A 130,024-nucleotide genomic window follows, 5' to 3' on the forward strand; every position below is an offset into this window, starting at 1 on the left:
CGCACGGTTTCTTTTTTTTTTTTTCCCTACTGCTAACTGTGTCCTGTAGCTCTTTCTCCTTTGCTGTATTTATAGACACGAGCTGAAATCCCTTTGAGCCTTTGTTTGGCTAGACTGATCCCACCACCTGTTCTCATCTCTCTTACAGGACAGCTTCTCCAGTTCCCCAATTATCCTAGCCATTTTCTGTCCCTCTTCCAATTGAAAACAATTTTTCCTGGCTGTCAGTTACTGGAATTATACACACTCTTCCAGGTGCTGTTTCACTTGGGCCTGCACCTGGGAATAGTGTTTGGAGCTACCCCTTGCCTTACATCCAGGCATTGCAAATCCCCTCTTCATGGCTAACTTGTGGTAGTTATATGTCACTCTCAAAACAACCTACAGAAAAGTCCTCTCTATTTGGGCTGTGAGGCTGCTCTGCCTTAATCATTACTTCCATAGACCTGATGGACTTCTGAGGAAAACATATGAGTGGTGGTGTGGAAGTCTGGAATACTCAGAGCTTCTGCTCTGTTCTGCAAGGGTTGTAACTGTGTTGTCCTAGCATGTGGGCAAGGGAGAGGCTTTAGCCATACCTTCCTGCTTCCCTCTGCCTGGAGCTTCCCAGGATATCCATTCTCCCACCATACCATGCAGGGGCTGTCCTGGACCAGCTCTCTGGCTCTCCCAGACTCAGCCTCCAGAAATGGATGTGGCTTCACCTGGCAGGAGCCTCCAGGGCCACCTGCCCTGTTTGGTGGGAAGGAAGCACATCTGCAGGGCAGTCAGACCAGCGCCTCTGCCCTCAGCTAAATACCAGCAAAGTGGGTCACTATCCAGAACATCAACAGGGGACTCAGCAGGAGGCAGGAAACTTCCAGAAGATGTGGAAACAAAATTTCTTGGACTTTCATGAGCTCCTTTTCTTTCTATATACTTGGATACTTCCCTAGGTGATGAGGCACGAATTAAAGGGCCACATACTGGAATTACAGGTAGCAGTCAGGCTCTGATATTTCTGGTGCTTGGTAGGTCAGCTCTTTTATGGAATCACAGAATGATTAAGGTTGGAAAAGGCCTCTAAGATCATTGAGTCTAGCCCTTAACCCAGCACTCCCAGGTCCACCTCTAAACCATGTCTCTAAGCACCATATCTACACATTTTTTGAACACTTCCAGGGATGGTGACTCTGCCACTTCCCTAGGCAGCCTATTCCAATGCTTGACCACCCTTTTGGTGAAGAAAGTTTTCTTTCCTCCCCTGGTGCAACTCGAGGTCATTTCTTCTTGTTCTATCACTTGCTACCTGGGAGAAGACACCAACCCCACCTGGCTACAACCTCCTGTTAGCCAGTTGTAAAGAGCAATACGGTCTCCACTCAGCCTCCTTGTCTCCAGGCTAAACAACCCCAGCTGGCTCAGCCGTTCCTAAGAGGACTTTTGCTCCAGACTTTTCACCAGCTGTGTTGTCCTTCCTTGGACATGCTCCAGCATGTCAATATCCTTCTTGTAGTGAAGGGCAGAGGATTCGAGGTGCCAAGTTGTTCCATTTTACACAGCATGGATGACAGATTTTGGTGTGTTTGTTTCTCTGATTGAGAGAAAATGGATGGCCACCCACTGCCAGAGCCTTACAAGTCCAAATGAGGAGCATACCTGCATCCTGGGGCTCCTGTGTCCAAATCTGATGGGGGTATAGCACTGGCTGTGCATTGCTAAGGCACAGGACTGACCCTTCGTGAGCAAGTGTGCTCCAGGAGCTTCAGTATCCACACGTGGTCACCATCTCCATTACTTTACAATACATCAGAGCAGGGCTCCTACATGAGAGGGCTGATGGCCACTTCACAGCCTCCACAGTCAGGAGCTCTGGCCAAATTTTCTTAAGGACTCTGCCCATCAGCCTCCCCTTCTGCAAAAGAGTAACTCTTACCAACCTGAAAGATGAATTCTACCTTCCCTTTTCCTTTTTTCTAGGCTTTTTTCTTCTTCCACATTCTTCTCTTCTCTCATCTGTCACTTTTCAGCATTCATTTTCTTTTCTATCTTCTTTTTCTATATAATTTTTCACCTCCCATACAGATAGTTTCCTCACTTCTCACTCTCCCTTTTTCCTTAAAAGTATGATTTCAGTTTCTAAAAACATTTTCTTGTGTTCCATTAAATCCTCTCCATTGTGCTTTTCCTGCTTTCCCTCCCTATCTTTTATTTTCCCTTGCTTATCCGCTTTTGCCGTTTGATTAAACATCCGGGATGTTTCTCATCCTTCACAAAGTTTCTGGAGACAAGGTCTGGGGCCATAGGTCTACTCCTGACTGTTGTCTGCATTCCAGTATTGCTTCCATCCTCAGAAGATCCCAAGCCCCAGCTTCCATTTGGTCATCGAAAACTGACCATAGGTTGATTTTTATGCTATGGGAGCCTATCCAATTATAAAGGCAGCTAAAGACTAATTGTACGTACCATATTTCCTGTGACACTGGGTCTAGAAATACTCATGAGTTGTTGTGATCCTGAGGCAAGAAAAAAAATGTTGGAATGTGTTTCAGTTAGTTATATATTGCTTTTGTTATGTTTTAGTCAATAAATACAAATGCAAAAAGGTATTTTCACCATTTTCTTGCTATGACAGTTACATTCCTGACAACTCATTAAAGGATCCCCTCTCCCTTATGCTTCATTTCCCTCCAGCAATTTGTTCCTATTTCTGGGGAAATCTGTCTAATTAATATTTCTAAGAGCGAGCTTACCTGTGTTTTTTTCAGTACCACTGTTTTTTGCAGTGTTGAGTAACTTTAAGTAATTACTTTCATTGATGTGGTATTATGTAAAAGAAATACTAATTCTGTTGTTTATAGTTGCAATGAGCAAACTAATTAATACTTAGTAGTGCTTCTGAATGTATCTCTTCTCTCACCTTTCAACACTTTGGCCACTACTCAGTTTTCTTCATGTTATCACTACCTTCACACTAGCTGAAGCACCCAGAACCATAACTAATCTGACCAGGGAGATGTCTAGTGCTACATGAGGAAGGGCTATTCATGCCATTGCCTGTGATGTGATACCTCCAGCCATGCATCTCCAAATGATGTTGGCTCTGCTTCCACTGTATCATATTGACAGTTCACACCCTGCTTGTTGTTCAACTGATACCATAGGAAAGCCTTTTTCCACCTGAATGGCAGACTGCTTTTCAAGTTTCTCTGTCTGACTGGATATCTCAGCTGAGGTTAGTTCTGCCTAAATACAGCACTTGGACTGAATGGATCTCCATTGAATAATTCTTCTGCAACCATAAAATATCGGCATTAATATTTAACCCATAAGTCAACACGAACCACGTATCTATTCATCTCCCGCTTCTTCTCTTAGACCAAGGTTTAGGACCCCTAATGCAACACCGATGACCTGACACAGCCCATATCTTAGTTTTAGTTGTACATAGCCTTGTGAATCATTTTTTCCCATGTCAGTATGGAATTGCACTAATATATGGGCTCAGGTACTATACTCCACACAGGCACAGGTGCAGCGGAGAAGGATCTCAGGTTCTTTCCCAGGAGGCTTCCTGAATGCTTATGAACGTGATACAAATGTCTGGTGGGTTTTAACTCACAGAAATAAAGGACTATGTGTCTGCTTGAAAGCTTCAAACCACATTTATTGTAAATTCATGGAAAAACCAGAAGAAACCACAGGCTGTTAAACTATTACATCTCAGTGTGAAGAACTTGCCAAGTGATGTGCAATCAGATATTGACAAGAATATCTAAATAAGAAGCAATTTCTCAATAGAAATCTCATTAAATAAAAAAGAAAATTATTTCCATATTTACAGATTACAAGGTAAACGGATCCTTAAAGCATTATTTTGTATTTAGCGGTTTTATTTCTTTGAAATAAAAGGGAAATGGCTTGAATCTAAGAGTGTACTTTGGAAGCAGCTTGCTAGACAGTCTATGTTACCGCCAATGAAAGGACAAGAAGCCTCCCCTCAGTCACTGCAGGGTTCTACTTCTTCTGTCATCCAGTCTTTCACCGAAGGGCTTCTGGTACCTCCACCTATGAAACAGCGATGGGAAGGGTGTTCACTACATTTGTTGTACAGTCTGGATAGCAACATTCCTACCAGACATACACTCCCAAGATCCGTGTGCTATCCACCCTCTCCCATAACAAGACAGAACCTGGGAAAGTGCCCCACTTTCACAGTTGGAGAGAAATCAGTGTGCTGAGAAAAGCCTGATCAGGGGAAAGCCTCCTCTCAAGTGCTTTATTATGCTCACATTTCTAAGAATTTTCATTTATTAAATATATGTACTAAAATTACCTGAGCTTGTGCTATTTTTGGGCCACAATCAGTTACTGAACAAGGATCTCTCACTTACCCGCCTTAATTGCTTTATGCTGCTTGCCCGAATTGCTTCCATAAGGTTGTCATGGAGAGACCTTTGTGGGGTGGATGGACGGGTGGAGGGTCGTGAACCTTCCTCTGATTTTCTGTCTGAGATGGATTTTAGAGAATCTTTAATTTCTTTCAATATGTTGTTCTCATGTTTTCTACTTTTTTTGCCTTTTTTCTTTTTCTGTCCATTATGTAAGTCTTTTTTTGCGCTTTCTTGCTGTTTGATGACTTCAGCTATATTCCTGGTTGGTGCCTTCTTCTCTGGAATAACTGGGGGAGGAGGAGGTGGGGGTGGGGGTGGTGGGGGAGGGGGAGGTGCAGGAGCTGGAGCTGGAGGCTGACTTTTCACTGGAGGTGCTTTCTTAGGGAGCTTTGGAGAAGACCATGGTGAGCTCTTAGGTGACACATAAGGTGAGGATCGAGGTGTTCCCTTCTGCAAGACTTTGGTCTTTGGATTGATGGCTCCATCACAACCTGACTCTTGTTGCCTCTGCTCCTGCATACGCTTTTGCCTTTGTTTATCCATATTTCTTGTCAGGATACTTGTCATGCTCATTCTTGGGCCAGCAAGGTCAAAGTGGTACCCCAGCTTGACCAGAGTGGTGTTCTCTTTCAACAGTTTAACTATGTCCATTTCCACCTGGCTGCCCATGATGTGCCTTTGATTGTGGAACCGCAGTTCTGTTAGAACTTTGTTACTCTGCAAAGCTCTCATGATGGCCAGCACGCCTTTGCCTGTGATAAAATTTGACTCGATATTCAAACTAGTTATATGCTGATTTACCTTTAACATACCAGCAATAGCTATTGCCACATTGTCATCAGCATGGGTGTTAGCCAAGCTGAATGACTTAACCACTGTGTTGTCCCTCAGGGCTTGAGAAAATTGTATAAGCATCTGTGAAGTGATGTTTTCAATGTTGTTCAGATTGACCTCTGTGGTGTCAGGGTCATTGCTCCTAACTTTTTCCAAAGCATCCTCAATAACTGTTGGATTTCCACAAGGGTGAATGGCACTGCTTTTTAAGCTCTGGCTATCGTCTTTTCCATCATGGCCATTGAGTAAGTTTTCATTGTCTTTTGCGCCATTACACTTTTTGCGTCTGATGTGGTCAGAACTCCTGCCATTTTCAGGTCTTTCACCACCTGCAGCATTTTGCTCTTGCTCATTCTCATCATCACTCTCATCTTCATCTTCCTTCTCATCATCTTCTTCTTCATCATCCTCTTCAGTATATGCTTCCTCAGACACTTCACTATTGCTTTCTGTGAAACATTCTTCTTGCAGCTCTTCTGAATTGTCTTCTTCTTGCTCAGAATCCTGAACAGGAATGTAGGTATGAGTCTTAAACATGATTGAAATAACATAGCTACTGCCTTTTAGCATAATAACAATTATATTGAGACTATATGTTGATATTGAAACCTAAAAATAAATCCCCAGAAACGGATACAGTTAGGAGAACAGAAAATGCTGCAGCGCCTAAGACCTTTTTAATGTTACTTCTTTCATATTCTTTAGAAAATGTTCAGCATAAATTGCAACCATTTAACCAATGGCAGTAATTTCTACCAAGAGAAAACTTGATACAAGATATTACAACATGGACATACTTCACATTTTCTGTGTTGGCATGTCTGCAAGGAGATATAATTTGTACCCTTGCCAGCAGAAACACAAGACAACAATTTCAGAATGGATATGAGTAACAAGCTTCTTCATTTCATGAGGATTAGACATCTCTGTCAATGCTCAGGCTCCCTTGCATCTGTTAGTACATCTAAAAAAGTTAAAGATTGCCATGATTTAATATATAAATAGTGCCTGCATGTGTAATCATCTATACCAGCATGCAAAACAATTCAGAATTACAGGAGTCATGTCAAAAAGACTCTGGATGCACTGCATGGACTGTACATACTTAGAAACTATTTGTGAATAAAGGATTCAGATGCATTTCCACAGAAAATAGGGAATGCAAGGTAACATGTCAAGAAGCCCCAAATTTCTTCATGTTTGCCAAGAGCTAAGTCTGTGCTCACCAACAGCTGTTGCAGGCCAGCTGCCATACTGTGAATCATTATAATTCATTGTCTACAGAGTAAATGGATTTTTTTCTGAAATGTAAAGTTATTTTAGTGTGTTTGGTGGGTACCAGGAAGGCAGATTTGGAACCATGTCTTAAAGCTCTGCCTGGTGCCCTTAGCAGTTATGGTGGCAAAAGAGAATTCTCTGCACAGGAACGGGGAAAAGTCTTTGCTCCAGGAAAGCCTCGCTCTCCACCTGGAAGACTCGAGTAGTGCAGCAGGGATCTACGGGCCATGACTGATCTATGTGCTGTAGACTGATCTGTGTACCACCCACCTTTTGCCCCAAAAGATCTCCCATGTCATATTTTGTCTACTGGACAAGCCATAGCTTATGCCTTTTTATTTACCGTTGTAAATGTTTATAAAATTTTGGATGAAATATAATTGTTCGGTATGCATTACGTCAGCAATGTTCGTGGGGTTTAACGGGGTTTTTAATGTTTGTAAAATACTAGAGGGTATTTTCCAAAGTAAATGTACTCTGCAGAGAAACACCAATTCGGTTTCTGAAAAACATAAGTGTTACTAACAGGACAGCCTATTTTTAGACAACCTGTGTCGTTTTAGGTTTGCTTAATTATCTAGCTCTGAAAATACAGGGAAAGGTTAAAATAACAGTAGTGACAGATTGCATTGTACTGTTTCACAATCTTAAGCAGAATTCTGTGTTGGGACACATGTAAAACAGATGTTAATTGCAATGTTCGTAGAACTGTGACTCGTAATGAAACAGGACATTGAGTTGTTCCCACCTGATGTTCCTGAGCTGAGCATTCAGCACCTGGGGGGCTTGCAGGGTCCCATCACATTGACCTGCACATTGAGGTCTTCAGGATCCAGCCCCATTACTTCTCCTGTGGAGAAGGGGCCTCCTTTTCCAGGAAGGCCCCTATGCAGAGAGACTGAGACATACTGTGCTACCTATAGGTTTATTATTGGGACTAAGATTTATATCTGTAGCTTCTATATATGTGTAGAGTTTTAAAACCTGAAAACACCAGGTATCCAGGAATCTATCTTCATGGCTTTGCTTTTCTCTCTCTCGGAATATATACTACAGCCTTCGACACAGCTGCAGATGAGCAGAAGGTGGTGCCTCTAAATGCACTGTTAATATGTTTGATGTCAGTAGACTAATAAAAAAAATACTTGGGTTTGATTTTTTGGGCTTTTTTTGACTGGCATTTCTGGGGCCAAAGGGAGAGTTTAGTTTCCTGTCACACACATTGTCTGGTGTCACAGCAATCTGCACAATAATTTTAAAATCGAATACTCTTTGCAGATCCACAGAGATGTACTCTGTTACTATGGCAGCATTGCAGTACAGGACTGCTGCAGGCAGCCTGTGGGACTTCACCTTATATTGTAGTAGTAATGCGATGAAAATTTTGGGCTAAGATAGTCAATGCAGAGGTAAATATCTCTGGAGGACAAGTTATTCCCCCTAAAAGGCTATCTGCAGCTTGTTTGCCTTCTGGAGCAGCTGATCTCTCACCACTAACTATAGAAGGAGCACAAATAACCATCTTAGATAAAGGTGTCTAACTTCCAGGCAGTTGAAAGCAAGAAGAAAATTGTTTTCAAGGAGCTTTCTTACTGCCTTCAGTGAAGAGAACCTTTGTGCCCTCTATTTTAGCATGTCAACATTTTCTTATTTAAGGGTGCATTTAGGAAGTTTCTTCTTAGATCAAAAAGTATAGACGTGCTTGCCAGCACTTCAAGGTTTAGCCATAACCCATCGTTAATGCTGTATAAATATGGGGGAGGGGGGAAAGAAAGATCCTGCCGTTATATAAGACACAGAACTAGACCTGTTCAGAAGGTTTTTTGGAAGTGCCCAGGTTTCGAGTTCCAGGCTTAGCTGGAAATAAACATTAATCTTGCCATTGCCTCCCTAGGACTTGACAAACAGGGAGTGAAGTCAACGACTGCAAGCTGACACTAATGGTCTGATGACAGCTACTGGTCTGTGCGCTTGCCTGCAAAGACATTATACCACCATTCACAAGCAGGAGAAAACATATGTAAAAACGTCCTGGATATTGCAGGGTATTTTAATGCACCTGACATTTCTCTAGAAGGATATTTTAGCTAATGTATGGACTGCAATTATTTCCTTGCAAATGAACCAAACTCCTGAATAGGGCTGTTAGAGGTTCTGAGTCCGCTTTTGCTGACTTTGCCTTTGTTGCATTATTTTCTATTTAAACATAAGAAAACATGTCCCTATAAACAGAGTCAGAGCTTGGTATGAAGCAGCATTTAAAAATTCCCATGTCCCCACACAGAGCCATTGTGAAAACAGAAGTTGCTTTTTGACTGAGCTCAGTCTCACAAATACTTTTAGCAAGGACCCGGTGGTGCCAACATGGACATTAGCTGAGACAGAGTGCTTGTTGCTTGCCAAGACTGAGCCCTTCACTCCTGACCAGCTGTAACGTTCCTTTCTAGTTCAGGGACCGGGTTTTATCATTAACTTTTTTATTTTGGGGAATGAGTTGCCTAACAAACACTATTGGCAGTTTTTTTGGGAATACAGTTAAATGGTTCAGCTGTTCAGGCCACTTTTTAAATAATATAACCCTCTGACAACAGTTGCTAGAAGACACCCAAGCTGTGCCAAGGCTCCTCAGCAGGGACAAAGCAACACAAGCTCCTGACTGCAACGCAGCTTCCTTCCAGTGAGCACAAAGTCTGGTGTCCGCTTACTAAACTTCTGACATAACGTATTCAAAATTATCTTCCTGATGTGCTTCTGTGCAGCCAGTACTGATTGTTTTTTAAGAAAAGGAAAAGGTACTTTCTGTAGTTTTTTTAAAAAATCAAATGCTATCCAAAGCCCATATTGCTACCTATTGATAATTTTTAACATGCCCTTTAATTTTTTTCCTATTTTTATCACTAATGATAGTTTTTATGGCACTTTCTTCTGTTCTGAACAGAGCATTTAAGGTACCTCCAGAAAGAGCAAAAACTGTCTAAGCTACTACACAGAGCTTTAGCAGGCACAGAAGTATGGCTAACAGTGTTCTTAAAAATGCTACAAGAGACAAAGGAAATTAAATCAGTCAGCAAGATCATGCCAATGAAGAATAACCCCAAATATTTATAGGATACAGCAAATGCCTTGGCATCTTACCTTGTCGCATGCACCCAACCTCTCTTTTTCTAAGAGTTTCTTGGTCTCCCTCTCCCAATAGGCCATCAGTGCTTCCCTGCTGAAAGTCCCTGTCGGTGTTTTCTCCGTCAGGCTTTTCTGTCGTTGCCCCACTGGAAGGTTACAGTCGGGCTCTATGTCCTCTAGCTCCCGCTCCAGCTCCTTCAGCTCCTCTTCAGTGAGAGAAGCAAGGAGCTCATCTTCATCAATGTCTTCATATTTACTGAGCTCTCTTCTGTAGCCAAAGGTAGACATGGTCCTGCTTGGTCAGGCTGGTACAAAGTTGAAGTGACCAGGCATTCAAGAAGGCTGAAGCAAGTGAGCAAGCTGTGTCTCGTGTGGTCAGCAACTGTTTCCCTGCATAGCAGAGGCACCCTTTTAAGAGTAATCATCAGGGGCTTACGACAATGCACGAAGGGATGAAAGCATGCTCTGTTTTAAGCATCAGACGTCAGCTAGACATCTGAACAGCAAGAATGTCCCAACACTAGTGTTTGCAGGTCCCTTAAAGAGGGGGATTATTGACACACTGGCCATGGCCATATTTAGAGCAGGCAGCTAGTGGGAGAATACCAACCTCGCAGACGGGGGGGCAGCAGCAAATAAAACCCCGGCTGCACTCACACCAATGTTGTGTCCAAATTGCAGGAGGGAAAGAACAATGAAAATCCGTTTAATCCTGAGCTGTCCCAGGGGCTGGAAGTAAAACACCCTTGCCATTGTTCAGCAGACTTCCTCTTGCTTTCACGGTTTTCTAGTGGAACCATGCTGTTATCCCGCCAAGGTGTTTGCAGGCGGTTGGGATCGTTGGAGAGGCAGCCGAGGGGAGGAGGTCGGCCTGTCAGCACCTGGGGGGAGCACTGTTCCCATAATGTCACATTGTGCCTGAAACAAATCACTGGATTATTTATTAATTCCCTTATTTTTTCTAGGATGATCAGAGGGCGAATCAGCTTGGCTTGCCCATTTGGAGCTCCTGTGAAATTTTTTTTCATGAAGAGAATTGCACTCTGCTGGGAGGAGTGAGCAGAGTCCCCAGAACTTTAGGGGGAACAAGCCCTGGGTGGGCAGCAGGGCTCTGCCTTCATCATTTCTGACAGCCCAAGCAACTGAAGGCCTCTAGTGGTTATTCTATTAATGGCTATTGCCTGCTGTCACTGACTGGTGTCCAGCTGGAGTGTGCCCTTCATTTCTTTATTCTACATGTCTATCACATTATCATTTCTGTTAACACATGATATATTATGATTATATTAGTTTTATAGACAGGTATGTTCCTGTGTAAGAAACTACAGAAAAAAAGGTTAAACTTTGCACTGTTTCTGTTTTTTCTCTATTATCAGTGAATGATGGTGAACTAGAAAAGTTTTCTGGAATATGAAGGCCAGCAATATCTGCAAACCCATGTTGAGAGAAAGAGAGAAGGGAGAAGGACAGAGAGAAAGTTGGTTTTGGTACAGAGAAGTAGGAACGCATTTATAACAACATATATCAACCTTCTTAAATGATTACACACAGTGCATTCTAGACAGTCAAACCAATATTTAATGAAAATGTAAGTGAAAATAATTTAAGTACTGCTCTTGTCTGTCATCTTTTTTGATTAATATGGATTGGACACATGAACTGATGTATGATGTTTAGCCAAACTGCTTACTTAGCTTTATTATTGTGCATACTGCTTTACTGACAATGGCAAAAGGAGATTAAGCTTGGTTTTCACATAGATTTGAGAAAGAAATTATATTTTTCCTTTGATTATCTGTCTGTATGAATATCATGCAGTTATCTTGCTCAAGAATTGGGATGAAAGCTCATAAGCTTAGTCTTCTCTAACACATAAAATACATTAATTAAGCAGATTGAGGAATATTGTACATCTTAAAACAAATAAATATTTGCAGGTCATTTATATTGGCCAAATCTTTGGATTAAATAAAAAGGAGGAAGATGCTTGGCTTACTGAGCTAAGAGAATTACCTTGACAGTATAAGATACAATGACGCACCAACTGTGTATAGATAAGTCAGTGGGTCAGTAGAAGTTCTGCTTGCTCTTTCAGCTGCACCTGCAGAATGAAGCCTGGGCCAAATTCTGTAAAGCATGAAAGAGCAGAAAAAAATAAGTACCTTTTTAATTTTAGCGTTGCATCACCAATGCTTTTAGATAGAGCTGATATTGTATATAACAGCACTCCAAGCATTTTTATTTCTTCATTATGTCTAGGACAAAGGTTCACATCGTTATCATTGGAGTTAGCCAGAGAAGCAGCACAACAAAATTATCTTTCTGGGGTGTGTTTTTGCAGACAACATTTTGTTGTACACATTTTTTGATGGAGGTGGTTAGGAAATTTGCACTTGGCAGGTTTTATGTAGGAAAATCCTGATTGAAACCAAAATGCTTTTAGAAATACACTATATTTTATTAGTTCAATGTTGATATGTACAACACTGACATGTACAATATTAAAAGCAAAAAGATTATGTTAAAAATGAAATTTATTGAAATATACTGTTTCACAAAAAATTCTGAGCTTTCTGCTTTTTCTGTTTTCTCAGATACAACAAAATCTGTAAGTCTCCGAATTTTCCTGGGCTAAGAGTCTGTAATACAAAGTACAAATGTACTGATATCTGAATTATCTATGTGAAATTTTCTATGTATAAATCAAATTTTCCAAACTCAAAGGAACTTGAAGAAGCAACATGCATTGCTCACTTCTAAAATAATATTCCAAAGGAAGATTTAACAGCATGAATATTACTTTCAATGCTAGTCCTTGCTGAGGCAAGGATACAACACTGGGCTGGTGGTGCTGTTTTTCTACACATAAAATGTCAGTGATGTCCATTTTAGCCATGACATAATTTAAAGATGTTACTAAACATGGATTAGGTATTTTCTTGTACATGTGTCCCCTGAAGTAGGGGGGAAACTGGCACAATTAGGTGAGGTTATGAGTGGTTGATGTCCTCTCTTGATCTTATACGCCACTCATGGTAATTTAGTACTCATTCTTTACAAGGGAATGGCCAAGGGTGAAGACCCATAATCCCTCTCTAGGACAATTTTAATAAAAGCAATAAGGCTGTAGCACATGGCCAATTACACACACAAAGAAGATGCTAAGACTAAGCTAAGTACTCACAGATCAGAAAATGTGGGAATAGTATTTGTTCTTTCCTGCTGATGAGCGCTGAAACACAGTCCTTAATTCCATGGTTCTGTAATCATGATCCTAGACCCATAAGCACCCAGAACCTTTACTCTTTCAGTGCATGGGAGACATCATACACATTTAACAGCCTTTCAGCATTTTGTTTTGCCCCTGTTCTTCAGCATAATAAGACTATCAATGTCTTTAATTATCCAGTGGCCATTTCAGGGGACATGAAGTTCTGACTACCTTTGTGAGGAAAAAGAACAGAGGTACAGACACCTTAAGGCTGAAAGTATTCACTAATTTGGAGTTTCGGATTCCCTTTCTGGCAGTATTTTGCATTATGTAAGCACTTCAACTGGTCAGGGCTCTGTTCCTGTGGTCCATTAGCCACAGCTGAAGCTTCCCACCACAGCAATTTTTCAGATCACAGGTTTCAACTGCCAAAAGGAACTGTTGCAGCAAAGACAGGAGTGATTGTGTTTTCCTGTTATAGGCATTCTTGCCTGAAACATTTTGTTCCCATTCCACAGTCCCCTTTCTCAGGCACTTTACATGTTCAGATTTCTGTAACGTTCTCTTTAAAAAACAAAAATGAAAAAAAAAAAGGAGTCTGAGTATCCTGTTATATGTCCCAGGCTATGTTCTCAAGAACACCATTATAAACAGCTTAGGAAGAGCCCTTGTGCTAGCAAGGTGGCACAGTGGACTTCCTTCCATCACAGAAGGCAGGAGAGTAGAGCGTGAACCATATGTAGTGCAGGAGGGCAGGTTTACACTGACTTCGTTGCCCGCTGCTTAGGATGAATCTTCCAATTGGATATTAGGAAATCTTTCTTCATGGAAGGGGTTGTCAAATATTGAAACAGGCAGCCCAGGGAAGTGGTAGAGTCACCATCCCTGGAGGTATTTAAGAGATAGGTAGATATGGCACTTAGGGACATGATTTAGTTGTGGTCTTGGCAGTGTTAGGTTAACATTTGGACTTGATGATCTAAGAGGTCTTTTCCAACCTAAATTATTCTATGATCCCATGACTTGACATGCTCTGCCACCTTCTAACAGAAGACCCAGACTCTCTTCCCTAAAGCCCTGCTGAAATCCTGTATGCAGGAAATAAACTATTTCACCAATAGGCCATCACTCAATCAGGATCTGAGTTAATGAGAGAAAATGAGAACTGGAAGTGCCCATTTTATAGGAGTAGGATTCACTCTGTCATTGTATATCTTGGCACCCAGGTTCCTGGCTTTGAGAGGGATAGAGCCTACTCAGCAGCAGCTAGATTGCAGACAAGACTTTCAATCTTCCCTAACTTGGGAGGCCTATTTTCTTGGTTTGAAAAGAGGAAACTCTTCTAAGCGTCCTTTTTGCCTTTCCAAGCAATTAACTATTTCAAGTAGCAGCCTAGAGGACTTTGTTCTGCTTCTCACATTTCCACACTTGGGGCACACTGTCACAATTGCTGAAAGGACATGAGCAAACCGTGGCAGGTGGTGCTTGCTCCCCTGCAGGACAAAGCTCATAGTTTAACGTTTATTTACACTTGGATGAGTTGCAGGCAAAACTACAGACAAGCAAAAAGAGGGCTGCACAACCTTGTCCTCAGGCATGGGACAGTGGCTATTTCAGTCATGGCTCCTGAGAACAGCTTGTCAGACAGATGCATTGGCTCATACTGAGCTCAGTCCCATGCTGCAGGAACAGGTCCAATTGCCATAGAGCACATTAAAAACAATGCACCAGAGCACGGCTGGGCTTTCCCCATCTCTCCTGATGTCCTTCTCCAGTGCTGCTTGCTCCCACCTCCCCCTGCAGCTTTTGCATCCCTCATTGCACCGAACAGCTCCTTCACTCCTGCTGTCCACTCATGCAGACGCTGAGGCACCAGCCCTCAAGCTCTCCCACCTCCCCCTCTTGTGCCTTGCGCTGCTACACTGCCTTCTCTGTACCTGGCTCTGCAGGCCATCCCTGTCTGCCCTCCATGAATAGCCCCTTGCTGTTCTCACCCGCTTCCACAGCCTGTTTGCTGACCTGTCCTTCCTTCCCCTTCTTGCGCGTCCCCTCTGTCCTGGCCCTGTGTTTCTCACTCCCTGCCCTCTCCCTCCCGTTGATAGCAATTTATATCTATGTATCTATCTATGCATCTATGTATCTGTGTATCTATGTATCTGTGTATCTATGTATCTGTGTATCTATGTATCTATGTATCTATCTATCTATGTATCTATCTATCTATCTATCTATCTATCTATCTATCTATCTATCTATCTATCTATCTATCCCCGTGTCTCAATTTCTGTATGCTGCTTGTATAGGCCCAGGTTGAATGCATCATTCAAACCATCCTGGAGAGACACAGGGTCAGGCAGCCTGGCAAGTACACAGGACCGCAAGGCAGACTGATGGGACAAGCTGCTTCTCTTTCCCCTGGGAGACTCACATAACTTGTCAAAATTGTGCACACAGTACTGTGCCTGAAAAGGATGTGTCATCACCTCCATTTAACAGTGGTATCAGCAGAGCAAATGGGATGAAGCATGCACTGAAGGCATTTGAAGGAACAATTTTTCAGCTGCTTTTCTCTATGCCAGATGATTCCGTTGTCCAGTGATTCCTGGTGATGCTGTAAACATGGAGTCACACAGAAGAAAAAGATCTTTCTTTTCATCCCTGTTGGAGAAATAAAAAGTGGGGTAAGTGTAAAGATGACCCTGAATCAAAACCAGTCCTTGATTGGAAATCAGACTCAGCATGCTAGTTCAAATATGGATTTTTCCCACAGATCCCCTACAATACACCCCAGGCTACCAGGAGGAAAGATTCCAGGTCTAGATTGCAGTTTAACCACTCAGACCATCACAAACAGTGATCAGTTTTCACTCAAAAACATGTGCATGTGGGCTGCCCTATTGCTCAGATTAGTTTTGAAAACAGCTTTCTCAACAGTTGCTGGGGGCATAAATATACACTATATACCAACAAACCATGGGGCAACCACTAATCTGATGTATTTCGCTGACGGGTGTATTTGGGTTGCCTTACTTAGCAACATAGAAAAGTCATGGCAAGTGAAGAAGTGAATGGGCTCTTTTAGTGCTGTTGATGAGAAGAGAATAAGGATGTATCTTGGAAGGGGAATCGAGAGGTCGACCTGCCTGCAGGGAAGCACTGGAGGGAAAAATTACTCTAGGTGAAACTAAGAACATTTCTGGACTAAAAAATTCCTCAGCCTTTAATTAAAAGAAGGAAAACTCACTGCTCACATTGCAAAGGCACCTAGTGTCCTTTGTGCATGGATCCTGAAGGTTTATTTTATTATACAAAGAGTCATGCAGCTGGGTGCCAAAGGTGCAGCAGAGTTGGGATTTATTGCTCCTTTTGTGTACCTGAAGCACACTAAAATTGGGAAGGCAAGGGGGACAAATAAATCTTATTGAATAGATGTCCTTTCCATTCCCAGTTTTCTTTCCTTCCTACAGAGCCAATACTTTTTAATCATCTTGTGTCAGTACAATGTCAAGTTCTGTAATAACAGCGTGAGATGAACCTGCTTATCTTTGACAGCACAAAGTATTCCTGCCAGGGTTTTGCCCAAAGCAAGTGCTTCTCCACATCTCTGCAGACTGGCCATTTCCTCATTTCTGCCACACCAGAAAGATAAACTGCTTTGTACGCAATAATGGTCTTAATGCTCTTGCTTTCATATAGCTGCTCTTATTCCTCAGGAAGAATCTCAGTGTGCTTTACAAATGTTGCCAACAGATTTACAAACTATATATAGAAATCATTTCACTCGCTACTGATGTACAGACATAGGGTGACCACAGCAGCTGTTTGGAATTACATCGTGATATTGCTCAACAGGTTCAGACAGGAAGTAGAAGCCGCTGTATTGCAAAGAAAGTAGTAGAGGAACTGCTCTGTGCACAAAAAACGTGAGTTTTGGAAGTGCAATTGCAATGGGATTCTCTTTTGGCATCTGCAGTTAGCCTATTCTTTCAAAAAAAAAGCATATGCCAATGTAACCACTATATTATTTGCAGTGGTATTTGCAAACACACTGTAATTTGCATGTGCAGGTCAGGCAATTATTAAACTATAAGTGATTATAAAAAGCACATGGATTTCATCCTTTGTTAATGTCTTAGTCCCAGACAGTTCTGCCATGTAGCTTAGCCAAACCCATGGTTTGTCACTCAGATTAAAAAATCACTCTGTTCGTTTATACACAGAGAGCAAGACAGTTACTTACTTCCATATTTAACATTTCCTTGTGTATGTGTTTATGAAGATTTTCTTTTAAAAGGAGATGCCAGTAATAGAAACAAGTGATGTACTTCATAGGGAATTAAATACAAGCAGCAGTACTAACCAGGTAAATTCTCTACTTTACTGTCTTTCACTATGTCTTTTTTTTTTTTATTAGTCCATATTAATGACAGTGGGAGTTCTGGGCACTATATCTACCATATACAGAATATGTGGGCAAAAGGCAATGGGTTTGCCCAGTCAAATGTAAAGATTTCTACAAAAAATTTTAATTTTTAAAATTAAATGTAAACACATTGTACATGTCACCAGAGCTACACTGTTATAGCAGTCCTATGATTACTAAACATTCACTAATATATTTTTATAGCTTTTCAGAACCACAAAACACGAGTTCCTTGAGGAATATTTCTCCTGATCCAAGTACCTCTTTTGCTGGTGTGAGTGACACTTAAGGGACAGAAAATTATTCCCATTGCAATATATATCTTTAAATATTTATACAGCAATTTTGTGCATTTTCCCATGCACTTCTTTCAGATGCAGCTTTTGTCCTGGTAATGAGTAGGGTTGGATTTCTTTGAAGTTGCTCCATGCATTTGGAAACAGATGGTGTATTTTTGAGTTAAGATCTTTATCCGTAGGGCACAGAAGTGGACGCTGAAGGACAGACATCTTGAGTGGCAAGGTGCCATTTTTAATTACTGCAGCCTAAACAAACAACTTCCAGTAGAAAGGACAGGGGGGAAAAAAGCATAATAGGACCATTAAGGCTTAAAATCTGAATCTTTGTCTGAAATTAATTTTCTTGATACAATTTTCCTGAGCAGAGGTCCTAAGGCTCATATGAAATAAAAAGTAGGGGGAAGGCTTTACAAGGACTGATTTAGCAGGAGATGATAGCAGTGGAAGAGTACACCAGACAGGCAAAGCTGGTTCCACAGAAGACACGGGTGAGGGTAAGAAGCTGTTGATTAGATGCATATTAAATTACAGAACCATAGACTTGTTAAGGTTGGAAAAGACCTTTAAGATCATCAAGTCCAACCATCAGCCCAGCACCACTATCATGTTCACCATTAAACCATGTCCTCATGTGCCATATCTACATGTTTTTTGAACACTTCCAGGGATGGTAACTCCACCACTTCCCTGGGCAGCCTGTTCCAAAGCTTTACAATGCCTTCTATGAAAAATTTTTTCATCATACCCAATCTAAACCTCCTCCAGCACAACTTGAGGCCATTTCCTCTTGTCCTGTCACTTGTTACCTGCGAGAAGAGGCCAACCCCCACTTTGCTACAACCTCCTTCTAGACAGCTGTAGAGAGCATTAAGGCCTCCCTTGAGCCTCCTTTTGTCCAGGCTAAACAACCCCAGCTCCCTCAGCTGCTCCTCATAAGACTTGTGCTCTAGCCCCTGGGAGTGAAAGGAAAGTAAGAGATAAGACTTATTCTACAAGAGATAAATGATCATGAATTTATGTCACTTTTCTCCTTGCAAATCATAGTAAAACAGCTGGATATTTTAGAAGGCTTTTTTTCTGTCCCAAGTAAGGGTCAGAAAAAATCCCTTTGCTCTACCTCACAGCAGACACAAAAGAGCTTGTGACTTTGTGACTGTTCTTTCATGTGTGACTCTTGTACTAATGGCAATAGTCTGAGAAAGTGCAGCTCAGGCACTAAGAGCCTGTGCCAGAACACAGACTGCTGCAGCTAAACAGTAAAATTGCTGCCCACCCCTTCACCATACTCCCACCACCTTGATACCCAGAACAGGCTCTGCCATGCCAGCTGCCAAAATTTGATGGTTAGCCACTGCATGGAGTTTTATGGATAACCTGCAAGACATTATGGCCCCTACAGTGAACAGCTGGTCATATACAGGACTCATGGCTATGGTTTGGTTCTTCCTTCACTGAGCTATGAAAACACTGACAGCTACAAAGTCCATCCCATGGGTGCTGCAAAGGCTGATGTAACCACTGTTGAATGTCTGGCTTCTTGGAGAGCTCATCTGTCTCCTGCAGCTGCTTGTGTCAGATTTTATGAGAAACAGAGACCAAATGATACCTCTGATTTCAAACATTGTCCTCAAATCCATAGGAGTCCCTACCCCTGAGCACGCCTGAATTGGTGCCAGAGCATTTAATTACTTCTAGACAACATCACCGGGGGGGGGGGGGGGGGGGGGGGAGAGGGGGGGGGGGGGGGAGGGATGCCATGGAATTGGGTTGCTGTGGAACACCCTGTGAGACACACCCAAATAGCAGAGAAAATTAAATTCCAGTGTTGCAAGGGTTCAATCACAGTCTAAGCAGGGTAAATAAAAAGTAATTTTTTCCTACCAATTTAATCTTCCAGCTGGGGCTGATGCCTTTACCTCTTTTTGCACAATCACCAGTTCTGGTCCAGTTACATTTCTTGCTCCTACCACCACATACTCAAGTACATAAAAGTATTATTCAGTGGTCTGGCTGCAAAATACGGGAGTCAAAAGACCCGTGTTCCATTCCTAGCTGTACCATAAACACGACCTGGGGAAAACAGCTCCCTTTCCATGACTTTCTCACCTCATATGCCACATAAAATAAAGTCTTGCTACTCCTACCTCCATTCACAGATGCCTTGATAACATGTGAGTTCACAGATGCCTCGAAAACACGAAAGACACTTTCTCATAATGCTGTAATTCCTTTAGCATCTGGGGTGAGGGGAGGGAGGGCTGGGGGAAGTTTTCAATAAATTAAGCTTCAACTTAACTTCAGTATCTGTGTCGTCTGAAAATATGTAAACTCATGGGGTTAAAGAGACTCCAGAAACTGTCATCCATGAAGAAATTTCCACTTCCACCAGTTCTCAAGAACCTAATCCTATATAAAAAATATGATCTGTATGGAGAAGGGATGTATTTAGAATAGTTTTCAACTTTGAATGACAGAGCTTCAACTGTGAATGACAGAGAAGCTCTAAACCAGGATTAGGCCACCTTCTATATCAGGCTACTAAACAACAAAAAGGGCCCAGATGTATTGATAAAAAGATACACACAACAATACCACGTCTTTTTACCTTACCTAATGATATTCAAAAGACTAGTTCATGGTATTTTAAACACTTAGGGTAATGTTCAGTCCTAGATCTGAATGCTTTGATGCTGCAGGCAATGTAACTAGGGCCTGAGGTGTGTATAAAGTCCTAAATATAAACCTTTGCCTGTGGACTAAAATTACTAGTGGAATTTGGCTCTAGTCACAGAAAGGGTTTAAAATCTCCTGTCTAAAGCCTTATTTGATCATGTTTCCTTTGCTGGTTGCAGTACACTATATCAAATAGGCAATTACCCAGACTCTTGCATTGTGGTCACTGTATTCATTAAAATTACCACAATTGTCATTAAGCCCATATTTCTGTTTAGAAATTCCCACACAGAAATATCAGTTTATAGGTTATGAAGCACACACACATTTAGCCTGGTATGTCCAGGATGTATTGGTCAGCGGATCCTTGACTTGGAGCCAGCCGTGTTGGGTCCACTGGGCTCTCTATGCTCAGGCTATGCCTGCAGTCACCAGTCACCCGGGGCATCCTCCTGTCAGAGGCTGGGCCCACACGCCAGATACCTAGAAGTTTTTCACAAATGACCAAGTTATTCTTTTTCATCCTGGTCAAAATTTCTGGCAAAAAACCAGAGGATATGACTTCGAAAGCCAGCTGAATAGTAGCCCTTCTGAGAGCACAAGGAGAAATTAAGATTTCTGTTCAAACTCCTACATGTCCTAGACCAGTAATTTTCACTCCTTCCATCTGGTCCAGTAAATCTGTTGTGAGGAGGGACAGACACACAAAGGACTGATATAGCTGCCTTTGGAAATGGAATTTACATCTCTGACTCAGAAGTTAATAAGTTTTATATGACAATGGCATCCAGCAAATAGGGAGAAGTTCTGAAGAACAGGGAGAGCCAGTGTAGGGAGCAGGGCAGAAGCATACTGAAGCTGACCTTTGGGTTGTGCCAATGTATGTATGTGTGTGATAACCAGCATATCTCTTAAGCAACAGGTTGCCCAGAGAAATTATGGCTGCCCCGTCCCTGGAACTGTTCAAGGCCAGGTTAGACAGGGCTTTGAGAAAGCTGGTCTAGTGAAAGGTGTCTCTGGCCATGGTAGGGTGGTTGGAACTAGATAATCCTTAAGGTCCCTTCCAACCAGAACACTTGATGCTGCGTTTAGCTAAACTGACTATGCTCTATGTAATCTTAACATCTGCCAACTGTAATATTTTCTTAGTTTAGAGGGTTTGGATTCTTTTTTCTTTCCTCAAGATGAAAGGGGTGGTAGAACAAAGGGAGTAACTGCAATCAATTTTTAATTAAATATTCTTTAAATTTATTCTATTAGATTTTTTTCTAATGTGCAGAAGAATACTTTGAAGTGTACCACAGCATCACTGAGAGTGTTGTTTAGTGTGGTCAATAAAGAAGTGATCTGCCAAAACTCTGAAGGAACCACTATTAAAGTTACAGTATTTCTCAACCAAGGGGATATGCTACTTGATTTCCTGGTTCGATTGCCCATCAAAATCTACTCTTTCTTTAAAAGAGCCTACTTAAAGTTCTTCAAATTTTGCCAAGCCTTGAATCATGCACACACAGCAGTTGTAGCCAGGAGTTAACACTTGGCAAAAAGACCTTTTAAGTGTTTAATGAATTTTTTACAGGACTATGATGTTCAAAGTACAAAATGTGCTATATTTCAGGCCAATTACATGACAGAAATGTGCATGTAGTGATTTTTTTTTTTGCCAAGCTAAATTAGACATTTATTTTCTGTTACAGATAAATGAATGCCACTAATGGAGAGTAGCAACCATATTTCTCATCTTTATTTGGAAGTCCATCATGAAAATTCTTCTTTTATCATTTATTCATCTGAATTCCCATTTAGAATATACTGTTATACATAATTACTACAATACCCATATTCTGATTTAGCCTATATTTGGATAGAACAATATTGTGTTAAAACATGAGTTTTAACATTTTAATTTTGAAATGAAATTTGTTCCCATAAAAGAACAACTAACAAAAAAATCAGAACGTTGGGAAGGTATATGAAACATCAAACAGTTCTTCAGTTCATAAAAAAATGAAGAAATTAGTCAAATTACACACTGTATACAGTTATTTTTAAAAACTATTCTAAATACATCCCTTCTCCATACAGATCATATTTTTTTATATAGAATTAAGTTCTTGAGAACTGGTGGAAGTGGAAATTTCTTCATGGATGACAGTTTCTGGAGTCTCTTTAACCCCATGAGTTTACATATTTTCAGGCGACACAGATGTTTCAAAAAGAAAGGATTATCTAAAGAAGTCAGAGAAAAATGGTGGAAAAATCAATGCCATTGACAATGATTATAAGCTAGCTCACAATCTCAAAATATGCTCTAATAAAATTAACATAAAAATCTATTACCTTGAGGCATTATTATTTTGTTACTTCCTAATAAAATACCACTCAACTTCAGAATTGTGGTGACACACAATGCCCATATTAATCAAACATCTTCTGTCAGATATCTGCTCAACATTATTGTCTCCCTTTTGGATATATGCACACTGATGAACAATCTCTCCTTTCCCTAGGTGCACCTTTTAAAAGTTGCATGTTGAGGACAGCCACAGCATTTTCTACTTCTGCTGTATCAATAAGGCAGCAGGACCAGACCTTACCATCCTTGGGCCTGCTGAGTATGCTAAACAAATACTTCTGCTACTGATATCAGTCAAAGATTTCATTTAACTTAGCCTTCCTGAACGTCAAAAAAACTTGCACCATACTTGAAATATCAGCAGTGAAGAGTACCAAATTCTTTGGATGCTCCTGTGACACTGACAAAAAACAGTTCCTCGGCATGCCAATAAAAAATACTGAAGCAAAAACTAAATACAGAGTACCAGTTTTGAACCTAAATATGTTTTTTAACAGCTGATGTTAAATCAAGTTCTATTTAAAATTATTTTAAAAGTCAAATAAAATCGATGTGTGCAAGGAGAATATTTAGTACATTCCCCAACTTATTTTTTTAAGTTAAGTTTGGTGAAATCTATCTCTGGTGCAACCAATGGTAGACAATTCAAAATTAAAGCACCCAGTAGAAATAGTCAATTATAGTATTAATAATGGCAACTCTAGATTGTCTACTGTGTAAATCAAAGTAAGGAAATTATGCTACACATGGTGATTGCACACCATGTACCACCTTGAACATAAGGGATCTAAAACATGCCTTATGATAATCCTTGAACAATTAACAGACTTGAGAGATCAAAAGAGCAAAAAGAAGGATGGAAGTGGGAGCAATATTCCTCAATAAAAAAACTTTGTGCCCTATAGCTGTGCAATGAGTAGTGTTATGTCAGTTAATAAGGAGTTTGATAAGTACCTCAGTGGCCCTGCTTAACTAAAAAGGCTTCCCATACAACAGTGACATTCATAGACTCATAGAATCATTTAGGTTGGAAAAGACCTTTAAGACCAAGTCCCACCATTAACATAACACTGACAAGTCCACCACTAAATCATGGCCCTAAATTCCTTATGAGATTAATATGCACCAGGTGCACATTTGCCATATTGCAGTCCAATTAACTAATTTATGACCAGTGGTAATAGGCAAAGATCATCTCAATCTAAGGACTGGATGACAGGCACAACCTGGTTCTTAGCTACTACATATTTGGACTGCTAAAACACTTTGGATGAATGTGAGCTGACATAAGCAATTTAAGTTTCCTATAATTAATCATAACATTATTAACAGGAAGTTAGACATTTACCCAATCTGATGTATCTCTGTCCCTTCTTCCTGTGTTTCTAGAAAAAACTTCATTCTTATGCATGAAGGAACAAAATCCATGTAATCTATAAAAACACAAACCACTTTTTCTGCTAAATGTTTCAATCAAGGAACAACAATAGACTAACAGACCTGAAAGAGACAATATATCAAGTCGTAATTTCAAAATCTGTGCAGAAAAATGCCAAAATAATACATTTTAAAGCAATTAGACAAGATAATTTAAACAAAGTTTTAGCAGTGACCTTCAACAGTCATAAAATGATGCCTAGGAATGTTACTTTAAAAGCCATTTTCTTTGACTTGTAATCTTTGTGAACACTTAATTTATGCAAACAGGCCTGAACGAAAAAAAAATAAATAAAATATTGCTGTAATTTTTGTCACTGTTTTGTTCAATAGAGATATTTCTCTGGAAACATATCTACTCCATTAGTTAGGAAAGAAAGAGAAATTCCAGAATCCTGCCTCATGATTTCTTAAAACTTCCTTGCTAAATCTCTAATAAGCCACTTTGTGTATGGGAAGCAGTCTGGCCTCATTATGCACATTACCCCTTCCTCCATATTCCAAAAGAAGGGCTATGCAGTCTGGATTACCTCCTCCAGCTACTTTAAACAGTACTGATGCATGATCATCTGCTAAGGCCTGGACATCTCCACACTGAAGGAGGATACAGAACCTATATCCAAAGTGATTTGTAGATCATCATAAAAGCAAACCCAGAGTACTTTCCTCTTCATTTGGAGATGTATTTAAGTTAAAACTTTACTAAAACAAGAAATATTTCTTGTGGCAAATTTAAAATTCAAAGGCAAAACAAGAGGTGTACAGATACAAGCTCAAGTGCTCACCTGACTGTGGTCTGCTTTGACTCTAAATGTTATAACTGAGGACTTTCAAACTGGCATATTTCAAAAATAATTCATTTCATTAATTAATACCAATATAATTCTATTCGTGGAAGGAAAGATAGAAGGCAGGGAGAGACAGAAGGAGGGAAGAAGGAAGGGAAGGAGGGGAGGGAAGGGAGTAAAGAGAAATACAGAAGGGCAAAAAGGGCATATATAGCAGTAAGTCTCTCCTTGACTGAGCCACTCTTTTCACATGCACTATGGAAACTTGTAAGCATCACCCCAGTCTAGCAGGAATGCTCATCTATGCTTCCTTTCCTTCTAAGAAACCAAATCTTCTCATTTATCACTCCTCTTTCTTCCTTTTTCCATGATCACCCTGAAACACTTGAGCAGCCAGGCAGAGGTGTATTTCTCTTTTCCTGACTACATACCTTTACGATTAAGATGCTCCAGCACATCACATTGACCATATTCATCAGCAACATCTAATGGTGTTACTCAATATTCACCCTTAATGTTCACATTTCCACCATTCTTCAGAAGATCAACAATGTCTTTGCATCTCTGTTTGGCATCTTCATGCATTGCTGACCAACATTTCATGCACAGCTGGTAGATAGTATAGTTGTATTTAATCAGAGTGGATACCATTTCAAAAGAGCCCCTTCTTGTAGCTAAAAATATAATTACATTTTCAAGTATTGTCTTGAAAGTTAAAGACATCTAATAAGTTTAGAAAAGCTTTCCTCTGTGTTCCAACATAAAGAATTTAAAAATATTTCCAGTCCTAGAAATCTGGGAATCCAATATTTGGTAAATAAATAAATATTTCGGCTGCTTCGGAAATCAAGGTACATGAATGCAAGTTCAAAACTGTCAGTTTGGGGCATGGAAGGCAAAAGCAGCAATACTTTGATTCTGAGAAAACAGAAGCAAGTGTATCACAAGGAAAACAACAATTAAAATAACACAATATTAAAATTGTGTCTAAAGTTGTTGCAAACATTACAGTGTCCCTGGAAAATTCCACCTCTGACTTTCTTTTCCACCTGGTAGCTCTAATCCTAGTGTCTACATAGTGGTGGTTGTCAACCAAAGTACAGTTGACATCTGTCATACTTAAAGGCCATGTTCCATAGTTTTGAGGTGCCATGGCTTTAATGGATAACTATACCTTCATATTATTTACATGTAAAAGACTGATACTAAGTAAGAATCTAATTTTACTTTTAAACTACCCTCTGAAATAGAAGATACCTCCACGGACTGGGGGGGCAGTTGAGGGAGATAAGCATCATAGAGTTAGCAAATTTAACTTTTGTGAATGTCCCATTACACAAGAAGGTTTTTAAGAGTCAACAGTCTTCATAATTATCCACAATTGCTTTGAAGTACAGTATTACCAAATGTACCTGAAAGCCCAGATCATCCCACTAGATAAATATGTCTTCAGCATTTACCTTTCTACTACAGAGTCCTCCAATCAGTTTTAAAATTAAAAGGAGAAAATAAATCATAAGAATCATCTATTAAGTGGTGTTAAGCACCCGATCCTCTATTTCACTGAAACTAAGATTGAAATGTATGATGCACAACAATGTCTACATCCAACTGTCAGTGCTAAGTGACAGAAAAACATAAAAAATAAAAAGCATCACAGAAACAATACGTAGCTGACAGACCTCACTTTCAGGAGTTTGTATACAGAAATATTTAGGAAATTAAATTGTCATTATAATGGGAAAGACCTTTCTCGTCAGCACTAGTTAACTCTTCACAGGATTCATTAAAAGCAATGGCTGAAAAATAGCTGAAGTTTCACAGACCTACAATCGTCGAAAAGAACTGAAGTAACAAAAAGCAGGGTATTGCAGAAGAACCCCTTACAAATGTCTCAGCACCTCAGAATGGTAATATGGTAATAGCATCTGATGAGAGTTAATAAAAATTCAGATAACTGAATATATTAATACTGATAATTGTATTGTATATTGTATTTTCTCATATTAATTTCACAGATTGATTCTCTTTAGAAGCATGAAGATGCTTTGACATTTAACAGAAACTGGAAGTTAGTATAGCTAAATTATTCATGAATAGTAAAGCTCATTTAAGTCTACCAATAGCATAATATCTTCCAAAGGAATCATCTTTCTTTAGATTGTGGTATTACTTAGAAATGCAGTTGAAGCTTGTTTTCAGCACAAGAGGGGAGGGAAATGAGATGAGACGTTTTTAAAACTATCTGCCTACTCCTGAACAAATCATCTGATAAAACTAAAGATCTCCACTGACCATGAGATCTGCAAAAAAAGTATACTCCAGTTAAAACAATGGCTTATTCTTGTACTGTTCTTGTACCTTAAGATGGTTAAATAGGACCACGTTGGTAAAGGTCTTATAGCATCTGAAGATACAGAGAAAGCACCTTAAACAAAAAATAGGTCCCATTTTCTCAGCAGTTCAGCAATCATCTAAAACAGAAGAAGCATGTTTAAGATCAGCCTGGTGATCACCTAAAGTATGATGAGTGCTGAACTGAACACTGGGTACATTTCACCAGGTGCTGGGCATTTAGTTTCATCTAAAAAGATGACCAGCATCTAAACCATGCAAGCCAAGGGGAGTACTGGGATGAGTACGTAACAGAGAGGAAGTGCTGCCATTCACGTTGCTTAAACCCAGAGAGAGGAGGCAATTACCAATAAGAAGTGGAGTTTCTCCTTTGTAATTTGAGGTATTGGGATAAACACTGTTTTCCAGTAACATTCATACATTTTCCACAAAGCCAGCTTTTGCTGTCAAGTTTAATGCTGTTTCTCCATTGCATGTTTTGTATTCCAACATTGTTTCATAAGAGGTAATAAAGGGAAAAAAAATAAGACAAAATTAAAGCACAAGGCTGTTAACACAGATAAATCAGAAATCCTTAAACACTAAGTCTATGAAAAGCACCTGTAATTATGTTAACCTAGCAAGTATTGCCAAACACACTGAATATTACATAGTAATTTTTGTGTTGTCTGAACAAAACGTTAAAAATGGTCCAAGTTATTTGCTGGTGTAAATTGATGCAACTTTTCCAAAACCAGAAAATTTGCCTGAACATTTACACAACATAAGCAAGATGCTCCTTGGAGGACTTGATCATACTTTTTTTAGTAAACAGTTCTAGCCTCTTGTTGTGTTTATTGCTCTATGTTTCTTTGCTACTCTCCTTACCTTGTGGGATATTTTTACCTTACTTGCCATCTAAAATGACTGCAAGTATCTGTGGAATTGGCCAAGCTGCAGCCTTGTGCAGTGGAAACCACCCTCTATGATCAGTTTCCTCCAAAGCACATGTCAGGTTCACAGGTTCTTGAAGCTCAAACACTTGACCTTAAAAATTCCAACAGATAAACAAAACGTAGTAGAAAAAATAATATACTGAAAGCTCATATTTGCTAAAGGACTATTTTATTTCAGGGATTTTACCTTGCTTCATGAACGTTACAATTTTCCTGTTTTCCTCATGAGGTGGTACACTAAAATGGTCTCATCCTGTGTCATTAATTATCACTTTTAATGATCCTTAATATGTAAAAAAATACCCCTGAACAAACCACAAACACTCAAAAATATAGCTTTATCTTTATACTTCCAAGGCATGGCCTATCAAAAAACATGAAGAACTTTGCAGTCTCTGCACTGCTTCTGCAGTCATGCAGTTCAATGGACATTCACAGGTACTGGGTACACAAGCTCAGGCGATGGTCAAGCCATGCCAGCTATTATTTTCAAGGCGTGAGAGTCATTGAAACACTCAGTGGATTAGTAACAGAGTACAACAAACCTTTTAACTATAGTCATCAACTTAAATTCAGTCTGCTCATATCACCAACTTTATGGCTTATGTTCACTATGCTTTTTACTAGTGATATCACATCAACTGACCATCTTGCTAGCAAATTCTGACTCTAACTGGAAAGTCAGGAATGCTGCTCTCTACAAAACCTTCTAGGTTTTTGAAGTGCAAAATGTAAAAGACACTTAAGGAAAAAACCCTTAAGTTAATATATGCCTAGCTGTACCTATCTAGGTTTTTCCAAGTGAGTTTTGGGTTTTGACAGTTTCTCTGTTTGATTCAATCTTAGTGGCTTAACACATTTGTCCTTTAATCAGACTGAGGACACCAGATGTTGAATATTTTTTTATTTTTTAATTTTAAACTACTACTCCCACAGTTTGTGCAGTCACGTGCTGTATCTACCACACTGAACAATTCTCATTAGAGTGTTGCACAAATATTGAACAATTATACTAAGCAGCTGTTGCATGTTTTTCACAGAACAATCATCATAGTGCATTCTAGTCATTCTGCAAAGAGAGAAGGAACATTGGAAAAGTTATTTGGAGGACATTTTCTGAAAATTATTCTCAAGGGAAAGTACTAATCAGCTTTCTTTTTAGATTAATTTCTACATTGCTCTCGTAAGCAGTAAGTCAATCAAAGTACCACAGCCGGTATTTTAATCCCATTCACAAATACTTTATTACTTAGTATATTATAATAAAGCTTGCAAACCAAAATTAAATTAGTAAGGGTTTACAGTCAGATTGACTCAGAAACTCTTGGATTCCGATTCCCACATAATACGGTTTCCCACCTCTTTCAATATGTACTGGAACCATGGTCTGATTTTTAACTGCAAGGAAGGAAATCTGAAGGAAAGTAGAAAAAAAGTGCACTTCAATCCCATTTTCTCTGAAGGAAAAAATATACAACTTTGGTCTTAAGTGTCATCTCTGAACACAAAAAAAGAGTCCATGAACAAAGGGATGTTCACAGAAACATTTTCAATTGGGACTTAGAAGAACAGAGATTTATATTATTCAGAAGAGACAATGCTTTTCTGAAAGGTTCTCTTTTCCTTCCTATTGTGTCTCTAATCAAGGCTGCAGCATAACAGTCCAAAAGATTTAACATGTAAGTTAGACTGACAAACTGGCCATCACAATGTGGACAGACATATCGCTCTCCCTCATCTCTCGTGGGCTATGTGCTCTACTGACAGGCAGGAGAATTCTGAGTCAAGGTTTTTTTATGTATTTATCCTCTCATTTTCATAAGCACTTTTCTAATTGTGATGATACTTGAAAGCTTCCATCATTTAATCCACAAATACACACTGTTCTGAAGACTCACAAACCCTTTAGACAGCAAAGATAAAATCTCTCTTGGACTAGCAGTTTTAGAAGTATATCTCAATAAACATACCTACAACCTCAGCCTCCCATCAACTAAAAGGAAAGTACATTTTAGAATTCATTAACATTTCATTGGCAGCTAAGAGGTGCTCATAATGAAAACGAACAGTTAATTTATTAAAAAGATAATGGTTATTATTACTAGGATAATTTATTAAGGAAAAAATTGTAACATTATATTTACCCTAGAGCCTGAAGCAAAAAGGCTCCTGAAGACTTATACAGGCCTTAGATCAGAGCCTCACATTGCAAACTCTCTGAAAATAAGTCTGTTTTAGTATATTACAGTATCCCTATAACACTGTTCACATATGGTTTAGTCCTGTGAGATGATCAATACCCTCCAACATCTATGATTTCAAGAACAGTTAAGAGCACTGAGCATTATATTTGTCTAGTGATAAAATCCATTTATTTTCAGAAAAAATGTATTGCCTTTCTATCACCCCTTTCTCTCCAAAAGATAAGAGGAATAAATTAGTTTAGAGGCCATCACAGAAACTTTTCTCTGGTCATATAATTTCTATACCCATGTGGCAGCTATCTCCTGCTTTGCTATACCTCCCTGACTGATTATGTCACAGGCAACACAAAGATCTTCTTGAACACAGATTTAACCAGTAAGGTCTCAGACGAGCAGTGTTTCAGAATAGTTGTGTGTACTGTTTTCAAATTATCTTATCCCACAAACATATTATAAAATGAGAAAGTCAGTAAGGCAGCAAGTGACTGCCACAGGGTAGAGTGAAAGTCAACCAGCGCAGCACAGCACAAGTGCTGGACACATTGTCAGGGGTCTATACGCGCTTCGAGAGCCTGATTTGCTATATCACTGCTGATAATACACTGTGCTGAGGTGACACGGTCTGACTGAAGTGTGGATGTTCTACATGGATCACAGGGGAACATAACAGCATGGCTGGTACACTGAGCAGCAGCAGAGACATCCCTGCTACGCTACATGGCAATGAAAAGGCTAAGTAGCAGCAAAATTTTCTTCCATTGTCTGTTTATCAATTGCTAGACCCATACACTAGATCACTGGAAACAACTGCAAATGCTTACTCTAAAGGAGTTTTACTTTTTGTATTACCAAGAATATTTTCCTTAAACAACATTTTGAGTAGCCTGATATTTTTCTCTTTTTTTTTTACATTCATGACTGAAAAACTAGATATTACTTCTTGATGTTGCTCTCTAAATTACTGTTTTTTCATTGGAAAAAATATTAACTACTTGCTAATCATGGAAGTTGCATCCTTCCTTGGAAAGAAGTGTATCAAGTGTTCATTGCTTTTAAACACGTGAAGTTTTGTGAGAGTTAATGTTATTCTAATTTCTTATCCTTAAAATAAACTAGATAACCTTAGCTTCACTCTATAAATAGAAGGCCTTTAGGCATGCAAAGAGGTTATTCATAGCAATAAAATAATTAATAGCAATCTAAATTTGGACTCAGTGAATTAAATATTACAGTTATAAACTATGTCTCTGTTAGTCTAATTGACGAGCATACCATATTCTCACCTTTTCAAACCATTATCTTCCCACTGTTACTCTGGGGTTTGCATTTTGAACAGCCAGGAATGGTGCCCTGCAAGCTGAGGTGTCCTGTGATACTTCTAAAATTAAATACACAGTTGCTAGATAAATTAAGGTCTGACCTTGTACAACTGTAACATAAGCTGACTCGACCCACAGGAAAGTATTACACATGACTTCTCTAAAATCTCATCAAATGTAACACGAGGTCTGGGGGGTATAAGAAGATTATCTGTGTTCCCATTGGTTAAACAACTCCCATTAAGAAAATAAATTATTTGCCAATTATTCTCAAGGGCTACGTCAACGAAATCTGGCAGCATATTTACATAAATCACAACAAATCTGAGACAGTTTAGCCTTTAACTAGTTGCAGATTCCACCATAACACATCACCAAACTTTTGTCCAGATACCAAATCATTTGGTAATTTGTAAGGCTTCACTGCGAGATAAACTCATTGGTAAGACAAACAAGGGAGAAGGAGTCATAGCAATAGCAAGGCCTTCTTAGAGTGCCTACGTACTGTATATTAACACACTCTGTTAATACTCTGAACAGAGTCCCCAGTCTTAAACAGATAACAAATAAACCGTGAAATGCCATGTGGGTGGTTTAGGGGGTTTTTTGGTTTGTTTTCAAAACCATGTACTTATTGAATGTACACTGATAATACTTCTTAGTTCTTGGCTTCGTTATATTTTAAAATAAATTATGTATTGAAACAGGGTTTGACAATTCCAGGAACTTCCTACAGTATCACTTCAGGACTGATTTCATGAACATTTTCATCAACAATGCCTACTCTTTTATACTCTTTATAACATAAAGTTAGGATGTGGCAAGGATACCCAATGCATGGTCTGTTTAAACAGACAATCAGAACTATTGTTTGAACTATAGTAACTGAGTTAAATATTGCCTGACACAGAACAATTTGTGCTGTGGTTGACTAGTGTAATCAGAAGAGAGACCATCTGGTTGGACCATCAGAGAAAGGGGGAAAATGCAGGAATTATCTAATAAAAAAAATGCAGAAACTTTCAAAGACCATCATTTTGATAATAGAATCTCTGTGCCTTGGAAAGAAACCCCAGGTCTTTCTGATGTAATTCCAAAGAACACACAGAAGTGGGGAAGCAAAAACCCTGAATTTTGATATAAACTGTATCAATCACTTTGCTTTAGTTACAGATTGGAGGTAGTGCATGTTTTATTAAAGGACAGGGTTTCAGGGAGAAGTCAATGGTATTCTGAAACTCAGTGTGAGCAGTTTGCTTACCAGTTACGGAAAAGAGGAGCTCAACAGCAGGACAAAGGAATTATAAAGAAAAATTTGTCCAGAATATGACAGAACGACAGCATCACAGACTGTGCTGAATTGGAAGGGACTCACAAGGATCATCGAGTCCAACTCCAGGTCCTGCACGGGACCATCCCCAAGAGTCACACCAGGTGCCTGAGAGTATTGTCCAAACACTTCTTGAACTCTGTCATGGTTGGTGCTGTGACCACTTCCCTGGGGAGCCTGTTCCAGTGCCCAGAACCTTCCAGTGTTCCAGAACCTCTTTCTAATATCCAACCTAAACCTCCCCGACACAACTTCAAGCCATTGCTTTGGGTCCTGTCACTGGTCACCACAGAGAAGAGAGCAGTGTCTGCCCCTCCTTCCCTCACAACGAAGTTGTAACTGCAATGAAGTCTCCCCTCAGTCTCCTCTTCTCCAGACTGAACAGACCAAGTGACCTTAGCTGCTCCTCATATGGCTTCCCCTCAAGGCCTTTCCTTCACCATCTTTGTTACCCTCCTTTGGACACTCTCTAATACCTTAATATCTTTCTTACATTGCCATGCCCAAAACTGCACACAATACTCAAGACAAGGCCTCACCAGTGCAGAGCAGAGCAGAACAATCCCCTCCCTTGACCAGCTGGTGATGCTTTGCCTGATGCCCCCCAGGACACAGCTGGCCCTCCTGGCTGCCAGGGCACTGCTGACTCATATTCAACTTGCCATTTACCAGGATCCCTGGGTCCCTTTCCCGGCACTGCTTTCCAGCATCTCATTCCCCAGTCTGTATGTACATCCAAGGTTGCCCCATCCCCGGTGCAGAATCCAGCACTTTCCCTTGTTGAATTTCATACGGTTGGTGGTTGCCCAGTCCTCTAATTTGTCGAGGTCTCTCTGCAGGGCCTCCCTGCCTTCAAGGGAGTCAACAGATCCTTCCAATTTAGCATCATCAGCAAACTTACTTAGTATCCCTTCAAATCCTCTATCCAAGTCATTCGTGAAGATGTTGAAGAGCACAGGGCCTAAGATGGAGCCCTGCAGAACCCCACTAGTGACACGTCGCCAGCCTGATGTTTCCCCATTTACTCTAACACTTAACACTCAAGATCTGAATCAATAAAATACAAATATACATGTCTGCACAAAGCCTTTGTAAGATTCCAATCCTAAAGCTTATGCCACAGGTGTTATGCCAAGTACGGTAACCTACCTGCTAGCCAAGAAACCTGTTGCTGCGCGGAGTCATCTTCTTTCTCCCCCTCACCTCTCCAATCTTGGTTCTTTCCAGCACTTCCCAGAAGTCAGAAATAGTGTTTAGCTATGTAGGCAGCAAAATCAGCCAGTTCAGGACAGGAATTATAAAAATAACTCAAGAGCGAGGCAGAAATACTCTGTTAATATAAACTAAAAAAAGTAAATAAACCAAAGGTTGCAGAACTGCCAAAAGAATTTTCTTAAAACTGTATTTGCAAGAAATTGGAAGCAGTGTTTAGACTGCTAAATAAAAGTGGACTTTAGGACAAAACATATTTTAATGAAGTGATTATCTTTAATTTAAAGACAACTGTCAGTAACAATAGATTAGTAATTAAGCTTTGTTTTTACAGAGGTTACACCATTTTGAAAATTATATTGGCCATCTCCACTGGTCAGAAGGAGGTTCTTCAACTAGAGGTTCCCACGGTTTCCACTGCATCATTTTTCTTGCCAGGGAAAGCTCATTTTCAGCCTGTTAATAAACATCATAAACAAATTCTTAAATTCTATACAATTGACAAAGTATTAAATTAGCTCCATTTCAGTTCATTGTCTCAGTGATGTCACTATCTATCATGATCATAGACTACCACAAATTTCACCTATAAATATCAAAAGAAACTGTATGTTTTGGGGGTTTGTTTTTAAAAAAAAATTGAATCCCCCCCAATACCCAAACAGACAGTCTGTTCACCTAGACATTCCCAATGACAACTTCATATTTTCCAGTCTATTTAAATTATGCCCCAATATTATTCAATCCTCTTCTGCCCTTCCCACTGATTTAGACTCTGTAAGAAGCAATGTAGGTATACATGTATATCTGTAAGCATAATACAAGAAACAACTGTTAACTGTGTTAGGCTTTAGCACAGTCATCCCAATCACCACGTGACAATTTGTTTTCAATTTTTTTTTCTGTTTGATTGTTTTGCAGCAAAGGAAGATACGCAAAACTGCCAATTTCCTGAACAGAAGTTCAGCCAAAGGAACACTGAAAACCACTTCTCCCTTTGTACTTCATCTTAAGATTCCCTGTTTTACCTGTACAATGACTTCTTCTATGCAACCACTATTCAGTTTGTCCTGTAGTTTCTGCACATCACTCTCCTGTGTATTCAAATATATATAAACATACATATAAACAAATGTTTTACTCAGAAGCAGAAAGCCTATATGAAGCATGAAAACAGTAGTATAACCAGTCTTCTAGTCTTCCAATCCTCCTCAGAGCTACCATCAAATTAGCTGGCTTCTATCATTTTACATTATCAAAGAAATCTCACACCCATTTGTTATTGAAAAACATCAAACTCTAGATGGTAAATACAAAGAATCAATACTATTTAGTGACACCCAAAGTAGTATTAGCAGGTAAGGGCTTTAGTATACACCTTGAAAAAAAGTCTTGTTCTTAGAGTTTTATAGAATTTTAGAAAGTTTTATGCAAACTTTCAACTACCACCTTAAATACACCAGTATTGCATAGTTTAATGTATCAAAAATGTTTTAAAATATTGAAGGCAAGGATTGTACTAAGATACTACACTGGTAAGAGCACATGAATTTTTCAGTGCAAGTGTGTAAAAATTACCACTTTTCTACAAATCTTTAAAAACCCTACATTTTCTTCTAATTTTCACAGAACACTAGTAGAAAATTAACAATTGCTTTTAATATGTCATAAAAATATCACAAAAATAAACCTTGATACTTCAGTTATTTCTGAACTAATACCTGAAAGTTACGTGTGCTTCTGAAAAGCAGCCAGGCCTTTTGACAATCATTCTTCTCATCCTACAAATTTTTTCATGTGCAACATTAATGAAACAGCACTGTACTTACCTTTTTCACCAAATCAAATCGCTCATTTATAATCTGCTCAGTATATTTCCTATATGCTGCATCTTTGGGAATGTTTTGCAGGACACCAAGTATTTTTGAGTACAGAATTCGCAGGCGCTGAAATGATCACAAAACATGGTTAAAATACACAACTACAATTATTTAACTTCTTGTCTTACTTAACCTATTAATATCTATACACAAAATACAGAAGATTATGGTATTCAATCCAGAAGTGTAGGATTAACTAATAACTAAGTCTGAGCCACTGAACTCTGTCTTGGGTAAAACTGGGATTTATCAGGACTGAAAAGTTACCACGGTCACATTCCTCAAAGAAAAAAAAGGAAAAAAAGGAAAAAACAAAGGAAGTTGCAATCTGAAGTACATTTGGTGCAAAATGGAAACAATAAAAGCTGTGTTTCTAATACTAAATACTCTGAAAGTTCTGAGTTACAAATAGATTTAAATTAAACCAGAAACTTTTATTGCTGGATTTAAATGCAGGGATAAAGGACACACTGGGGTGAAGAAACTGCAGCTTTTGGACTGGATAACTATATCTAATTGATGAGGAATGGGTTTCCTACAGAACAGTAAGAAATAGAAGCAGAATACAAAAAAAATACAAAGAAAAAAAACAGGAAACAAAAAGGAGACTGGCAACAAATCTATACTTCAACTAAAGCATTGTCCAGTTCTTTACTCTTGGCTTTCAAGTCGCTGAAAACACTAAAATGTAGTAAGTTCACCCAAAAGGTGTCTGACAAGGCTGTAGACTAAAGTAGAATCATTTCTGTAGAACAGAAGTGATTTTTTCAATGGTTCTTTTTAACAGTATTCTTACGTATTGGTGCCAAAAGCATTTCTGAAATAAAATTTTTGTATAATAAGAAATTTCAAAGTGGAGAACTGAAAGAATTACTGAAGTTCTTTCAAAGCTCATGCCTCCTGAATAAGCATGATGTGGCAAACATATTTCCATCATTGAGCCTGAGAAAATAAAAAGCAAGCATCAAATTGCTACAAAAACCACCTAATGCAGTTCCCAAGAACCACTGAAGTATTCCAGTCTCAACAGCGCTTGTCATCACAGGGCCTTGATGTGGCTTTGCACCCTCTATCATGTAAGACTTATGAAGAACTGAATTTAAAGAGCTGTTCTGGCATTGCAGGTGAAAGATATCAAATACTGATTGATAAAAGTAGTTACATAAAGGAGGTTTCTGAAATCAGCACATGCTACTAAAAGCAGATGTGTAAAATAACTTATAATAATATGCATTAAATTTTTAAGAATTAATTTTCTTCCTTTATCGCTGTGGAAAATTTTTACTGTTTCATTAAGTTGGCGCCAGCTTAAGGTACAAAGCCTACCTACAAAATACATTACAAAAACCTTAGATCTCGCTGACAGCTTCCATTAGCGACAGAACAAGACGCGTGACATACCTCATGAGGGTTTTCAACTACAGCCAATCCTACAAGTCCAGTGGTCTGCACAGAGAGCACAAACATACTTAGCATACCTAAGCATCCATTTCCACGCTGATCATTTTGTTTTGACTGCACATACACCTGACTGGGGCCATTCCGAGGCACCAGCCGGGCGTCCCGCGACCCCAGGGTCGGGGAGGGCGAGTGCCGAGCGGGACTAGCTCGCCTCACCAAGCGGCTGCCGGGGCAGCGCCGGCGCCCCCGCCGCCCCACACCGCGGGCCCGCCGGCATCCGGGCCTGCGCTGCTCTCGGCCCTTCCCTCGCGGGGTGCCCCCCTCGCTCTCACCCCGCCGCTCGGGCACCCCCTGCCCTCCCGCCAGAAAGGAAGACCCCGCGCTGGAGCCGGGGCAGGACGCGGCCGAGGCCCCCGTACCGCCTCACCTTCCGCAGCGCCCCCGCCATGGCCCTCAGAGGACGCGGCGGAGGGCGCGGGGCTGCGCACGCGCAAGAGCGGCCCCGGTGGGCGGGGCCGGAACAGCGCGCGTGCGCGGGTGTGCTCGCTGGAGGGAGCCCGTCCCTGGAGTGGCGTCTGCAAAGGCGGATTCGTTACCCAGTGTTTCTCAGCTGGTGTGATCACTTAATAAAGCAAAAAAACATTTATAGAAAATAGAGAACTTATTTTAAGGGGCTTGATATAGAGACAGTGGGAGAAAAAGAGCAGTGAAAAGACAGGTTAAATAATTGGTAGAGATGAACATGATGTTCATTTGAAGATCCAGTTGTCCTATTAAGTCTTATTCTTATGCCTAGTTGCTAATTTAAAGGGTGAGTTTTGCATAGGGAGTAATTCTTTATAATAACTGTGTTGTAACTTTCTAAAAAAGCTATTAAGCTGTTAGTGTCCAAAGGAAGGCATTGAAGATGATGAAGGGCCTTGAGGGGAAGCCTTGTGAGGAGCGGCTGAGGGCACTTGGTCTGTTCAGTCTGGAGAAGAGGAGACTGAGGGGAGACCTCATTGCAGTTACAACTTCGTTGTGAGGGAAGGAGGGGCAGACACTGCTCTCTTCTCTGTGGTGACCAGTGACAGGACCCGAAGCAATGGCTTGAAGTTGTGTCGGGGAGGTTTAGGTTGGATATTAGAAAGAGGTTCTGGAACACTGGAAGGTTCTGGGCACTGGAACAGGCTCCCCAGGGAAGTGGTCACAGCACCAACCATGACAGAGTTCAAGAAGTGTTTGGACAATACTCTCAGGCACCTGGTGTGACTCTTGGGGATGGTCCCGTGCAGGACCTGGAGTTGGACTCGATGATCCTTGTGAGTCCCTTCCAATTCAGCACAGTCTGTGATGCTGTCGTTCTGTCATATTCTGGACAAATTTTTCTTTATAATTCCTTTGTCCTGCTGTTGAGCTCCTCTTTTCCATAACTGGTAAGCAAACTGCTCACACTGAGTTTCAGAATACCATTGAGTTCTCCCTGAAACCTTTAATAAAACATGCACTACCTCCAATCTGTAACTAAAGCAAAGTGATTGATACAGTTTATATCAAAATTCAGGGTTTTTGCTTCCCCACTTCTGTGTGTTCTTTGGGATTGCCTGGAGTTGGACTTCAGTGATCCTTGTGGGTCCCTTTCAACACAGGATATTTTATGATTCTTTGGAAAGCTTTTGTTTAGAGATTTAAGCTTATAAGCTCCAATTGAAATATGCAAACTAGAGCTAAGGGTACTGTGCAGGTTTGCCTTTAGCCATGTTTTTTTTAAGGACCATTAGTAAAGTTCCTGCAAGTTTAAAAATAAGAATATAGCGATATGATAAAAATCTGCAGTTTATTAAATATATATGCAATACTTACACAATGCATTTAATCATAGCAGTTTTATCGTAGTCATTAGGCCTATAATTTTACCTGACATCATTATTATAAATGGTTAATTACATGTTTATATAGGATTTTATGCAATTGGTATTGGGGAAGTAGGTCAGTAGAAGAGAAAAACAGTGTTCCTAGGGTATTGACTGCAGCAACTTTTTCACCGCATTCTTTATTATTGTGGGTTTTTTTCCCCCAACTATTATTACTATAATTACAGAAATTTTTAGATTTATAAAATTGAAAAAGTGGAAAATACTTTTTTCCTTCATTGATTTTGAAGGCTTTTTCAGTCTTTGCAGAGGTAGAAGCTGGTCTCTTCCAGATAAAACCACTAGATGGCATTCCAGAAGAGGACTTTGCTAAGGTTAACAAACGCAATTTTCACATGAGAAATATTAAAAGATTACAGACTTGAATGAGGGCGAACGGTGTCACATGAGTAATGAAAATTAAATGGGTTTAGGTAATAAGTATTGAGCTGACCTGAGAGGAATCAAAATAAAAAACCCCCCGAAGCCTAGTATGAATGATATTGTCATGAAATGATGGAGGTGGGGAGGAAGGAAAGTTGCCCAAATATGGTGACAACTACTGGAATTTTGTTTACTCTTTCATAACTCAGACATTCGCTGAAGTTTTTTCTTGCTCAGTTATTTTCTCTACTTCTAAAGACATATTTGTCATGTGACTTAAAACAGCTCTCGTGTAAGCTCATGAATTCTGCTTCAGGAAGTTTTTTTCATGGCCCACTGCTGCTGAAATTTGATATCTGGTCTTTTAAAACAGTTTTACTGCTAAAGGTCCTCTCTCATCTTCTCCTTTTCACAAATGCACGTATACGTCCTCAATACAGACCCTGATTTATTCCAAGATGAATATGCTAGCAAGGCCTAATTTGAAGACTGACTAATGATTTTGCTTGATTTTTCTCCTTTAACTGTTGGAAATACACGATGATGCAAAAGATTTTTATCTGTTGTAATGTGGTAAGGTGAAACACTGCAAGCTCTAGAGTTAACAAACTTTAGATCTTTAAAACACTTTGAGATCATCTAATTGAAGTCATCATGTGAGTGAAAAATCACCTTATATGCAAGGATCGGACCTTATAGAGACAGAGCCTGTTAAACCAGAAAAACAACTTTCCCATTGCCAGGTAGCAGCAGTACTGATGTTTCTGTCATTCCTAACCTGCCATCTGTGCTGCTTAACCTATCCTGAGTGGCTGTGTTCTGAAGGTGACACCATGTTAATCTTTGGCATAATTTCTGACAATGTTCAAAGGAAGATGAGTGAAAGCTGCTTTTTAAAAAGTTTATTTTATTATTTACAGCTTATTTTATTATTTACAGCTTACATGATACTTCATTAGAAAAAATGAAAAATCATTGCAGCTTGAAAATGAGGTTGAATGTTTAACACAGTCGACTATTTAATAGGGAAAAAGTGACAGAAATGACAGTATCTTTCTATAGGATTAATGCTAATCCTATTCTAGCCTGAGTTCAAGTTTTAGAAAAAAGACAATTAGGCAGTAGTAATGAGATCTCAGTAGTCCTTTTGATGGGAAGCAGGCCCATGTTCAGGTGCCTAACAATGTGACACAAGGTAACAGTGATCATGGTATTGAGTATGGATATAACATCAATGCCTGCTGAAATACCTTTTTTCAGGATTCTCCCAGAATTGCAACACAGAACTGTATATTTCACCTCTGAAACAGTTGTGTGAAGTGACTGTGTCCCCTCAGTTTTCCTGTAGCATGCTGAAACATTTGCAAGAGTTGTGTCAGAAATGGCACCTCAAACACTAGGAAATTCAGTTTCATATTGTTTTGATTCTGGTTTAAGTGTCTTTAATTTCCAGTTAAGAGACTTAGTCCTCACACCACAGACCTTCCAGGGTAGAACACCACTCTTAGGCTGAACCCATCTCACAGGTAGGTGCTGCCACATGCTGCTGGGAAGTGATGGTGTAGTGGAAGGGCTGGGAATATTCAAATACAACCTTTCATGATATCCAGGAAACAGTTCTGGGGGTCAGTACAACTTCTGCTACTCTCTACAGTATAAGCTGCAAGGAAAAAGCGTGTTTTCAAACATTAATGCTGCTATAGGCTGGTAAGAGCTCATCACCACCCTGCCCTCCCTCGGTCACAGCGCAGCCACGGCCCCTGTGTGGGTGTGTCGGCACTGGAGCCGCTCCCAGCCACCAGCGCGGGCTGCCGCAGGTGCTGCGGGGCCGCCGGGCACCGCTTCCCTTTCCCTCTCTTTCCGGCACCCTCTTCCCCGGGCCGTGTGCGATCGGCACGGGCCGGGCCCGCCCCGCTGTGCGCAGGCTCCTGTGCGCGGGTTGCTGTGGATACCGCGCCGCCGCCGCGGGAGCCGCGCCCGCCCGGGGCGCCGCCGGGGCTGGAGGTGCTGCGGGGCCGCGGGATGTCCTGCGAGGCCGGGGGGCAGTGGCGGGAGCGGGGTCGGGAGGGTTTGTGGGAGTACCCGTGCGCCGAGCGGCGGCCGCAGCGCCCCGGGCCAAGGGCCGCCCGGGCGGTTGGTTGGGCATCACCCGACAGCTCCTGCCGGGAGCTGCGTCCCCGTTGGTGCCGGGGTTTTTTTGGTTGGTTTTTTTGTTTTTTGTTTTTGTTTTTGTTTTCCAAGAATATGGGTTTAGGATTCTTCCGGCCTGTGTCATTTCAGTGGCAGCTCGGAAAACCTTAGAGGTGTGCTGTCTCTGGGTAATGCCCCCCTGGACAGTCCTGTTATATAGGTAGAGAGCGAGAGATAAACACAACGAACTGTGCTGACTACCTGCCGCGGAGTATTACGTTTGATAAACACCTGCCAGAAGCGCTTTTTGTTTGGTGGAAGCAAACCTAATGCTGTTCTCAATAGGCTCTTTGGGAACACATACAGTAAAAGTTTTTCAGGATATTAAGTTACCCGTAAACCTGGTAATAGAAATGGGCTAGTATCTAATTTTTAATAGATCCTGTGATTATTCTTGCAGAAAGGTTAAACTGTGCAACCAATTCTTTAGGAAATGGAAGATGCGAGTGATAGTTGCTTTGAAGTTCCACCAGAAGGCTCAGGTGCAGAGCAACCACCTGCATCCTCACAGGGAAATGCAGTCGGAGAGGCCGAGAATGGGGATGCAGCAGAGAAGCCTCTGCTTCCAGAATCTTCAGGCCCTGTACAGTCAGAGGAGGGCTGCGATCAGATGCCTCCTCAGGAGCAGTCAATTTTGGAGGAACAGGAGCAGTCAAGTTTAGCACAGTGGGAGCAACCTGAAGAAGTGCGGAGGGAAGAACAAACTTCTCAAAACTCAGCACTACCAGAGAATACAGCAAGTGGGACAGTAACAGGTAAAGAAGTTATTAAAATGTTGGGCATTAGGCCTTTAAAGAGATATTTTTTCTTCAATTTGATTATGGCTTCTTGCACCCCCCTACCCTCATTCTGTTCATATTTGCTGGGTTTTGGCCCTGAAGTGACTTTTTAAATTCTCATATAAAACATACTCCAAAGGTAAGGAGAGTATTCTTTATATCAAGCTACAGTAGCAATTTATTTATAGATGGCATTTTATAGAATGATCCTTATTTCCAGAAACGTGTACGTGTTTACACGTTTTGTACATGCATTTAAACAGTTTAAACTAGATCATAGCAATCACTTACTATTTTACCTCTCAGATTCCTCTATAACTTACCTGCCACTCTTCTGTTATCCATGCCTTTCTTCTGCAGTCCCCTAAATGCTCTGTCATTTCCTGCACCTGTTCCTCTGTGTTCTGGATGTCTTTTGTCACTTCCTCTTCCCAATTCAGCACCCCATTTTCTTAGTTCTTCAGAGCAGAAGGCAGCACATTCTGTTCAGCAGGTGAGCACAGTGAATAATCTTGCTTAGTATGGGCCTGTTGACTGTCTTCTTCTTGTCTGGGCTACATTCAGATGCTGTCGTTCTGAATAGTTGGCTTGGAATGACTTTATGTGGTGATAGCATTACATTATTTATCTCTTTTAAAATTGTATGATAATACTGCTTCAGCTTTCAAGTAGACTGTCTTTCCAGCTCAAAAAACTATGATTATTCTGTGTTGTGGTGTTTCAATAAAATCATCCTGGGGTAAACTAGGAGTGATTTTACGTGTTTGTTTTGAGAAGCTGATCAGGAATTAATTTTGGTTTTATTTTTAGAAAGCATGACTGAGGATAATGAAACAATTAGAAGGACTGGGCCTAACTTTGAGAAAACTATGCAGTCTGAGAATCAGGAACATTTTACTGGGAAAGTCGTTCAACAGGATTACCACATGCCTGATGTCATAACTGTCAGAGTACAAACAGGTAAATGCTGGTTTTGCACATGTATCGATGTATAAATTCTGCTCTAATCTCAATGTGTTACTAAAAGAAACAGTATTTCTATTTTGGAACTTCCGTTTTAACAGATTCTGATTCATTCCAAGAAGTAGTTGTAAAAATTGAAAGACCTACCTATAATAAACCTTTTCTGGGTGGATTTAGGAACATGAGAACAGGAGTGGAATTTCATAACGCAGGATCACAAACAAGATGCAAAAAACGACCTAACAAAGGAACTCAGTCATTTTGTAGGGAAACACAGGTAATGGTTTTGTATTTTCTTTTTAGAATGTTGGTTTTGACACTATTTCTGATAGGAAAGAGGAAGCAGATCAGAAATAAGCATGCAAATGGAAGTATTTAGTGGATAAATATTAGTGTTGTGATTCCTATTAAAAAAGCTAATTTTACCACTTTTTGTAATGAGGCAAAAAATGTCTGTGTATTTTCTTATAATCTGACATGCATTTTTTCCCCAGACGGTTTGGGAAAAAAATAAGCCACAACAAACAAGAAATACAACATCAACACAGATGACTAAAATTGGCCTTTATGTGTCAAACATGACTGACAAACTAATAAGTCCTGGAAAGTATTTTACAGCGGAAGAATATCATAAACGTAGACTTGAAGCAGTAAGTCCTTATCTGTTTGAAACTATCTGTAAAGCAATGTATTACAAAGGTTATCTGAATATTTAAAGAGTATTTAGAGTGTTCAAAGATTGTGAAGTCAACTGTAAAATGTCTCATCTTCATGTTTTGAAATATTTTAGATATGGGGAAAGCCTGTGTTTGCTCAGTGGTTTTAGTGACATTTGACACCTTGTGACTTCTTAAATATTAAGAATTCTGAATTTATTGTTTTCTGTATTACACTGACAGTTAAGTTTCCATGTAGAATATTAGGGATTAAACAGGCATATCCCTACAATATTCTCATGATCTCTTTGGAAGAACCTAAGGTACTTGTTAATGTATGGCCTGAAATGAATGGAGTATTGGGTTAGGATTTAGGAGATCTGCATCTAGCTTTTGGGTTTGGTGTTCTCTGTTTGTTTGTTTGTTTAACAGTCTTGGTAGGTTACCTTGGACAAACTGATCCATTTTGGATTCTGTTCAAGGTCCCTTCTTTGACATTAAGGTAGAACTGGGCTGTTCAAATACATGCAGTGGGTCTATGGGGTTTTCTAGTGCGCTGAGGTGCCTCGTGCAGGTGATTCTGATTACAGATTCTGTATATTCATTGTGCAGAGGATGCCATTTAGGCATTCTGAATTGCTTTTTGGAAACCATGTGTTCAGTGACTGCACATGTAACTCAGGTACACTCTAAATTGTGCTAGGTGTGACACTGCTTTGTAAATGCTCTAGTTATTTATTTGATTGCTTAAAATAGGCAGTCTGAATCTAACTGAATGGACTAACAGTTGATTCCCCAAGTGTCTAAGTAGGATAGTTGTATTGATAATTGTATTGAACAAGATCTTTGAAATATTCTGGGTAGAAGTTTTCTGTAAGAACTTCTTGAATCAGTCAGCATCAGCTGATGGCAAATAAGCATCTTGTAGAACTCAAATAGGTAACCATTTCCTCAGGACTGCCAATATGTCTTACTGTGATCTTAAGTGAGACTTACTGAAATCTGGAATGTATCTCTCAAGTAATTTATAATGCACAGTAGAGAGACATCAACTTGGTGTTGGTTCAAGTTGATGGATTTGCACAGTGCAATGTAGGTCCATATTGAAATCTGAAGACATATTCAAGAGAAGTGTTAGGTTAAGATATCACTAGAGACAGTGTAACTGCATTAGTATAATTTTGTGCCTGTTAGCTTTCATGCTATGCTCATGGTATTGATCTGACTAAACTGACTGTAGTGCAAGTGCTAACTCAGCTGGCAGAGGGTGAGGCTTGTGCATTATCCTCCCTTGACATAGTGTAGACATTTCCCTAGTCTTCAATACCCACAGCTTGGGAAGGTAGATGATTCAATTTTCTTTCTTAAGTTTTGTCATAACAGCATTAGTAATTTCACTTTCATTATTTGTTTACAAATAAAATGCAGTTGATTTTATTTGTGTGTGTGTTGATTTTTTGTATCTAGGAATCTAAAAGAAACTTTGCAAATATGTGTCTACATTCCCACTGTGTAAATTGATAGTAAGATGAGGAAGAGAAAAAAATAAAAGCAATACATGACAAAAAAACATTTTTTAAGGGGAGATTTGAAAAAGAAAAATGGATATTTAAATGTAGTTTATATTTTGACTTGATTTTATGAACCTAGTTTATCCACTGTATTCACTGGTTAGACTCTGGCAGGTACCTAAATGAATAAGCATGCTGGTGCTTAAACTAGTAGTACATGACTGATTTAGTAACATTTATATTAGTTTCAGTACAAGACAAATCTTAGAAAATATAGTTAGGCATCTACAAAAAAAAGAACAGTTAAGAACAAAATACTATGCTGCTTTGTTTTAAATTCACGATTCTTTGGTATTGTATCACATATAGGTAATAGTATTACAGAAATATTTCCGTCGTTGGCATGCTATAAATGTAGTACAAAATCTGAGGGAACAGAAGAGGTTAAGGCTGCTGTGGGAGGCACAGGAAGAATTACGGAAAAAAAATGAGAAAGAAGAAAAATTGAGAAGGGAGTACGAGCGAAAACTGAACCCTAAAACAAGGGAAGACTTTGAGCTACTGTACCATGACTTGGAATGTAAGTTGTCTTAAAGAGATACCATTAAATCAGCAAAATAGTACAGTTTGTTTACAGCAAACTTATGTTTTTACATGTTCTATAGATATTTCCTTGATGTTTTTTCTACTTACAGTGAAATTTCTTTAATTTTAAAATAATTATTTTATTTTCATATTTTACTAGAAACATAAAAAAGGCCTTGATGCTGTGTAAGTACTGTTCAGCAATAATTAAACATCCTTGTGTTATTAACAACCAGAGCATAGCACCTTACAAGCTACTATGAAGAAAATTAACTCTATTCCAGCCAAAACCAGTACAACTTTTTAGGAAATAATCAGCTTGTAGAATAGTGCTATTTGGCAGTTTTATTAATTTTTTTTAATTTATGTCTAATGCTAAGGTCAGCTGGAGGAAAAAAAGTTGTTTTTTTAGATCAGACTTCATTGGTTTTTTACTCTACGTTTAAGATGCTAAAAACAATTCCATGAAGAAATTAGTATTAAGGTCCATAATTCATCATTTGATATAGACAGTTTTTATAATGGATTAAATTTTTGCACAGAATTTTACAATACATGTCAGAAGTTATTCCTTTTGTCCTAGTCATCTTCTACTGATGCTTTTTCTCCTCTCTAATTCATTCCACATTTCACAAAACTGTGTTGTCAAAATTTTAAAGATCTCTTAGGAGTCCTACAGGACATCCTAAAAGTCATATTTTTTCCTGTTCCTGTAGTAGATGTCTAATACAGGCAAGTACCTCTAAACTTTTCCAGAGAAAAATAATGTGAATGCTGCAGATAATTGATATAAAGCCTTACAGGAAACTAGTGTTGCAAATGGAACAAAAAATTGAGAGTATCTCCTTTTGGAAAAATAAAAACAATCTAAAGCAGTAGACTTGTACCTATAATGAAATGGCAAAATTTTTGGTTTTTACATTGTCTCTTATAAAGCAAGAGTCTTGCACTGTGACTTGTAACAACTCATATTATCTAGGCTACAGTGCTTGCTTATGGTCTAGCTCTTTGACAGTTTGGTTACTGTTGTCCCTGTAGCAGAATTGATTACCTACTTCATTGCAAAGCCACCTACCCTACCTTAAACCATCTCAGCTATTTCTTCAGTGTTACACTGAGCATAAATTTGATAGCATGTGTTATTCATAGAGCTTAAGATCACGATCCAAAAATTCCCAAGTTATACACTAATCTTTTAATGCTGTCATACTTTGTGTGGCATTGAACAAATTGCTTTGTCTGAATGAATAAATGACTTATAAATATCACTGTTTGTGACAAATGTAAAAGTTACTGCTTGTCTTGAACTTTAGAATTGTAGGAATGAGATTTGTGTCTTGTTTGGGGTTGTTCCCCCCCCTCCTTTTTCTTTGTAGATAGTTAGCTTTTCACTTCACAAGAATCATGCCCTTTTAAAGGTGTGACTGACTAGATAGTCAAAAGACAAGTTACTCAAATAATAGTCTTTTTCGTACCACTTATACCAAGACTTAATATTTGGCATCTAATTTCCTGTAATATTTTCTTTGAAAAGCTGCTTTGTAGCTAATGTGCTATCAGATGTATGATCCACTTTTTTTTTTTTTTAAGTGTGAAGTGTTTTATTTGTAATAAAAAGAGCAAAGCTGATTTAAAGTTATGGAAGAGTGCTAATACTCACAAAATTTTTAGATTTGAAACTTACGGTTATATAAGTGTCTCTTGCTTAATGTAGTGCCTTTGGATTCTCAAATAATAAAACTTTCACCAATGCATACTCAGGAATTTCATATCTAGGCAACCTGAAAAAAACATGTCCCACTTCAAAACAGAACAGAGCAAACTCCAGTATTTGAAATGTCTTTTTAACATTTTGTTAAAAGTAATGGTCTGGTATCAATCTTATTGTTTTGTTTTTGTTTACTGGCGTTGACTAGTTGCTTCTCTACATGGAGATTTGCAGTCATGCTCTTCATTTTAATAGAGCTTAATGGTTCTAGGAGGTTGGGATTTTTTTCCTACCTGCATTTGAAACTGCTTTTATGTTCTTATAGTGCCAACGGTCTACACAAGCTAGATCATTGTGACGGTAATAGAATGAGACTGTTGTCCTCCAGGGATCTGTGAAGGTTGTTGCCGCTGATCACAGCAGGTGTACTGTTACAGGGTCAGCCAGTACAAGCAATTCCTGGTGGTACAAAAACTTGCCTGATGACTGTATGGTGCAAATGAGATGTATCTATATATTCAGTTTGTCTGCATATGGGCATTCATTATTTTAAAAGTATGAACTACTTTGTTTTATAAAAACTGGAATAATAAGTAAAATGTAATGAGTAAAATCTCTACCTGTAGAACACGTAATCTAAGAGGAATATTTTAACTTGGTTGCATGTATGTGTGGAATCACGAGCTGAGTATCGATGATAACTGAGAGCCTTCATTTCTGAAAGTATAAAATTGCTTACTGTATTATTACCTCTACCTTAGAGGTTTCTACCCCCTTCAGGCATAAAAAGCTTCATGTAAATTAATTCTATATAATACTTTTGCTTGCTCAAATGGCTTTATTTAAAAATATATTCTTGCATTCTCAGAACTTGTCAGACAGCTGTCATATTAATACCACAACTTGGAGAGCCTAAAGGAAATGATTTGAAATATTTAAAATTGGAAAATGTAAGGTATTGTAGACAAGAAAGGCACAGGCAGAAAATAAGCCTTCCTCCTTTCCCTCATCCTGCCTCTAATCTTACCCGATCCAGGATGTTGTAGGCTTCTTCAGTGCACCACATGTTGGTTTGTTTCATTTTATGCCACATTTTGCTTTTGCATAACTGTTCTGGGATGATAGCGACCCTTTGAGATATTATTCAGAAATGTTGATGTTTTAGATTTTAGAAAATTCCTCACAAAACTCCAGAGATATTTGAACAGGATCAGGCTCTTCAGAGAAGCCAAGAATTGTTACAACATAAGCAAAGGTAGACTCTATTCAGTAAACCCGGTTTGGTTTTACTAACAGATTTCTCTAAGGCTGTGTTGTCTGTGTATCAGCAGCATAAGTGTCAGAAGGCCAGATTCCTCTACAGCATGTACTGATCTGTGTGCTGCTGTCATGACCATCCTGTGGCTCCCATGCCACTTCTCGCCACACTTGAAGGGTTATGTTGTAGAAGAGGAAAGGGAGAGTAAAGCCATGACTGTCTAATAGTTATTGCGCATCCATTGGATGGCAAAAGGTGATACCACTGCAATATTCGGTGTAAGACCTGGAGTGCTAAATGTGACTGTCAGTCAAGTTTTATCTCAGTTTTGAAGGACTTTAAGCTTCTTTAGATTTTACTCATTTATGCAGGGAGAAGCAGGAATATTCTCAGCACTGAGTACTACTGGTGCCATAGTAGGATACAGTCTTTAATTTGTTGAGATCTCCATAGTACCTTTACTTGTGATTTTGATGAGAAATTGTTTAAAAAGTTCATATTGCTCATACCTTTTGGAGCTGTTTGAGTCTTAAACAGTTATTTTTAGATGCAAAATCTGAAGCAATCATTACATCACAGATTTCCACAGGAGCTAAATTCCTTTTTTCACATAGAGCTTCTTTTTCTCCTACCCGTCCTTGAGTTTGGAATTGGCAGTCTGGAATTGATGTACACATACATACTCTCACAGAACATCTGTATAATTTACAATCATTTCTGGGCCATTTTTACATGTATTGAAAATATGCATAAGAATCAATTACCTAGCATAGAAACTGGCTTTTAGTGAATATTAAAAAAAAATCAGTTATTTCTTAAATGTGAAAACCGAAGTTTCACTGGAAAGTATCTTGTAACAAATACCTAGAATATTTGTGTCTGCAGTATGGATGCAGGAGGAGACTGAGCGGATTAACAGAACTCTTACTGGAGCTGAAAGAAAGGCAGCACTTTGTGCACTTCTGGAACAAGAGGCACAGCTCATTGCTTGCTTTGGGAGACACAAACTAAATGCCAATGAGGAGAATCAACACAAAGCAATACTGCACCTTCTGGATAAGGTCTGTCATTAGGCTGATAATTTTAGGCTGAACATAAAGAATACCAAAGTACAAGAACAGAAAATACACCTGCAAAGCACCAAAAGTTTTGATGCTTTTTGTACGTTTTGATGGTTAATCATGTGAATGCTAATGTTACAAATATCCAAATTATTCATGTCAGTACAATTCAGTAAATTTCTTTTTCCAAGCTGAGAATTTTGTAGCTCTCTGACTGATTGAGGGATTAACAGTGCATCATTAAAACTGTTACCCATAAAAGATGTAAATAATAAATATAAAACTATAGCCTTGAATGGATGTATTTTATATTATGTAACTATTCTGCATAAAGAACATGATTCTGATGGTACTGCTAATAGCATTAAAGGCTCAAAGCCTAACAATTCAGTATGGTTAATTTGAAGTTAAAAACCATCAGGATCTTACATACCATTCAATATTCTGTACTGTGTGCATTATAGTGCAGAAGGAAACCTATTAGTTTCTCTTTCAAAAATATTCAGTTTCACTAATCAAAAGTAATGACCAAGTATTTTTCTCACTGATATGTTCTGTTCATTGCTCTCTATAATGAAAAGTTTTCTATTTCATTTAAAATTAAATGCAAATGTTTTAGTAAGTACTTGTAAAATTAAATTTTAACCCTGCAAAATGGATTAATATATTTTTTTTCTTCTTTCCTTGGAAATTTTATCCCTCGGGAAGTAAATTTCCCATTAATTTCCCAATTGAACACAGGCCTCTGGTCATGATGTCTGCCTTTAAAGAAAACATTTATTCTGTTTTCATGTACAAAGAAGAACTTTGACTAATTCTTATATTGAATTCAGTTATTAATTCACTAGTTTCTGTTCCATTAGAACTTGAGATTTTGTTCTTATCTTATCTTGGGTATGATATGTGAGGCAAGTGTTCTTCAGGCTTTACTCTATAAAACAAATATAGGAATTCCTTTAGTCACAAAGTGGTTTAGTATGGCATTAGATTCAATGGCACCTTAATGTAAAATACAAAAACCCCAGTCCTTTTAAGGTAGATGTTCAGCAATCCATTTCCTCAGAAAACAATAGTTTATTTTCTATCTGTTTCCATAGTATTGTGACGTGATTATGAAAATAAATACTGCAACTGAAATGGGTTTTATCTGATTTTTTTTTTTAAATTTTGACTATTTAGTGACCAAAAGTGAAAGTAATAATTTTATCCAAAAGAAACTTTTTTCATTCTTTTCATTACTGATGCCAGGGAATCATACTGTAAAAAGTGATGTGATAAAATCTGTTACATTTTTAATTATGAACAAATTGCTTATCTGAAAAGTTGATGGGATGTTACCAAGTTTATTGCTGTGGTGTGATTGTATTCTGTATTACTGCTTTCAAGAATGAAAAAAAGCCCAGAAAAGTAAATAGTTAGGAATGATATCAAAGCCTTGTTTCTACTACTTACAATATATTCTGTTTTCTTCAAAGAAAAAGAAGCCTGAAACAGTCAAAGCAAATACGTTTCTCTCTTAACTGACTCTCTGTCATTATTTTTCCCTTAAGGACTGCTTTCCAATGTCCTACCATATACAGTTTACTTCTAGTATATATTCTGACAAGTTGTACAGTTTTCTCACATGTAGAATCAGAATCAAAATGTTTTTCAGTACCAGAATCCTTAGTGACAGTTGATGTTTGGAGGTTCAGGAGACACATCAGAGACAAGAGATGCTCCCTCTTTCCATACAATGGACGTATTTCTGAAGCACTACTAATTTATTTATTCATATTTAAAATTTAAAAATTATGTTTTTCATTAAAGAGACTGTATTTTTTTTTATTTTGAAAATCTAATGAGCTTCTGAACTACTACAACTTTTCATGTTTTTTTATCATGTCGGCTATAGGATGACAGTGTTGTTCTAAACTGCTAGATAGCAGCCTAACTCAGAAGTAGAAAAAATAATTTCTGCTTTGAAAAAAAAATACAATTTTGGAAATCTCAAAATTAAATGGCTCATTTGCTATGTCTATGAAAGTACAATTGAAGCACTTTAAATTGCAGTATGAAGTTTATTGTTGGAGTGCTAGATTGTGGACTATTCAGTTATTTCTTTGATTTTTTTGCTGATAATGTTAATCTGGACACTTGCCAGTTTAAAACTGAAATAACACCTTTCACATCTGAAGACTGCAAGCTGCAATAGCCAAGGTGATATGAAACTTGCTTCTCCATGGAAACCTTTGTTCCCTTCTTTGCTCCTTTAAGCATGTATCTCTGCAGGCGTGTGTGCTTTTACAAAGGTTGCTACTGGTTGTGTGTGCACTACATTCTAGGGGCTTCGCTTTTATGCTGAGCTCATTCTGCTTCAGGATTTGTACTTTGAAGAGAAAGTATTTGATTAAGCTTTTGTACAGCAATCATATTTCCTTAAAGGGATTTGTGTAATTATTAACTATCGCTCAGTTCATACCCTTCATGCCTTGTGCTGTTTCTACACACATTCTGTGGATTCTTTTTATTTTACTTACCTTTTTCTCTCTGTGTCTCTGGTGGTGCGTTTCTCTCCTCAGGCACTTTTTCTGCTTTCATGCATTGGCAGCAGAGTACAGTTATAATAGCCTTGCTTTCTAAAGTAATACGGATAACAGAATTATTGCAAATTTCACAGCACTGCCAGCAGACTAAGACAAGAAAAAGCTGGCAGATCTCAAAGTTTTAGTTTTTCTTGCGTCACTCTTAGTACAGAAAAATAGTCCTGAAATCAGAGACCTTGTGATTCCTTCTGAAACATAGGAAATCTTCATATTAATGAGACCTCTGGGGTTTTTTTCAGTAAAAACCTGCATATTTTTTTATAGATTTTATTTTATATAATACCCAGCTATAATGAGATAGTAAGAAAAATTACAGAAGTTACAGATATATCTTCGAAGAATTAATTATCATAATATAATTGGTCTGTGTTAAAGATCATTTGCAGAGTGGGAGACCAAGACTGCTTACATATATTTGGGCTTGCAAATTTATCAGAAGAATCTAGTCCTAGGAACTATTTTCTAGGGTAAACTCTACCCTAGATTGTCCCTAACATAAGGAAATGACCTTTTTCTCTTACTATAAGTGATTTCATTGAAGAGGTTTAAATGTAGATACTGAATTAACTGCTATGTGGAAAGCAGTGGTTTTTTCCCAGTCCAGCATACAAAGGAGTGACAGCATGATAGAGCTAAGTTGGTTGGAGTTTTCTTGTTTGCTTGGCTATGTGTGGGATGGGTTTTTTCTTTTAAAGAATTTCTAGCACTGCACAAAGACAGTGAAACAAAGTAATAAAGTTACAGTAGAATGCTCCCTACTTATGACAGAGAGAAAATCGCATCTCTCTAGTTTTGCAGAAATTCAAAGATTTCATTAAGGAATTAAGAGTTGCTTTGTTTTTTCTTTTTAATGTCTGGTTTTGCTATTGCATTTCTTAGTCAGTTTTGGCTCTAAACTGTGACCTCTGATTAGCAATACCCCCTTTAACTAGAGTTCTACCCCCACTGATAAAATAATTATTTGTCAGTTATTCAGTGTTAAATCCTTTTTTCAATTATTTTGTCTTTCATTTGCTTGCCTAACTTTATAATTTATTAATTTCAAAATGAGGAAAAGTCTATTTTGATTGTGGTGATGACTAATCATATCTGTTCTAACTATCTAATATTTATGGTGTTTTTATGATTTAGCACCATAGCAAACCTATGTGATCAAACTAATGATTACATCAATGCTGGGGTCATATCCAGAAAACTACTAGTCATGTGAACGCTTCATGAAGTGTTGCTGTTGTTAACTCACACTGAGACTGCAAGGTGAAGTTCATGAGTGTTTGTGAACATTCAAGTTCCAAATATAGTGAAAGAGAATAATTAATACACAGAATGAGGTTTCAAATACCTGTCCCAATTAAGGAAAAGAAATGGAATTAGGTAACGATGGGGCGAGGGTTTTGAGAACTCTTTTTCTGTTGGAATTGGATACCTGTCTCCATACAGTATGGATACAGTGTGATTTGCAACCAAACCCAGTCTTCTGGAAAGAGGAGAATGGTTGGACTTTTCAAACAAATTGGGGCAGCTGACATCATGTAACTTCTCACTGTCTCTAAAAGTTAAAGATGTGCGAAGAGGTAATTGAAGCATAAGGTAAATGGCATGTGGTTACATTCAGAAACAAGAATCTAGGTGAAGTGTCTGATAAGCTGTAAACTCATACCTTGTCTTAGCTTTAACAAAGTCTATGTCTTCTATCTGTCTCTGCAACTAGCATAAATAGAACAGTTCCCTGGAGATATTTTGTACTGCGGTAGACTCTAAGGTCTTAAATTTGCAATCTTTACACAGTCAACCGACCCATTGATTTTTACTGATAGTTTGGAGGGATTCATAACTGCCAGGGGAAGTATAAGAGCAAACATATTCTAACACTACTGTCAGTAAATTCATTTTAAAGAGGTAGAGCATATCCCTGTAGAAGAATATTATTTACTTCTAATATACTGTAAGTCGAAATTTTCATGGCCTGCAGCTTCAAATAAAGTGTGCAATTGAATGCTTGCTCTGGTGGCAGAGGTACTGTATCAATTAGCCTTTTGCACTAATCAAGCATTAAGGTTAAGTCCTATTTGCTCTGATGAAACTTGATGTAACATAATGCACTTGTTCACCTGGTGGTCAGATTGTAATAGCTCAGTATTCTACTAATTGTTTCTGAAGTGTGCACAACCTAAGAGATGGAAAGCATATGATGGAAAAATCACTGAAATGGATACACAGGACATGCTCCGTGCCAGAGAACTACTTGAAATCTACCGCAGCATTAGCACGAAGGACATCCCAAAAGATGAGAGAACAGATGTGCTGTTAACACTCAGATGTACAGTGAAGGTATGTTTTATTTTTTTGTTTATGTTTAGCTTGAAGCTGTGCTTCCCAAGGATACTGTCACTTAATTATGTTGCTGCACAAGGGTGCCATGATGATTAGCTGGCAGCAAGAGACCCTAGTGTACTGTCTGGCATGAGAGCATAATTTACATTCCAGATATACTCAGAATTTATATTTCACTTTGCTATGTGCACATTTTTCTTCAAGTCTGTTAGAATTTTAACCCTGTGGTTTTAGACTTTTTGGTATATTAATACATAATACAATTTTAGTACAAAGTTTAGTTTAATTGTTTATAGCAACCTTATGAGAATCGTGGCAGAAATGTATGTGGCTATTGCCATTTATTTTTTCTAAGTTTTTTGAAATGTCTGTTTAGAACTTTATCTCTGTTGGTTTGGATTATCAGTTTTAGGGGTGGCAAATACTGATTTTTGTCTTTTTTCTTTGCCCCTCGTCCCCCACCCTCACTGGTGCTGCCAGTGTTCCAAATGAATTAGAAGTTGATTGCATTTCTTGTAATCTTTCATATTTGTTTTATTCATTTATTCACATGCAAAGAGAATGAGTTTTAAGGTCCTTTTAGGATGATGCCATTGACAGCAGACTAGAATAGAATGCTGCTTCCTGGTATTATTAAAACAAGCAAACATCTTGCTGTTTGCTTTAGTAGTGCCAGTATTTAATCTAAAGTCAATATGGCATTGGGAGCACTGCTGTTTTATGAACCCTTGCCCGCCTTAATACAAGTCAATATTGCTGTAGTGAACAAGTGAATTTCTGTAAATTAGCACTTTCTTCTACCTGAGAAAAACTGAACTCATTTACCTCTTATCTCTCTCTGAAGAATCTCCTGACAAGCATTTGAAATATTAAAATAAGTAATTTCCAGGCATCCTCTCAAAGTCCCCCATGCCTTTCGTGTGGTGGATTTTTTTTTTCCTGTGGCTTTTTTTTTTTTTTTTAAACCATCTTCGTTACACCTCCAAGCACATAAAAAAAAGCTTCTTAGGGAGATACTTCTTTGGGCTTTTGGAGACTAAAAATTTTGCATGTATTGTATATCTCTGCTAAGCATTTTTTAGTGCCTCCATGCTTACAGTTCCTTACAGCTTTGGTATATATATACAGGCCTCTTAAAACAGCATCTGTAAGCATTCTTGCTTTTGTAGTTCTTCATATTAGTTTGATTGGAGATTGTTTCCCTGAGACATGAATGGGTTCTTCTGTGAACATGTTCTTGCATTAACATACAGAGGTATGAATAGTAATGGGCATAGAATCCACAGTTTGCTTTCATATATGCATTGAATTATTTTGTTTGTTTGCTTGCTTCTTTATTATTGTGAAATTTGTTTTCCTTTTTGTGTTTTTTTTTCAGGAACATGAATGTAAATTAACACAGGAAATAGTGGAACTAATTGACAGGGAAATTGATCTTATATCAAGAGAGGTGAAAGAATGCAACTTAGAAGGACTGAGGAAAAGAATTTGTACATTATTTCTTCAGTATATTAAAATTCCAAAGGTTAACCCTAAAGTTGCTGGGTTACTTAAGGTATTATCCCTATTTTGCAGTCTGACATAGTGGCCATTAAAATAAGGAGAAGGGGAATGGAAAACATCAAAAGCTTTTTTATTTCACATTTTGCTGTGGAATTGGTGGAGGAATTCCTCAAGAACTAAAATATAGCAAGTACATAGGCTTCACACAAATAAGCTTAGTCATACCGGAAGCATGGGGCATGGACACGGTTATAAGAACCTGACAAGTGGCTGCTACTACTGGGAAGGCTCAGGAACTCTTGTGTCTGAAATAACAAACCTGAAAGTTATGAATGGTAGATGTTATGGGATGGTATGGGTAAAATGTAATATCAAAGGGGTACCAATAGATAGAGCAATTCATGTTTCTTCTGCTGGTCAAGGGGCATCAGCCCATGCTTCCAGGAGGGAGGAACATAGCCATCATCAAAGTGACATCTAATGACTTGCACCTAAGCAAGAACTCCTAAGGGCTTCTGTAGTACAATCAGTTGCTACTGTGTGAGAAGATGTAACTAGATTTGTGTGATTGTTTTTCTTTTATGACTGCAGATTACAATGAAAAATATGATTCACTATCATATGTTGCTGCTTTATGTAGCAACACCTGTTCTGCACCTCTCAGAAGAGGATTCTTTGTGCAGAGGTTGATGGTATCATAGATACCATGATAGGAGCATAGAATCTGTCAGTAAACGTTAGTCAGAATTTAGAACCAACTAACAGTTATTTTTAGGCTAGGTTTATTAGCAGGGCTATCTACGTGTGTTATAGCAGAGACTGAAGATTATCAGACTACTTAGGCTGTCCATTTACAGGCTTGGTCCCTCTTCACAGACTACATTATATTCTTTCCAGAACCCATGAGGAATATGACAATGAGGAGATCACTAACAAGTTTAGTTTATTATCTTCCCCTATGTTGTTTTAGGACATGTGGCTCTGATGATTTTGTATTCTTATGCCAAAATATTAATATGCCCATAATCTCAGGGTTTTATCTTTGACATAAAAGGCAGATTGTACATGAAAAATTAAATGCAGAAAATGTAGTTTCTGTTTTTCTGTGTTGTCATCTTTCCAGAATGGCTGGCAATCTGCATACATAAAAGCACCAGCAAGAACACTGGAGCGTGATGTTTAGGATCTTCATATAGCTTAAAAACGAATTGACTGATTTATATAACCGATTTTAACATGTACAATAAGAAAACACAGTGGCTTTTGGTATCCTATCTAAGGAAAAATCACAACACCTTGTTGGGTATTTTCAAAACTAAATATGACTAGCTGCTACATATTAGAATACTTGCATGAAGATATGCAAAATGTATTCTGACAGACTGTGACACACAAGTAATACAAAGATACTTTGTGGTAAATTAACTTTTTTTTTTTTTTTTTAATTTTTAGGTTCCGCAAGATCCTTTAAAGCTTTATAAAAATGTGTACTTCTGTCATAGCTGTGAAAATTACTTACCATCTACTGAGTTTCTGATTCCTGCTAATTCCCACACCATTGGCAGATGTCGCTTGTGTTACAATCTTGATAATGAGGCTCGGCGAAGAGAATCATATTTGAAGTACAGACTTATTCTAGAAAATCTCAGGAAGTCTGAAGCTGGTTATCAGGATGATAGTCAAATTGTTTTCTTAGTTCAGGTACTGTTGGAAAGAGCATTGCTAATAATGGAAAACAGTGGCTTTGACTATTTGTCCTTTATTTGGTGTATGTTGTTGACAGTTTGAGAAATAGGCTAAAAGCTACAACTTCTTCCTGTGGTATGGGATGTTCCATACCATAAAGAAGCAGCCCTTAAGCTCTTGAAGCATAGTTGAAAGCTGAATTGCACTTCCTGAGCCCAATAATTTGGATTGTTTTAGTAACACAACTGAATTGTTGGAAAAAAAAGTAAAGGAACTTAGGTTTTGACATTCCTGTTCTTTGTCAGTAGAATATCTGTGTAGTTGGAAGTTTTGCTGTGTGCTTTCATTAGGGGATGGCTTCAGTAAATATTTTAATTTTCTGCATTTTTTACCATCTTCTGTAATATCTTTCAATATGTAGTAATCATTACTGGAACAGGTCCATTTAAAAAAAAATTCTTGCATCTATCTTCAGCAAAATCTCTATTTTAGTTGTTATTAGGTCAGCAAATGAATTTGACATCCAATATGCACTGAGAAAGTTTTGAATATTAGATATTTGCAAAGTATTAAAAATATGGAACAGCCAAGATTTATTTGAACTTTCTGAGATTTAGCAATAAAAATCTCTACAGTATCAACATCCATAGAATAATCTTTGAACTATATTTTCAGTATGTTCAAAAGAACAACCAAGCAATCAAAAGCCAGTCATCAATATCCCACTGCTACCAAAAAAAACCATGCTGTGGTTTAGCACTTTGCCAATGTGCTGCCAAAAGGAAGCTTGGAATTTCTTAATTATCATGCCTGAGTTAAGAAATAGTCTCAAAAAAACCTGGATTTCGTAGATGTTGTTCGTCCATACTGGTTTTCACCAAAGCTGAAGAGTTTTTTGTCTCTGTCTAATTTAGTTCATCTTAATATGTAAACATCCTTCAAGATCTCTCACGTCACTTGTGATGGCTGGTGGGTATTGATGCACTGAAACATGACTGCTTCTTAACTGCTGAGACCATAAGCCCTCACTTGCAGTTCCATTTGTGACTGTACCATTGCAACATCTCTAGATACTGTGTAATTTTCTTCCAAATTAACTTATTTTCTCTAGAATTGTAAGTATCTAAACAACAGAGGTTTGTAACTGAAATCACTGATTTCCTAGGTTTTTTCCTAACATTTTCTTAAATTATTAGATTTTCTTCTGAGCTACTTGCCTTTTTTCCCCTTCCCCTCCCAACAACCCCATCCCCTTCTGCACTTATATCCAGAACAGCTCTGGGGCACCTAGAAATGAATTGGGCACAGCTAAAACTCTTTTGCAGCAGCTGAGACTGCTTCATTCATTTTGCAGTGCAGCATGATTTAGAGATGATACGAGAAAAATGCAGTTGTTAGTTGCTACACCATTCTAAAAGTAGATGTGTATATCTAGATGAAACATGCTTCTTCCTTCTTAACCCTCTTTTTCCTTTCAGCTTACAGATCTGCAGTACATGATTGAGAATATATGGAACTGTCAGTCAGCTCTCAGTGCCTGGGGTGAACTGTATGATTTGGTTATGGTCAGATGGGATAAGCAGCATGAGTGGTCTCCATGGAACACTATTCTCCTCACTAAAGAAGAGGCAGATGCACATCTTAAGCTGTGTAATCTTCAGGAGGTAAAACTTGATGGGCTTGATTTTTTATGTTATTTATGTTATGTTTTAATAGAATCTTGTGACTAATTAGTTGGACCAAATTTAGTAATTACAGTTGCCCATGTTTAGATTGGCTCATTGTGACTATTTAAGTGATTACATCTGTACTATTAAACAAAATGGACATCAATCCAGAAGGCATCTGGCAGGCACCACTCACTCCATGCACATGAACTCTGTCTTGCCCTGATTCTCCCTCCTGTAATGCAAGAAGTGGTTTCATCCATGCTGCCTACTGAGGACAGTGCCGTACATATGCTCTTTCCTCAGATGAGATCAGACAACAGCTGGCCTGGATGAAAAGCATAAAGACTAACCATAAATACTATGACAGTTGTGTGCCTGAGCTCTTGCACATGCTCTGGCCTCTTTAGTTTCTGGCCTTATAAGTTTCTCATCAAATAGCAGAATGGCTCTTTTTCTAGAACTTAACCATTTGTTGTCATAAAATTGATCTCAGTTTACTTTCTTACATAGATGTCACTTCAGTACCCCTGACAATGCAATCTTACAGTTTGCAATTAGGCAATAAAAGCATAGTTTCTCTTTTGAGTTAAAAAAACTCAATGTGTTAGAATGTGTTAGTCATCATCAAAACTGTATTTTTACAGCAAATTCCATGTCTAAACATGGTAGTCCCTTAAGTATCTCACTCCATTGAAAATATATGTTAAGAGTATTTAGTTTTATAAGGCATGGGAGAATCCTGTGAGCTGTGTTTGTCCTGCAGTTAGCAATGGATTATTAAGGCTTTCACCTCTAGGTTATTGATTTATGTATATAGAGATCTGTGGTCATTGTTGCCTAGTGTCCTTTTGTTCAGGGTGTTCTTCAATTTCTAACGCAATATGTGTGCATCAGAAACGCAGCTTCAGCTGTTATGCATTGCCCTTCTTTTTGGAAGTCTTAAGAGGATGTGATAACTAAACTGACAGAGCAAGTTAATTGCTCTCTTAATGAGTTGCTTTATGGATGAAATATATCAGTTAGGGAATTCTAAAGGTAAAGGGAATTCTGCCATCCATGGTATTTTGAGTGTGTGTGTGCCCAACTTGTGTCTTCAAGCAGACACGTTTATGTGAGCTTTAGCTTTAGAAGGTAAAACCAATTTGAAGCTGAAAATTCCTTTATTGCCTCCTCTGTCTCACTTTGAGACAATAAGGCTGTTCAGACAGTTTGAATCTATCAATGTTCCTCAGCATCCATAAATTTCTGTTACTGGCATTATGGCAGGCAGAGATGCTGATTAAGCACTTAGCTAGTTTAATGCCACAAGTCTGGATATCATAATCAAAGAGATGCCATTAACTTGATTAGGTCCAGAGCTTCAGTGGAGGTGGGAGTTAGGTCAGAACAGCAGCAGGTAAGGTACACAGCCTTACCTAAAAATCGTAAGGTATTTTCTTTAGCTCTTGTTACAAAAACAGAAGTGTGCCAGCTATAGTGAGGAGTCAGCTTTCTTCACTGGTAATGACCAAATCTTTGTTTCAAATAAAACCCAAAACAACAGAGTGTGAAATAAGGAAATTGAAGCAAACTTAGAGTGCTGTAAGTCAAACCATTGTTTCTCATTCACTGAAACAAAAATTTAGGCCTCTCAAGCACTTTCATTAATAGCAGTTATTGATCATGATGACTTTTACAATAGCAAAGAGTTTTTTCAACTAAATATTCTGGATTTATTACATCATCCAAACTACTGCTAATCACTAGAAATTTGGGAAAATGTCACCACTGCATGCAAACGCTGACTGAAATGCCGCAAAATGCTTGCTGCCATGATTATTTGTGGATAATGACTTTGATTCTTATCAGAGAGTTTCCCTATACTCATCACCTTGCAAATGTTGATATTTAAGCATTGCCTTATTTAATTTTCAAATGTAAGTACAAATGTTCTTACCTGAAAAAGAGAAATAAATAAATTTTATCTTGAACTGATAAAAAAAGTTGTTCTGGTTTTAAAAGGTGATTAATATTTCACAAGGAGTGGTTAGTAATTGTCACTATTGGGCCATAAGATAGCAGTATAGAACTACAAAATAATTCATTATTTATCATATACAAATAAATTATCGGGTTTAGTTTATTAAAGGGTCACTATTTATACTGTCTAAAATGTGAAGCAACATACAGATTTCTAGATATTTTAATTGTATTTGATGAGATTTGAATTTATTTTTCCTTTCAGGCTTATGAAGCTGCATTTATTTTCAGAATAAAACAGAAGCATATCCGGGCAAAAAACTACTTTGCTCAGATTCCAGCGATGTCATCATTTTTGCATAGGAGTGACAATCAGGCTAATGCAAGTTCCTACAAAACCCATAATTCTTCGATGAAGTCTACTGAAGTTAAAGAAGTTCACTAAATTAATACCATTTCTTAGGTTTTAAAGAAATACACATTTTCATCAATACTTTAAATATATTACAATGATCAAAATAAACTTTTGAGGATAAAATAATTTGATCTAGATCAGTTAATATAACTGCATTTCAAGTTTTGTAACCTCATTATTTAAGAAATGAAATGTTTATAATGAACTTTGTAAATTCTAAATTTTTAGAGCAATGATTCTTTTTCTGTAAGTGCCTGCGTTGCTTGGAACATTCTGTCTATAGTGTAATATACCTGTTGGGTGAATTCTGTTAGTTCTTTGTCACCCTTTAATTAGAAAAATAATACTGTAGCACTGTATTAAATTTATTTTTCTCGTCTTAAGTATGTAAGGCAGAATATCTTTAAATATCTTCAGGGATTGTGACTCCACCACTTCCCTGGGCAACCTGTTCCAATGCTTGACAATTCTTTTGGTGAAGAAATTTTTCTTATTACCCGACCTATCCTCTGGTGCAACTTGAGGCCATTTCCTTTTGTCCCCCCAGACCTTTCACTAGCTTTGTTGTCCTTCTCTGGACAAGCTCCATCACCTCAATCCCTTTCTTGCAGTGAGGGGCTGTAGTGGGTTGACCGAGGCCAGATGCCAGGTACCCACTAAAGCCGCTCTCTCACTCTCCCTCTGCAACTGGACAGAGGAGAGAAAAAAAAGCCAGCTAAGAATTCATGAGTAGAGATAAGAGCTGGGAGAGGTCAGTGACTGATTACCTTCAGGGGCAAAACAGATTCAAAGTATAGTACTTATATTTATTACTAACAGGATAAGAGCCAAAGAGTGAGAAATGAAACAGTCTTAAAAACACCTTCCCCCCACCCCTCCTTCCTTCCATGTTCTCCCTCCTCCCCTCCAGCGGTACAGGGGGATGGGGAATGGGGGTTACGGTCAGTTGTTGTTTCTGCTGCTGCTCAGGGAGAGGAGTCCTTCCCCTGCCCCTGTGGGGTCCCTCCCATGGGAGACAGTCCTTGATGGACCCCTCTGGCGTGAGTCCATCTCTCGGGCCGCAGCTCTTCCCAAACTGCTGTCCCGTGGGTCATTCCTCCATGGGGTGCAGTCCTTCATGAATGAGCTGTACCGACATGGGTCCGCCACAGGGGCCAGAGGTCCTACCTGGGAAAAACCTGCTCCAGCATGGCCTTCCCTCTCCATGGGCTGCAAGTCTCCAGCAGGACCCTGCTCCATCCTGGGCTTCTCACAGGGTCACACCCTCCTTCATGCATCCACCTGCTCCAACATGGGCTCCTCCATGGGCTGCAGGTGGGTCTCTGCACCCCGATGGTCCCCCATGGGCTGCAGGGGCACAGCTGCTCCACCATGGTCTGCACCACGGGCTGCAGGGGCCTCAGCTCTGGCACCTGGAGCATCTCCTGCCCCTCCTTCTGCACTGACCTTGGTGTCTACATTGTTATTCCCATGTTCTCACTCTGCTCTTCCCTGGCTGGAATTTCTTCTGTGCAACAACCTTCTGTTCTTAAATATGTTATCACAGAGGTGTTACTGTCACTCCTAATTGGCTCAGCCTTGGCCAGCAGCAGGAAGTCTGTCTTGGAGCTGGCTGGCATTGGCTCCATGGAACAGGGGAAGCTTCTAGCAGCTTTTGACAGAAGCCACCCCTGTAGCACCACCACCCCCCACCAAAGCCCAGCCACAGAAACCCACTACAGAGGCCCAGAACTGTATTCGAGGTGCAGTTTAATACTGAGAAACATTCATCAGTACCAAGTACAGGTGAACGATCACAGCCCTAGTCCTGCTGGCCGCACTGTTTCTGATACAAGCCAGGATGGCTTTGGCCTTGGCCACCTGGGCACACTGCTGGCTCATGTTTAGTCCACTGTCAACCAGCACACTCAGGTCTTTTTCCACTGGGCTTCTTTCCAGCCACTCTTCCCCAAGCCTGTAGCTTTGCATGGGGGTTGTTGTGACCCAAGTGCAGGACCTGGCACTACGTCTTGTTAATTCTCCTGCAGTTGGCCTTGGCCCATTGATCCAGTCTGTCCAAATCTGTCTTCAGAGCCCTCCTACCCTCCAGCAGATCAACACTCCCATCCAACTTGGTGTTGTCTGCAAACTGACTGAGGGTGCCCTCAGTTCCTCGTCCAGATCATCAATAAAGACATTAAACAGAACTGGCCACAGTGCTGAGGCTTGGGAAGCACCACTTGTGACTGTCCAGCGAGTGGATGTAACTCCATTCATCACCAGCATTGGGTAGTTCCTAACAATGGCAGTTAATCACACTGTAAAAGCTCTTGTGTAAATTGTTAAAATTTGTTTGTAATTATGTGAATTGGATACTTGACTAATATTTGGGACATGGCTGTCCGCAAAATAAGTGTCTGCCTGTATAAAGTGAATACTAACGTCCTACAAATCAGTTTCGAAAAATGCCTTTTGAAAGCATAGAAATTGAAAGTTATGGAGGATACAATGTATAGAAAGAGAACTGTTGCAAAATGGAAAAGTATTTTCAATACTTCGGATATCTGAGTTCTCTTGCTAGGGCAAAGCCAAGTAAAACCAACATAATTACAACAGTATATATAATGGCCAGTCTTCGTGAGCGAAGATTTGGGAAAGGTCATTAACCCTTCCAGCCTGCGCAGTGGATTTTTAGGTGAGACACAGCGTGCGCTGAACTGAGCCCACCCTTTAGTCCTGAGGTTCATCTGCCGGGGCCGAGCAAAGCTCGGACAGTGGCAGTGAGGTCCCCAGGATGTAGGTTTGTTTAGAGTGACCTTCTCTTAGGTGGATTGCCTTCCACGGCTGACGAGCTCCACCTGCCCAGGGGGCCGGGAATCGAACCTGGGTCGCAGCGGTGAGAGTCAGACACTCTAACCACTAGACCACCAGAGGCCCCTACAACAGTATAGCTTTTTAAAAAATGTATAATACTTGAAATCACTATAAAATCTTTCATCTTAGTTGTCTTTAATTTTTAATTTGGATCATTATAAATGCTTTATTGATATTGTTACTGTATTTAAAACCAATGATTTTTTTACCACTTTTTGTCCATAGCATTTATAATTGTATTGCATTTGAAAAGGAATTAATTTTTTTTTCTCCCATAGTTACTGAATTGCTTCCCCCGTTTATGTAGCTTATATATGATATTAAAATGGTACTGGAGAAGTATGAAGAATTAGTGTTCTCTGTATCAGACAATGGAGAATACTGGGAAAACTGACTGAAAAGATCAGAGGAAGAGTAAAGATACTAGAGTTTTAGGAGTAGTCATTGCATTTTATCAGGAAAACAAAACTATTCAGATAAAAGGTCAGACCTGACAATTTCTAATAGAACTGATTAAATTCTTTACAAGCAAACTGATCATCTTTGCTTGATTTTCAGGGATTTACTCACAAGATGGTTTTAGGATGTGCTGGTAATAAGGCCTCTGCTTTGGAGCATAGATACTTCCAGGATAATGAGAACAAATGACTGTAAAGTGTCAGTGCCTCTTCAAAGGAGAATAGACTGTGAGGTGAAATTCTAACCTTCTCCATTCACTTCTGATAAGTGGCTGAAGTGATAAGCTTATTAAGTCTCTTAAATCACAGCTCAGAGGTTAAGCTCAGGAGGAATTCACACTCCTGAAACTCTCCTGAAAGGCTGGTGAGAGATGCTGTGTTTGATTCAGTTCTTTCCCGGATAAAGACTCTCACTCCCAGGTAAAGGGGATTGGTCCATAAGGGCTGTATTGCTCCTTCTGCACTAGCAGAGACATGAGGCCCATCAACACCTACTGCTTTCCTCACAGGACTCTTGCGAGCAAGAGTTTTGGAACATGGAGCAAAATTTGCCTTCAACCCACCTCCAACACCACTGGCAATTCATTTTCAGAGGGAAAAATTCTAGCTGTCTTCCCACATGCACAAGTGAGTAATATGGTAATTTACAAGGAAACACATGCATTTTGCCTTCCCACTCCAAGAGGAAAATCCATGCTTTTTCCAGGATGTAAATCTCCCTATTTATGTCTCAAAGGAAGAAGAACTCAGAGTAATTGTTTCCCCTAGCTCCTTGCCCTAAAAAGATGTCCTAATGAACAAAATATTAGTTGCCTTCTTAGATAATAAAATTATTGTAAACAGTGATAAAACAGGATTATAAATTAAATATGTCAGGGTAACACAAAGTTACCGACTTCTATTTGGCATATAGAAAATACTTTTTCAATAGGAAATTATACTAATAGTAACTGAGATTAAAAACAAAAAATCATCCAAATCTTGAATTCTTTTAAATATTATTTATTTTTTAAAGAGCCTAAATTTGAATATGTGTATTATCTGAGCTGAGAGAAGAATCATAGAATCATAGAATCAACTGGGTTGGAAGGGACCTCTGAGATCATCAAGTCCAACCTTTGATCCATTACCACCATGGTTACTCGACCATGGTACTAAGTGCCATATCAGTCTCATCTTAAAAACCTCTAGGGATGGAGAATCCACCACTTCCCTGGGCAGCCCATTCCAATGCCTGATTACTCTCTCTGTAAAGAATTTCTTACTAATATCTGACCTAAACCTCCCCTGGCAGAGCTTAAGACCATGCCCTCTTGTCTTACTGATGGTTGTCTGGGAGAAGAGACCAACCCCCACCTGGCTACAACCTCCTTTCAGGTAGTTGTAGAGAGCGATGAGGTCTCCACTGAGCCTCCCGTTCTCCAGGCTGAACAGTCCCAGGACTTGTGCTCCAGTCCCTTCACCAGCCTCGTTGCTCTTCTCTGGACCTGCTCCAGGACCTCAATATCCTTCCTGAACTGAGGGGCCCAGAACTGGACACAGTACTCCAGATGTGGTCTCACCAGAAGTTCTTTAATATACTACTGCAGTATCACGTTAGCTCCCAAATCTATTGCTTAAGGATCAAATTTGCATGCAAAATGGATGGGATTTACTTTTGTCACCTGTGTATGCACAGTTCTCCTGGCTTATCTTGTACTGTCAATTGTCCTTGTTACAACAGTCACCCCTTATAGTCTGGCTTAGAGGATTTACCTTCATCATTCACGCTTCTTTTTGAACCCAGATTTTTTACAGTAGTCAAAAGTGGGTTTAGTTTCCCGCTCACAGATAAAAGAACCACTGTGATCTCATCTAATTACAATTAAATGAATGAAAGTAATATTTTTTAAAATATCCTTGCAATAGGTATATTTTTTCTTATTGTTTAGCCAAAAAAACCCTTTAGGAGTGAAAAAAAAAGGAGAAAATATAAGCAGATACAATTCGTGAGCTAAATTTACCAAGGGAGGCAAATTAAAATCCCACTCAATAGGTTCTCTTCATTGTTTTTTTTCAAAGCTTTATTCACTTCAGTTGTTCCTCAACTGTGGTTTGTGGAGAAATACTAAAAAGGAAGTCAGTTTGGTTTTGGTTAAAAGTTTGTTCGTAAGTAATGTGGTAATCTGAGAGTAAACAATCAAGTTTTGTTTCAACAAGTTTTAAGACTGTTTTTATAAGGTAGAATATGGAAAGTATACCCACCAACTGTGCATGTTGGAAGAATAAAACAGTGAAGAAAATCCAAAGTTCAGTGTGTGATGATGAGGCACACAATGATTAGAGCATATACAGAAATTGGATGGAGGTCCTGTGGTTTGTGTTGCCATGGTATTGGGGAGGAACAGGAAGCAGGGTAGAAACCACATGGTCTTGTTCTTCTACTTGTTGTCCAGAAATGTTTTGTACAAACCCAGTTCACAGTTTTGGTCTCTGCAGTATAAGAAAGATATTAAGCTATTAGAGAGTGTCCAAAGGAGGGCAACGAAGATGGTGAAGGGCCTTGAGGGGAAGCTGTATGAGGAGTGGGTGAGGTCACTTGGTCTGTTCAGCCTGGAGGAGATCAAGGGGGGACCTCATTGCAGTCACAACTTCCTTGTGAGGGGAAGAGGAGGGGCAGGCACTGCTCTCTTCTCTGTGGTCACCAGTGACAGGACCTGAGGGAATGGCCTGAAGTTGTGTCAGGGGAGGTTTAGGTTGGATATTAGAAAGAGGTCCTTCCCCCAGAGGGTGGTTGGGTACTGGAACAGGCTCTCAGTGGAAGGAAGTAGTCATAGTACCAAGCCTGACAGAGTTCAAGAATTGTTTAGATGATTCAGTCACATGGTGTGACTCTTGGGAAAAAACACTAGCTTGTTAAAGGGAAGAGGTAGGATTTCTAATGTATCTCGGAGGAGGAAAAAGAGGGAAAAGTGCAGTTAAAGAGCTAAAATTTGTGTTATCAATATGGAAAAGAAAAGGAACATGTAGAAGTTTGGTTTATTGCTTCCCTCAAAATTTTTGTTTTTGTCCCAGAAATTTGATTTCAGATTGAATTGATGAACAAATTGCTTTATATTAAACAACCTTACTATAACAGTATGCTTTGGGCTAAGGTAAGTGGATTTAAGTGATCCAGTTATGTGTGCTCAGATCCAGACGTGCATATCTTCTGATACCTGTTTGTGAGTTCTTGTACAATTTTCATTGTGGTTCCTTATTTTTCCCTTATCACAACTTGTTTTAACAAACCTCAGAATTTCTTTTGCGTATGGTCTCTAACATCCTGTTCTGATGGTGAAGTGCCCAAGTGCCTAACATGTGTCAAGACTGCTGCTGCCTAATCTAGTCACGGGGTGTAGAAACAGCTCAGTGTTTGGCAGGCACAAAAATGTGTGCCAGAGGAATTTGCTTCCTGACATGAAGGAATTCTCCGTGACTATTTTGATCATGCATGAGACTTGTGAAATACTGAAGTCATGTCAGCTTCTGAAGTGATTATAATTTGCCCCTGACTTAGGTATTTTTGATTTCTGGGATAGCATCCTCCATGCAAAAGATAGCTTAACAATTCCATATTTAAGTGGATACACTCTGAACATTTTCTCTCTCTCCTGCTTCTTGCTGGAATCTGCAATGGGTAGATTTGTTGCAGATTTCAAACCTGTCAACACCCAAACGTGTGACACCAGCTCTCAATACATGTGAAAGAACTAAGCTGAGAGACATGATAATATGTAACAGGGGAAGAAGATAGAAGTTCTGCAGGATACATTCTGTGCAGTGGAGAAAACTTTCTATAAACTCCATTTTGAAGTTGCACAACTCTCTTATCAGCCTGTGTAGGACAGGAGTTTGGACTTCATGACTCTCCCTTGCACTAGAGGAAACAGTCTATGCTTTTACTGCAGAGAATTTTATGAGCTGCTTAAATCCCAAACCCAAGAGTATTAAAAATATGTGTAACTCCCAAGTTCAAGTGAAGGAAGTTCATGTTTTGAAAATTCCCCCTGCTGTTAGAGAGCTGCGTCACCCAGCAGCCCGGCTGAATCTGGATAACAGCAACCCAACCGGGAAGTGCAGCTGTGCACACGCTCGGACTTTTCTTTTGTGGCTGGCCAGTTCCGTGTGCACTCGCCTGGAGCCATGGCACAGCTCTACTCTACTGCTCCAGCCCCGCTGCTGTGCACCCTTGCTATGCTGTTCAAAATGTCTCTGTCAGTGGACCATGTGCCGATGCTGCTTTGGTCAACTCAGAGGTAAGAAATCTAATAGAATGTATTCCTGCTTATGCTATTATTGCTCTGTGTGTGCGCGCGCAGAATTATATATTGTGTAGCATCGATTCTGGTAAATCAGCTCATGGCAATAAAATTTTCCAATAAATAAATCTGCCTCTTGGCCATCAAACAACCCAATAGATCATTTTACCCATTTTTTTTAATAATTTTAGTGTTCTAAACCAGGCAGAAAGAAGTAAATAAAATCCATAGTCTAAAAATCTGAAGTAGATGTGCTTTATTCACCCTAAGGCATCCTTGAGATGTCTGTCTCATGACTGTTGGAGACATCGTGACTCAAAGTCACGCCATAAGGCAGTGTCACAAAAAGGAGCTGACCAAAAACCGTGTAGGCAACCTTAGTCCTTGCATTTCCTAACTCCTGAACCCTGACTTTTCACTTCAATGTTCTTTTTAATGAAGGTTTTTAAATACACTGCTGAACGTATATGTACCAGTTGTTAGAAACAACTGCAGAGTCTTGACAGATCCAAAGAGACACATGAAATTAAGGGGGTTGCGTATAATTTATGAAATAAGACTGAACCTGTCTTAAAAGAACCAGATATAGAACCCTCTCTTTCCAACCAGGAATTTTATTCATGCAGACTTTAAGGATTTTGTGTGATTTCTAGGGATTTCCAGAAATATGGCAACTTGGGCAAGTTCAGGTCGATACTGGGTATGTAAAGTTGTCAGAAGACTATGGGCCACTTATTTACTGCCTTTGACATATGTCTACTCATCTATTCTGCATTTCCAAAACCTGAAACTCTGTTCTCTACGGGGACCACTGCATATAGAAATCTAAAAATTTTGAAAAAGTTTGATTTGGTAGCTTTGACTTTTTTTTTCCTGAAGAAAATAAATGGATATCTCAACATCAAGGGGTTTTTTGATATTCAAAATACTTAGTGATTCACCCCTATATAAGATGGGCATATGTACGGGTAATAAACCTTTGTATTTAAAAACCAAGTAAGTATTGGAAAGAGCTGTTCTTAGCATAAAAGTGATCCTAAGCATTTAAGAAAAGATCAGTGCTTCCTTTGTCCTACTTCCTAGTTTATATAAGCAACACACCTATTGTCAATATAAACAAAAAGTCTTATCAGTTAATCCCTCATGGTCATAAAAGCAAACTTTCCATCAAGATGCAATTATGGGCTTGTTCTACTGCAGATTGTTCTGGTTTATACAAATCTAGAGTAAGAAAATCAGGATAGTGGACTGGTTAAGCCAGTTTCATGTTTTCAGAAATAGAAAATTTTCTGGAAGAAATCTTCCTCCTGACACGACATTTGCATTTTGAAAGGAGAAGTTCTTGTGGAGCTGAAATTAGTTCTAGTGAAGGTCAATGAAGCAAATGAAAAGAAGGTTTATATATTTATTTATTTCTAAAATAAATTAACTCTAACAGCAACTTTTGGTTGCTAACCCTTGACTCTGTGCTTTACATCTTGGTACTTTGCAGTGATGCAAGGTTTGCAGTGCGTGATCTACAGGCCCACGAAATCTGGAAACCACTATTAAGAATTTTAGGAAAGTTAACTACAGAAGTGCAGCAATTATCAATGGATTTCTATTTACTTTGTAGGAACATGTCCCACCGGTTTAAAAGCTTAGTGCTTCATTGATCAATAGAAGTTGAGATTCACTGATCTATTCCATCACCCTTTGCCATGTTATTTGTTAGGATTTGATATTGAATAGTTGAAGAATACTACATTTTGTTCTTATTTAGAAATAGTCAGAGTTTTTAAAGCCATATCCCAGCTGTATTATGAAATGTAACACTTCAAAGTCTGTCTTATGCATTATTATTGTACTATAATCATGTTATTAAAGATAATGCTAGAGATGAAACCTGCAGCTGACAAACACATGTAGTGCACAAAGCATAAGGGAAGTGTGATATCAGTCCTTACAGAGACATTAGTAAATCAAATACCTCTTTCCTCTATAAAGAAAAATGCAGATCTCTACTTTGAGAAAAGTGATTTTTAAAAAACAACAATCTTTCTCCATTCAACTTGGGAATAACTCAGTAGGTCACAATGTTGTACTTTTCACAAAGAAATACTAATATATCACTGGATATTCTCCGAATAACTTTGGCATGAAAAATTTTCCTTTATCTAACATTGGCCTTTAAACTAATATTCCCTGGTTGCTTTTCAAAGCAGGAGAGGTTGAGAAATTCTTATTGCATATGATAGACAGAAGAAATTTGATTTAGCCATTTTGAACCAATATTCAAAAGAATTTCTCTCCCTCCATAGATAAGAGAGGGAGTTTGAGGAAATAAATTCATTAAAATTAGGTCTTGCAATTGCGCCCTCATGTGTTTGTTTTGGGAATGATTTTTGCCTATAGTAATTGAAAATATATTACTGCCTTCATTTATGCTATGCTTATATAGAAAAATTAATGCTTTGTTTTAAGTTTCCTTAAACTTATGTGCAGGAAAGCACATACATTAGCAAAGATGCTTGTCATGGTGAGCCTCCACGGCTGAGGACCCCTGGATGGTTCTGTGGTGGTGAGTCTGATGCACCTGCCATGTGGGTGACTGCACAAGGCTGTTGCATATTGGGACATAAAATTTTGTGTGAGCAATCAATAATAGCAGTCAATATGTGTGTTGGCCAACTGCCCGTTTCACCCCATGTCGTTGCTTACTGATCTCTTGCTGATCACTTGAGGTGAAGAGTTCAAAGAGATGGACTGGTTGATTGCATTCAGTAAGGCACACCATCAGTGTATCCACAATCTGTGGCAGTCACATATCTCCGTTTCACCCTGCAATTCACAGTAAATCAGCCAGGAAAACATACTGACTGGGCAACAAAAACGGTGAAGAGGCTGGAGCACAAGTCTTATGAGGACTGGCTGACGGAGCTGGGGTTGTTTATCCTGGAGAAAAGGGGGCTGATGAGAGACCTTATCGCTCTCTACAACTACCTGATAGGAGGTTGTAGGCAGGTGGAGGTTGGTCTCTTTTCCCAACTAGCAAAGTGGCAAAAGAATTGTGAGCTTTTCTTGGTGTCTTGAACCATTCCGTTCAGAAGAGCTTCTGCTGCTGGAAAGGTGGCTTTTCTGAGCAGCTTCTGCAGAATGGTTCCTTCATCATGAGAACCTTAGGAGAGAACATGTTTACAATAACACTGAAGAGACATTTCTACATAACAAAAGCTTTTATTAAAAAGTACTAGTTTATGACAACTTACAGTCTAGTCTGAGTTCTACTCCTCTTGACCAGCAACATACCTGCTGGCAAGTGTTTTGGGAGTTCAGATTGCCTCTGAGAATTCTCTCTGAAGGTTTTCAACATGTTCTTCTTCATTCCACTTAGTAACTAACTTTTTTTGGAAAGATGCAACTGTGCTGTTGCACACAAACAAGAAAATAGAGAAAGATATTACCCTGTTGGATGAAATTCATTCATGCTTTAACAAAATCAGTTAGATACAGGAATAAATGGGCAAGTTATTTTTCAGTTGAGTAGAATGAAAGTAAACTGAACTGTAAACTTAATCTAAAAATGAGGATATCGTTATCTGCTGCTGCATATTTAAAGAAAGAAGAGGTATCATCATTGGTAGGAAATTTTACAGAAAAAAAATTATTCTTTTGCAGATCACAGTGGAATCCAGACACTGCTATGCATGAAGGGCACGTTGTCTCAGCACAGGAGCTGACAGTACTCTTGCAATCTCTTTTTACCCAGAACTCCAGAAACCTTGTCTTGTTTCTGCAAGATAGGGTATGTGACATCAATTCCTTTCTCTCACCAATGCTGAGTACAAGTCTACCTAAATGAAATGCCATGGCTCCTTCTCACCAACCTACTCTCTTTGTTTTTCAGCTTAGTGTAGATGATTTCACATACCTCAGTGAATCCTATGGCAACAAGAATCCGTTTCAAAATGTTCAGGCAAGCATTTATCTCTTTTATTTCTTTATATGCAGTATTTAAAATTAAAAGAAAAAAAAACAAGTAAGAAAGATGCAAACAGACAATAATTGGGAAAATGGAACTGAATTGCAGAAGTTTTTCTATTTAAATTATTTATTGAGATTTTTGCAGTTTAAGCAGATATATTATAGGAAATCAACCGAATTTAAAGATGTGTGCTTTGTAGCTCTTTTATTTGTAAAGTTTTCAGAATTCATCATAACTGACAAAATTGTTCTTAAACATGCTGCAATTTTCTATTGAAAAAAACAATATAAACTTCAAGACTGAGACCCCAGAATTCTATTTTGAAGCCGCAGGAAGAAAAGAAGTTATAGGAATCAATCGTTTATTCCTTTCAGAATTTAATACCTATTTTATTTTCATAGCAATTGAAGCTCATGCAGGGAGTTAACTGTTTCATATTTGAATTAAGATATCAATAAATACTATAATAAATACAATGCTACTTGATTAATTTGAAATAAACTCCAGGCACAGAATTTAAAATGGAGTGCTCCTGAGTCAGTCAGCAACTTCAACTACTGTCCTCACTGAGAAGGTTTACAGATTTTGGGCACAGCATCTATGATTGTACTTATATGACAGTTTATCAAAGTGCAATTAGACAAAATGTTCACACATGGAAGTGATAAAGATATTCCTGGAGGCAGTGCAGGATGAACAGAGCTAATGTAAATGATATCAGAGCACACAAAGAAGGCTAAATTCCCAAGCATTACACAGCAAGCACTATGTGTAATTAAATACATAAATAGTCACACATTACCTATCTCTACATCTATATTAAGAATCTCACATCTTCCTTGCATGGCTGAAACTGGAGATCTTTATCTCTTTGCCACATAACAGCATTTTAGCACTGATGCTGGAACAAAAAACAACTATTCAGAGTACATACATGGGTTTTCTGAGGAATGAATGGGAGTCATAATCGGTTGCAATGTAAGGATCAGTGGTTGTGTCTGCAGGCAGATGCACTGGTACTTCTCTGGTATGCCTTATTTTCTCTGGGTTTAACATCTCTGCAAGGCTGTGCCTGGAGCAAATTTTTGTTGCTGTCTGACTGCAAAACTGGTTTAATTTCAGCAGCTGTGTGAAATGCATTGCAATGCATGGCATTGCAAATTCCTAATGATGTGGTGGTCTTATTTAAGTAGGCCTTGGATGTTTAAGAGAAGGGGTATCAAAGTATATAAAACTTCCTTCTTTTGCCTCGTAATCAGGACTCCATCAGTACTGTAGAGATTAGAGGTGAGTCCAGAGACTAACGGGTTTAGAAATCAGGCAGTATGCTGGGTGGATTGGAGACTTACTGAGGGCTGGTGAGGAGGTCCCCAGATAAACAAAAGGTCATGTTGAAGTAAATCTTTGGTCTGTCTCTGGCAGAGCAAAGATTTAAACTCAAGTTTTCAACAGTCTGAATAAATGTCAGCCAATGTTTGCTTTCTAACCTTGCCTCTGTCCCCTCTCTGTCTTGGAGCTAAGAAATTTTTTCTCATTCTTTAAAACGGGAAAGTTTTTTTTCAACAAATTACTCACCTTAACTCCAACACTTCCTAGATTTGTTCTGTTGGACTTTACAATCTTGATGCTTTTCTAGCATAGTCTGGGGGAGGGGAGGTGCTGTAACATGAGTGAAAGAAAATGAGATGTATAAATTGCGTATTTCTTTTTCACCTAGGTGCTCATACAGAGAGTTTTGTCAGTATCTATTGCATAGAGTTTAGTTTTTATTGCATAGGGTTTAGTTTTTAGGTCCAGAAAAGGATCTTTATAATCATCCAGTTCCATATTGGATGTAACAGAATTTACAAAAATTTGCTCAGTTGCTATTATATTACTTGGACTTCATTTGAGATACTTTGGCTAAGAAATCCATTCTTAATCTTGCTATGAAAAATTGTTATAATATTCACACAGGACAGGACAAAGTGAAGGTTGAGTTTGAATTTTCTCATTGGGGAAATTAGAATCTTTGATGCTGCATAATCACAATTTTTTTTTACCTTCACAGTCTATATTATACAAGTTATCTGTTAAGCTACAACAAAAGTTCCATGTCTCTCAAGTATTCTCCTTTCAAACTACAGAAATGCAAATTTATTCATAAACCTAAACTGGAGATTTCGCTTAGAATGTATATGTGTATGTAGCAACATGTGTACTACAATAAGAAAGTGTTATTTGTAAAAGAGATATAAGCCTGTAAACCTCAGCGATTTTTCAGATATTAGATTTGTTCAGCTACATTAGCAGCTGTTTTGAGCTTTTGGTATCAGTGGGTTTGTATGCTATAAGAGAATTCTATTTCCAGTTAATACAAAAGGAATCTTATAGGTAGATCATTTCTCTTGAACTCCCAAACAACTTTTAAATTAAATAATAAAATACAAAGATTAGCATTTGGGGAACTTCTTTGTCAAGCAGTCACCTACCCTACAAACTGTTTTTCTTTAATATTAGCTTTGGTTTTCCCTAGACAATGCTCAGCTCCTTAGAACTGCAATGTATGGTAACAAACTCCAATTAGTGGCCAGCTGTGCAACAGCATAATTATGATTGTAAGTCATTGCCATTCGTGGGCCTGTAACTCCATCGTATCCTCACTCAGTGGTCATAGACTGAGGAGTACTATTTAGTCACGTGTGATACAGAGGTCCTAGTATAGTTTTGATTTTCTTTATTTCATTTCTTTTAGTTTTATTACATTATTTTTTGACAGGGAAACACGCAGAACTGCATAATAATCAACATAAAATTCATCATAGATTTATTCAGTGACATGATGTTTGGTTCTCTAGCCTGTTCTAAAACACTACTAATATTTTATTTTTCCAATTCTGATCACTATCAGCCTCTGAATTTCCATTTTCAAAGGGCTGTTGCAACTCTCAAGGTTTCATTATTGAAGGGTAACACTCAGTTCTGTTACCTACTATTGTGTAGATAAAATTAGGTTTGTTTTCTTCTCGCTCTGTGCTCTGCTAAAATCAATTTACGTTGAATCTTATCAATCATTCTGTTGCCCAAGAGGTTGTACCATAAGTTGCTTCTGTAATTTATCAGTCAGCCCTTGCCTTGAATAATTCAGCATAATGAGTAGATTTCATTAGCTCAATATCTATATCATTTTACCAGATAGTTTATGAACGTATGGAACAGAACAAACTCGAATGCAGTAACATATATTTTTTCTACCCCTTGCTTGCTGTATCTTTACTTATCCTTTACCTACCTTCCTGTGAAGACTGCCTCTCTCTCACCAAAGCAGCTTCATTTCTTTAGCGGTCATTGCCTTTTGTGGATCCAAGTGGACGGTACCAGGTAGAGCTTCCTATTGTGCATGACTATTGACTCCTTTGGAGATTTTCAGCAGAATTGTGAGGCAAAACTTTTCGCAAAAACCACGTCAAGCTTTTCCCCAGTATAATCCTTCCTTGTTGTTATAGTCTGTATTTAATTCTTTGGAATACTTCCTCCCTTTCTTGGACTTCAGGTTTTCTTCTCTCTAGTTCTTTGGATTGTTCTGTAACCCTTGGAAAAAAATCTCGTGTCATGTTTCCCGCTATACAGCATAATAGTATGGAGGTTTGTTCAACAGTACTTCCTGTATTTGCAATACACTTTATTAACAGAAGAACATCAGATCAATTTTCATTAAAATCATAATGTATAGCTTTATGCATACATTTGAAGGATACACCTGTAGTGTAAGAGTTTATAAGATAGATAGTAATTGGAAAGTTAAAATTAAACAATTATAACTTTCTTTGCAGTTATCACTGTGTGTAGAAACAGATGTCCTTCATAATCTGTTTAAATAGATTTTTCTTTTTTACAGATAACCCGTTGACCAATGCTGTAGAACATAAATACAATACTTTAATATTTTAAATGGCATACAGTTAAAAAAAAAAAAATCAAATTATTTCTTTTACATGGAAGACCCTGCCTGCTTCAAACATAGGTTTCCAGATATTTCTGCAGCTTAAACAGGAATCTTTTTCCCAACTAATATTTTTTATTATAGGACTGTCTATCAACTTTGATGCCAAATGAACTAATTCAGAACCATGAGTAGGCCTACACGATCTTTTACAGGCAAATGCATAAGTTTTTAACAAAGATTTTAACAATAAGTTTTTAGTGATAGACCTAAATTTACTCCATTCAAGCTTCAAATGGCTTAGGTGTAATATCAATGCAGTTATAACACTGAAGTAAGGACAAGTAAGTCTGGGCACAGATTTATCCTAATGCAGCTACTTCAGGATGGCTAGAAATGTGGACAGTCATCCCAAACCTACCTTCAAAAAACCCTGACCAGTGGTATATGTCATCCAAGAATGATGTTTCTTGTCTGTTTCACCAGGGAGATTGCTGGAAGGGACACTAAAGAAAGTAAACGTGCTCATAATCAGAGTAAGCTGCCCATAAACAGGTTATACATAGTGCATTTAGTGTAGGAAGTTCTGCTGTCAATCTAACAGTTCAATAAGAGGTTTTCTTCCCTTTCCCTTTCCCTTTCCCTTTCCCTTTCCCTTTCCCTTTCCCTTTCCCTTTCCCTTTCCCTTTCCCTTTCCTTTTTCCCCCTCTCTCTCTCTCTCCCTCTCCGTCTCCCCCTCCCTCTCCCGTTCCTAGCTACTGTGTGGTTGTACCTCTTTTCATTAACTTGATGAAAAATCAGGTGTTTCTCAATAGTCCTCTTCATTCTCCACCCTCTTTTGGAGTTCTCGTGTTTTGAACAAGCATAGTAACTGAAATCCTAAAATGTGTAAAGCAACATAGGGGTATTGAAGAGAAAAGTGCACTGTTGCCAAATGTCAAGATGGACTATCAAGATGTGTGTGATTAGAATGACTGAGGCTAAGGAATTGATATCCAGCTGTTTCTACCCTTCAGATGGAAAACAGTTGAATACCAATGGCTGGATGCTGAGACAGGTGGCAGTGTAGGATTGGTTAGGAGCAGAGGCACAATTCAGATATTACTCAGTAATGATGCATTTTATATCTTATTCTACAGTATATGAGTAATCTACTTAATATATATCCTTGGAAAAAGTGACTGCTGTCATTCTGGCTGCTACTATGGGACAAGGGATTAAAATATTGAAAATAAAACAAAATCATTGAAATGCTCAGAATTTCAGCTCTAAATTCATCTGTAAACAAAACAAAATTTATCTTTTCCTTCCAGGTGGTGCTAAAATTGCTACTCAAAGACCTGTGAACAAGATCAGTGCTTTCTGCTCTATTTCAGTTTCTGCAGTTTTTTATTTATCAGTCTGGCAAGTCAGACAATACTGCATAATCCTTCCTTATAAGCATCTATAGAAATGTGAAAATAACTAACCCTTGCCTAGGAAGGAAAACGTGAACAATTAGAAAGAACCAAAGCAGGTCAAAAAAGTGGTAGGCAGCCAGAGACAAAAAGGAAAAAAGAACAGTAGTAGGAAAGTGTTAGCAACACTCCAACACGTGCATCAGAGGGAGAGAAAGAGTCTGTAACAACCTGAATATCTGAATGTTGGATTAAGTGCCAGACTTAGTCTAGACTTAAATGTAGAAAATGGGAAAGCAATGTTAACAAGTTGTAATTAATTTCTCCAAGTCAAGTCTGTTTTTCTTGTGACAGTAGTTAGTGAGTGACCTCTTCCTGACCCATGAGCCTTTTGTTTTATTTTCTCTTCCTTGTATAGTTGAAAAGAGCAGTGACAAAGCTGGCATCAGGCCAGGGTCAACCTACCACAACATTCAAGTTGGGGTACATTAATTTTGATAATTTTCAAAATCTTCATCTTGTATTTCGTTTCCCCAAATATTTAATTTTATTATCAAGAAAAATCTTTGGAAAGATGTTTTTTGACTATGAGGGTTTAAAATTTAAAGAATGAGAATGTTTTTCAATTCATTTCACTCAAGTATTTTTATCAGAAACTCAGCTATGAGAATTGTAAACAAGCTGATGGATACCCTGATGCTTTATCATCTGAACCAATTTAGCCTGAGCTTTATAAACAAACAAAGCTACTTTTCTACTTCAAGTAGAAAGTACATGACATAAGCTTTGTTTGTTTTTGTGTCTGGAGGCTCTGTACAGCCTGAAATATATAGCTTTTGTTAATTAGCAGTTACAAATTAGACACTTGTCTGTACCATGTGCTGTACCACCAGGATGTACAGAGTGTTTATTATGCAAAATATGACTCTTTACTGAAGCTGCTGGAACTGGAGGTGTTTGACATTGTTCCTTGTCACTCACAAGGGCATCTAGTTAGAAGGTTGTGTGAGCTTTGGTTTTGGCAGCGCTCATCTCCAGTACACTCTTAGCTTGAGAACTTCTACATCATCTGTCTCTCCTCTTACACCACACGTGTGGAAAGGACAAGTAAGAAGATGGTGTAACTGAGCGCTATAAGCTTGCTGCAAGAATGTTCAGGAATAAAAGCAACACAAGTGTCTCTCCACTGCCCCTTTCCAGAAGCAGGCTGCAGCCAGCATCAGGCTGGTGAGAATTCACATGTTTATCATGGTGGTTCCTCACCTTGAATATTAAATTAGGATACTTAAAAAAAAAAAAAAGAAGGTTTGTGTGTAATTATTAAGCAACTGAATATTAAGCAAGTAAATAAACTGTTCATAAATTTATTACAGGAAATTCTTCAGTCTTCTCCTTCATCTTTAGTTTTGCCAGCTGTTGACTGTGAGGCTACCAGGTATCTTCTGAGCTTTCTTCAGGAGTCAGGAGATTGGAAGTTAACAAATGTAACTAATCTCGATGTGTCTCAGCTGGAAGTGAATGCATCCGAAGGAAACTTACTGGTGGTTCAACTACAACCACTTGTCAGGTAGGAGCTTATCACAAACAGAACTGACCCAAATGTGTGCATGAATTTTAGAGCTTTTGCAAACATCAGTTGTATTCAGGAAATTCAAAAAACAGAATAGAAGCTTACAGGGCTCTTACAAGGGTGAATTCAGTGTTTTTCAAGGTCCCCTGATGAGCTTACCAGGTATAATAGATGAATTATGTTGAGCAAGGCAGTCAGGCATGTCTATTTTGTCTGACTCATTATATGAGAACAAAGGGACAGCTGATAAAACTAAATGGCAACACACTTTTAGCAGAAAGGCTCAATTATTTTACTCAACACATGATTAACCTGCAGAATTAATTGCTAGAAGGCATACCAGGGGTCAGAAAAACCTGGCAGAATAAATAAGCAAGCAACTAATCATACAGACAAACCTGAAGCTAATATGAATAAAGAGACTGATTTTCATCACTCTGGAAGGAAGAGGTGGGCTATAATTCTTCATATTTCCAGCCCTATGAGGACTGTGATTTAACAGAGGTAGAGTGAGACTGTTCCTTCAGGTGAATGTATATTTAGAAAATATAAGTCATAGTTGCTCAGCTGCTCCTGCTCTTTCTTCTTCCCAGCCTTTTACTTGGGCATTTGGACAGCATGACACGCATGTCAGTGTAAGGTGCGTATATCTGTGTCCGAAAGAAGTGCAATTCTAGCTGTCACATAACTGCACAAAAAGAGGCATGATACTTGTCTTAAGGAGCTCATGTACTAATGGTAGACAAGGGGCCAATGCCAAATGAAAAGAAAGCTGCCCAAAGATTGTAGCCTAGGAAGTTTGAGGGGTTTAAGGAATCAGCTGAAGATATGGTCCTTGTACTTTTAATGGCTTTGCAGAAGAAAAGGGTCATTAGGAGGAGATGAGAGAATGATAGAGGGACTGACACTGACCGTAGTGCTTTTACTAGTCAGTATCTTCATACGTTTGTGGTTCTCATTGTTTTTCCTAGAAAAGATTTTTAATTATTTTTCTTCCACTCTTTCTGTAGTGGTTTAAAAGAGATTTCCACCCTAGAAGCAATTGCTGAAAATGGTAAGTAATATGACCAAGATATAACCAACATTTCATCATTTAAGTCTGTGTTGTCACTGGAGCTGATTGTGTACTCTAGTTCTTGGTCTTTGCTTTTTACTATTTAAAGATTTTACTCCCCCCCCATCTGTAGTACTTATAAGCAGACAATTATCGTAGTGTTGAAATACTGAGTGTCTGATTCAAAATCCACCAAACTGGATACGGCTCTGTGACATGAAATGTAGTGATGATTCATCTCTGCTTCAGACATGGTCTTTGTTCGTGCTCCAAGTATGAACCCTGTGTCTCCATGCAGCTTGGACTGCCTCCTTGTTTCTCACCTTGCACACTGGGAGCTGAAGGTTCCAGGCTCACCCAGCAGTTCCAAGGCCTTGATCTCAACAGAGGGTGTCTACATGAATAGGAAATGTTTTTCTAATCTTTGTAAAACAATTCATTGCCTTTGATATCAAAGTCTTTTATTGGGATTGTGGTTATTAAGGACTACATGTTAGAGTTGAATCTTTCCATATGACACTATAAAAAAACCTTTTTCTTCCCTAGCGTCTGGTTGAAAAAGAGGTGCCATACACCAAAGAGGCACTGAGAGGCATCTCGTTTTTTCTCAGGGCTTTCACTTACTACTCTAGATTAGGGATTGAGTTATAAGATCTGCAAATCACTGACGTGGTAGTTTTGGGGGTATACAGTGTAGTGTAGTGGGCTGATAATTAAACAGTGTTTTTAGTGCCAATGACTGTTTCTGTTCAGAGCTGGGGGTGTAAAATCAGAAGGAGTTTTGAAATTAAGAAAAAAGTACCTTAGTACTGAAATCATTAGTGAGTCCTTTTCTATGTTTTTGCAGTACTCCAAAATGAATGGGTTTTATACTCAAGTGGTTGAATTTCCATCTCTGAATGGCAGAGGAGTTATTTTGTTCTCTTTTCTTGTCCCCAGAGCATTAAGCCTTGGCTTAATGTTGACCTTGGCTAAACATTGGCTTTTTCTTTATGGGACAGCTGCACAGACTGTAGAATAAGCTTCCCAAACCATAGAATCATAGAATATGCTGAGTTGGAAAGGACCCACAAGGATCATTGAGTCCAGCTGCTGGCCCTGCACAGGACAGCCCCATGTGCCTGAAAGCATTGTCCAAACTCTTCTTGAACTCTGTCAGGCTTGGTGCTGTGACCAACTTTCCTGGGGAGCCTGTTCAAGTACCCAACCACCCTCTGGGTGAAAAACCCTTTCCTGATATCCAAACTAAACCTTCCCTGGCTCAGTTTCATGCCATTTCCTCCAGTCCTGTCACTGGTCACGAGAGTGAAGAGATCAGTGCCTGCCCCTCCACTTCTCCTCGTGAGGATGTTGAAGATTGCAGTGAGGTCTCCCCTCAGTCTCATCTTCTCCAGGCTGAACAAGCCAAGTGCCCTCAGCCACTTCTCAAGCGGCTTCCGCTCAAAGCCCTTCACCATCTTCATTGCCCTCTTTTGGACACTCTCTAATAGCTTAATGTCTAGCTTAACTGCACACAATATTCAAGGTGAGGGCGCCTCAGTGCAGAGCAGAGCAGGACAATCACCCCTCTCAACTGGCTGGCGATGCTTTGCCTGATGCACCCAGGACACAGCTGGCCCTTTTGGAGGCCAGGGCACACTGTCTACTCAGGCCACTGTTGTCTCAGGCCACTTTGTTTTGGAAAAGCAAAGTTAATGGGTGACCTGTGGGAGGACGGAAGATCAGGCTATGCCAGTTCTTGGGTTAGTGTCAGCTAGCTGTTAATTGGGAAAAAGATGTGTGGATCAGGGAAGATGTGCCACTTTGCATGGCCAAGTGCAAAATCTGCACTACTGCTCTTGTGTAGGCATATAATTTAGGGCCTTTAAAGTATGGTGGACAACCTGGGCCCTTTTCCTTGGAGAATTTGAAAATACTTCATGAGCAAGGTAGAGTTCTGATCACAGACAAAGATCTATATCAACTCTGTTCACAAAAGCTTCTCTGAATGAAGGAATTGCCCCTAGAATCTTCCCAAAGGCAAGAGTTATAGATGCTACTGGTAACTATAGTTACATGTAGCTCCTTTCTGAAGTGAAATGCAAATAACATGTTATTTCAGAAAGCTATTGATTTCTTTAATGAAAGAAAAAACCAAAGTCAATCTATGCATTTTTATAAGTATTATTTTTTTCTTCTGCAAATTTTAGCTGAGACTGATGAGAATTTCCAAAATTTATGAATCTATGAATCTATGTTATGTAATGCCTTAGATCTCCATAACCAATATAATTACAGTAGTAGTAGTTAAGCAGTTGTTTTTCTGACTAATAAGTATATTTCTTATAGTAGATCCTTTTAACAATAATTTTTAGAAGGAAAATTTAAATAGCTATGACTCTTGACTGGTATGAGGCAATCAGTTTGGTTAAAACCTGCAGAAAAAAACAATGCATTTGCATTCTTACAGAAGCTAAACATTTTACTCAGCCAGGAGACCATAATTAGGGTAAATAGAAGAGATTAAAGAGGATAATAATAAAAGCTCCATTTCCAGTACATGAAAATAAAACACAATTTCTGTAAAATATAACCTCAAAACCTGAGAAATCTGTGTGTCCAGGCTATAAAATATCCATTCGCCAGTCTGGTACATGGATGAGAAGTGGGAAGGCACTGAAACAGTAAATGTGAGTCTGCTTGCTTGTTTCTCTAGCAGTCCAAATAACAAGAGTAATAATGTTCATGATTCACAACTATTATGCTCCTTATTATAAGCAGATGTTAATATTTCTGCATAGATCTTGAAAATACTTATCAGTTTTAAGTATTTGTTGCAACTGCCTGTGGTTTCAGAACTGAAGGAGGATCTTCTGTAGAGACATAATTGACTTCTTTGAAAGGTCCTCTCTTCCTTACTAGACTTCTTCCTTTTCCAGAAATATTCCACCGTATTTCTCCTTTGGCCTCCACTGTAGTCAACAGCAAAATTTTCTGTATCCCACTGAGGGTGCAGAATCAGGCTTTAAATCCACTGAAGCCAAAAGAAATATTGTTGCCAATATTATGCATATTATACTCCACACTAAGCACTGTGTTTTGAGTATTGTTTCTCAGTGATAGGTTCTGTATACTTTGTAATTCACAGAATAATACTTCTTAAACTTTATTATTTATTTATTAATTGGTCCCTTGACTAACAGTATATGTGTCCTGCTCTCATCTATTAAGTGATTTCTTCTGCTCTTGTTTTCAATTGCCCAAGGTTCAAACTTTTGGGTACTGTTTCTATGATACTTACCTTTCAGTTTCAAAATCACTCCTTTTTCTGCACTGTTGTAATGTATTTTTTTGGTATTATTTTACTGAAATTTTGCATTTGTCAAGACACTGAACATGTCATCCCACTTTTACCTATTGACCTATAAATGGTATGAGCGCTTAAATTGCTTAAATAGAGCAAATAAGCTTAAACATCTAGCTCATTACTTCTCCAACTACTGTAGGATTTTAGCTTTCTGATCTTACAGAGTTTGTTAAATTATACATATTTCTATTTACAGACAAAATAATCAGAAAAGTGACCATGGATCTGCAGGAACGAGGGATTCATTTTTCAGTAATTTTTACTGCAGTGAGACCTTCAAGGGTGAGTAATCTTCAGTGCCTAGAACTGTCAGATTTTTATCATTCAACAACTTAATGTTTACAGAGAAATGTTGTAGATGATTTTAAAGACTACACAGGAAAGCAATCTGTATTATATGAGGTTTTGACCAGAAAATATTACACGAATTTTCATGTACGATAGCTATATCACATAACTATAGAAGTTTTACTGTTTTAGGAGACCATAAATCTACCATTGTCTTTAGAACTTATTGTTGTTTTTAGGAACTGTAAATTATGGATTTTTTCTCCATTTAAGTCCAATGGTTTTATAGTGAGTTCTGCATGGAACCTTATCAAGCTTCCTGGAGTGGCTGGTCAGTAAAAACAGTGTTATTAATTAATTGAAGGCTAGTAATGTATCCATTTTTAAATTAATTGGTTTCATTCCTTTTAGTCAGTACTTAGTATTTACAGCTGGAAAGTAAAGTCTGCTAATAATCAGAACATCATTTATAGATCACATCATATCATGTTAACAGTAAATAGCAATGCAGAATAGTTATTTATGAAGAGTTATCTTTTTGTATGACATTCAGGTTGCAATCAAAAAATATTCAGTTTTTAATTTTAATGTGATTAAATGAAAGAGAGTCCTGCCTTGAGGAAAACAGAATCCAGTTGCCGTTATAAAGAGAAACATAGGAGAGATGGGCTGAATCCTAAAAAATGCAACTTTGAAAGAAACACGTCTACCTGTTCCAGTGGTAACACGTCTGAGTTCCTGATATGGTAACACAATCATAGAATCATTAGGGTTGGAAAGGATTTCTAAGATCATTTGACCGATCACCTTTGACTGAACACCATCATGTCAACTATATAGCACTAAGTGCCACATCCAGTTTCTTCCACACTTCCAGGGATGATGATTCCACCACCTCCCTGGGCAGCCTGTTTCAATGTTTGACAATCCTTTCAGTGAAGAAATTCTTCCTGATGTCCAACCTGAACCTCCCCTAGTGCAGCTTGAGACCATTTCCTGTCATCCTGTCACTAGTTGCCAGGGAGAAGAGGTCAACACCCACCTGGCCACAACCTCCTTTCAGGTAGTTCTAGAGAGCAATAAAGTCTCCCCCGAGTCTCCTCTCCAGGCTGAACAACCCCATCTGCTTCTCATATGAATTACTCTCTAGACCCTTCACCAGCTTTGTTGCCCTTCTCTAGACTCGTTCCAGTACCTCAATGTCTTTCTTGTCATGAGGGACCCAGAACTGGACACAGCACTCGAGGTGTGACCTCAGTAGTGCTGAGTACAGGGGAACGATCACTGTCCTGGTCCTGCTGGCTACACTGTTTCTGATACAGCCCTGGATGCCTTTGGCCTTCTTGGCCACCTGGGCTCATGTTCATTCTGACTGTCAACCAGCACTCTGAGGTCCTCTTCTGCTGGACCACTTTCCAAACACTCTGCTCCAAGCCTGTAGTGGTGCATGGGGTTGTTTTGACTCAGGTGCAGGATTAAGCACTTTGCCTTGTTGAATCTCCTACAATTGGCCTCGGCCCATCGATCCAGCCTGTCCCTATCCACCTGCAGACCCTTCCTACCCTCCAGCAGATCAACATTCTGGCCCAGCTTGGTGCTACCTGCAAACTTACTGAGGGTGCTGTCAATTTCCTCATCCACATAACTGATAAAGAAGTTAAACAGGACTGGCCCAACACTGAGCCCTGGGGAACCCCAACAGATGTAGCACCATTCACCACGACTCTCTGGGCCCAGCTGTCCAGCCAGGTTTTGAGACAGTGAAGACTACTCCTCTCCAAGCCATGGGCTGTCAGGTTCTCCAAGAGAATGCTGTGGGAGACAGTATCAAAGGCTTTACTGAAGTCCAGGTAGACAACATCCACAACCTTTCCCTCATCTGCTCTGTGGGTCACTCGGTCATAAAAGGAGATCAGGTTGGTCAAGCAGGACCTGCTTTTCCTATACCTGTGCTGGCTGGGCCTGATCCCCTTTGTGGTCCTGTACGTGCCGTGTGATTGCACTCAAGATAATCTGTGTCCATAACCTTCCTGGTACTGAGGTCAGGCTGACAGACCTGTAGTTCCCTTGATACTGCTACTGACCCTTCTAGATGGATGTGACACTGGCCAACCTCCAATCATCTGGGACCTCCCCGGTTTGCCAGGACTGCTGGTAAACGATGGAAAGTGGCTTGGCAAGCTCTTCCACCAGCTCCCGCAGTACCCTCAGGTGAATCCCATCTGATACCATAGACTTGTGAGTGTCTAAGTGACATAGTAGGTCACTACTTCCTCTTGGATTACAGGCATTCTATTCTGTTCCCACTTCCTGTCTACGAGTTCAGGGGGCAGGTTGCCCTGAGGATAACTGGTCTTTCTGTTAAAGACTGAGGCAAAGAAGGCATTAAGTACCTCAGTCTTTTCCTCATCCTTGGTTACAACATTCCCCCCTTTCCCCTGCATCCAATAAAGGGTAGAGATTTTCCTTGGCATTCCTTTTGTTGTTAATATATTTATAAAAACACTTTTTATTATCTTTCACAGCAGTTGCCAGATTGAGTTCTAGCTGAGCTTTTGCCTTTCTAATTTTCTCTCTATGTGACCTAATGACATCCTTGTACTCTTCCTGAGTTGCCTGCCTGTTCTTGCAAAGGTCGTAAACTGTTTTTTTCTCTGAGTTTGTTTTGTTTTTTTTTCTTTAAAAAAGATCCAAAATAAAAATAAAAATTACTTAATTATTGTGGCTCTTTACGGTTTGAAACCAAAGGCACATGGGCATTCTTAGCTGAAAATTGCATTTAGAACAACTGGAATGAAAAATATTTTTAATTAATGAAAGAATAGAGTTAAGAGAAGGAATTTTTTGATCGATTTTAAAAGTTTGTTGAGTTTTAAATCTCTGCATATTTCAAAGGCTTTCTAAATTAAAGTAACAGTTCAAGCAACTGAAGCACTTTTAAATAATTAAATCAATGTCTTTTAAGATATTCTACATTTTTTAAAAATTAGCAATTTAAACTTTTCTTAACTGTATAAATTCAATGCTATATTGAATTTATAAATGCCATTTGAAACATTTTTCCCCTCATACCAACTTTAAGTTATTTTACTGCACTCAAGGTACTTCTGTACAGAGCTAGAAAAGGCAGCATAATGTACCTTTAAGAGTTCATCAGTCTGTATATTTGCATGTAAACTCTTCTTAGCATGTATTGCATGTCTTTGGCTGTGCTTGAACCATGAAAGATAAGAACTGTTTCATAACCATAAGCAAAAGTACTTAACTCCCTTCACTTAAGCTATAAAGTTTCTATTGTATGATCTAGAAGCTCCCCAGTGATAGCCAAAATCAATACATATGAGAAGTAAAAGGCCTTAATCATATTGAGAAAGAGTTTACATTACTTAGTGCATTTTTAAATCAATAGCAGTCATTCAGTATGAGAGATTTGCATTTACTAAGTTGCCTTATTCTCAGTGATTAAGGAGATCAGCTTTAGGTATTACACTTGAAAAAAATAAAAGGACAACTCCTTCTACTCACTTAAATTAATTTTATATGATGAAGCTCCCAAATATGGGCATTTTTGAGATGCTTCTCTCCCAGAAGCTCTAACTCCTTGCTGTTGGGCAGTTAATGGCTTAAAAGCATCATCACATTACATTCATTTGTTCTTCCATTGCCTCAAGCAGAGAAAAACAAACGTGAGAAATGCATATGTTGGAAAGGGTTCCAGACTGATATTGGCTTCACAGAAAGTGAATTAATGAGACAGGAAGCAAAACTCCCCTATGATTGAGCCTGTTTTCTGATTTGATGAGAAAGAGCTGCTTGGTTTAGCCAGTGCAGACAGAGATGCCTTTGGGCTTTCATAATTATCAGTTCATTACTCCAGCGCATGATGGAGATTTGTTCAGGCTGGCTCTTGTTCTGTTCCAATTTCAGCATGATGGGAGGGCTAGAGCACCACTTCTATGAGGAAAGGCTGAGTGAATTGGGATTGTTCAGCCTGGAGAAGGGAAAGCTTCAGGGTGAAATAATTGCAGCCTTTCAGTACCTGAAGGGAGCCTAAAAGAAATCTGGGGAGGGACTTTTTACAAGGGCATGTAGTGATAGGACAAAGGAGAATGGCTTTTTAAACTGAGAGTGTGTTTAGATTAGATATTAGGAAGAAATTCTTTACTGTGAGGGTAGTAAGGCACTTTAGGAGGTTGCCCAGAGAAGTTATGGATGCCCCATCCCTGGAAGTGTTCAAGGCCAGGTTGGATGGGGCTCTGAGAAACCTGGTCTAGTGGAAGGTGTCCCTGCCCACGGCAGGGGACTGGAACTACATGATCTTTAAGGTATCTTTCAACCCAAGCTATTCTATGATTTGAAGCTGGAAGGCAGAATTAAGACTCTGAAAGAGAAACTACTTTGTCACCTGCTTGAAATGGTTTCACTAAGCAGTTCATGATTCCTCCCATCATCTCATAAAAGAGCCACCTTCCTCCAACAAAGCAAGTGCTAAGTCTTATGACTCTTGTTCTGAAATGCTTTGCCTTCTAGGTGTGGCTGAGTTGGGGTGACACTGAGAGAATGACTTGTAACACCTAATTCTGAGCAAGTGAAGTGTATAGGTCTACATTTAAAGTTATCAAACAAGGTTCTCTTTACAATCAAGGAGTTTTTAGGGTATAATCATTCTGACTGTTTTGTAGGGGACTGCTGCAGAATGATAATCTCCTTTGTCTCTGACAACCATAAAGGCAGTCCTCATGCTTAGGTCAGATCTTGATATATGTTTAGTCAGACAACTCTCACTCAACATTTCTCATATTTTTTTTCCATTAAAAAACAGAAACTTGTCCCAAGAATTGAGGAGTCTCCTGCCAAGACCTTTCTTTCCTTCAAAACTCATTTGATTCCTAATTTTTCTTCTGGAGAACCAAATGCCTCTGCAGTCCTTGTTCCACTCTTGTGTCAGTAGTTCTCATGAATATATAAATTTCTGTGTTCTTGGGGTCTTTGATCAAGGTCACCCTTCTACTTGTGCTTGCTGCTAGTTATGTTTTTTTGCTTGTGGTTGTAATGCATAATTTTATTCTGCTGTTGTAATCGGAGAGGTTAAAAAGGCTGCAGTGATTTAAAGTTAATGCTTCAAATAATAAATCTCATCATGTTTCCCATCCTTCAGATTCTCATGGTGTCCATGTAACATTTTTACTAGTTTTCTTCTGAAGCTGCAAGAGAGTTTTATAGTTGTCATCTTTTTCCAGTTAGATTGAATGCTAAGGGACTACAAATTGCTAAAAGGAGATTTATGGCTATGTCCCAGCTGATATTCATTTTGTTGATTTCGCTTGTTACAGATGCACTGTGAAATGCACTGCGAACCTTCTCTGCTGCCTCCACATTTTCAGAGAGCTTCAGCTACCATCAGCTTTGGGCTGCTTCATTTTACAAGCTTTCTGCTCTAGTTGGTGTTTCTGTGTGTTAAGTCTTTGATTCCACTCAGATCCAAGCAATATGAGTTATAGAAACTTTATTCAGCCAAAAGTAACATTGGAATCTGCAGCACAAGTGGTTGCTTTTGACTCTTGAAAAACATCTCTTGATAGTATCCTGAGGTGCTATTGATGTGCACCCCAGCTGAAAAGAGTATGAAAAGTTTTTATGTTCTTTGGCAAGTGCTTGTGCTTACATTTTCTTTGTTTCTACCTTCTACCTAACATATTTTTTAAAATGCATCACATTTTGCTCTGCTTCATCTTCCACTTACATCCAGCTCCTCTCTATTTTGTTGACTATTCCTTTTACCACTCTGAGGAGACTAAATGCTGCAACAGCCACCCCATTGACTTCACAGCTTCTGGTTAATGGAATGCTTTTGACCATTTACTATACTTAAACACTATATAAAATGAGCTTTCCCATGAATGAAGCATTAGAAAAATGCTTATAATGCCATTTGCAGGAGTTGCAGGGGTGAAGGTTTAATATCCTCATTCATCCTTGAATACAGGAATTGTCTTATTCATTTAGTGTTGTATTTTTACATTTGAGCAATTATTGTTTAACATAGTATAAGAAAGCATCAATGTTTCCAGCCTAAAAGAAGAAACCAGAGGATTTCCTCATCCTTTAGCCCTCTCCTCTCCCCACTTAAAGAATGCCATTATAATTAAAAATAAGCTTTGACATGTAGATGAAGAATGTACACTTGATTATTTCCTATTTAACTCAGTTTTGAGCATTCTTTTCTTATACAGGTAGAACTCAGTTTTGAGTATATTTTTCTAATACAGGTAGAGTATTTTTAAATAATTACAAAGAATCATTTAAGGCTGGTTGTAGCCAGTTAGTTGTCATGCTGGGGGGGGAAAAGAAAGAGGAAAACATTTAGCAAAATTAGCTTTGAAATTGAATGACACAGATGTGAGATATGCTTGTTAGCAATTCTGTATGATTCATGCCATGTGTTAGTGGGGAATTCAGGGAAATAACTGAAAACTTTTAACTGAAAACCTTTAACTCTAGACTTTGCACTAAGGTGAGTTAAGATTCACTTCCTTTAAACATTTTTACAACTTTAGCTTACGTTTTACATTATGTTTATATATATATATATGCTCATTGACTTCACTGCTAAATGAAGGGCAGCATGGAAGTAAGATATTATTCTTATCTGATCAAAACAATTTTGTTATTTTCTGCTGTTAACTTTTTAAGGCATAGACAAAGCCTGTACAAATGTTCCATACAGATCAAATTAGCAAGTTGTGTTTATTTTGCATTTAAAACTAAGGACTGGGAAAACAAGTGGAGGAGGGATGGTGGAGAAGGACACAGGTGCGGATGAATTGTCTCCCAAGAAAAAAAAGGAATTTGTAAAATGCAGGTATAAAAATTTCAATGAATACTCTAAAAGATACATATATATATTCATATATGAGCAGAGGTCATAAACTAATAATTTAGAATAAAATTAAAGTATAAGGCTAAAATGGGATAGAATATATGGAGTGTGTAACTGTAAACAAGCATATTGATATGAAATGTTGGTAGGCATGCTAAAAACTTTCAGAGAGGAAAATTACAAGGTTAAAAAAGTATTAGAGTGAGAGAATAGATATGTAAAGGACTGCTGTTGTATCTTAAAAGAAGTTAGGATTCAAGGAGACAAAGATAAATATTCTGAGAATTCTAGAGTCCTATTCTGAGAACAGTCTTTGAAGGCAAAGGCTGAACACAGCATCCAAGTGATATGACTTTAACCTAAAGATCTAAATAATCCATCTATCTGTGATTTGATGAATTGTCCAGTAGTCTCTACTAATTATGTTGACTGACACTGTTTCTATCTGGAATACAAACAGTTTTAACACAACATATTAAAAGTTCAAAATATATGTAAAAAAGCATTTTTCCCCTCACCCTCCTCCTCACATGGAAATATACCAAACCGTGCCATAATTAGCAAAGTGAGATAGAAGTGATAAAGCCATGCTTCAAAAAGCACACTCCTGTATGCATAAGGAAAATTAAAAGGAATATAAATTCTTGCAAATTTAGTACCATATTATATGACAGACCTAAAGAGATTCAGAGGAATGATATGCACAAGACATAAAAACTATTCATATAAACACATTAGACAGGAATTCTTTCAGAGAGTACTGGATCTAATAAAAAAGAGGAACTCAGAAAAATGAGTTACAATGCAAAGCCAAATGACCTGTGTGTTGATTATTGCTATAGTAGAACATAGACAAGTTCTCAGTTCAGAGACTTTTTTCAAAAATTATTGAGCATCAAGAGCTTTTTCTGCTACTGAGGTGGCAATAGAAGAGATTTCAGAATAAATCAATAAAATTAATAGTGTCATATCATCAAGGTTGTATATTTTTCACCTAAGTTTAAACTAAAATAGGAAACTGCCAAACTGTCATTGTGATTTTTTATGTAAAACTTTTAAATTATAATTTGTATAATATATATAAAAATTATGAAACAGTTCGGCCTTCATCTCAGAGGATGAGGAATTTTCAAGTGTGACATGGCGTTTGGAAAGAGGCTCCATATCTCTGGAGAAATACATCCAGAAAGCCTACCTTCCATACTGACAAAATTAATTGAAACTGAAGTCATAAATATGTGGATATATAAAGAAAATACAATATGGATTCAGTGTTCTCTGAGAGGCATAAAATGTACAGGTAGAAGTAATTGTGTTGCTAGAGTAAAAAAGATAAAAAAGTAGAATTATTTTGGAGATGAAGTAAAAAACATTAAAGGTAGGAAACAAAGGGTAAAAATAAAGGATTAATGTTCACAGTGGGGAGTATTTGCCAGTGGGATTCTATGAGGATTGATGCTGATGCCTGTGCTGTTCAACAGAGTCATTAGTATTGAAAGGGGGATGAAATACAAAGGTGCCAGAGTTTGCTGATGTACTGACAAGCTGTAGAAACCACTCACAGCACTGCATTACTGGGTGATAAAAATACAGATGCAATCCCGTCTGAAGAAAAAGTAACACATAAGGAAAGCCTTAAATATTCATATTACACTGTAGTGAGTGGCTGCTATTTCTCAGAAGAGGGATCACAGTGCAAGTGTGGGTAGATCTCTTGGAACACCCCAGCAGTCAGCAGTTGGATGAATAGCAAGCAGAGCGTTACCCATCATTTGGAAAGGAGAAGGGCAAAGCAGCAATCATCAGTTAATTCACTAAGCCCTTGGTGAGTCCAAGTCTGCCAGTGGAACAGTGCATGTGGTTCTGGACTCCCATGTCCAAAGGTTACAATAAAGCTATGAGATTAAAATATTTTAGGCAGGAAAAGTGACAATTCAAGAGGGAAATAATAAATAAAACCACCAATACCATGGATGGGCTGAACATGAAATTACTCACTGTCTCTGGACAGTATTCATGACTGTCATCACTCACAGATCATAACACAGGAATTCAGAGGCACCAAGTTCCTTTAAAGAAACAAAGTAAACTATTTTTGGATGACAAGAGCACATAGCTTTCAGTAACTAGATAAACTAATGGAAGAAAAATAGGAAGGATGGATGGAAAGAAGATCCTATTACATGTGTTCATTTGAATGCAGCCTTCAGCTCTGAAGGTTTCTAACCCCGAGATTACAGAAATCAGAGGGCATCCCAGGACAAGTATTCTTTGTATTTACCCTTATCTTATTTTAGCTGCCAGTTACAATCAGGATCACTGGCTGTGAGCTAGGTGGACCTTTGTTCTCATACAGTTTAGCTGTTCTCATGTCTTGGCAGTGGAAGTTTGGGATATTGACATAGCATTTCTCTGGGACAGGACTGTGAAAAGTAATATGTAACTTATTTAACTAAAGGCAAAGAGCCGGAAGAGGCAGCCAACAGACTAAACAAAGCTTAGAATCTCACAGAGATTCTAAAGAATCTCACAGACTTTCCTCCTCATGCTCACCTGTTAGATTTTTGTAGAATTTCCACCTTTGAAAATGAAAATAATTGCCACATCATACAAAAAAAAAAAAAAAAGCCTGCTGCACATAAATCATTGTTCTGCTGGCAATCAGGAAATCTATAACGAAAAGTGACTGTCAGCTGGAAATTGGGTAGGTGGCAGTTCAAGCTTGATGCAGTCTTCCCTACTTTAAGTGGGGTTGGCTGGATTCTCAAGATCCTTGTGATTAAGCATCTGCAAATTGCCTGGGGGACCTCTGGATCTTTTCGCCATTCATTGTTACTGGTGAGCAGAGAGACTTGTGTCTTCAGTGCCATCTCCAGTCACCAAAGCCCATAGGCATGATCTTTTTCAGAGGCAGACAAATGTTGCCATTTTGGGCACTTTGGGGAAGCAAAGGGTTAGAAATGGGAAATGATCACATCTACCCAGAGAATCACAGTGTATGTGTATCCTCCAAAGACATCCCTAGGGCTGAAAAGCCAGGAGCTGAGAGATGTGTGGCTGCACAGCTAGGAAGCTTCTGCATGTGGTCAGAGCAGCCTTGCCCTAAATATCTACCTGCAGTACTTCTTGTCTTCCTTCCCTTTGTAGGAAATTAAATTATGATCGTAACAATATTCCTTGGTCCTGATCCACAGTTTTTCTCAGGATCTGTACTTCCATCAGGAGCAACTGATTATGGTTAAGCCAAATTCCCAACCAGGCTTGCCATTACGTGGTGTAGAAGCTTGGCTATGGTGTAGGAACAGCAATGGGCATCAAGTTGCTAAACCAGTCCCACAGAAATGCAGGAAGAAAGTTGGTATTTGTTTTCTAAAATGCCTCACCTTAAAAACTTCAATTTACCAAAGTCTCATATCAAAGCATTGTGACAAGGATCAGTAGCTGGCAGCCACAGAGGTGACAGTTCCACCTAACTGCTGGCAAAGATTACATGCTTTGGTCTTGGTTTGGTTGTTGGGCTAGAAACTGGTAGGAGATGAAGGGAATTATGAAACTGAGATTGCTGACATTGGTTGAGAGCCGTTAACTGGAAGTTTTAACTAGACTTATCCCCTAGGTTGGTGGAAACACATCTATTTTGAGACAAACTTGGTAGAAATGAAAAGGCTTATCAAGATAATTGAAAGCATGGTAATATCCTTCAAAAAAGCATGGCTATTATGTCTAAGATTATCTTTGTCTAGACTTTCTGTTGTGGATTTTACTTCTATCTTACATACATCTTGGATACCTTCTATCTTACATACACTACTGTCAGAAAAATTAGGTGGAGATTGAGTGCAAGAAAGCAGAGGAGAAGCACCTCTTTATAGATTTTCTGTGAAAAAAATCCATCTTTCTAGATTTATTGGTCTTTACCTTTTGATTCAGTAAAACTCAGAAGAGAGGGCTAGACTCCCCTGGCAAGTTGCTGCAGTGCGAGGTCTGTCTTTCTCTGTTTTCTCCAAAAGAGTTGTCGCACACAGAGATGCAGAAAGCAAAGAAAGGTGGTGTCACACTGGACACAGTATTTTTACAGGGAGAATCTGAAAAATATGCAGCTAATTTATTATGGACAGACCTGAGGAACTGGAGGAATTAAGTGTAATTTTTTAAAGTAAAAGATGTAAAAGTAAATTCCTTGAATTATCAATAAAAATTTGAAGGTAGTATGTAATGTTATTTTCTTGTCCACACATCTCTCTTCAAGTTAGGAAAAAAGGGAGACAGGCTCCCCAGTTTTGCAGATTAGTCCTCCAAAGTGCTGCAGGATCAGAATATGAAGTAGAGGAAGGGAGAATTTTAGGGGTCTTCAGATTTTTAATTTGCTGTGACTAGCCTACATCTGGGATAAACAGTGCTGGCAACTCTCCCAGCACTGTGAGTAACACATTTTGGCTCCTATCTGCATTTTTCAATTAGGTAACCCTTCAGACCCCATATAACCTCTGTCCAACTCTCATTAAGTATCTGTTTCCTTTTATTGCAGCAGACACTCCTCCATCCTTTTTCACATCTCCCATGGCAACTTGAATTCCACATATGGACATAAGAAAGTGGGGAAAACAACCAGTTGGAAGTGGGTATTCCCCTGGCAGTCTAAAATTATGCAAAATCTGTAGCTTCTTTAATCTCCATGGCAGAATTGCCTGAAACAGCACCAGAAATCTAATGCTAAAACTGGGGAGGTTGGCATCAGTAAATATTCCTTGAATCATACATCTGGTAGATTCCTTTCAGAATTAATTCTGTTTTACAGTGCAGCTCCTAATACATTTTTTTCTCTTTTGTATATTGCATTGCAAAATCAGATTTACTAAAAAGGTGTAAATGAGTTTTAACACTCTTGAAGATGACCAAGATATTGTTTTCATTGGAATAATTGTGTTTGGTTTATTTCTCCTAAATGAAATTTATGGTGGAGAATTAAGTACTACTCCACTTATACACAGTCTGTTTTACTTTCTACATTCAGGATATTTTTATAGACTAACTCCTGCTCTTTCTGAAGTTAGATGAAGAAGTTTTATATAAAAATCCACTAAAAATTGTAGCAAGAAAATAACAGGAAATGTAATTTTCTTTAGAAAATTGGGACTACTCTGGCATTTATGGATGTGCGTGTTTGTGCCATACATGCAAAAATTCCTTGCCTTATTTTAAGGCCTTTTAAGAAGATTGGTTTCACAAGTGCTGCATCACACCACCTTCCTCTGCAGTGGATTCTGTTGCTTTCATGGTCACTGCTAACTCACTTGTCTCTGCAAAATGTTTGTGTCACAGAGTACTCGCATTTTCTGTAAATCACAGTCAAGAGATCTTTTGTATAGGCCAGTGCTGCTAAAGGACAGGCATGTGAAGAAGCCCATCTGGCCCCTAAGCATGTGAGCTGACACTTTAGATCGTGTTTATGCACGCCATGGCTGAACTGAGCAGCATAAAAAATATTGCAGCTTTATTGTCCCTTCTAAAAGAAGTTCCTGAAGCATTCGGTCATGACTTGGATACTCTCCACAAGTCATAAAAGTTCTATCAATTATAAGAAAATATTTTATTTTACAGTGAGATCATTATCACTTACTGTAAAGCATACATTCTGACTTTAACATTCATGTCCCAGCCTTGCTTTTCTGAAAAACCCAGGGAGATGCAGAACACCAGGTACAAGCTGAGTGTCACAGTGCCCAAGCCATTTGGCTTTCTGGTAGAAGTATGTGTGCTTGGACAGGGCATGTGATGTCTGACAGGACATCAGATAATAATGTGAGATAGTAAGGTTGGTCATATATCCTACAAGGCACTAAAATGATGTTAATCATTGTTAGTAAATGATTGCTATTGATGTGATGTACCTCATTTCTGTGTATTCTCTTTCTCCTGCTTTATCAAAATATTAATAAAGATGGAAAATAGACATGAAGAATTATTCTGGTCAAAATGTCCTGCTATTGACATTTATTCTGATATCTTGGTCAGGCTTACAGTTGCTGTACAAATATGTGAAATAAGGCTGGAAGGGACCCTAAAGATCATCCAGTTCCAATCCCCATGCCAGGAGCAGGGGCGCTTTCCACTAGACCAGGTTGCTCTAAACCCTGTCCAACCTGGGCTTGAACACTTCCAAGAATGCAGCAGCCACAAGTCAGCCTAGAGGAGAATTAAAAACCAAAACCCCTAAAAGATTAGAAATCATAAAAATGTAAACAGTTCAAACTTTCAAAAATAGAGATAATTGGTAACTCTTTGCTTAATGTTCTAGATTTTGACAGCTTAAAGCACTGTTATGCTACAGTCTTGCACTGACAGATGAATGAAATAAGTGCAATCAAATACATTCTTTCTACTTGCTGTGTGCATGATTTTATAAACTTGACACTGCAAAGAACATTTTTACAGTTATACCAAATTCTAATATTTGACTTTCAAATTGTTGACCTTTAGCAGTGAGATACAACCAGCCATTGCCTGTACCACAGATTTCTGGTACACTATCCTTCAGAAAAATGGATATATTAGGAGAGGGCATGGTGATACTACCCATGGTGAGGCCATGATGCTACACCAGTTAGAAAACACGGAGGAAAACTGTCCGATTTGTGTGGGAACAAATCTGAAATGGTAATTTCAGGAAAAGCATTTGTAATGTGCTGATACTTGGCTGGGATGTGAATGCTGAGTGGCTTCTGATGTGGCACAGCCAAACCCCAGCAAGCAGCACGATCTACCATTCTGCAGTACCCCTGTACTGAGCGCTTAGCAGCTTCCTAGTGACATTTTTTAAAGGATACCTTGCAAAAAAAAGATTTTAGTGGTCCTTGTTAAAGCAATTTATGAAAAATTGCTTTAACAGCAAATGCAGGCATACAGTCAATTTGGTATCCTGTCAATAGAATTGCAGTTGGTACATGATACGTAGATGCAGTTCCAGCTGCTAAACCCAAAATCCAGTTCAGATGACAGGTATTGAGGTACTGTGATAGCAGTTGCAGTGCCTGCCCTCTCCTGCGGGAACTTTCACCTCAGGATTCAGAGCATCACAAGTGGCCCAAAAGGATTCTTTGGCCCCCTCTTTCACGATGTATTTTGAGCTTTGGCCTATACATACATTCCTGAAATATTTCCAGGTTCTTTTCTTCATTTGTGAAAATTAATGCTATTAAGCAATATCTCATTCTTATACTGCACTAAATCCTATGTTAAAATTCATGTGAAATGTGGCTTTTTTCTGCTGTTCGTTACTATTCATGATTTCAGTGAATGAAAGTTTCATTTTCACAGCATTTTGTATTTTTCTCCTATATGTTTACAACCACTGGATTTATATTTGTTTTCAATTGTAATTTCAATTACATGAAATGGCCCCAAATCTTTTTTTCTTGTCTCTAGCCATTCTATGTTGGAACAGCCAACAAAACTGTGGCAACAGCAACAAAACAAGTGAATAATTTTGGATGTAAGGTCTGTTTGCTTTGAAAAAGATTAGTGTGTTTGTGCATCAGGATGTTGCCAGATCAGCTTCCTTTCTCCTTTCCTAGAGAGATTAATCTGAATTAGAAGGCTTAAAAACATGTCAAAAGGAAGAATTTTGTTCAGGCTACCTCTACTGCAGGTTCAGCTAAGTAATTACAGCATTCAGTTCTGGTTTAGGAAAATGTAAATGACACCCTTTCTTTTCTGTATCTTATTTAATCAGTTCTTGTGGTTGTTCACTGCACATCTGAGATCAAAAATGCTGTTGATAAATCCAGAGAACAAGATGGTGACTCACACATCCCACAGCTCAGATTAGGTAAAGGTGTAGGGCACACTAAACAACAGAATTAAGTATAGTTTAATGATCAGCAACACTTCCACTGTGGATTGTTCCTAAATAATCTAATTTGATGTACAATAACTCAGTGTAAGAATTACCTCACCCACAGGTATGTTAGTGAAATGCATCTCCAGGCTAAAGGGGTGAATATACAGGCCAGTGAGTGTTTGGGGGACATTTCTTCAGAGAGCTGATAATTTCGGGCTCCTGTTTAGTGTAGTGATCCTACCCACCTATAGCTGTGCAAGTAAAGACTCTCTGGGCTGCACAGTCCATGGATGCCTATACTGTCATTCACAAATATGAAGGAAACAAAAGCCTTTTTAGGAGTGTTTTTGGGAAGCTGTGTTGCCTCCCTTCTTCAGCGTGGGCAAATTTGTTAAAACAGATTTAATAATGGAAAGCTAGTGGATTTCTTTGTCCCTGAAACGCCTTCTTCCTGGACAAACACTCTTTTGGTTCATATGCTTTTTCAGAGCCGGAAGGGAATCTCTATGTGAGAACCTCATGACAAAGTACTGGCAGGAGAGCAACAGAAATAAAGCCGTAGTCTTATGACTGTATTTTAATAGTTTTCTTTTTATTTTAAGGTACTTAAACCTCATCTCCCAAGTTCTCCTAATGACAGTATCCAATGTAGCATTATTTTCAGCTACTAGTAGGTGTTTTTTTAAGCCCTCTTTAGGCGATAGACGGGGCCCACATAGTGAAGTCAATAGTTAGACAGGATATAATTTAGACTTCAGCTTCTCCCCTCAGTTTGAAATAAAATGATTACATTTCAGGAAAGCCTAAGGAAAGATTAAAAGTTTTATATCAAAACTTGAATATTTTCTTTTGTTGTACCCTCTTTTTAAAAGAAAATGGTATTAATTTAAAATAATGCATGTTCTGATGTATTTGAAAAGAGACTACTCTGAATTAAAAAGAAATTCATAAAGTATGCATGTAAGGGAGAGGAAGATTGCAGTCTTCACTGGGGCATTTAGTCAAAGGGTTTTAATGTAGCCTATTCTGTTTCATTCATAGAATGAGGTATCTGCAAAGACATGTTACAAATAACAGATGGCCAAGAGCATTTACAGAGCAGCGGTTAAGGTGACAAAATCTTTTGGGGCTCCTCTCCACAGGCAGGTTATAAAGCGATATTATACCCTCTGTTCCAGACTTGGAAAATGGTCCTTGACTGTCTGTAAACCCATTAAAAGTAGTTCCAGGCAATAGCTCTATGTAATTATTGTTCTAGTAATTCCTGTGATGCCTTTCATTTCTTGTACCCCAAAGTTATACAAGGGTAGAGAACACTTGTAGCATACAAAGTTGTAAAGCTGACATGGGACTTAAAAATATGTGGAATATCCCAGATATGAACAGAGTAAAAAGTGAGGAGTAGGACATGAACAGGATAAAGTCATTGTCTAATAAGGTCAGCTAGTTTTAACTGTTGATATCGGTGGGGCTGTTTTACCAAGGATGCTCTGAGCACATTTTTTAAAACATTACCTACTAAAAGGAATTCCTGGAAATCTCCTAAAAGCCAACGTGTCTCTTGCAGCAGTTCACCACATCAGCCAAATAGGTATAGGTCTTCTTTTTCCAGAAACCATCAGAAGAGTCTAAAAAAAAATCATGCTGTAGTTAAGTAGTCTGCTTTCATGACTGTTAAAATAAGGAGTGCAAAAACTATTACTGTTGTTAAGGGGTGATGGTCTCTGAACTGGTAAGCTGAAATTTTCTTGTGATTTTAGTGCAGAAAAAAACATTCATTTCTTTTAGTATATCCTTCTGGGGGAAAATTAATTCTTTTACCTGTTAGCACTAATGCATACTACTATGTTAAGACAACACTTCCAGCATGGTTTTACGTTCATTTGCCTAGTATCAGTGGCGATTGTTTTCACATGTGGACACCTGGCCATGGGAACCTAGGTTAATACTGCCTCATTAGCCTCCACACCACCAGTTAAATAGACAGACAATAACAAACACTGTGGTTGACTGAGGATTTAAGAAGAATGGGTGCTCATGGTACAGAATGGTGAAGATCAGTGTTCAGTTGATATTAACTATTACAAAGGAGATGAATTGTTAATGTGCTGTTATTCCAGATTTCTAGAAGGACCAATGTGGTGGCAGAATTGAGACGTCAATTAATGGCCACTGAGGAAGAAGATGATTTATCATATCCTCCTCTGAATATGACCACTGGAAATTATACATGCATCCTTTTTTATGCTAGTAATTTCAGCCTCAAAGCCAACAGTTCAGTTTTTGTAGATTTGACAAATGCAACATTTGTAACACAGAATGTGGATATTTCTGCCTCTGAGTGCTCAGACAGCAACACAACGTGAGTAGCACAAGAAATTTCATAATACATGTGATTCTGAAAACTAACCAGAAATAATGCAATGTCAAATTAGTGCTAGTTTAATTTTCTTCTTCTACAGCATTCAAAATTTAAAAAAAATTGTGGATATTCTTAAAAGAAAAGAAATAAATCAAGACCACAAAAATTGCTCAGATGCAGCCTATTATTTTCACATTTTTTCCCTCTTATGCTCCTTACTTCCTTGCTTGTTTATATTTGGTCCAAACAGGTTTCCCTGTGTCTGATCTCACAATCACAGAAATCTACTTGCATTAATGAAATCATAATTTCATTCCCTTGAAGGGGAGTATTGCCAGTTACTAGTTAGTAATTCAGCTGGAAGTACATTAATGAAACATAATCTCAGTTTTCCTTTACTTTGAAAATTTGGGTAAACGAAACCCTAGAAATATTTAGTCATATTTTTCTGTGTACTGAACCTTTGCTATATGACTTTTGTAATTGCCTACTGATTTAGAATATTCCCTCCAATTGAAATGTCACAATGATCTAATTAAAGATGACTACTCTAACATTAAAAATCTGTTTCTTTTTCTTAGACTGTCATTAAAATACACAAAGCCAGTGAATGGAATCAGCAGCCTAGAGATAAGGTAACTTATGATTTTTTTTAAATAGATCTTTACAACACCTGTTTGTAAATTAGGAGCAAAAAAAGAGGAGGAGTTAAATAAAAATGGTTTTGAATTTATTGTTTTCTCTTCTGAGGAGTTAGGGTGCAGGAGAACAATATTGTAGTCTTTATATAGAAAATATATTAATATGCTCAGATAAAGTTCTGAAAAAATATTGTAGGCAAAAATCCATACTGTATGTTACTGGTATACGCAGCATCCTGTTTTACTAATAGGATCAGTCCATGATCCTGTCTCAGATAAATCTAACTGTGATTTGTAAAATATTCTAGAGAGTGAAGTCTACTTGCATGTCCAGGGCTGTATTTAGTCCTAATGTGGATTGCCAGTGCACTCTATTAGTGCTAGTTTGTGGTTAATGAAGGTGCAAAAAATCTTAATTTTTCTGCTCCATGGGTGATCACAAGACAATGTTTCTCCTACCATGAGAAGAGGGAAGAAAAGCGAGGGAATGGGAAGACTTGTGAAGAAAAATCAAAGGGAGAATCATAGAATCATTTAGGTTGAAAAATACCTTTAGGATCATTGAGTCCAATGTTTAACCCAGTGCTGCCAAGTCCACGACTAAACCATGTCCCTAAGTGCCACATCTACATGGATTTTAAACACCTCCCGGCATGTTGACTCAGCCACTTCCCCGGGTAACCTGTTCCAAGGCTTGACAGCCCTTTCGCTGAAAAAATTTTTCCTAATATCCAACCTAAACCTCCCTGGTGCAATTTGAGGCCATTTCCTCTTGTCCTGTGGCTTACCTGGGAAAATAAACTGACTCCCACCTCACTACAACCTCCTGTCAGGTAACTGTAGAGAGCGATAATGTCTCCCTTCAGCCTCCTTTTCTCCAGGCTAAACAACTCGGCTCCCTCAGCCCTTCCTTAAAAGACTTGTTCTCCAGCCCCTTCACCAGCCTCATTGCCCTTCTCTGGACTCACTCCAGCACCTCAGTGTCTTTCTTGTAGTGAGGGACCCAGAACTGAACAGCGGATTTGAGATGTGAACTCATCAGTGCCGAGTACAGGAGGACAATCACTGCCCTGGTCCTGCTGGCCACACTATTTCTGATACAAGCCAGGATGCCTTTGGCCTGCTTGGCCACCTGGACATTCTGCTGACTCATGTTCAGCTGACTGTCAACCAGCACCCCCAAGTCCTTTTCCACTGGGCAGCTTTCCAGGTGCTCTGTCCCCAGCCTGTAGCTCTGCATGGGGTTGTTGTAACTCAAGTGCTGGACATGGCACTTGGCCTCACTGAACCTCATACTGATCCACTCATCCAGTGGATCCAATGGATCCGGCCTGTCCAGATCCCTCTGCAGAGCCTTCCTACCCTCCAGCAGATCAACACTCCCACCCAACTTAGTGTCATCTGCAATCTTACTAAGGGTGCCCTCAGTCCCCTTGTCCAAATAACTGATAAAGATATTAAGCAGAACTTGCCCCAACACTGAGCCCTGGGGAACACTAGCTGTGACTGCCTGCCAGCTGGATTTAACTTCATTCACTGCCACTCTGAGAATTCACAGATGTTGTTCTCACTCGTGGATTCTATGGATGAGGAAAGCATCTGCTAGTGTTTGCATGCTGTCATTCCGCTGCTGGTAAAGAAATTCTTTTCTCAGCAGCAGGAACAGCCGTAAAGGAATACTTTCTTAAGCTCTGACAAAGATAATGTGGCCTGCTCTTTTCATTTTGGTACCTCAGTTAGTTGCTTAAAATTATTTGGGAAGGATTTGGCCAGGGAACTTGCACTGAATTAAATTTCTGTATATCAGATTATGAACTGGATGTTTGCTTGGGCGGCAAGACACATGACTTTTGCCATCTAAAACGCTTTTCACATTTTGAATAGGGGAAATTGAAATCCAAGGAAACCAAAGAGAGGAAAATAAAGTAATAATGAGAGAGATAACAAAACCTTGAACAACATATTGGTAAAAGAGCCAAAGAGGCACATGACATTAAAATTATAAGATTGAATGAATAAATACCATTATTTACACTGAGACAGAAGGACATTCTATCTTTAGGTAAAAGAATCTCCAGAACTTGTGTTGAGGAGAGTCAGTGATTTCTTTCAAGTTGTATTTGGAGTGCATAGAGACACTTATAGTCATTATCAGAGACCATGGCAGACATGCATTGTTATTTAACATCTCTCCTTCAAGCATCTGCAGCCTTGTGAAAGAACATAGTGTACAGATAAGACTGCTGTTAGTATAGTATTTTTTTACTTTTTTGACTGTTGTAGTTAGCTGCATATAGGATTCTTGAGAACTGTCCTTGGTGATGGTGTCAAGCATGCCTTGGTTTCAATACTGTAGATTTTCAAAGGGACATGTATTTCCATAAACACCCCGGGGAATTAAGTAAATATTTTCCTTGGGTCTCATTCCAAAAATACTGTTCTAAAACCAAGTCTCTGTGCAAGTTGTATTTTTCCTTTTACTGTAAGTCTCAAAATATCACCCTCTCTGATGCTGCCCTGGTGCATTTCTGTCTATTCGTTGCTGTTCCTGTGCCACTCTCATATAGCCAGACCCTCCAAAACAGTGCTCTGTATTTTCATTCTGCATCTTTGCTCATCCTAGTACAGGTCTTAGCTGCTCTCCTAAAATCTCTTTCTGTATGAATGAATGTGGTTGTTTTCTACATTTCTCCTGAATGTGACATCCTCAGCATAATATCATGCTTTCCAGTAAAATTACAGTTCCAAGAAATAATATGAATCATAAAGCATCCTATGGAGCATGACCCTGTGCTTCAAAACTAGTTAACTGCTAGATCTTAAAGGTGTTGTCTTCTTTAAAGTAGTCAATAGTACTACAGACCAGAATCTTTTGGCAGTCAAAACATTTATCTTAGACTTTGTTTTCTGAAGCAGGCATAAGAAGATCAAATGTGATGTTAGTGCACATATATGGACTTAATGAGGATTATTCAGATTTATGTTTAGTCATCATTATAAAAACTTATAATTTTAATTAATTATTGGACAAAAACTTTAATGTGGTCATGAATCTGAGGTGTATCTGAAGAGAAGAAATTTAAAGCAATTCTGCAAACAGACGTACTGTAATTTAAATGAGAATATCAGTACAAAAGCTGAATGATTCATGTTTTCTCTCTTTTTGAGGAACGTTTTTTATATTCTTTGAGCCTGTTTTAGTAAAGGTGAAATACTCACAAAGTTTCTCTTGACCTTTGCTTCTACTTGAACATACCGAAATGCAAAAACAGCCCTTGAAACTGGAATAAAAAATTCAGGCTCCACAATAGGTGAGGACTTGAAAAGAGAGCTCAGGTAAAGTCCTGAGTGTTGTCATGCCCAGCAAGTAATATTAGCATAGGCTGGCTGTGTTTTGCAGAAGATTTTGATTTATTCCATGCAGTCATGTGTGATCCAGGTTTTTAATAGGCCCTCAGGGGATTTAGACACAATTTTTTATGGGTGACACAGGTGTTTAGCAATAAAAAATGGAATAGAGAAAGAATGTAGGGGGTAGCTCCTGGAGTAGTTTCCAGAGTAGCCATTGCTTGGACATTCATCGTGCATTGACCTGCATGTGATTGTTTCTTTATTGTTTTTTTCCCCCTCTTTCCTTAACTTATTGAGCTGTCCTTGTCTTTACCCACAAATTTCCTCAGTTTTGCTGTTTCTAATCTCCCCTCACCATCCAGTTGAGGATGAGAAGTAAGGGAAAAGCTATATGGGTGCTTGACTACTGGCTGGTCTCAACCCACAGCACCTCAGAAGCCTTTATAAATTAAAAATAGTACTAAAGACTCACCTGGTTATTTGTGCTGCTTTCTGATGGATTTTCACTTGATTTATGAGACAATGGTGTCATTTTAGGCCTCTATTGGCTACCATAATACGCTATTGTATGCTATATAATGCAAATAATAAGATATACTCAACAGAACCAAAGCAAGCCATTGATTTTTTTTCAAGATTCAGTAACACTTTATTCACTCTGTGTATCATGTTTAGCACGTCTCTTGTCACGGGCTTCTAAAATCTACAGAGATACTGTACAACCTCTGCTTTCCCCTTCTGGTAAACTTTGATTACATTTGTTGTTCAAGATTATACCTTAGTAAGATTATGGTCTGCCTTAATAAACAGGACACAAGCAGGGCAAAGAGGTGGAAAGGAACAGAGCTTAGAGCCATAACTACATTTTTTCAACTTATAAAGGCCATTTTTTTAGGTGTAGGAGAGCATCCCTTGAAGATAGAAAGTGACTCCAGAGAGGATCATGTTCAAGTAGCTCAATTTATTCTTCAATAAAAGAGGCTCTAACTTCATCAGCATGAGCCAGATCCAGAACCTGCCCCCATTACCAACACCAGCCTACCCCCATGTACTGAGCAGCTGGTCACATCCTACCTCCTCCTAGCAGCTGCAATAGCTGCTTCATCCTGTGCAAACAGTTGTCACCTCCCTCTCCCTCTCTTTAGCAAGAACTACAGTCCCACTCATCCTCCTGCACTTGCCACTGAGAGGTGAGCTGTTAGGGAGTGGTTGTAGAGTGTCATGATAGTGTTAGAAAAGTAAACTATTGCTGCAGCAGGAGTGGGAGCTGTAGGTTTTTTGCTGGAAGAAGCATCATCTCAGCTCTCTCATAAACTGATATCCAGCTGTTCAATCATTTATCTGTCATTTTCTCTGGGAAAAAAGTGTTGAAGTGGATGGAAATGCAGAGCATTAGTATTTTCCACACTTACATTGATACATACTTGACTGCTATTTTTGTTCATAGCATGTAAAGAATAGAATTGGTGAAAACCACACATTTTAAAGTCTTTTACCTAACAGTTGTGTTTCTTTCTGAATCTTTAAAACAGTAGTAATTCTAGCTATCTTCCTTTTCAGAAATATCTCTGCTTGTAATGATTAGCCATATGAGATGTGATCAGTAACAGGTGGTGGCAGAGTTCATAGAGTTATCTGGCACAAAGGGAGCCTGGCCCATGACCAGGAAATTTTGTGCCACCGTACATAAAGTACATGATGTCTCTAATATACATAATTGTCTCTAATGTTTAATGCAAACATAACATCCTATAAAAGCCAAGGTATTTTCAGTTCTGAAGATAAAGCCTTTGTTCTCTCTCCCTTTCTTGTCCTTCATTTGCTGTAATGTGCTCTTTCTATTTGTTATCTGCTCATCTGAGAAAATATTAAACTAAATGAAGCAAATCTATAGATTTTTGTTGCTTGTCTTTTTTTTTTTAATTTAATGACTCATATTTACATCAGTTATCAGTTAAGTGCATGCTTGTTGGAGGCTATTCACTACTAGTTGTTTGGAAAAATGCTGAGGATAAAAGCCTGTATTAGTAAGTCAACCATGTTCGACTAGTTTATGAAATAGAATGTTAATTCTCATAAATCTGCAAGTTAACATAACATCTTAGTCTTTGATGCAATGTGAAGACAGTGTTCTCTTGGAGAATGCATGGCCTTATAAAACTCGTTTGTTCATATGGTAAGTTTACAAGCAATTGCCTTGTTTACCACTTTTCTCATCCTCTCAGCAAAAGCACAGACCACATCCAGCATCTGTGGTTAGCATAAACATTTAAGGTTATAACTGTGTTTATAACTGGCTTTCAACTAGTGCCTGTAGCATTGCTACAGGGACACCATGGAAATTCTGTTCAGATTGTACTGTATATCAGAAAAAGATTCCTTTCTTCTAGCAATTAATATCAAGTCTAACACATTTTAATTTTGTAACTCTATAACAATAGAATTTTGTCCATAAATATTTGTGAATGTGTGCTAGATGAATTTTTTTTCTTTTTCACTGATGCTTGCAGCTGAATGTTGCCTGGATAGGCCTGTTTAGACTTAAAAAGTAAGGAATGCCATAAGAAAAAACATTTTTTTCTCGGTTTAATGTCACTTTGAGTTCTAGGATTCCTTCTGAGCATTTTGAAACTCTTGAGATTTTTGAAGTTACATGAATCAAAAGCCACAGATTATTAATAAAATAAAAAAAAAAAAGAAAGGGTTCAATTACTGTAGTAACCCAACCTGACAAGATTTGTGTTTAGACTCTGTGTTTTGTGGATGATATGATACTGAAAGTAACTAATTTGAACAAACAAGTAACATTCTACAATGGAGAATATTCTTTCTATATATACATATACCTTATATATGCAGATGCCCTATACAATATAAAATAGCCTACATTGTGCCCCTTTTATAGATGAATGCTTGTTTTTTCAAACCTATCATTTTTGCATCTAGGGTATTACCTGAAATTTAAAAGTCAATATACAGTGTTACCCATGGGGGATAGACATATTAGAATATTTCATTTAGTAACAGGTATCACTTATTGCTAAAAAGATTCCTTTTCTAAATCCTTTGTGCTTACCAATAGTCGAAACAAATCATTGGCAAACTGTATAGGGGAACACATGTGTAGACCAAGCAGGGATAAAGTATTAAGCAACATACAATAAGAAGAAAGGTTTATCATTTCCTTATGAGATAACTTGAATGCCTAGAACTGGATAAAAAGTGGTAAAGACTGGGACATAGTCCTGATCTGTAAAGGATCAGTTTGTACTTCTGGATGTTCTCAATTATTTCTGTTTCAGAACATTTGAGAGGTGTTCAGACAGTATTGGTAATAACATACATATAAATTCCATCATTATAAACTACTGGAAACTGCTGCAATACCACACATACACAGATGTTTTCAAAATGAGGAATATTTATTTGTGCCTAACCTACTACAAATTGTGAAACTAGAGCTGACAAAACCCTCCCCACCCTCCAGTGAGAGAAAACACTGTTTTCTATGTCAAACTCAGACCTTTGCAAAGGAAAATGCCATTTAGCCATTTGAGCCAAGAAAGAATTGCAATGATAAATTAGAATGGCTATCATGCCTGTACCTATCATAAAAGCAATTTTCAAAAAAATCCCATAAAATGTTTATTCAGAGCCACTGCAGGCTTTCTTACAGTCTCTCAGCTTCTCCTCTACTGATTATAAACTGTTGGTAACTTATGAAATACAGCACTAGCAGAGGCCCTTAAAAAATGAAATTGCATTTGTTCCTTGCTTGCCACACCTATGGAAAGCTGTGCTTGTGAGATGAAACTCTAAGATGTAGTAAATACATTCACAGAATCAATTCCAATGATGTGATCAACCATGTCATCATCAGCTGTGATGTTTGCAGCCAGCAATAGTGAACCTTTATCTGCCACTAGTACTTTATCAAGTGGATATTAACTTTTTCCTTCTAACCTTTTGACTTTTTTTCTGTTGTCTTTCTAGGTTTTTAATGACCAACAAGTTCTATGAAGGTTCGGCTAGACAATGGTCCACTTTAGATTCAGTGGAGATCATACAAGATGGAGAAAAGTTTGCTAAATTTAATGTTTCTGTCATCTCTGCTCCTGCAGAGTATTCATTTCATTGTCAACTGGTGGGAACAAGCAATCTCTATCCTGCAAGGCTGGTTCCAGCCAACAATGAGGCAAAAAATTGGGATGTTTTTATTTCCAGGTTGCAGGTGAGTATGCATTGCCATTTCAGAGATAACTCCAAGAACTATTACTTGCTATTGTAGATGCTGAATGACACACATTCATAATGCACTTACTTTCATTTCAGCCTGAGGGAAAATATAAAAAAAGAGCTGTTCCCCTATGTGAGGGGAAAAAAGACACCAGCTGCTGAACAAGGAGAACATGAAAGCACAGCTTTGAAAAACAAAACTATGAAGTTGTCCACAGAAAAGAAAAACCAACTTAACCAAATGTACTTAATCAGGCAAAGAATGACTAAGTCCCTATGCCTGTTTAATGAATTGGGCTGCTCTTGGAAAGAGGGGCCTCTTAGGTGGGTGGCTTTATGCTGCTTACTTTGTTTATATTTGATTTCTTGGCACTTCGTTTACCCAGGAAAGTACAGCTTAGTGTGGTTGCTGTTTGCAGTGACATAGACTATCTGTACTCCTACAGACAGAAACAAAGCCCAGTGCAATTAGATTTAATGGAAGGTTTGCCATGGACTTCAATTAAGAGCAATACTAGGTCCTGCATGGCCGAGAAGGAAAGCAAGTGGCTTTTTTTGAATGAGACATAGCTTTTCTGTGCATTTAGTACAGTAGTACAGACTGCATATGTGAGATGTAGATGATTATATCTGTTTTATTTTGAGCTTTGTTCTTGAATTAGGAGAAGCATATCAACATTTATATCTTAAAACAATATGGCACTAAGGGATCTCTTTGATGAAAGAGATAGGAATAATTTGAAACTGTAGTCTATTTGTCAAACATGAGCTAACCCTGTGATAACTAGATTCAAATACTGATATAATTGTATTTATGATTTTGATAACAAACCAAATCTCAATAATCTGGCTCCAGACTTGACATTTCTGCTTAAATAATGGAAATCTCAAAGGAACATCATTGGTGCTGAGATTTCCACAAATTCCAGTATCAAGTCTCACAATTTTTTGAGAAAAAATGTACCACTACACACCACTGTTATGAAGGTTCCTTCTGATGTCATTTTTTATGGAAAGGCCTGAAAATACCCAAGTTCATGCAACTCTGCTTTGCCTAGTCAACTCTTTGGAGTTAGACTTTTGCATCACTGGAATATAAAAGTACATGAACAATGAAAATACAAGTGTTCTCTTACATTTATCTTTTCCTTGAATTTCTATATGCTTTGAAACTAATGCCTTCTTAAATCTTAGAGGCCTTACTCCATCCTTAGTAAGCATCCTTTCATTGTGGTCTTAATGAATACCAGAAGTAGTAGGTTTCCCACCTTCCTTATTGATTTGAAGGAGCAGCTGCTTCTACTGTTCAGACAACAGAACTCACAGATCCTCTTGAGAAAGTCCTTTTTCTCTGACCAAATCCTAAGCATGGAACAAAATCTGAAAAGTCTTGTTCTAATTTTTATTGTTGTGTGAGAAAACAGAAAGTCACCAATCTGTGCACATTTTCAAGTTCTGTCTGAACTAGATTATACTTTTCTAGATATTTTCCCCTGATACATAGTGAAATGTGATCTCAATATCAGAGTTTGTTCTGGAATGAGGTTTAGAAACCCCCAAACTCTGTTGCATGGTGAAAAAAGCATGTGGGATGTGTTCAGTGGTTGCAGCCAGCACAAAATCCTGTTGCTGAAACTGAGGAACATGATTTTCATGTCAGTGTTATGCAATGAATTAGAAACTAGGATCCAATGCCAATCAAATTGGTACCCAGCACTTTGCAGTGCTGGGTCCTGAAAACAGTATCACAGTAATAGAGGGGCATGGCAGCTGCACAGGGAAGCCTTGCATAGCTTGTTCCAAGGCAAGGCTGAACTGATGCAACCTTTCATTTAAGTTCTGGAGCTAGCTCATTCACTTCTATCTAAAGAACCTCTGTGGGATGCTGTCTAGGCATTCTCATAGCCTAGGATGTCACCACTCATAGCTGTTCACAGCACCAAAACTTCTCTGGGTTTTGTTTGGTTTTTGTTGGCTGTTCTACCACAGGCTTTTGAGGATTCTCAGAATTGTAAATGAAGTTAAAGAGAACTCTGCTACCAAAAGCACTGTTTTTCTGTACTATGTGTCACAGTAGTTTAGAAGCACCTAGTACCCAAGAAAAACTACCAAAAATTAAAAATCAAGAATATTAGGATTGTTTGTGGCTACAATATTTCTAAGTTTAAAAATTAGATGTTCAGTGTACACTTAAGAGCCATGAAAACAACGTATTTTACTTGAAGGCTTTTTCAAGGGTCAAATGATGAGAAAACTCCATTCAAAAATATTTTTAAAACTAACAGTAAATAAAGACTTGTATAACCAAGGCAAATAATGCTAGACCAAACACTAAATTTGAAACTTCTGCAGTACAGGGGCCTGTATCCAAGAGATTTTCCATTCATAAAATTTACAGAACCACATGTATGTATTTTTAGCTTTTCTATAGGTAGAAATGCTGCTCAGAGTCACGTTTTTACCTCCCACCTGTGATCTAGCACCCCCACAGAAATGATGAAGCTTCAGAAAAACAATAAAATAACCCTGCATTTTCTTAATCTCCTGTCTAAAAGTAGACATAGCTTTTTAAGAATGTAAAATTTAATCTTTCACCTCAAAGGTTCAATAAGCACAATCCAGACTGAAAAAAAAAAAAAAACCCAATAGGATTGAAATAATAAAATTAAGTGTTTCTGACTAAATCTGAAGTGGCAAAGCCTTTCTTAACCAAGTGTACCTGGTAAGAGATTCAGAGATTCCTTGTCAATGTGATAAGCGTGTATTGTTTTCCAGAATTTCAATCCATTTTTTGAACACAAATGACATAAATCATCACCTGCTTTCTGTTTTTATTGTAAATAAGTCTTTCAGGTTACATTTCATGACTCCTGTTCACATTCTCATTTGTGTTGGAAGCAGTGGCTTAACAAGCAAACGCTTTTGCCATCACCTGCATTCCCTAAAGCAGTGCAAGCAGTTATCCAGCCCAAAAGCTTGTTTCATATTAGTAGACAACACATATCCCATACCTCAATAAAGCAAGTCCTCCCTCCCATTTTGAGTCTTTGATGTCAAAGAAGGGAGGAAGAAAGGTTTCACAACTGTTTTCTCCTTGAACTTTCACTAAAACTGAGCCGTAAAAGGTCATCTTCATTAGGTGTGTTTTAAAGTAGGTTCCAGGAGTTTTGTTGGTGAAGGAGCTATTAATTAAATCTCTCAGGGTATTTCAACAAATCTCATGATCTGAGGAGGCCTTAACTCTCATGAGTTTGATTGCTTTGAGTTTCCTGGTTCTGAAGTGGTCATTGAGCTGATGATCAACAAATACTGATATACTGATCACATGGATACAGAATACTGATTTGACTACAATGAATGCAGAATACGGATCACATTTCCCCTTTGGGACTTTATTTCTAAAAGTAATATAAGTTTCTGAAGCGGGAAACCTATTTCTTGACAAAGAGATGGATTCTGCATCTTTAATTTCCTGGGTGAAAAGGAGACCTGGAAAATTGTTACGCGGAGGATTTTGTTTGCACTGTTTTTAATGGGTAGGGTATGATTGGTAAGTAAAAGGTGTGGGTTTTTGTAATTACCCCATACTTCCTGAAAGTAGGGACTACACTCCAAACTTAATTGCACTCATTAATCTAGCTTCTTTCATTTTCAGATTCAAGGCTTCAACATTGAAAACAACCAGTTTTCCTATGCAAGTGACTGTACAGGTTTCTTCACCCCTGTAATCTGGATGGGTCTGGTAACATCTGTAATTTTACTGTGGATCTTGACTTACGGAATCCATATGATCATGCAGCTTACAACAAACAGCAGATTCGATGATCCCAAAGGTCCGGCTCTGTCAGTTCCTCAGACAGAATAACCATGGACTGACTCAATGGTGCTGTGGCTTTTCCTAGTCTGATATTTATGATTTTTATAACCTTTCTACTTCATAATATGTGTAACCTAAAAAGATATCATAGCAGAAAGAGATAATTAAACTACATATAAAAATGATCCCTATGCTTGGAAACAATAATAAATCTACTTTTTATTGCCATCATTTGTTAACAGCTATCTGTGTTAAGGTTCTGAAGTGAGGTTGTAGAGGTTGTTACTCTCTCTGGCTATTAGAAAGACCATTAAAAATTGCCTTCAGATTAACTATTATTGGCAAAGAAAGGATATCATGACAGAAATAATTGTGAAGGATAAATAACTTATTTGATGGGAAACTATATATTGAAAATACTGGTGTCTCTACAGTCTCTTCAGTGAGTATGTCGTGATGATGCTACATCTTAAAAAGGCTGAACTGTGTCTTGTAATTTTTTCTCTTGAGTAAATAATCCAGAAATGTACAGAACTAATAAAGCTAGAAAGTCACTAACTAAATGGTCTTGAGAATCTTTTAAAAATACGTCACTTTATTCAGATGTGGTATCACAAAGGAGAATGGGCAGATGAAGGCCTAGCTTCCCTCTAATGTTGTCTTATGCTTGTAAGAGTTATGTTGAGTAACACTGACTCCTATTTGTTTTAACCATGGACAGCTGATGGAGCAAGATTCATCTTGTCCAAACTGATCACAAAATTAAGCTTGGTGTTATGGCAATGAATGCAACTTTTCAAGTTCAGAACCTACTATGATTCAATGTGCCAGTGCAGACAGCATCTTAACAGAGATAAGGTAATTTTCATAGCACCTCGCCTTTTCCAGGTATCTTTGGAGTAGTTATGAAGTTCATACAAAGAAAGAAAAATAATATTATATAAAGTCACTAGAAGTACTGTGCTAATGTACTATTTAAGTCTGAGAATGTTAGGGTCATCTCAGTGATTCCAGAAACCCGAAAACCTTCACAGTATGCTGTATTATTCTGCAACTAATAAAGACACTGGACAATCTGACTGTGGAGTGAATTACTAAATGCTATAAAGAACTAGGAAATAGTAAAAGAGCAATGGTAAAATTGTAAGAAATGGTAATAGCAACATATTTATTCTTTCTTCTGGAACATTTTGTTATGACTGTGTATATTCAATTAGTAGATAAAACCCCCAAAAATATCATTTTGACAAAATTACATTTGTCACATGAGAAAAATTCTAACTTTTCTGATCTTGATCCATGTCATAGTAGAATGATACACCGGAAAGACATTTAGAATCAACTATTTAATTAGATAGACCACAGTTTCTATCCATTGTTTCTGGATGTCACATTTTTATTATGCAGTCCAAAAGGTAAATTAAATGCTGTCTGAAGCTGTTCCTCCTGAATTGTTCAGTCCTGACCTGGAAAACAAAAGGAAAGCTATCATGTAACTACCAGAGGTGTCTCCTCTGCTGTAATATTTTTCTCAAATGTTTTTCAGAAACTCAATAATGCATTTGATCTACACAAAACCTCTGTGTTAGAAAGGAATGTTTCTTTGCAAAAATTAGTTGCCAGGAGACCACTGGACTTGTTTTATTAATTCTCCTTTCAAAGCAAGTTGCATGAATAAGACAACTGAAAATTGACATAATAGTCATGCAACTGATCGCTAGAAGAGAGAAAGGCTATTACAAAGGATGTGGTTTGTGGAAGACAGCTTTCTTATGATTTTTATCTAGCTTCGAAAAAATTCGGAACAAGATTAGATTTTGTTCAACAACGGTGATATATAAGAACTGAAGAAAAGCTTTACAAGGCCATCCAGCTCAGGATACTATCTCCGGCTGGGGTATGAGTATGGTGAGCACCTAGTAGTACTTCCTGCAGATGTTCTCCCATTCTCAGGTACTCCGGTTCTCCCAAGCTCAGGTGCTTCCTCAGCCAGAAGCTGTCTTTGTATATAATAACTCTGGGTAAAGTTATAGCCCATGAATTTGTTCAGCTTTCTCTTGAGCCTGGTGGATGCTAGAAGAGTGCACAGTGTCCTGACTGTAGTATGGCACTGGAAATACTTATATCCTCTCTTACTTGCCTGGGATGGACTCTGGAGAAGAGGAGAAGAAAACAGTTTCATATACCCTGTACCATGGGGAAAACATAAGCATCTTTCAGAAGAGCTGTTTGCTGTGTTTGATGTTACACATACCAGGATGAAGGGGAAGGCATTTTTAATGGAGAAAAGCTTTTTCTAACTTCTCTGACAAAAATGATACCATGAATGCTTTGGCAAGTAGGGTCTGTGGAGGCATATAGCCTGTTTCCATAGTGAGTTGGGATATCCTTGTTACGGAAAGATCAAACCACATTTTGTAGCCCTTCATGTGATAGGGTTATCCTTGTGACATCTGTGCTGGGAAAGACTGTGAAAAAGAAAGGAACTGTCTACAGCTCTAGCTGTTCCTGGGGCCATGTAGATGGGACTTTGGACACAATGGCCAGTCCATCTTAGAAGAGGACCACCTGCTCTCTGTCCACTTGGGGGGTAACCTTGGCTTGCTGTCAGACACATCTTCTCACACCTCTGGCCTCTTCTCACAGAGGCCACCCCTGCTGCCAAAACCAATACACCGCCTCAGAGGGCCCTGTGTGTTGCTGGAGTCCCCATGACCGTTCAAACCCCTGTAGCAGTATATCACACTGCCCTGTGGCTGAAGACGGAAAACTGATCATTTATTTTAGCAGTGCTGGATCCCTTCTTTTAGAATAGGACTGGACCTCAGGAAATTCTAGGAGGATTTGGCCCCTGTCTTTCTTTGTTTCCCTTTCTGAATGAAGTGAAAAAACTGTCAGGGGCTTTCCAGCTCTGCGTACTTCTGATTCCACAATTCACCTTAATCATAGGTGTACTTGTTAAAACATGCCTGGTTTGGGAGCTGTTCCAGACAGAATATGAGCTCTGTCTGGAAAGTGTGAGCCTTTGGAACTTTTACCAGAGCTCATTGAATTTATTAGAAGTATTGACATCTGTGAGTGCTAGCTTATTTCTATACCAATTTAAAAAAAAAAAAAAAGATGGAGGAGATTATGGGTAAAAGCATCAGTTAGAAAAGTAAAAGCTTTTTTTTTTTCAAATATATAAATAAATGAAATTTTATTAAGAAAATATCAGAAAATATCAAAAAACTATGATATAACTTGAAAAAATAGATTTAACTTTGAAGAATCAAGATAAAAACCAGAGAAACCCCAAATCTAAACACAAAAATGCTGAAGCCATAGGTTAAGGTATTTCATCACAAAATTCAGGAATAATCATTTGTTGGAAGGGATAGCTGGGATGAAGCTAGAATCTGAATGTCCTGTTCTGATGCAGGTTTGCTCTGTGTCCTGATCTGTTGGTTTCTCTGCCTGTAAAATTACTTATTTCACAAATCATCTAGAATCCCTGAAATTACTTATAAAGAAAGAGAGTTATAATAGAAATAGTCCAAGAGTAGTATTTTTATGTAGGCAGTAAAGGAAGAAGGTAAGTTTTATTCCATCTGCAAGGGAAAACTCAATGAAGTAATTTGCTCCTCCTTTCCTTCTGTGTGACCAATAAATAAATAATATGCAAATCTAAATCAGCTGAATTATTAGGTGATGCCCAAGCATTAGAGGATTGTGTAATTATTTAGTATAAACTGAGGTCAAGCAGGAGAAACTAGATGCTGAAAATAAAGAGTGACCATGAAAAGCTAACTCTTAAGATAATCATAGATAAAAGAAGTCTGAGTGTTGGATAATGGTCAGCGTTGGAAAAAAAAATTGAAAACAGCCCAGCAGTAGTCTCAGTACATGGTGATGATTGTGGGGTCAAGAGTAGTGACAATTTTACCCTTACACTGCACAAGAGGATGAGACAACCTACACAGGAGGGCCAGGGATTCCTTGAAGGCTGTTTTTATCTCTTGCATCCTGTGGAGGGTTGACTTTTGTTGGCTATCAGATGTCCATTTGGCTACTGCCTCACTCCTCTTCCTCAACAGGGGATGAAAATAAGATGGAGAATCTTGTGGGTCAAGATTAAGACAGAGACACCACTTACCAGTTACCATTATGGGCAAAACAGACTTATAGAAGATTAATTTATTGCCAATTAAAATAGGTTGAATGGTGAGAAAAAAAAATTAAAACAATGCCTTCAGTCTGCACAAACACCAAAAAACCCTGTAGTGTCTAACATCTTCAGTGAAGAAACCTGATCTTCAGTTTGCTAATAAAGGTTCTACTCTCAGATCAGTCCATTCCCTATCAAACTTAATGCAAGATCAAAGAGAAAAGAACAATTTCTTCAGGACTCAGATTTCAGCCTTAAAAATTGTTGAGGGGAGGGGAGGAAAAAAAAAGGCAACGAGATCTTGCCAAGGGGTGGTTCCCTAAGCAAGTAGCCTCTCATTGCCACAATGTGGGTCTCTTTCTTAATCTTCCTACTTGTGTAGGTGGAAAGGAGACTTACGACAGTGACTGAACCCAAGAGCAGATCGGTTGCTATTGATGTCCCACAAATGAAATGGCTTCCTTCTCTTCACCACAACTATTTGTGTACTATTTGTATACCTCTAGTGTGAACACACTTTCCCTGCTCCAGATTATCTGGACTTCTGTGTAACTCCTGGAGCTGGTATGTTCTTGAATTATTATAGCTGAGCTTAGTTTTACACTGTTTTATGTGTTATTCATTGTTGCCATAATGGAAGATAGTTTACTGAATGATTGTATATTTTCTGCTTTGCAAATATCAGTGTGGATGTCCAGTGGAAGACTGGGAAACCCATTTTAATCTGTCTTAGTACTTCTTTAACTAGCTGTGTAGAAGCAACATAAAATGAATGGTGTACACTCTCCATGACATCATATGCAACTATCTTTAGTTAATGAAAACTGTGCAAAAGCAATATTTGCAACATAAAAAACCCTCCCAACAGATGCTCTCATGAAAGTCATTTAGGAAGATGGATAAGTTAAAGACTTTCTGATAGAATGCTTGAATTATAATTTTGTATATCCTATTTATTCTGGATAAATATGGATGCATATAGATAGATGGATGCATATAGATCACTTTAGCTATTTAACTGACATCTTTCACTGTACTGGCTTGATTTAAGATACTACTGTCCCTATCTACCCTGCCTTTCATTCATGTATACCTGTGCTTCAGCTGTTTGTTAAATCCACACTGCTGTGCTGTCTTTTCCCATCAAAGATATAATATTTTGCACTAGAGTAGCTGAGATGCAGATGTTTGTCTAGATCTGTCATTCCCGCTGCTGAGTAATAAAATCCTGGAAGAGGAGCAAAGCAGATAGCTACAAAGCAGATAGCTACAAACACTGATATCTTAAAATATTATAGAAATATCGGGGAAGGATTTTTATTATAGCTGTCAAAGCAGGAAACCAAAGCATGCAAATAGCCAGGTGCCTTGTCAGGATCTAAGACCACTGATAGCCTGAGAGGCAGGACCAGCTCCACTTTAGGGAATGTGTTTTCTACCTGTGTCAACACATTTCAGATAATAACCTGTGCCAGGACAAGTTCAGGAGTGCTCTATTTCATATTCTGCTACAAAGACCCTTAGACTGTCCATGGCAGAAGATAGACAGAGAGCATCAGGATCCATCTCTGGCCACCTTTTTTTGTTCTGTATCTTTCAGACTGCTATTGAACAGGCCCCCAACAGTCTAAACCCAACTCTTTAAAGGAAAAGAGGAAAAATGTGGAAGAGGAAAGGCAATACAGATCATCCTCTTTTCCTCAGTAGTGAGGATCTTTGCACCTCTAAGTGTTTGCCAGAGCCCTTGCCTGGAAAAGCAAGGCTGGCAACAAAGGGCCCTGCCATTTCCAGTGGAGGTGCACACCTGTGATGATGGGCTGTCTTGGAAGGTTGCCCAAGTCTTCAGCTTTCTCTCCCAGAATGACACTTCAGGGCTGTCTGCAAACTAAGGTAGGAGTCAATACTTTGGCTGCCCTCCAGAAACTCTGAGGTAGCTGAAAGGGAGTGGGAGGAGGGAACCCTGCAGCTATACCACATTTATCTTACCGCCTGCATGAAGTGTCAGAATTGTATCCCAGAGTTTTTGAAACAGAAAGTTGAATTATGAGTAGAAAAATCTTCTTATAACTAATTAGTATTACAGTTACAAAATAGATGATCTGCTTTTGCTTGTAGAGCTTTTTTTACTTATACAGCAAGAGTGGAGCAGTTGCATCAATTTTCATTGATTTAGAATTTCACATAATTTTTGTTGGTGTACAGACTGGTTTTGAGGTCAGAATTTAGACCTGGATGGCTTACTGCTACCAATTTCTGTGGTCTAAAAATGACTAATAGATACTTACATGGAGGGAAATTAGTATGGAGGTTTTTTGGTTTTTTGTTGTTGTTGTTTTTTTTTCTTAAATAGCACAAAAGATTCTTTATTGAATATATCAGGAAACTTATAGTTTGCTCATATTCTGACGTAATTTGAATCCATTTCTGCTATAATTGCTTTTATAGCACTCTGAAGTTCTAGGGTGCAGAAAGGGCTTAGTGGTCACAGATTGCTGTGCTGAGCACGCTTCTGACAACAGGTAAATGAGCTAAAGATTAATGACCAGTTTTCTGAATTATATGAAAATCTTCCCTGTATAAAATTGGTGTCCAAAAATTAAGAAAGACACAGGCTTTTACCTAATGAATTACTATTTACTGTTTATTATGAAACTCATGTTTAACACTTGAGCCAGTTACTTTTACCACTTTACGTTATCAGAAAGGTGAGGACCTCCTTCAGTTGGATCATTGTTTTCATCTGGAATAGCCAAAGGTTTCACTTCAAAGATTCAATAAGATTACATGTTACTCATTAAGTAAATCTGTCCCTTGTCTAATCAGCAGTGTATGCATCTTCTGCAAATCCAAGGCTGGATTCAGCTCCTGTGCAATGGGACTCTGATTCTAAAAGCTGTTTATGTTGTATCTGGAAATTACGTAGTGATAAAGATTATAGCTTGTGCCCTTTTCTGATAGTGTAATATATAGGACCCCCTGTCTCCAAGTGTTAGCGCACTTCAGCTGCTGTAGAATCTGTACTCCAGCCCTTTGCACCCTTTGTAGGAATGAGAGTCTAAAGGGCACTCACAACAGAGATGATGACTGCCATTAGTGTTCCAAGTGAAATAATTTCATTATTGTCATTGCATATTACTGATTTAATGTATTTGGAAAGAGGATGATGTTTTCCCTTTAAATATTAATTCCAATGTTAAACAATTATCTATTAGATATTTCTCTTAAGGAACTTTGTAACGTCACTCTACTGTGATGCTGTGGTGGTAGTCGGTTCACACCAAATATTAATACAAGCCTCTGATAGAGAAAAGGTCTCAAAATCAAGATGTATTGATGGAAATTGTTTCATATGTATGTAAAACTGCAGCTTTTTTGTCAGAATATAGCCTCTATTTACTCGTGTGCTACAGCATGTTGTCTATGAAGTGAAGAGCACACCTTATATCTGAAATGACATGTAGGCCATATGGTTTGGCCAAGACACTAAAATTAGCAGTTATTCCCCCAAAACTGAGGGCTAATGCAAAGATGATATGGATTTATGTCTCTCTCCTCTGCAGTGTGGTGCTCCTGACACCTCTTCTCCAAAAAGACAAGGTATTATCACACTCCCTAGCAGGTAAAAGTGGTTTGGCAGCTGAATATTGAGCCTTCTGTTGCTTCATGGAGCTATGCTGTCCACCTGGATGTCTGACTTTAAGCTTTGCCTGAGTTGAAACTCACATTTTTAGCTCTTTTCTCCATGTTTGAATTGAACGTGCTTGTGAGTAAGCAGCAGAAGTGAGGGTTGACCTGATCTGATTTGGAAATACTCTGAAGTCTGAAACTTGAGAACATCCCCCTTCTGCCCACACACGACATCACCTTCTAGCTGGTCCTTCCTGTTTGGTGACCCAGTTGCTTAGATCTGAGCTCTGTGCTTAAAAGCATTTGGCAAGTGCAATGAGTACCTGAGAGTGGCACAAGGCCCATTTACAGTCCTTTCCAGAGAGAAAAGCTGCTTATTTGTTTCAGAAATAGAGGCTAAAGTGTGATATTTCAATCACTTCCACGGTAATAGGCTTTGAGAGACAAAATGGGACTTTCCCAGAACACATAACAACTTGAAAGCAGAATAGAAAAAAATTTACATATAACACTATGAAGTTTCCTTTAACTTTTGAATTTTACCTGTTAGTTAACCAATGATTTAATCAGTGAAGTAATTGCTGTTCTGCCAAGCAGTTATGACCAAATTGGCATTGATTTCTTTCAGGTGTCAGGCATCCCTTGTTTTTGTAATGTCAGGGGATGTGCCAGCACAGTGTGGTGCCCCCTACTTTCCTCTGCCCACACAAACCAGCAGGTGCCCTGTGATGATAAGTGTATTTAAGGGGCTGCAAAATTTGGAAGTGATTACCTAGTTTGAAGGCATTGGAATTTTTTCTGTCTTCTTCTGTGGGCTTCAGATTTGACCTGATCTTAGGAATGCAGCATAGCCCATTGCATGGTCTACTTAGTAAGAGGTCAATAAAGCACATGGCTAAGTGACAGGATTGTGAACCTCCTCATAAGGCAAACCCTTATATTCCAAGTTAGATCTGGTCACTGCAGAGAGAGGAAAAGACTTGACTCCTTGTGTTATGAGCATCACTTCCTCCATTTCCTCTGGCTGGCTCACGCTGGCAGCTCCAGAGAGAGCTACAGTGCCCATGTGTCAAAGGGTTTATCATCAGACTTACACATACTGCAGGAAAAGGAAAGGTTACAATAAAAACAAATTCATTTTGTTTCATTCACAAAATCTTCTCTCCTACATCTCTAGCAGCAAAACACCAAAGACAACAGGCTTTACTCTTCACTTCATGCAAATGGCAGTCAGTTAAGGATGCAAGTAACTGGTTAAGTAGCTCCATAAGTGAAGGCTGAACTTTTAAAACTTTAATTAAGTTTATTGCTAGAAGTGTACCACTTAGATGTACCAATTATTCTTGAAGAGTGTTTCTGTCATATCTCTCACAGCACACCCTTCACTCTGAGCAGAACAAGGAGTTAGCAGTGAGATTTGGTAATTTTTAGCAGATAAAGTAGGGACTGTCAGATTGGAATGTGAATTTTGATTTCTGAAAGGAATTAAGTGCCATGTTAGCCAAATAATTTTTCGGTTATTCTCCCATTTAGTGATGCAAACCAATTGAGAAGGTTGACAGTCAGACATGTGAGCTCTAGGACTTATCCTTCTGCTCTTGCTCCTACCCTTGCATAGTCTGGTAATTGCCCCAGAGCTTTCCATGACCCTTTTCTAAGCAGCTTTAGGAGTAAATAAAATAATTTGTTGATCCTCAGAAATTGTCTGTATAAGTATGCGATTTTATACTCTGCCTTGAAGAATCTCAGTTTATACAGTAGGAGACATGATAAGAGGCTGCAATTTCGTTCCTTTTGCAGAAATCCGTACTGACCTGTAATGTTTGGTCCAGAGTGGATGTAGGTGTCACTGACCGATGTTCATACTCAGTGTGGTTTGATGTTCATCCCTAGCATTACTATTTTATATTGCTTTTCTAATTTACTCCATATGAAGCAGACACTTGAGATAAAATGCTTTATCCTTAATTTTCTTTAGATCTTGAAATATTAAGCTCCTAAATATAATTCTTTGAAGAAGAGGTTTGCAAGTACATCAGAAGACTTGGAGAGAGGAGGCAAAATTACATAGAGTTCAGAACTGCAGATATCCATTTTTTCTGACCATCATTCAGTCTCTTGGCAATTTACAATATGTCATTGTGCTGGTTTCAGCTGGGGTAGACTTAATTTTGTTTACAGTGGCTGGTATGGGGCTATGTTTTGGATTTGTGCTGAACATGGGGTTGATAATATACAGATGTTTTGTTATTGCTAAGCAGTGCTTACACAGAGCCAAGGCCTTTTATGTTTTTTGTACAACCACACTGGCAAGGAAGTTGGGGATGCATGCAAGGCTGAGAGGAGACACCACCAAGATAGGTGATCCCAACTGACCAAAGGGATGTTCCAGACCATATGACACCATACTCAGTATATAAAGAGGGGGGAAGGAGGAAAGGGGGGATGTTTGAAGTGGTGGTGTCTGTCTTCTCAAGTAACTGTTATGTGTGATGGGACCCTGGTCTCCCAGAGATGGCTGAACACCCGCCTGCCCATGAGAAGCAATGAATTAATTCCTTGGTTTGCTTTGCTTGTGTGCACAGTTTTTGCTTTCCCTATTAAACTGTCTTTATCTCAACCCACGAGTTTTCTGGCTTTTACCCTTCCGATTCTCTCCCTGATCCTATTGGCTGGGGGGTGAGCAAGTGGCTGTTTGGGGCTTGGTTGTTGGCTGGAGTTAAATCACAACAGTCATTTCGTGGTAAATCATGAGTCTCAAACTTTGGACACAATTTTACGATACCTGTACTTGGAATTTAGACAAAGAGGTGAAGTAAAGGCCCTCAAACACCAGCCTGGTTAATAAAAGCAGATGTGTAATGCAGCAAACATTATACCAGTTGAACCTAAATTTTCTGACACTGGCAATAAACTTTGTTGAAAGCTAACCCTCCTAACATGGAAGCACTCCCAGTTACAGGCTGCTTTCAAAACTGTAGACCTTCCTCTCCACACGCCTTGATTTCTGCCTCAGTAAAATGGTGAAGCACTGAGATGTGTCATGAGATGCTCAGGTAAATGATGCTGAGCAACGGCAATATCTTCTGTGATTCTTTTTATGGCTGAGCATCTGCTTTTTCAGGCAGAGGATCTGAACCATTATTTCTTTTGTGCCAGTGAAACAGCTTTAATTTAAAAGAAACTGGAAAAGAAGAAATTTTTATTTTAGACTAAATGGTACTTCGACTCTTGACAGCTGTACTAATTTCCCTCTCACTTATTGTAGTGATAAAGCAAGATTTGTTTCATTGGAGTAAATTAAAAGAAACTTTTAATATTATTGTGATTGTTTTATTGCAGGGTTTGATTTTTATTTCTTTCTTTTCAAGATAAAGACAAGCTTTCAAGTTAGAAGGAAACTAGACATTAAACCTTCAATGCAATGTGTTCACAACTTCAGTTTGAGTTTTGTAGGCCAGACTGTAATATAAATAATTTAGCACAGAGATGAGGCTGATTAAAAAAAGTCCTAAGAGAACATAAACCTTGATCCTAACTAATTTAGCTAAGTTACTTCAGTGGATTTAATAACTTGTATCCTGTTCCATAGTGTTATCTAAGTTGAACAGTTCTCTGGAGGGAAAAGGTTTTCCAACTTGTTTTGCTAGTGAAAATTTAGTAGCTGGAAACAAAAATTCCCAGAACTCAAAGGAATCTGTAACAAGTTACATCCTTGTTTGTGATTCAATATGAAGCAATATGAAAGTATTTGGAAGTGATGAATCATGGTTGTTGGGGTTCTTTTGTTGTCCTCTTCACCGGCTGTTTTTTTAACTGGCTCTTGAGAAGTAGAGCAAGCCTTTATAGTTCTTCATAAAATTACTGTTCTGTCTGCTTTTGCTTGGGGATGTTTGTGTTCAGCATTCCTAGAAAGATCTGTGAGGAACAAGTGCCTTGATATTCAAATAATTGACAAATACTGAAACTTTATCTTCTTATTTTATCATTGCATCATATTTTGCCAAATAACTGCATCAAGAAAATAAGAACATAGAATAAAGTACCAAATTCATATTCTCCTGAGGTGCTTGTTGCTTCACAAACCCCACTGCTGACACCATCGAGTGCCAGAGCAGAATTAACTTTATTGCAAAGGACCGTGGTTTAAATACAGCGCTTAAACGCATCACATGATCCTTCAAACAATAACATCCAAGCACTCTACTGAGCATGCATGAGAGTACCAAAGACTACATCTCCCATAATACCTTGCAACATCCTTCCTTGCCCCCTTTCCTTATATAATTAAGCTGTAAAACAGTACACTTTTAAAACATTTTTAACATAAACAAACTTATCTTAATTATCTATAAAAACTAGGGCCTATCATGATAAGGCCTTTATTGAACTGTTGATAACTTTATTGGTTCATGCAATATTCCAAGCAACCTTAAACTACACAGATTTAATTCAGTCTCTTAGGCAGTTGTGACTTACAAGCAGCTATTTTGCACTTTTGTTGACATTATGCATATTGTTCTGTGATAGCAAAATATTTTGAGAATGTTTGAATGTATTAATTAACAAAAATTGGGATGTTTAAAATTCTAAACTCATTATTTGAATAACATTGTTACAATAATTGCACGTATGTGGATGTATTTGAGAATCTAATAACTCTAACAACTTCTAACAATTTTTATCTTTAACAATTCAAACAAAGCCACTGGGAAATTAATGAAAAAAATAGGGAAAAACTTCTAAAGCTTCAGTGTTTTGGTTTTGTGGAGATAAATTTAAACATTCTTAGTTAAAATGACACCAATTTACACAGTGAAAGGCAATGCAAAGGCTTTTAGACAACAAAGAGAATTTTTTTCCCTCGCAAGTTTCAGTTTGCTATGTTTTGTTTTCCTTTTCCCATATTATGTAAGAAGGGAGATTTTGAGTGAGAGATAAGAGGGGTTTGTTTGTTGTCTCCCTCATCAAAAGGCAAACCACCTGTTTGTCTAGCCAAAAGGTTAGCAGGAAAGTTTTTATAGAAACAGGAATAGGGTAGGAGATGACTGAATCCAACTCCACCCGGTAGCTAAGCAGTAAACCATCGCTATTATGTTTGAGGGGCAACATATTATTTCTTTCTTTGCAAAGGCAATTATGCAAGAAGTGTTTTTTACCCTTTTCTTTAACCAAAAAGTAAGTTGTAAAATCTTGGGTTTTGAAAATTCCAATCTTTTCCCACTCTGAGACGAGCAAAAAGTATGAAAAATCCATCTTTTTTAGGTTTGAGAGACTGATAGATTAGTAGAAGGTTTTTTGTTAATAGCAGGGCTGTGTTTTTATGTTTTTTTAGTACTGTATGTAAATGCATCAGCTCTGTTTTAAGGAAAGGCCACTGTCTCACTGATTTAGGGCTATTTGTTTCTTGGGCTGCCTGTGGATTTAGCTGCCTTTAGGAAAAATCTGCTGTTAATTGACAGTCTCTTTGACTGAAGTAGTCTCTGTTCTACAGAATGAGTGATTTCAGTGGGTCTAATGGAAACAGAGTTAATGTCTGGGCTATTGCTGGTTATGATGTCTCTGTTTTGCTTTGGGGATGCTAGTTTAGAAATACTTGTTAAAAAGGTTTGGGTGTCTTAAGGGCCACTGTGAGGCATATATGATTGTTATGTCTTTTCTGCTGTTAAAAATGTTTGATATTTCTGCCTTTGCCTTCCATTCTAATTGTTTAATTTGCGTAAAGGCCAATTTATGCATGTTTGTGTTCTGAATGGATTTAGAGGTGTGTATTGCTGTCATAGCCTTGCGGGGCATCTTTGGGCTTGTGTTGTATGAGGGAATTGTTTGTTTTGCTTTATCAAGGCTTTTGCAGTAACTGCGTGTAAACGGTTATGTGTTTCTGCAGCTGAAATTGTAACTGGTTATTTCTTTGCTACTTGTTTAGGTTTGGCTTCCCATGTTATGTACTGTATATCAATTTTCATTACGTGAAACAGCATTTTAAAATTGTGAGAAGTAAACACTTGATTTAGGGCCCCCTAAAGAATAGAAATGCAATTCTTCCCCCCAGCAACACAAAAGAACCTTTTATAATAGCAAATAATTTGTCAATTAGTAAGGCTGCTTTTTTGGGACTCAGAAAGCTAAATATAGCAGCTGATAGCTGTGTGTCTGCTGTACTTTGCAGTGTTACCCTTGGATCGCTACCTGTGTCAGTGGGTGATCATGTCCCAGCTGAAATTCTCGCAGCACAAAACCTACGGCTGTTAGCGTTGATAGTGTAGCTAATATATATACTGTCCATTTTAGTATCAGTAGCTTTGACTTCATTGATATTCTCGGCTCAGGCAGGCATATGTTCCATGCGCTCTCTCAGTCTGTATTCTCCTCTTCGGGCTGAAGTAGGAGCTGCAGCCATGCCAGCTGTGCTTCTTCTTCTGCAGGATCTAAAACTGCTTGTCTTTTTGTCTGCTCTCTCATCTCGCTGAGCCCGAGCTGACACAGCTCGACTAGGATTTCTGGGAAGCTAAGTTTTCTTCTTTTTTTTCATCAGGTTGTCTCCGATGTAGAAGCTGCTCCAAGGCTGGTGGAGGCTGTGGGTTCATTCCTTGGTGGGAGTAACACGGCGGTGGCTTTGTGGCTGTGGGTTTGTCGCGTGTCGGTTGCATAACCATTGGGGGCGGGAAAGGCACCTCCACTTCTGCCCCATGGCGGGAGCGAGATGGCTATGTCCATGCTGCTGCGGCTGCATGGTCATTCTGCAGTGGTCCCATGGCCGCTGCACAGCCAAAGGGAACCAGCGGACCTCCTTGCCCCCCGTGAAGTTAGTCCGTCCGCTGCCCCCCTGCTGCAGCCGCTGCAGTGCCGGCACTGGTGGTGTGCATTCCTGCCAGCGCTCCTCTCTGCTGCGGCGCAGCTGCCACCATGCCGCCCGGTCCAGGACCTCCCGTGAGCGGCACTGCCACCACTCCGGCTCCTCCCGCCACTGCTTCGCTCAGCAACAGCGTGCCTGAGGCCGCAAAAGCAGCGCCGGGCGGAGCCGGGGCGACGGTGGCATGGCAAGCCACCAGCTTCCAGTCGGCTGGCACTGCGCTGCTCAGCCTGGCACCTTGTGTGGGCACCGCCACAAATGGAGCTCTCACCAACCCCGCGTCAACCCCTGCCTCCACAGTGGTGGCGAGCACCAGCACGGTTGGCTGAACAGCCACCAGGACCACATCAGTGGCCCTGTGCCGCTGCACACATGGCTCCGCGGCAGGTCTGGTTGGGAACTGAGCCCCCGGTGCAGGGACCAGGCTCGGCACTGTGGGAGGCCGTGTGGCCGTGCATGTGGGGGGGCACTGCCCACGGCAAGTGCTGTGCCTGACCCCAGCCGTATGTTCATGGTGGTGGCTGTGGGGGGGTGGGTGTAGAATGGAGTACATGGTTCCAGCGTGAACCCA

The 130,024-nt window shown here is 38.7% G+C and overlaps 5 protein-coding genes across 8 annotated transcripts; 2 read left to right on the top strand and 3 right to left on the bottom strand.

Annotated features, from left to right (window-relative positions):
- Positions 1–3,620: 3,620 nt before the first annotated feature.
- LMOD2 (leiomodin 2) lies at positions 3,621–10,072 on the bottom strand. Of its 2 annotated transcripts, none has more exons than XM_027720849.2 (3): positions 9,621–10,072; positions 4,374–5,711; positions 3,621–4,047 (listed from the first exon to the last, which is right to left on the bottom strand). In XM_027720849.2, exons 1-3 carry the CDS (start codon positions 9,891–9,893, stop codon positions 4,021–4,023), a joined length of 1,638 nt encoding a protein of 545 aa, XP_027576650.1. In that variant the 5' UTR covers positions 9,894–10,072; the 3' UTR covers positions 3,621–4,020. The 2 variants fall into 2 exon arrangements, with proteins under 2 accessions (XP_027576650.1, XP_039239548.1); XM_039383614.1 differs by having other exon boundaries at positions 3,884–4,047; positions 4,374–5,702.
- Positions 10,073–21,928: 11,856 nt separating this feature from the next.
- ASB15 (ankyrin repeat and SOCS box containing 15) lies at positions 21,929–28,279 on the bottom strand. Its single transcript, XM_039383904.1, is given in 9 exon segments — positions 21,929–22,308; positions 22,310–22,445; positions 23,919–24,000; positions 24,068–24,104; positions 24,446–24,617; positions 25,220–25,466; positions 27,495–27,653; positions 28,042–28,173; positions 28,270–28,279. Coding segments are annotated over 9 exon segments (1,017 nt in total). The 3' UTR covers positions 21,929–22,266.
- A 6,108-nt stretch (positions 28,280–34,387) lies between these two features.
- Positions 34,388–37,941, bottom strand: NDUFA5 (NADH:ubiquinone oxidoreductase subunit A5). Its single transcript, XM_027720850.2, has 5 exons — positions 37,856–37,941; positions 37,429–37,473; positions 35,977–36,093; positions 35,176–35,241; positions 34,388–34,603 (listed from the first exon to the last, which is right to left on the bottom strand). The coding sequence occupies exons 1-5, from the start codon at positions 37,874–37,876 to the stop codon at positions 34,502–34,504; spliced, it is 351 nt and encodes a 116-aa protein (XP_027576651.1). The 5' UTR covers positions 37,877–37,941; the 3' UTR covers positions 34,388–34,501.
- A 3,672-nt stretch (positions 37,942–41,613) lies between these two features.
- IQUB (IQ motif and ubiquitin domain containing) lies at positions 41,614–62,950 on the top strand. Of its 3 annotated transcripts, none has more exons than XM_027720894.2 (12): positions 41,614–41,708; positions 42,325–42,649; positions 43,484–43,633; positions 43,738–43,913; positions 44,131–44,286; positions 46,173–46,383; positions 50,240–50,415; positions 55,161–55,331; positions 56,713–56,889; positions 58,290–58,538; positions 60,002–60,187; positions 62,418–62,950. In XM_027720894.2, the coding sequence occupies exons 2-12, from the start codon at positions 42,328–42,330 to the stop codon at positions 62,595–62,597; spliced, it is 2,154 nt and encodes a 717-aa protein (XP_027576695.2). In that variant the 5' UTR covers positions 41,614–41,708; positions 42,325–42,327; the 3' UTR covers positions 62,598–62,950. The 3 variants fall into 3 exon arrangements, with proteins under 3 accessions (XP_027576695.2, XP_039239553.1, XP_027576697.2); XM_039383619.1 differs by lacking the exon at positions 41,614–41,708 and adding an exon at positions 42,039–42,238; XM_027720896.2 differs by lacking the exon at positions 41,614–41,708 and adding an exon at positions 43,034–43,166 and having other exon boundaries at positions 42,565–42,649.
- A 5,657-nt stretch (positions 62,951–68,607) lies between these two features.
- Positions 68,608–115,384, top strand: ATP6AP1 (ATPase H+ transporting accessory protein 1). The gene is made up of 10 exons (XM_027720891.2): positions 68,608–70,155; positions 73,816–73,942; positions 74,045–74,113; positions 80,815–81,008; positions 82,022–82,065; positions 85,608–85,693; positions 102,540–102,781; positions 103,363–103,416; positions 110,767–111,004; positions 114,665–115,384. Exons 1-10 carry the CDS (start codon positions 70,043–70,045, stop codon positions 114,872–114,874), a joined length of 1,377 nt encoding a protein of 458 aa, XP_027576692.1. The 5' UTR covers positions 68,608–70,042; the 3' UTR covers positions 114,875–115,384.
- Positions 115,385–130,024: the final 14,640 nt, after the last annotated feature.

This window comes from Pipra filicauda, unplaced genomic scaffold (genome assembly GCF_003945595.2).
Source record: "Pipra filicauda isolate LSUMZ 115617 unplaced genomic scaffold, ASM394559v2 scaffold113_size4260070_pilon, whole genome shotgun sequence".
Taxonomy (NCBI): domain Eukaryota; kingdom Metazoa; phylum Chordata; class Aves; order Passeriformes; family Pipridae; genus Pipra; species Pipra filicauda.

What these genes read in the sequence shown, in the direction of transcription:
- LMOD2 (XM_027720849.2), bottom strand. Translation starts at nt 9,893, where the DNA reads ATGTCTACCTTTGGCTACAGAAGAGAGCTCAGTAAATATGAAGACATT. An exon ending in GGTTGGGTGCATGCGACAAG is followed by an intron (nt 5,712 to 9,620) that starts GTAAGATGCCAA and finishes ATTCCTGTTCAG; the next exon opens with GATTCTGAGCAAGAAGAAGA. An exon ending in GCATAAAGCAATTAAGGCGG is followed by an intron (nt 4,048 to 4,373) that starts GTAAGTGAGAGA and finishes GCTGTTTCATAG; the next exon opens with GTGGAGGTACCAGAAGCCCT.
- NDUFA5 (XM_027720850.2), bottom strand. Translation starts at nt 37,876, where the DNA reads ATGGCGGGGGCGCTGCGGAAG. An exon ending in GATTTGATTTGGTGAAAAAG is followed by an intron (nt 35,242 to 35,976) that starts GTAAGTACAGTG and finishes TTGAATACACAG; the next exon opens with GAGAGTGATGTGCAGAAACT. An exon ending in TAGAAGAAGTCATTGTACAG is followed by an intron (nt 34,604 to 35,175) that starts GTAAAACAGGGA and finishes GTTTATTAACAG; the next exon opens with GCTGAAAATGAGCTTTCCCT.
- IQUB (XM_039383619.1), top strand. Translation starts at nt 42,164, where the DNA reads ATGCTGTTCTCAATAGGCTCTTTGGGAACACATACAGTAAAAGTTTTT. An exon ending in CACTCAGATGTACAGTGAAG is followed by an intron (nt 55,332 to 56,712) that starts GTATGTTTTATT and finishes TTTTTTTTTCAG; the next exon opens with GAACATGAATGTAAATTAAC. An exon ending in AGCTGTGTAATCTTCAGGAG is followed by an intron (nt 60,188 to 62,417) that starts GTAAAACTTGAT and finishes TTTTCCTTTCAG; the next exon opens with GCTTATGAAGCTGCATTTAT.
- ATP6AP1 (XM_027720891.2), top strand. Translation starts at nt 70,043, where the DNA reads ATGGCACAGCTCTACTCTACTGCTCCAGCCCCGCTGCTGTGCACCCTT. An exon ending in CAACTACAACCACTTGTCAG is followed by an intron (nt 81,009 to 82,021) that starts GTAGGAGCTTAT and finishes CTCTTTCTGTAG; the next exon opens with TGGTTTAAAAGAGATTTCCA. An exon ending in TGCTCAGACAGCAACACAAC is followed by an intron (nt 102,782 to 103,362) that starts GTGAGTAGCACA and finishes TCTTTTTCTTAG; the next exon opens with ACTGTCATTAAAATACACAA.